Genomic DNA, 114170 nt, shown 5'->3' on the forward strand with positions numbered 1-114170 from the left:
TCAAGTCTCAGGATGCAAGACATAAGAATATAAGTTTTCAGGGCTATTCAGCATCTCCGATATTATAATAAATAGTTCCACTATATTTGGTGTATGGAATGGTGATAATATGTAACCTTGAGTTGTCCTTGACCTCATTTTCATAGTTCACTGGTCAATGTTAAATTTGTGGTTTGGGATTTTTTCAATGTTCCATAAGAAATGCCGCAGCTATATTTGGTGTATAGAATGATTGTAAGTTGTATATTTTTGTTTGAAATGTTTCATTTGACCGTAACCTTTTTTTCATGATTCACTGGACGATGCTAAATTCTCTAGTTTGTTCTTTTTAAGTTACTACAAATGTATTAGTAATAATTCAACTATATTGGTTATATGAAATCATGGCATGGTTCATATCGTGACCTCATATTTATGGTTCAGTGGTCAATGCTCAATGTTTTTTATTAGGTCTTCTCAGATACTACATGTATAAGCAAAAGGCTAACTAAAATTGCAGGGTTTATTTGACCTTCACCTCATTTACATGTATCACTAATAAGGTTAAGGTTATGTGGTACTCCTAGTAAATCCTCATATTACAGACTTAACATAAATTCCATCAAAAGGGAAGCACTATTTGGACACATCACAAGGTCATGTGTTTCTCTGATAGAATTTTCAGTTAGTCTTGTATTATTTTGATTTTAGTTTCTTGTGTACAATTTGGAAATTAGTATGGAGTTCATTATCACTGAACTAGAATTTGTTTATGGGCCAGCTAAAGGACGCCTCGGGGTGCAGGAATTTCTCGCTACATTGAAGACCTGTTGGTGACCTTCAGCTGTGTTTTTTTCTATGGTCGGGTTGTTGCCTCTTTGACACATTCCCCATTTCCATTCTCAATTTCAATTTCAGTACATTCATTTAATTTCCAGAAATTTATCTTTGTAATATATGCTCAGATAGTCACAAAACAATGAGCAACCCATCAAGAAAACTACATAATTTTTGCAAGGTGCAGGAATCTACAAGTAATGTCTATTCTTAAAATACAAATGATGTAATTGTTAAAGTCATCTTTAAACTAGAGGCTCTAAAGAGCCTGTGTCGCTCACCTTGGTCTATGTGCATATTAAACAAAGGACACAAATGGATTCATGACAAAATTGTATTTTGGTGATGGTGATGTGTTTGAAGTTCTTACTTTACTGAACGATTCTGCTTCTTACAATTATATCTATCATGAACTTTGCCCATTAGTAACAGAGAACTATATTTGGTAAAAATTTACATAAATTTACCAAATGAATGAAAATTGTTAAAAATTGACTATAAAGGGCAATAACTCCTTAAGGGGTCAATTGACCATTTAGGTCATGTTGATTTATTTGTAGATCTTACTTTGCTGAACATTATTGCTGTTTACAGTTTATCGCTATCTATAATAGTATTCAAGATAACCAAAAACGGCAAAATTTCTTTAAAAATTACCAATTGGAGGGCAGCAACACAACAACCAGTTGTCCAATTCATCTGAAAAATTCAGGGCAGATAGATATTGACTTGATTAACAATATAACTTCTTGTCAGATTTGCTCTAGATGCTTTGGTTTCATAGTTATAAGCAAAAAACTGCATTTTACCCCTATGTTCTATTTTTAGTCGTGGCGGCCATCTTGGTTGAATGGCCAGGTCATCGGACACATTTTTCAAACTAGATACCCCAAAGATGATTGTGGCCTAGTAGTTTCAGTGGAGATTTTGTAAAAGATTACTTAGATTTATGAAAAATGGTTAAAGATTGACTATAAAGGGCAATAACTCCTAAAGGGGTCAACTGACCATTTTGGTCATGTTGACTTATTTGTAGATCTTACTTTGCTGAACATTTTTGCTGTTTACAATTTATCTCTATCTATAATAATATTCAAGATAATAACCAAAAACAGCAAAATTTCCTCAAAATTACCAATTCAGGGGCAGCAACCCAACAACCGATTGACCGATTCATCTGAAAATTTCAGGGCAGATAGTTCTTGACCTGATAAACATTTTTATCCCATGTCAGATTTCCTCAAAATGCTTTGGTTTTTGAGTTATAAGCCAAAAACTGCATTTTACCCCTATGTTCTATTTTTAGCGGTGGCGGCCATCTTGGTTGGTTGACCAGGTCACGCCACACATTTTTTAAACTAGATACCCCAAAGATGATTGTGGCCAAGTTTGGATTAATTTGGCCAAGTAGTTTCAGAGGAGAAGATTTTTGTAAAAGATTACTTTAATTTACGAAAAATGGTTAAAAATTTACTATAAAGGGCAATAACTCCTAAACGGGTCAACTGACCATTTTGGTCATGTTGACTTATTTGTAGATCTTACTTTGCTGAACATTATTGCTGTTTACAGTTTATCTCTATCTATAATAATATTCAAGATAATAACCAAAAACGGCAAAATTTCTTTAAAAATTACCAATTGGAGGGCAGCAACACAACAACCAGTTGTCCAATTCATCTGAAAAATTCAGGGCAGATAGATATTGACTTGATTAACAATATAACTTCTTGTCAGATTTGCTCTAGATGCTTTGGTTTCATAGTTATAAGCAAAAAACTGCATTTTACCCCTATGTTCTATTTTTAGCCGTGGCGGCCATCTTGGTTGAATGGCCAGGTCATCGGACACATTTTTCAAACTAGATACCCCAAAGATGATTGTGGCCTAGTAGTTTCAGTGGAGATTTTGTAAAAGATTACTTAGATTTATGAAAAATGGTTAAAGATTGACTATAAAGGGCAATAACTCCTAAAGGGGTCAACTGACCATTTTGGTCATGTTGACTTATTTGTAGATCTTACTTTGCTGAACATTTTTGCTGTTTACAATTTATCTCTATCTATAATAATATTCAAGATAATAACCAAAAACAGCAAAATTTCCTCAAAATTACCAATTCAGGGGCAGCAACCCAACAACCGATTGACCGATTCATCTGAAAATTTCAGGGCAGATAGTTCTTGACCTGATAAACATTTTTATCCCATGTCAGATTTCCTCAAAATGCTTTGGTTTTTGAGTTATAAGCCAAAAACTGCATTTTACCCCTATGTTCTATTTTTAGCGGTGGCGGCCATCTTGGTTGGTTGACCAGGTCACGCCACACATTTTTTAAACTAGATACCCCAAAGATGATTGTGGCCAAGTTTGGATTAATTTGGCCAAGTAGTTTCAGAGGAGAAGATTTTTGTAAAAGATTACTTTAATTTACGAAAAATGGTTAAAAATTTACTATAAAGGGCAATAACTCCTAAACGGGTCAACTGACCATTTTGGTCATGTTGACTTATTTGTAGATCTTACTTTGCTGAACATTATTGCTGTTTACAGTTTATCTCTATCTATAATAATATTCAAGATAATAACCAAAAACAGCAAAATTTCTTCAAAATTACCAATTCAGGGGCAGCAACCCAACAACCGATTGACCGATTCATCTGAAAATTTTAGGGCAGATAGATCTTGACCTGATAAACATTTTTATCCCATGTCAGATTTCCTCAAAATGCTTTGGTTTTTGAGTTATAAGCCAAAAACTGCATTTTACCCCTTTGTTCTATTTTTAGCCGTGGCGGCCATCTTGGTTGGTTGACCAGGTCACGCCACACATTTTTTAAACTATATACCCCAAAGATGATTGTGGCCAAGTTTGGATTAATTTGGCCAAGTAGTTTCAGAGGAGAAGATTTTTGTAAAAGATTACTTTAATTAACGAAAAATGGTTAAAAATTGACTATAAAGGGCAATAACTCCTAAACGGGTCAACTGACCATTTTGGTCATGTTGACTTATTTGTAGATCTTACTTTGCTGAACATTATTGCTGTTTACAGTTTATCTCTAACTATAATAATATTCAAGATAATAACCAAAAACAGCAAAATTTCTTCAAAATTACCAATTCAGGGGCAGCAACCCAACAACCGATTGACCGATTCATCTGAAAATTTCAGGGCAGATAGATCTTGACCTGATAAACATTTTTACCCCTGTCAGATTTGCTCTAAATGCTTTGGTTTTTGAGTTATAAGCCAAAAACTGCATTTTACCCCTATGTTTTATTTTTAGCCGTGGCGGCCATCTTGGTTGGTTGACCGGGTCACGCCACACATTTTTTAAACTAGATACCCCAATGATGATTGTGGCCAAGTTTGGTTCGATTTGGCCCAGTAGTTTCAGAGGAGAAGATTTTTGTAAAAGTTAACGACGACGGACGACGACGGACGACGGACGCCAAGTGATGAGAAAAGCTCACTTGGCCCTTCGGGCCAGGTGAGCTAAAAATGGAAAACAACATGTTTAATAATTTATTGCATCCGAAGCGCTTTTATGGGTTTAAAATTGGAAGTTATCTCCCATAGTCCAAAAATGTTGTTGAATCAACTTATTGATACATTTGTAATGCAATGTTTAATTTGACTTCCCACTGATAAGAAAGGCAATCTTCACCATTCTGTGCTTACAAGCACTTTGATTTATTGATGTTATTGGTTTTGCTTTAGCTTTCACTTAGATCTGTGGTTTTATGGTTTTTGTGTTTTGTATAAATCTGAAATATTAAGCAGGATTAGATAGGGTTGCCCCACCCCCTCCCCAAACATGTTAAACTCCACAACATTCTGTATATGTCTATTCCAAATCAAAAGCCTGTAATTCAGTGGTTCTTGTTGCTGTATTTCATATTTGTTATGTACATTAATCATGTTTGCTATGTGGTATGGAGTTTGCTCATTGCTACAGTGACCTATAGTTGCTTACATTTAGTTCATTTGTTGTCTGGTGGTTAGTTGTCTCATTATATATCTTACCCTATCTCCTTATCAAATAAAAAGTTGTAACCCACTGTGAATTCATTTATTTTTGTGTGTATCAATTTTCATGTATTGAGGAAACTTGCAATTTAGTTGTGGTTGATTTCGTGGTTTGTACAATTCCTGCATACAAAGCCTATACAAAATTTGTAATTTGTTGAACATTTAAATTCATGGTTCACCTGCACCCAGGAGACCCACACAAATTGTTATTCAAAGAATAATAATGAATCCATGGACCACTTTTTGTTACATTCATTAAAATAAACTACATTGCAGTTTTATTGATTAAACTCCCATTTGGCCCGAGAACACAGTTATTTCGTAGTGCATTTCTTTTAGACAATAAATTCAAATTTAAAAAAATCACACCTGCTCTTTCTCAAAAAGATTTTTACAGCGTAGTTAACTACCAGTGAGACAAATAATATCAAAATAATAGAAACTTCTACCAGCTCTAACTCAAAATATTGACAATTCTGTGTTAAGGGGGTGTAAAATTCAGTTTGAAGGCTTCAGACATGATAAAGTTTGACCTTTTTGAACTGGACCAAATCACTACTTAACATAAAGATTCAGCACCCAATTTTTTTTCACATGTAATTACATCCCCTACTTAATATTTCATGCATTTAATATCAAGAATTAAATTGGGAAATTGTATCAAATATAGCATGCAAGTTATACACTGTTTACACTAGGGACTATATTCGTAGACAATGAAAACCAAAGGACAATAACGGAGTCCTTGGACCATTTTACTGAAAGGCGATTTCTGGGGGCATACTATCAAAACATATAGGAATCTGTTTGATAAAATGTGCAACCCTCTTTGCTGTGAACAGAGCAACTTGTATATACAAATTCTAATGAAAAAATAGTTAAATAAATTTTTATAATGATTTAATTCACATTAAAATGAATAACATGATAATATAATAAATAAATGGAATGTATATCTACTATCAAAACTATCTTTCTAATGTGCTACATATCCATCAAAACTTGTGTGCTAGGAAATAGGAAAACTGAATGCTTGACACATGTGCCCAAAAATATTGATTATAAATATTGCAGTACACTGCATTGGCTTTTTTTTTTTTAAACATGTATAACATATATAAAAAAAACAAAAAAAAACTTTAAATTATTCTGATTGGTGATCAAGACATTAATTTGTGTTGGCTTTTTTATGCATCATTTTATTGATATAAAAGTATGATGTAAAGATATTTGTCTTAATTCTCCATGTGTCTATCTTTGCTTATTTTTTGTAATTGGTAAAACTTTTACAAAGTATAAGATTAAAATTTTGTCCAATGTTTGAAAAAAATGTAAAAAATTATTTTGTATGTTCAAGTCCATTCTTGTGATAATCTTCACACTAACTAGACAACTGACCCATGGTTTGACACAACAGAAGCCAGAACTTTCTTCAAAACAACTTGTCTACTGTCATAATGGTTTATGATACAATGAATATTTAAATAATTAAATATAAAGCCATCCATACAAAAAAAAATACTTGCATTACAAAATTTTGTTTAGATTTTGACATTATTCATGTCATCTTCTTTTAAAACATCTACCACTTGAGACTGCTGGGTAAGATTGTATATTTACAAAAATTATGCCTCGATTTTGTATTTCAATGCAGTTTACAGTCTTTTTAGGTACTTAAACTTACATAATGTAATCACGTTCTTTAATTTCTTGGAATTGCTAAAGTATACAGAATTATACTAAGTTAAAATTGAATAATTGGGGTTCTTTGATATGCGGAATCTTACCGTGTATTTAGATTTTTAATTTTTGGTCCCGTTTTCAAATTGGTCTACATTAAGGTCTAAAGGGTCCAAAATTAAACTTACATTTGATTTTAACAAAATTTGAATTCTTTGGGTTCTTTGATATGCTGAATCTAAACATGTTCTTAGTTTTTTTTTATTATGGGCCCTGTTTTCAAGTTGGTCCAAGTAGGGGTCCAAAATTAAACTTTGTTTGATTTCAACAAAAATTCGATATATGGGGTTCTGTTAGACTAAGTAGAGTACGAAAAGACTTCAGGAAAATATATAGCTTCTAAAATGCCAATATAAGCAGACTTGCACATTATCCATACCAAAAACACAAAGATTTGATGATTTTCACCATTATCACTGTGTGAACATTTAACTACCATATCATACAGACAATGACAATATTTGTGTATTATAAAATCATAAAATAATGTTATACAACATGACACTACAAAACTTGTACATGTTTATACTTGATCTAGAAAAGTTTTCATATTACAATCTTATTTAAAAGTAAATGGGGAATGTGTCCATGGGACACAGATGATGCACTGCTTTCATATCATATAGAGTTATAAAGGGACATAACTGAAAAATGGTAAAATGGACACTACCCAAATTTGTACTTACTTTGAGTTTTGTGGTAATATTATAAAACATTGTTTAACTTGAATATATTGCAAATTTATAAATATCACATGTATATTCTTTTAATTTCAATTCTTTAGTCTTAATCAAAAATTAATTTGAAATTTTCAAAAATATTTGGATATAAACTTATTAAACTAAAAAAATTATCGGATCGTCTTGAAATATTGAACTTCATGATTCTAAAAAATAATTATGCTTTGTACAGTGATTAGGAATACTTATGAATCACCATCCTATCCTTGTAATGTCTGAATGTCTTAATTAATGATATCTTAAAAGGCCATGTCATGGATGATTAAGCTTTGGCAAATCTTATATGAATGTTTTATTCATTTTCAATGTAAGACAAAATAAATTAAATAGTTTCCTATCAACTTTTTCACAGTACAACTGTGCATGCATTTGATAAAATATTCTTTCAACTCATTGTCAAATAAAATTCATGGCTACAGAAAAAAATATGCAATGAAAAAATATGCACTTAGTTTAAATGTGTGTAGATTAAAACCAATTTTTTTGCAATATTATCTAAAAGGAAAATAGAATATTCTTGGACAGCATAACGGTATTAATGCTAGTTCTAAACTAATGACAAGTACTGCCATAAATTAGCACATGTTTAAATACACTTTAGAGGTTATAACTATCAACTAACATACAAAACAGCTAAATGATCATCGTAGGCAGACCTCGTAAAACTAAGGTGCCATTAAAAAAACTCATTGTCTCTTTAATTTAAAGTGTTGATAAAAATGAGGATTCATAATCCAATTGTGTCTCTTTAATAACAAAAAATCTTATGTAAATATTATTTCTTTTAAATTGATAAATTTTATCACAGAAGAATTGATCACAGATGCTATGGCAACATATATATCACAGATAGGCAATAATGATTAACAGATCTATCACAGGGTTCTAAATATTAATTAAATTCCAATTCATTATGTGTTTTCTTGAGCAACATTTTCATCAATTGTTTCCCCTTGTTGTTCATCAGCCTCTTGAGTTGTCTCCTCTTTGCCATTAACAGTCACATCATTTTCCTTCACTTCCTCATCCTTTTCAGTATCATTATTTAAGGCACTACTGTCAATTCTTCCATCCGCTCTCATTCCTTGTAACCCATCACTTTCTTCTTCTTTGTTTTCAGATGTATCACCATTTACTACGATTTCTTCTGTTTTTTCTCCATCATTGCCCTCATGCAATGTGTTTTGTCGCAATAAGTCATTTTCTTCTTCTACAACTTTTTCCTTGCCTTCCCATCCATTTATTGGACTAAGTCTTCCATTTGGTTTCTTTAAATTTACTTCACTACTTGTCTACAACAGAAAAGACATAGAAAATATCATGGATTTAACCTTGATTTGATATCATTTAACACCTCTTTTTGACATCGAAAATTTTAACTTAAACTTATTGTGAAAAAAAGAAACTTTTACTCCAGAATTATTTAGAGTTTACCTGTCCATTCAGGAAAAGTTTTACTTATTTTGCCATTATAATTTTCCTCTATCACTTTACCTTGCAGTTCTTCAATTCTTTTCAGATGAATGTCAATTGCAATCTATTAACCTTGCTTTTTGTTTTTTAAAGATTTTTGTTTTTTAAACTTATTATTATATTTGCATGAATAAAAAAATGAAATAAATAAAACTTACCGTCACATCCCCAGTTCCTCCTTCTGATTCTGAAAAAAGATATTGGATATTAAATTATAAACTGTGAAATCGAATAATTGGATAGACACAAAAAATGAATGAATATTTATTTTTTATTGATGGCAGATCTTGGATAGTCTTTATATAGTTGACTATGTTGTAAAGGTTTTGCTCATTGTTAAAGGTCATACAGTGACCTTTAGATGTTAACTTGTAAATATTTGGTCTCGTGTGGAGATTGTCTCACTGGCAATTATGTACCACATCCCCTTTATATCCATTTCTTATCTATTCACAACATTTCGTGAAAAAGCAATGTAAGGGCTGAACATATTTATGTATTGACACTTCACACAACCTCTAAGTTGTTTCCCTGTCTTTTTTTCATCATTGATGTCATAGATGTTATTAATATTTATCTCTTTGGTATTTAGCCCACAATGAAAATCCTACATCACCTTCAAGCTAAATGTAATGATAAACTCACCAGTTCCAATGGTCTTTTTCAAATCTATTGGGTCCTTCTGAAAATTACAAATTACAAATAAAGCACATTACAAAACCTGCAATAAAGCACACTCCAATTGATCCTTAAACCTAGAACTGTGTAAAGATTCACTGCAGATTTCATAAATAGTTTTTGCTTAATGTATAATTTTCTTAATTAGTTTTTCGAACTCTATCATACCTACCAACTGTCAATATTTACGGGGGTTTTCACCCATGGAAGCTACCAAATGGAAATTTTGAAATAGCAATTTTGTCCAAAATTTTAAACAAAACAGTGATTGTACGTACAATGGATATAGGCTGTTAAAAGTATGAAGAAGCCAAAAAACAACATTAAAATACATTTGAAGGCCTCCTTGAAAGTTTTTAAGGACTATAAGAACCCTCTTGCACGAAAAAAACCCATGGGCATTTTAAAAAGTTGGCAGGTATGCTCTATAAAAAACTTTGTTCAGCAATAATAAATATTGTAATTGCTAAATTTCTTATCAGATTAACCAATTTGTTTGATATAAAAATTTATAAAAAACATTAGTTTTCCTCCAATGTGCATTTATGACCAATAAAGTATGTTCATATCTTGTCAATTAATGTTTGACATCACTACAATATTACAAGCCAGAAGAATAAATATGTTTTTTTAAAGAAATTAACTTTATCAGAAGTTGTCTACCAAACTTTGTTTTTTACAACTTTGTTTTTTAAATGTTCATTATCATGTGACCAAGTAATTTTACCTATTCCTTACACAGGTCAGGACCACTACCTTATATATGGAAATGCATAAATTAGCATACTTATGTTCTCGCACATGTAATTGTTTATTTACATGTGACGCAATTTATTTTTACCTAGGTTTTTGACCAATCCACTAAATGAGTCACAATGCATGATGGACTACTACGTGTTTACAATCAACCAAGAACACGTGTTATTTACCATGTTTACTGAAATACAACACATTTTTTCGTGCAATGCGGGATTCACAATTTCGCTTAGTTTTTCATTTTGTGTATCCTTATTTATAGTTCATGATATAAAGTATTACTTCCATGCTCAGATTAACGAAGAGTTGTTTCTATGCGAAGAAAAAAGGGTTTGAATTACCCGATATATAGCCATTAAAGTGTTTGATGATGGCACAGATATTTCATGTATTTGTCCACCAGACAACAACGAAACAACAGCGAGAAAACACAATTACCCATATGACAACTTACTAGTGTAAATAAAGTAAGCTGTCGATAACAGCCGATGCTGATATTCATGGGTACAGCAATTTTTGTATAGATAATTAAAGGCTAATGTGTGATCCTTGAATTTTGTGTTCGTAAAAAAGGTGAAGAGTTATTTACATACATCGCAGTGTTAACAAAATCTATAAGTATTCATTTTGTTCACATTTCAGTATATGGGACTTCCAAACTGTTCCCTTTGTTTTAAAGGTAGTAAAGGTCAGCAACTGTAGTTTCAGTTTGTTCGTTTTTTAACGGGCTCAGACATTTGCCAAACTGAATAAAATCATTACAGCTGATTTCTTTAATATACCTGCAAAGTAAAACTTTGGTTGGCTTGCTTGCTTTGATTGTATAGTTGTTTATACAAGCTTTGAAAATAAGATCGACATCTTTAAACAATATACATGTAAAGACATAGTTTAACTTGTATATTTTATATTTTGTACAATATACAAACAAAGCAAGCAAGCTAACCAAAGTTTTGCCCTACATGCATTAGGAAATAAGCTGTAATGATGTTATCCATGTATATGTGCGACAAGGTGGAAAATTTGATATGTTTTGTGAAAATTGCAGCGTCGGCTCAATAATAAAATAAAAGAAGATGTGGTATGATTGCCAATGAAACAGCTTTCCACAGGAGACCAACATGACACAGAAACTAACATTTATAGATCACCGTACGGCCTTCAACAATGAGCAAAGCCCATACCGCATAGTCAGCTATAAAAGGCCCCGATATAACAATGTAAATCAATTCAAACGAGAAAACTAACGGCCTCAATTATATATAAACTAGAGGCTCCAAAGAGCCTGTGTCGCTCACCTTGGTCTATGTGAATATTAAACAAAGGACGCATTTGAATTCATGACAAAATTGTGTTTTGGTGATGGTGATGTGTTTGTATATCTTACTTTACTGAACATTATTGCTGCTTACAATCATTCTATCTATATTGAACTTGGCCTAAGAGCTTCAGTGGAAAATGTTAGTTAAAATTTACAAATTTTATGAAAATTGTTAAAAATTGACTATAAAGGGCAATAACTCCTTATGGGGTCAATTTACCATTTAGGTCATGTTGACTTATTTTTAGGTGTTACTTTGCTGTACATTGTTTCCCTTTACAGTTTATCTCTATCTATAATAATATTCCAAATAATAACAAAAAACGACAAAATTTCCTTAAAATGACTTATTCAGGGGCAGCAACCTAACAGCAGTTTGTTCAATCCATCTAAAAATTTCATGGCAAATAGATCTTGACCTAATTAACAATTTTACTCCCTGTTAGATTTGCTCTAAATGCTTTGGTTTTTGAGTTATAAGCAAAAAACTGCATTTTACCCCTATGTTCTATTTTTAGCCATGGCGGCCATCTTTGTTGGTTGGCCGGGTCACGCGACACAATTTTTAAATTAGATACCCCAATGATGATTGCGGCCAAGTTTGTTTAAATTTTGCCTGGTAGTTTCAGAGGAGAAGATTTTTGTAAAAGATTACCAAGATTTACGAAAAATGGTTAAAAATTGACTATAAAGGACAATAACTCCTAAAGTGGTCAACTGACCATTTTGGTTATGTTGACTTATTTGTAGATTTTACTTTGCTGAACATTATTGCTGTTTACAGTTTATCTCTATCTATAATAATATTCAAGATAATAACAAAAAACAGCAAAATTTCCCTAAAATTACCAATTCAGGGGCAGCAACCCAACAACAGGTTGTCTGATTCATCTGAAAATTTCAGGGCAGTTAGATCTTGACCTGATGAACATTTTTACCCCACGTCAGATTTGCTCTAAATGCTTTGGTTTTTGAGTTATAAGCCAAAAACTGCATTTTACCCCTATGTTCTATTTTTAGCCGTGGCGGCCATCTTGGTTGGTTGGCGGGGTCACCGGACACAATTTTTAAACTAGATACCCCAATGATGATTATGGCCAAGTTTGGATTAATTTGGCTCAGCAGTTTCAGAGGAGAAGATTTTTGTAAAAGTTAACGACGACGGACGCAGGACGACGGACAACGACGGACGACGGACGCCAAGTGATGAGAAAAGCTCACTTGGCCCTTCGGGCCAGGTGAGCTAAAAATGAACAAAATCAAATATGTAACACATAAACAAACGACAACCACTGAAATACAGGCTCATATACAATTTTTTTATTTATGGGATAGTTTTTTTCTCCTTTTATATATTTAATTGGGCCGTTTTGGGGTTTTTTTTTTGTAAATTGTTTTACACAAGTAATTTTTGGGTCATTTATGGCTTACTTTTCAGCATTGAACCTATGACTGCTTACTTTACTAGATTATTTTTTTGTTGGAAAGATGTCTCATTTGGCACTCATACCTCATCTTCTTATTTCTTATTTCAAAGCACGTTTTAGAAGGAAAAAAAATAGGTAATATGGCACCCACTATGATCCAGAGACTTTTAATATTGGAGATATTTTGTGATAAAACTAGCAACAAACGGATGTTATCGATTGTTGAAACTATAAAAAAAAATGTATTGAGCTATATACCGTACCCGCTCAGTGGCGTATCCAGGGGGCGGGGGTTCCGGGTTATGGACCCCACTTTTTTTGAAGGATCAGTGCATTTGAATTGGGACATGTAGTTGGAACCCCCTCCCCTTTTGTCAAGGGTTAGGACCCGCCTTTTAGAAACGGCTGGATCCGCCCCTGCCGATTTCATAACACATATTTTTAGCATAATGAATATTATGATGTTCTTATTTTTAGTTCAGGTCTTGATAAAAAAAAAATACACATTCAGTTCAAAAAGAAGTGTTTCAATAAAAGTTTTCGTGTTTTTCTAGGCAGAAATGATTTTGGAATGACATAATATCGGTTTTAAAGATCTCAAATGATTTTCTTACTGGACAGTGGTCACTTCACTGGATATTTCACTGTTTCATGTCTTGAAATTAATGTAGGTTCAATTTATAACAATGCACAAAACCGGTTCCACTACTTTTGCAAGGCGAAAAAGAAAGTCGAATCGTGAAGCCAGTAAGCAATATTTTTTTAATCTGAGCATACAAATTGAGGATTACGTTATATATTTTACATTAAATATATTTACAGAATAAACACATTGGTAATGAGAGTCCCAGACAATATATTAGTTGACTGTTTTCCCACTAATTCCACGTGTTTTAAGTAGTAGTTTACTCGTAGTAGCCCACAATGCATTGTAGTTCATTGAGTCGATTGGTCAGTTTTTCAAGGCCATATTGGCCTTGTATTTTGGAAATTACTATGCAAATATATTCTGACGTCAGAAAATCTAGAGTTCTCGACCTGTTACAATGTTAATAAAAGTATTAATAAGGCTGTTAGTTTTCTCGTTTGAATTGTTTTACATTGTCATTTCCGTGCCTTTATAGCTGACTATGAGGTATGGGCTTTGCTCATTGTTGAAGGCCGTACAGTGACTCATAGTTGTTACTTTCTGTGTCATTTTGGTCTCTTGTGGACAGTTGTCCCATTGGCAATCATACCACATCTTCTTTTTTATAATTACTTACCTTCTTTGGTCCAGATTTCATTGAATTTCTACTGGAAGTCCTGCTGTCCCTATATACAGTTTAGAGTGAGAGAAGAGAAGGAAAGACAATAGGGAAACAGTTTCCATTTTATATTTCAATTCATAATTGGTATATACAATGAAATGCAAGAGGTGAAGAAGGGAGAGAAGAAAAATAAAAAAATAAATATAAGTTAATCAAAGTGTCTCAATAAAAACTTTATAAGCACATTAATGTAATACTGAATAAAATGCACTCCTGACATATCTTTCATGATTCTGTTTTATTACTTTTAATATTGAAATACATTTATAAAATTTTGATAAATAAAGTAAATTGATTCTTGATTTTTGGTGTTTTGATGCCACTTTTAAGCACCGCATTTGGGCTATATCGTGGCAGCAAGTTTTTATTGGTGAAGGAAGCCGTAGTGCACGGAGAAAACCACCGACCTTCGATAGGAAAACTGACAATCCTAGTAAATTAAGATTGGAGTCAATTGCACCTGCACAAACAGGGTTCGAACTCACAACCTCAGTGTTGACTGGATAGTTTTTATAGCAATACCTACTAAGACCACTTGGCCACCAAGGCCCTTATATTAAGTAGATAAACTTATCTCAAGGAATAATTTTGATATCTGACAAACAGCATTAAATTGTCATGTAAGAGCAATTACTCCTTAAAAAGAATTAAATTGACTATTTCAGTCAGTCATTCTAATTTATGGGTAAATTTTATATGGTTAACCTGATTGAAATACAGATCATATCTATGTGTCACACACTTTGCTTATACAAAGATGTGACAAGGTTCCTTTTAACTTTGTTTTTAAGAACTTTTCAGATGACGCCTGTTTGATTGGCTCTGATTGAGTGGATGCAGAGAAGATTTTATGTTTTTAACATGAGTTGACACTAGGCGATGGCAATTAAGCTTTCATGACCAACTTTGCCAGATGAGTTAACAAGCAATTCTTTTTTCTCACTATTAACTTTGTTCAATAGAGAGCGGTTGATAATATTGTAGTAAATAAATCAAATTGGTATTTTTGCTGAAAAAAAACTACATATGGTGTTGATACCCTTTATGCAGTCAATTCTTTCATTTACATGTTGTCTCCCTTCATAGATAGGGAATCTCCTTTTTTTGTGTGATTGCTTTGGAATGTAAATCTATATGATTTCAACTAAAAATAATGCCAGAAAGAATGTAAACTATTGATATTCTAAAAATCTGGGTTGCTGTCTCTTTGACTATACCCTAACTTCACCAACAGATATTTTAGAATATCCAAGTATTATGCATGCTGAGTTACATGACAGTTTAAACAACCTCAGAAATTTTACATGCATTTATTCATGAATTGTCGCAGAATGCTGTCAAGTTTACAATGCTAGTATCTATTTATGCTACAATTATTGTCACTTAGATTTAGGCAGCAAACAAAATATTGAAAAAATGTCTCAATTTAAAGAATTAAAAATTAGTTTTCAATTTTCTTTAAATGACAAAAAAAAATAATTAAATATTCTCAAATAGCAGCAAACAATAGCAAGAAACGTCATAGTATCTTGAATTTCTAATTTCAATCTTAAGAATAATAAATTGGAAAGAAAGCTTACTTAATGTGTAAGAATAACAGACTTCTAACTCTACTAAAAATGTTGGTGCTACAGGGAAGAGCATGCATTTTGAAAAGATTTGTAGAAGAATTAAACAAAATGAAAGCCACTTAAAACCAGAGCTGTTTGACATGGTGTTCAGTATTTAATTTCTACAAAGTTTCTTCAAAGCATAAGTACCAAAAAACATCATCTTATGAAAAGGAGACAAATTAAAGCAGTTTGGAAGCTTTATCAATGGCGACTTGTTCCTTTTCTTCATTCACAACTTTTCTTGTATTTGTTATATAGAGTTATCTCCCTGTGTACTGTTTACTTTTATCATCCATCTTCAACAACTGATGTCTCTTTCATCCAAACACTATAATTATAAGCAGGAACCTGTTGTCCAGTAATGGTTAAGCAAGGACATGGAGGTTCCCCAAATTTTCTACATACACAGTCAACTGGTTTTTGTATTGGCTTTGTTTTTGCTTGTTTTGTCAGGGGAAAACTCTTCACATTAGGGTATTTGGCATTAAATGCATCATAATTGAACTGAAACTTTGGTGATGACTTCTTTGGTCGTTTCCTGCTTTTCTTGAGACCAGAAGACACAAATTTAGGTTTCTTTTTCTGAAACTTTGTCTCCTTTTTGTCATTAGAAAAATTTGTCATCAACTCAATCATGCATTTCCCAATAGCATGTTGGTCTTCATGTGAAAGTATATCTACAACGTCAAGTGAACCATCAACACAATGGTCATGATCAATTTCAATGTCATCAATGCCATAATTTATTTCTTCAGCTTTAAAATCTGTATCAGGAATCCCTGTCTCTATACTGACAGTAAGGCGGACATCTACTACATGGTCACATATTTGGCATTGAGATTTGGGTCTTTCCTCTTCATTTTCCTCTATTATGCATGGAGATATGGGTCTTTCCTCTTCATTTTCATTTATTGTACCCTGAGATTGTGATCTTTCCTCTTCATTTTCATCTATTCCATGATGAGATTGGGGTCTTTCCTCTTCATTTTCATCTATTCCTTGCTGAGGTTGGGGTCTTTCCTCTTCATTTTCATCTATTCTGCTTTGAGATATGGGTCTTTCCTCAGTCTCATCTATTCTGCACTGAGAGTTGGGTCTTTTCTCTTCATTTTCATCTAATCTGCACTGAGATTTTAGTCTTTCTTCTTTGTGTTCATCTATCCTACAGTCAGATATGTGTCTTTCCTCTTCATAATCTTCGATTTTGCATTGAGATTTGGGTCTTTCCTCTTCATGTTCAATTTCATCATCTTCTGTCACATAACTTTCATAATCCACATGACTTCTATCACAAATATCCTCTAAATCATGATGACTGAAAGTCTCCTCCAATATACAATTAGAATCTGGATTATCTCCCTTTGGTTGCATGGTTGTGTGACTTTGAAAGGTACCTTCTATGATGTTAATACTTAATGAACAAGATAGAAACAGAAAAAATAATGAAAGAAGTTAGAAATTAAGATAGAAACAGAAAAAATAATGAAAGAAGTTAAAAATGAAGATAGAGCAGATATTTTAATATATATTTTAAATAGAAAGAACAAAAAACACTGGATATAGAATGTCTGTGCATACAAAGTACAGATCTAGATGAAAGCCTTCAATAATCACTGTTACAGGCCCCTTTAGAATCCATAGTATAACATATTTAAAGGGGCCTTAATTTTAATGATAACGTCTCATTAATGACAAATGATACAATTGCTATACCAACTTTTGTGCGATGCAAAATTATGAATTTTTCAAATTGTAGCTAGTTCCAAGTATAAAAAATATAAAATAAAATCTCACCGTTTGTGTGCCTCTTCTTTCATTCTATTTAGTTCTTCTTCATCAACATCATACTTTGGTTTTAACTTGATGGAATTACCATTCATAAAATACATTCTGTCCACTCTGTGGTTCACGATCTGTAATATAAGACAAGTCTAAAGGATTTTTGTAGTAGAAAGTGAGACAACCCATCAATGTTACTATTACAGTGTGCTTTTGTAAATGGCATCTTCGTTAGCCAAGGGTTACGATCCACTCCTGCTCTCTTCACCCTTGGCAGATTGAGCCAACATTTGTGACAACAATGTTGCGCCATCTATCGGAAGATAAAAATCACGCCCATTCCGAATACATTATTCTTGACCAATGGTAGCACTTGAACTCTTCAATTTGAAGGTAAAAACACGGTAGCGTCTAGATTCTACACACTTGGTAAAGCCGGAAATTAAAACATATGTCAACATTCATGCATTTGTGCATGAAACATAAGCAGGATTTTCTATTAGTTGATTAAAAACATTCAAGTTGTCACTAAATATAGTCGTATGTTTAGGGATGTAAAGACTTGTTGCACAATAAACAATTGGAAATTGATTACAAACACTTTCTACATTTTCACGTGATCATGGTATAGGAGCTTTTTGATTGGATGCAGTGAGTTTTGACTGCAACCAATAAAAATCCTTACCTTGTGTCTCCCAAATGTTATCTCAATCCGCCAAGGGTGAAGAGAGTGGGAGTGGAATGTTACCCTTGGCTAGTGAAGATGGTAAATGGAGAACCATTATAAATTTATTTATTTTTCAAATCTTAGCGTATGACAATTTACTCTGCTTGATTCTCAAGATATAGACCTGAATATGAACCAAGATTGGGTAACCATCAATCTAGTTTATGACCTTGACAATTAAGCTTGAGATTCAAATCCTTTATATAATATGTCTTCTTAGTATGACTGAACTTTTATGTTCAGTGTCATCAATTACTTGTTAGGGGTATTCAAGATATAAAATGAACAAGATTTGGTGGACACACAGGCAAATTGATTACTTTAGGGAGATCGCCATTGATGGCCAGTTAGTAAGGAACATATCAATGTAAATTTGTTAAAACTGTAGTATTCTAATCCGATGATCCTCTTTAAACCATATTTGAATTCGTTTCAGTTGCAATTAACTCATAATTAGAAATAACATGTGGTATGAGTGCCAATGAAACAACTCTCCATCCAAGTCATAATGTGTATAAAATAAACCATTATAGGTCAAAGTACTGCCTTCCACATCATTACATAGCGCCTTGGCTCACACTAAACAGCAAGCTTTTAACGACCCCAAAATGACTAGTTTAAAACATTTCAAACAGGAAAACCAAGGTCTAATCTATAAATACTTATGAACCACATCAATTAGGCTCAGATTTAAACTTACCTCTGAAGCCCTCCTCATGGACCGTGTATTTGATAAACTAGTCCATTCTCTTTGTAATCTAAGACCTTGGTTACTCAGGTTAAAGTAATTATTGTTGGCTGCTTGTAGGATTCTTCTCTCATTTGGCTCTCCTGTCTGATAAAAAATAAATGCATGTCAAGATAATATATTTATTACAAGTATGGTATATGTACAGGGGTGCATACATTTTGAGAGTATAATGCTTAGTACTTTGGATTCATTATTATTCGTTGGATACCAATTTTCGTGGATTTCGTGGGCACAGTCAAACCACGAAATTAAATATTCAACGAATGATAATTTTTCTATAGGTTTGTATGCAGATTTCAGCAAAACCACAAAATTAAATATCCACGAATATGCAAGTTTTTCTTAATCCACGAAAATTGGTACCCACGAAAATAAATGAATCCACAGTATATCATAAATAAACTGTTATAAACCTATAATGGTAATTGTTATTTATGTAGGTTTCAAGATCAGTTGTAACTCATATGTTAAAATAAGTTATATTAGGTACAGGATGGGGGGTACTCATTTAGGCTAAATGTGGTCTGGATTGGGAACCTTTATTTCTTTACCCTTGGTGGGGTCTGGATGGAGGACTTTCTATTTAATATTCATGTAGTCTTTATCTGTATAGGTACTATTCTCTATTCTTCCTTTGTTTTGGGCAACATTCACTTATTGCTGTTCTTTATCATAAGATTTGTCAAAAGGTCTTCACTTATTGGATAAAACAGCTTATACCTTTCAGAAGGACAGAACCTGATTATAACAATGTCATCAGTACTCTTTCAAAGCGTTGTTAAAACTTTCGCATAGAAATGTAAATACAGATGTTTTAAAGATGTCTCTACACAGCAAAAAGGGGCAGAAGGACCATTTATAGGACGTCTGAGGCGGGCTGAAGATTTTATTTTTATGAAACTCCCTCCTACCTCCCTCAGAGAAAAATACACAAAAACAATGGGAATTGCAGCATCCTCTGTACTAATACTATTTAGAATAGCTATCAGCATGGTACACGTGACAAAATCTATTGATAACATTCCATAATACATAATACCTACAAGCTTTTTTTCATAGCATCATTCTATATAAATAACCTTCAGATTTTTACAAACACCAAAGTTATGATACAAATATTCAAAGTCCTCCTAATAAAATATCTTATTTTAAAAATCCTCTGTTGTAATATTCTAATTTTCTAACTATAAACAAAACACTAAAAATCATTCTAGGCAACCACTGATAGTGAAATATAATTTAAACAATATACTCTAATGTTTTTATGCCGAGGTGTCTCTTATGCAAAAACATTTACTGCGAAACTATCACTTTAACAGACACTTGACAGTCTATGTCACCCTTAAATCAAACAAGAAAACTAACATATATTTATTTTATTTCCTTATTTTGTTTATCTTGTACTTGAACTTTTTTAAAGTTTCAATCTTCAATATTAGAAACCAAACATTTGTTGATTTTTTAAAGTGTTTGTCAAATACAATTTATTTATAAATAAAGTTATTAAAAGGTTCTATTAAGTTTTTATTACTAAAAGTCTGCACAATATATGGTAAATTTTCAGTTATGAAATTATTTACTCTACGAGGAAACTTAAGATTCGAGATTTGTTTATTATCTTAAAATCCACTATAGATACAAAACATTGGATGTTCAAAAATGTTCAAAAGGATGAAATCTTTCTCCTTTAATTTGCATTTTACCCCTATGTTCTATTTTAGCCATATCAGTCATGTTGGTAGACAGACAGGGAACACATCTTTTAAACTAGATACTCCAATGTTGATTGTGGCCAAGTTTTATTTAATTTGGCTAATAGTTTCAGATGCAAGAATGTTTGTTTTTATGTTAACCTCAACAGACACTAAGTAATGGCAAAAGCTTACACTGCCCCTTTGGACCATGTGATCAAAAAAGTATAATTCAAACTTCTGATGCTGTTTGTATGCTTGATCTACAGAGGATAACAGCATAAACATAGAATGAAGGATAGATAGTCTGCAGAGGATAACAGCATAAACATAGAATGAAGGATAGATAGCCTGCAGAGGATAACAGCATAAACATAGAATGAAGGATAGATAGCCTGCAGAGGATAACAGCATAAACATAGAATGAAGGATAGATAGCCTGCAGCCTAAGTTAACTGATACAAACATTAACTTATACTGTAAATTCAGAAATTATTGCGATGTTTTTATTATTGCGAAAAATGCGACCAGATTATGATCGCAATAATTAAAACTGGCATTTTAAAATTTTTTGTATGAACTAGTAAGGATTTTTCTAAAAATGGCAAAAATAAAAATTGAATTTTAGTTTAAAATGACAAAATATCGATAATAAATGCAAGCAATAATTTCTGAAGTTACAGTAGATATAATATTCAGTGTCTACAATTATATATACAGAACATAGATATAAGAATATGTGGTATGAGTGCCAATGAGACAACTCTCCATCAAATTCATAATTTTTAGAAGGAAACCATTATAGGTCAAAGTACTGCCTTCACAGACACAGCGCCTTGACTCTCACGGAACATGCCAAATTTCCATATCTAATACTGACAGAATTAAACAAACAAGAAAGGAATGCAATGTAACTTCCAATGATTTATTCACCTTAGAAAAACCAATCACACATCAGTTATCCAAATACTTAAAGATATCTTATAATTTATGCTTGCATTAAAATGTAATTTATAACAGAATTATCTATTAGTTAGATAATGAAGAAAATCTATGTATTTTTACCATACGTAAGGTTGTTGGATTAAAAGTGTCTAGTTGTCCTACAAGGAAATCAAGATATATGGTTTATTTGCTTTAGGTTTGCATGTTTGTATTTTTAACAAATGTTTGAGCATGAAAAATTCCAAGATAATTTACTTGAGGTTTATATATCATGTGTATGGAAGATTTATATCTATTACCAACAAATCTAACATAAGACCTATATCTGACAAAATACACTGACACCCTAATCGCTGAGAAAATGTTACGCTGAGAAAATGTTACCGAACAATCAATAAAACCAATAAAAGCAAACCATTTGTTTATATATACTTTATAGAACTGTTTCTAAAATCTAATCTTGGCTTTTTTTTTGTGAGAACATTACTGTTGATTCATTAGTATTTGTTGGATACTAATTTTCATAATTTGGCAGGTACAGGTTAAGCATGAATCTAAATGTTTGACAAAAAGTCAATTTTCCATTGGCTTGTATGCAGACTTTTGCAACACCACAAAATTAAATATCCAAGAAAGTATCATTTTTCCTTTATCCACAAAAATTGGAACCCACGAAAATAAATGAATCCACAGTATATTTTTACATGTGTCACTGAACTTTTATGTATGGCTAATTGAGATAAGATATTGCAGATGTCTGGCCATTTTTTTTTAGGTTGTAAGGATTGCATACTTTTAAATTAACACCAAAATAAAGTATTAAAAATTAAATTTGAACCTGAACAGTCCAAGTTAATGGTACTTGGTATCTTGCATACTACCAGACAGGTACAAGTATACCCTTTTTCAATATCAAAATGAAAGTCTTTTATTAAAACTTTTACATTGTCAAAATATATCATTTAAAAGCAAAATCAATATGTAATTATTTCAACTACTGTAGATTCAAAAATATGTTTGAAAAAGAAAAAAAATAGACTTACCTACAAGAAATGAGTTTTTAAAATTGATTTTACTAATGTAGCGTTAAAATGTTTATAAATCAAATAGGTGCAAGTCTCAAAATAATCTACTATGTATTGAATGTTTTAATCACTAGGATTAAACTTAACTAGTCATTTTTCTTTAAAGTGACACATCTTATTGAAGTATGAAACGGTGTTTGTTTAATTTCTCAAGACTTTTTAACAACAAAAACATTCTGATTGGCATTAAAAAACGTGAACAAATAAGTTTGGCACGTTGGACTTTCAAATATAAAATACTGAAGTTAATAAGAAAGAAAGGTAAAGATTACATTGCCACCTGTTGGTATTTAAGTAGAAGACTTACAACTTTAATAGTATCTTGAAATTTAGGGTACTAGAAACTTTGAAAATGGGAAAAACCTTCTATGATTCTTTTAAATATGGATGGTAACTCTCAGAGGCCTAATGTTTAAAGAGTGCTCCACACTTGGCATGTAAGAAACCCTCACCGTCACAACACTTATTTGAGTGGTTAATGGTGAATATTGTTGTACTTGGAATACAAAATGAAAATGATCCAAGTTTGTATAACCAGCAACTCTTTTGACCAAAATACTTACAAACTTCCTGTTAAAATTGATTGCAAGTTATATTGAAATGTGTATGACTTACAAGTATTTTTACTCTTAGGTTTTTATTGTGAAAAGAGCAGCAGATTTATAAGTATTTTAATTGAAGATTTATTGAATTGTGGGAAACAGAAATCAGATTGTTCACTTTCCCATTGTAAGTACTAGGGAATACTTTGTATGAACCCAATATTGAGAATACATATTTATCATATGAACCTAACATTGAGTCTACATATTTATCATGAACCAAACATTGGGTCTACATATTTATCATATGAACCCAACATGAGTCTACATATTTATCATTTGAACCCAATATTGAGTCTCATATTTATCATTTAAAACCAACATGAGTCAACATATTTATCATATGAACCTAAATTGAGTCTACATATTTATCATATGAACCCAATATTGAGTCTAAATATATAATTTATCGTATGAACCTAACATTGAGTCTACATATTTATCATATGAACCTAACATTGAGTCTACATATTTATCATATGAACCCAATATTGAGTCTAAATATATAATTTATCATATGAACCTAACATTGAGTCTACATATCTATCATGATATGAACCCAATATTGAGAATACATATTTATCATATGAACCCAACATTGAGACTACATATTTATCATATGAATCCAACATGAGTCTACATGTTTATCATTTGAACCCAATATTGAGTCTCATATTTATCATATGAAACCAACATGAGTCTACATATTTATCATATGAACCTAACATTGAGTCTACATATTTATCATATGAACCCAATATTGAGTCTAAATATATAATTTATCATATGAACCTAACATTGAGTCTACATATCTATCATGATATGAACCCAATATTGAGACTACATATTTATCATATGAACCCAACATTGAGACTACATATTTATCATATGAACCCAACATTGAGTCTACATATTTATCATATGAATCCAACATGAGTCTACATATTTATCATATGAAACCAACATGAGTCTACATATTTATCATAAGAACCTAACATTGAGTCTACATATTTATCATATGAACCCAATATTGAGACTACATATTTATCATATGAACCCAACATTGAGTCTACATATTTATCATATGAATCCGACATGAGTCTACATATTTATCATATGAACCTCACATTGAGTCTACATATTTATCATATGAACCCAATAATGAGTCTACATATTTATCATATGAACCCAAAATTGAGTCTACATATTTATCATAAGAACCCAACATGAGTCTACATATGAACCCAATATTGAGAATAAATATTTATCATATGAATCCAACATGAGTCTACATATTTATCATATGAATCCAACATGAGTCTACATATTTATCATAAGAATCCAACATTGAGTCTACATATTTATCATAAGAACCCAATATTGAGAATTCATATTTATCATATGAACCCAACATTGAGACTAAATATTTATCATATGAACCCAACATTGAGTCTACATATTTATCATATGAATCCAACATTGAGTCTACATATTTATCATATGAACCCAATATTGAGAATACATATTCATCAAATGAATCCCACATGATTCTACATATTTATCATATGAATCCAACATGAGTCTACATATTTATCATAAGAACCTAACATTGAGTCTACATATTTATCATATGAATCCCACATGATTCTACATATTTATCATATGAATCCAACATGATTCTACATATTTATCATATGAATCCAATATTGAGTCTACATATTTATCATATGAACCCAATATTGAGAATACATATTCATCAAATGAATCCCACATGATTCTACATATTTATCATATGAATCCAACATGAGTCTACATATTTATCATATGAATCCAACATGAGTCTACATATTTATCATATGAACCTAACATTGAGTTAACATATTTATCATATGAATCCCACATGATTCTACATATTTATCATATGAATCCAATATTGAGTCTACATATTTATGTATGATCCCCTATATTGAGACTATATATTTATCGGCTTACTACAAAGCCTCAAATTGATAGGGGAAAAATCTTTCAATGATAAGACTCTCTTATCATCTACTAAAATATACATGTATCCATCTTGAAACAAGATTATTGGAAAATCCCATCACATCTATGGTAACGCACTGATGTATTGCTGTTCTTAAAATTGATCTTTAATGATAACAGAACAATATGGCCATACTTTACAACTGATTTAAATCATATCACTGTATATACCAGCTTTGAATTATGTAATTCAAATCTTACCAACTTTTAATTTTTTAAATGATCACAAAACATTTGAAGACTCAACAATACTGCTATGAAATACTTGAATATGAATCATAAATGAAACTATTGTATGCTAAGAGTTTTTTTAGTTTGAAGATCTATTAAATATCAAATATGTAATTCAATTATAATTCTAATGTATTGTAATAACTGAAGGTATAGTTATCTGAGAGCTTTGAGAATGTGTCTGGGAGATCTAGACATAACGTCATGATTTCTGTAAATGGGCTGTCTATTAACAAGTAGATACCAAATAAAAAGAATATATAGATTTTGTATAAAACTAAATGGGTGGAGAAAAATTATATTGTAATGCTAACACTTGAGATTTTATGTAAAATTATTTACCATAAAAACATTTATCAACGATCATAGGTTAAACAGTTTATGCTTACATTTAAAAGCTATTTAAATGAATCAATTCTTAGATTCATAAAAAAAAAAGGCATAAAAGAATAGGGTTGTTTCTATGATGTAAGGTAGTTAGCTGCAGAATCGTAGCTCTTAGTTCTTATGATATTTAATGATAATTTGAGAACCATAGATCTGCAGCTATAGGGTAAAATTGAGATTAGAAATGGGGAATGTGTCAAAAAGACAACAACCCGACAAAGAGCAGATAACAGCGGAAGGCCTCCAATGGGTCTTCAATGCAGCGAGAAAATCCTGCACCTAGAGGCCTGCTTCAGCTTTTGTGGGGAGTATGCTTCACTTGCAATCTCATCTCTTTATCTTAAGTTTTCAACTAATTCTCATATGAGATAAATGAGATCTATGGCATTTCTGTCATACATCAGCAAATACAGTAACCACAAAATAAAATCAGAAGACAAAACTTTTCACCAGATCTTGTTACACCTTCATGTTTAAATAAAGAAAAGAAAACTTATGTCAGTTGTTTTGCTTGAAGAACTGCCCCCCCCCTTTTTTTCCCACAAAAAAGCAACTTTTCTTACTAAAAACCGATAAACTGATGAAGCACAGTACCATCATATATCTTAGATTTCTTCAAGTTTCTTCATAACTAAGTCTGGAGGGGTCATGAAAAGAGAAAGTTTATAGATAAAGAAATAAATACCCACTATTAAATGAGGGGTACCAGTATTTAAGGATCCAATTGAGGATTTTTTTTAATTTAGAGATCAAACTCTACATTTCAGAAATCACATGGTAAGCAATAATGTTGCAAAGGTATTCCATAAATAAAGAGCAAAATTGTATCCATCAAAAACAGTACAAAAATAATACTACACAACTTATAAATGGTTAAAATATCCTTGCTAAATCTCATTTTAAAGACAACCTTGGAAAATTGAATATCAAATTCCTCTAACAGCAGTCCGCACAAATAAAAAATCTAATATATAGTTCAATATTCGCTTTGAAGCGTTTCTATTAAACGTTAATGGTGCCTATTAAATAAGATTTAAAATTTTAATTTTATAAACCATTGAACTGTGGTACTGAATTTTTTTCTCATGTTTGAATATCAATAAGTACTTGCTGAGAAAGAGTTAATATTAAATACTTATCATTTAAATAAATATGTAAATAAAAATGGCAAATCCAAGATATAAACAATCGACATAGTGAATCAGATTGGATTTTTAACTTGAGCTGATAAATACAGAGATCAATTGGTATAAAACTTGTTTAGGTCTAACCTCCCACTTAAAAAAACAAACATCTCTGCACTAGCTAAAATTTGTAAATCATCTCCTCAAAATGTTGACAATGACAATACTCAGATTTATCCCACATCTGGTCTGTTTAAGTTGGCTTTGATTTTCAATGTACTCAGGCAAGCTTTGGTACACATGTACTACAGAAACCTTAAAGACTGCATATAGTTCATATAATACTTATAATATTGGATTGTTTGTTTGTTGTGCAGGGGAAGGGATTACTTCCTAAAGATGTTACACCTTTCTGCATTGAAATTACAAATTGGCTATAATGACTGGCTTATTTGTACCATCTCTTAGTCAATACCATGAACACAAGTAAGTTCCTTATAATGAAAGACCAATCCACAAAAGGTATTTTCCATTCCAATTACTGGGGGTCATATCAAACATTTACAAGCGCCTGTGCTACTAAACATTGTATAATTTAAAAATATTTCACATTTTATTTATTTAGCCAAGTAACCGCAGAAAAAAATTGATACTTTTTATCTTTACACTATGTCATTGCAATTGACCATGGTAAAGATACTTTGTGTGTAAGGTATCTAAACTTACTTTTGGAACTGGTGGTGTTTTACAACCTTGACTGGCTGGAAAGCCCTCGCACGACCCATATTTATTTTGAAACTACCTATTCTAATGATTATATTGGATAACAATACATTAAAATTAACTGGCAAAGTATTGGATTCTAGAGTAAATTGTTTGTAGTATTACCAACAAAACAAATGTTATTTCTATTACTTATTGTACATGTATAAGGTTCCATTAAGTCAAATATTAGGTCTATATACTATTACTTACTGATGAGCTATACTGTATGACATGCATGTGGCTATGTGTGAACTTAAAATTAAATGTTCAACAAATGACAAATTTCAAAAGGCTTGTCTGCAAAACCATAAAATCAAATATCCACAAACATATATAAGCTTTCCTCAAACCGTGAAAAATGGAACCAACGAAAATAAATGAATTCACAGTATAATAAACATGAATGGATGAACTTACTAAAAATGTTCTGATAGGAACAACTTTCTTAATTTGATGGCACTTTTTGTGTCCAGCGACTAGGATTACTTACTAAATAATGATCTGATGAAATACTTTTTGACGTGTGTTTTGGTGCCATTGACTGGCTGGTATTAGCTCTTTGCTTATGCTGCAGTGGACTTTCATTTCTATTTCTAGGTAATTTTGCAGAGTAGCTCCTGTAATGAGAAAAATTACAAGAGTTGAATTACATTTCATGAAACAATCAGGGAATTCACAGACGTCTTAACTTTGGTTTGTTTCTTAAAATGACAATTCTGTTGTGAAATATCAACAAAAAAAATAAACCCAACGGCACTAGAACATGTGCCAATTCCTTTGACTGTTGCAGTAACATGTTTAACATGTAACATTAGTGGCCCTCTGCTGTTGTCTGCTCTAAGGTCGGGTTGTTGTTGCTTTGACACATTCCCCATTTTCCATTCTCAATTTTATTTATTAGGTAAAAAAAAAATTTAATGGTAGTCCTTGAATTTACATTTCATTAAAAATCAAGATAAAGTGTGAATCATTAGCAAAAAGGGGGTAACCTTGTCCTTGAAGAACAAATCTTTAAAAATATACTTAAAGAAAACAGAAATAAGATTTAAATGACAAGATAGATAAGATCACAGTAAATAATGCCCTGATTTAGATACCAACTAAGTTGTTTATATAAGTCATTTAAAATACCAAACCACTATAGGTAAACTAAGTATGTTGTGTATAATCAGGTGTTAACAGTTAACCTGTTCAGGTATCCACCTTTAATTTCAGAAGTTAAAGGTCAAAAGTCATCTTAGAGATCATGTCAGTATAAGGGACTATAGAAAACTGACATGTCAGCAAGGACTCTGTAAGGCACAGACACAATAATCAATACTAAATAAAATGCAAACAAAACAAAACAATACTGTACTGTAATTGGGGTATGCATTTTTCAGGATTTCGTGTTTTTTAAAGCAACACATGAAATTTAGAGCCAAATGAAATATTTAGTTTTCCCAGAGTTCCAATTTATAAATCTCCAAACCAGGTCATTTTTGGCTCACCATAACTAAGTCATGAAGTGCGACTTACACATGATATCTGGCAGCAGCTGCATCATTAAAAATGTACTGGTATTGGTTTATGATGAAGTCAGGTTCAGGGAAACAAAGATGAAGCCCTACAACATGTCAGCCCTACAACATGTCATATAAAAAAGATGTGGTGTATGATTACCAATGAGACAAGTATCCACAAAAGACCAAAATGACACAAACATTAACAACTATAGGTCACTGTACGGCCTTCAACAATCAGCAAAGCCCATACCGCATAGTCAAATATAAAAGGCCCCGATAAGACAATGTAAATCAATTCAAACGAGAAAACTAAAGGCCTTATTTATGTAAAAAAAATGAACGAAAAAAAAATAAGTAACACATAAACAAACGACAACTACTGAATTACAGACTCCTGACTTGGGACAGGCACATACATATATAGTCTGTTATGCTCATGTTACATGTCTGAGTTTGTGATATAGTTTGTTATAAGGTATGCAGTTTCATAAGCAAAGGCATTTCTCATTTCAACAGCAAATATTTGTCCCCTACCTTAAGATACAATTCAGTGACTAGAATGTTTTGTATAATTTACATGTTTAAGTAATTAACATAAAAATTTCAACATGTGCAATAATACTATCAAAATTTATATAACATATAGGCAACAAAACCAAGTGCCAAAATCTGATTCAAATTGGGATCAACAGATACCTGGATAAGCATATTTAGAAAATTTGATCAGACAGTTAATTTTTGACACCAGTAAAAAATTGATATCATATATTCTACCTAGATATCAAGTTTTTGTAAAATCCGAGAACTTTGAATGCTTACGTAGTTTGTCAGATATTGGTTGACAAACAAATTGTGACACCAGTAATTAATTATGGATATCATGTTCTACATTGATATTAAATTTCATTGAATCCACCCTTTTCAAATATTACATTTTGAAAAAGTGTTCAAGTCCTACTCAAACTTAAGGAAGTTTTGAATTCACAAAATAAGTCTAAAAAATTTAGACGTTTTTTTTTTACAAAAACTTAGTTCTTTTCTCTGACACTTAAATTTACCTAATTTCACAAAAGGATGATAAATACTTAATTTTTGACACTTGGAATACAATTTGACAAAGCATATTCTAAAATATAAAAATAAGAAGATGTGGTATGATTGACAATGAGACATAACTCTCCACCAGAAACCAATAATAACATATTAAGGTTATCAACTATAGGATAATGTTCAGCAAAACCCTTATATAATATAATATAAAAATTTCTTGAAAATCCTAGAACTAAATTTCTCTCTCTCAAAATTAACACAAAAAAATATGCACATCCCTAGAAATAAATGAGTCTCACAAAATTCTTTTCCAGTCTTCTTACTTTCAGAGATCTTGCATTGACAGTATTTAAAAAATATGCGATTTAAAAGAAAATAGTTTTTTTCACCAATAGTCAGTTTGCCAAAATTTGCTATTTCCAATTTAAACCAGATGCTCCGCAGGGCGTAGCTTTATACGACCGCAGAGGTTGAACCCTGAACGGTTGGGGCAAGTATGGACACAACATTCAAGCTGGATTCCGCTCTAAATTTGGATTGTGATTAAATAGTTGACACAGCATAGGTTTCTGACACAGAATGAATGTATTCAAATGAACTTAAAATTTTTGTTTTCTCTTAGAGCAATTCACTATGCTGTTGAATATTAATCCTCTCAAAAAAATGTTTGAAGAAATTTTCTTTTTATTTATGAAATTTCAAATGAGAAAAATTGAACCCAATTTTTTAATCACATCCCCCTTTCCCTTATTCCAAAACTAATTTCAATTAAAATATTCTAATGGAATTTGCAACAATTACTACTCATTTAAATACATCATAAAATATTAAGATGTAAAAAAACTGCTTGTTATCACTGAATGGTAAAGATTATTTAAATTTATCAGTTGGTAGTAAAAAGTGAATATACATTGTATATTGTATATAACAAAGATTTAAGTTGATTCTGGACAAAGAAAGATAACTCCAATTAAAAAAAATTCTTGCAGATATTTCTTGCTTACTATACTGGACAAAGAAAGATAACTCTTAATTAAAAAAAAATTTGCTATTTCACAATATTGTGAAATTAGATATTTCTTGCCATTGCACAATACTGTGCAATTGAAAAGACTTGCTATTGCACAATACTTAATATAATAATTTTAGATCCTGATTTGGACCAACTTGAAAACTGGGCCCATAAACAAAAATCTAAGTACATGTTTAGATTCAGCATATCAAAGAGGCCCAAGAATTTAATTTCTGTTAAAATCAAACTTAGTTTAATTTTGGACCCTTTGCACTTTAATTTAGACCAATTTTAAAACTGGACCAAAAATTAAGAATCTACATACACAGTTAGATTTGGCATATCAAAGAACCCCAATTATTCATTTTTGATGAAATCAAACAATGTTTAATTTTGGACCTCAATTTAGGCCAACTTGAAAACTGGGCCAATAATCAAAAATCTAAGTACATTTTTAGATTCAGCTTATCAAAGAACCCCAAGGCTTCATTTTTTGTTAAAATCAAACTAAGTTTAATTTTGGACCCTTTGGACCTTAATGTAGACCAATTTGAAAACGGGACCAAAAATTAAGAATCTACATACACAGTTAATTTCGGCATATTAAAGAACCCCAATTATTCAATTTTGATGAAATCAAACAAAGTTTAATTTTGGACCCTTTGGGCCCCTTTTTCCTTAACTGTTGGGACCAAAACTCCCAAAATCAATACCAACCTTCCTTTTATAGTCATAAACCTTGTGTTTAAATTTCATAGATTTCTATTTACTTATACTAACGCTATGGTGCGAAAACCAAGAAAAATGCTTATTTGGGTCCCTTTTTGGCCCCTAATTCCTAAACTGTTGGGACCGAAACTCCCAAAATCAATACCAACCTTCCTTTTGTGGTCATAAACATTGTGTTTAAATTTCATTGATTTCTATTTACTTTAACTAAAGTTATTGTGCGAAAACCAAGAATAATGCTTATTTGGGCCCTTATTTGGCCCCTAATTCCTAAACTGTTGAAACCAAAACTCCCAAAATCAATCCCAACCTTTCTTTTGTGGTCATAAACCTTGTGTCAAAATTTCATAGATTTCTATTAACTTAAACTAAAGTTATAATGCGAAAACCAAGAAAATGCTTATTTGGGCCCTTTTTGGCCCCTAATTCCTAAAATGTTGGGACCAAAACTCCCAAAATCAATACCAGCCTTCCTTTTATGGTCATAAACCTTGTGTTAAAATTTCATAGATGTCTATTCACTTTTACTAAAGTTAGAGTGCGAAAACTAAAAGTATTCGGACGACGATGACGACGACGACGACGACGACGCCAACGTGATAGCAATATACGACGAAAATTTTTTCAAAATTTGCGGTCGTATAAAAATGGGCACTACTCCAATGACCCACAACCAAATCCTAACTCTGTCTGTATGTTGCAGTTCTAAACATTGTGTATGAGTTTCCTTGCATAAACATAAAATGCTCGACAACTATGGAAATTTTATTGGCATCGTTATCTTATTTTTATATACTTTTTTTAACAGACCAGTTCTAGGAATCAAATCCTTGATACTGGTCCTAATAATACTAGCCATTTCATGTTTTCACACCTCTATAATGATTCAAAACATCACGAAAATTATGATCAACTTACCTTTCTTAAATTAGACAAACTGTCTAAGTATTGTGAATTAAAAATTATCCAAATCACAAAGATAATGATGGCAAACGATGCACATTTATCTAATATTAAAAACACTATCGGACGGAAGTGAAATTTTCCAATAAACATGGAATCATTTAAAATATTGTAATATTGTAATGTAACATCAATTTACATTTATTAGATATTCTCCCTGGATACCTAATAACTAATAAATCAAGGATACTTAGTGCAATGCTGTACACTAAGTAAATTGTTAACAGCAATAGAGTGCAATAAAGTATATTATCCACGTTAAAAAAAAAATTAAAAAAAATATGTGATTTAAAAGAAAATAGTTTTTTTCACCAATAGTCAGTTTGCCAAAATTTGCTATTTCCAATTTAAAAAATGGGCACTACTCCAATGACCCACAACCCAATCCTAAATCCGTCTGTATGTTGCAGTTCTAAACATTGTGTATGAGTTTCCTTGCATAAACATAAAATGCTCGACAACTATGGAAATTTTATTGGCATCGTTATCTTATTTTTATATACTTTTTTAACAGACCAGTTCTAGGAATCAAATCTTTGATACTCAGGTCCTAATAATACTAGCCATTTCATGTTAATAGACAATTTCAAGAAATTGATCAAGAATCCCTATAGTACATTTTATCACTTATATTTATGCGACAAATTGTAATGTAAGCTTCAAAATTCAGTACAGCTATCACATTTACAGAAAGAAGTTTAGACTTGTCTTTTGTTTGTGTTAATGCCTGTTTCGTCGCCATCGATATTAATCATGACAGTCAGTTTTTAGTTTTGGCTGGAGAGAATAACAGACCTACAACAGGAAAACTAACAATTGTACTTGGAGAGAACCACAGACATTCAACATGAAAACTAACAATTGTACTTGGAGAGAACCACAAACCTACAACAGGAAAACTAACAATTGTACTTGAAGAGAACCACAGACATTCAACATGAAAACTAACAATTGTACTTGGAGAGAACCACAAACCTACAACAGGAAAACTAACAATTGTACTTGGAGAGAACCACAGACCTACAACAGGAAAACTAACAATTGTACTTGGAGAGAACCACAGACATTCAACATGAAAACTAACAATTGTACCTGGAGAGAACCACAAACCTACAACAGAAAAACTAACAATTGTACTTGGAGAGAACCACAAACCTACAACAGGAAAACTAACAATTGTACTTGGAGAGAACCACAAACCTACAACAGGAAAACTAACAATTGTACTTGGAGAGAACAACAAACATTCAACATGAAAACTAGCAATTGTACTTGGAGAGAACAACAAACATTCAACATGAAAACTAACAATTGTACTTGGAGAGAACCACAGACATTCAACATGAAAACTAACAATTGTACCTGGAGAGAACCACAAACCTACAACAGGAAAACTAACAATTGTACTTAGAGAGGACCACAGACCTACAACAGGAAAACTAACAATTGTACTTGGAGAGATCCACAGACATTCAACATGAAAACTAGCAATTGTACTTAGAGAGAACCACAGACCTACAACAGGAAAACTAACAATTGTACTGGGAGAGAACCACAGACATTCAACAGGAAAACTAGCAATTGTACTTAGAGAGAACCAGACATTCAACATGAAAACTAACAATTGTACTTGGAGAGAACCACAGACATTCAACATGAAAACTAACAATTGTACTTTGAGAGAACCACAGACCTACAACAGGAAAACTAACAATTGTACTTGGAGAGAACCACAGACATTCAACATGAAAACTAACAATTGTACCTGGAGAGAACCACAAACCTACAACAGGAAAACTAACAATTGTACTTGGAGAGGACCACAGACCTACAACAGGAAAACTAACAATTGTACTTGGAGAGATCCACAGACATTCAACATGAAAACTAGCAATTGTACTTAGAGAGAACCACAGACCTACAACAGGAAAACTAACAATTGTACTGGGAGAGAACCACAGACATTCAACAGGAAAACTAGCAATTGTACTTAGAGAGAACCAGACTTTCAACATGAAAACTAACAATTGTACTTGGAGAGAACCACAGACATTCAACATGAAAACTAACAATTGTACTTTGAGAGAACCACAGACCTACAACAGGAAAACTAACAATTGTACTTGGAGAGAACCACAGACATACAACAGGAAAACTAACAATTGTACTTGGAGAGAACAACAAACATTCAACATGAAAACAAGCAATTGTACTGGGAGAGAACCACAGATATTCAACAGGAAAACAAGCAATTGTACTTGGAGAAAACCACAGACATTCAACATGAAAACTAACAATTGTACTTGGAGAGAACCACAAACCTACAACAGGAAAACAAACAATTGTACTTGGAGAGAACCACAGACATTCAACATGAAAACTAACAATTGTACTTAAAGAGAACCACAAACCTACAACAGAAAAACTAACAATTGTACTTGGAGAGAACCACAGACATTCAACATGAAAACTAACAATTGTACTTGGGGAGAACCACAGACCTTCAACATGAAAACTAGCAATTGTACTGGGAGAGAACCACAGACATTCAACAGGAAAACTAGCAATTGTACTTAGAGAGAACCAGACATTCAACAGGAAAACTAGCAATCGTACTTGGAGAGAATCACAGACATTCAACATGAAAACTAACAATTGTACTTGGAGAGAACCACAGAATTCAACAGGAAAACTAACAATTGTACTTGGAGAGAACCACAGACCTACAACAGGAAAACTAACAATTGTACTTGGAGAGAACAACAAACATTCAACATGAAAACAAGCAATTGTACTGGGAGAGAACCACAAACCTACAACATGAAAACTAACAATTGTACTTGGAGAGAACCACAGACATTCAACAGGAAAACTAGCAATTGTACTTGGAGAGAACCACATACATTCAACATGCAAACTAACAATTGTACTTGGAGAGAACAACAAACCTACAACAGGAAAACTAACAATTGTACTTGGAGAGAACCACAGACATTCAACATGAAAACTAACAATTGTACTTGGAGAGAACCACAAACCTACAACAGGAAAACTAACAATTGTACTTGGAGAGAACCACAGACATTCAACATGAAAACTAACAATTGTACTTGGAGAGAACTACAAACCTACAACAGGAAAACTAACAATTGTACTTGGAGAGAACCACAGACCTACAACAGGAAAACTAACAATTGTACTTGGAGAGATCCACAGACATTCAACACGAAAACTAGCAATTGTACTTGGAGAATACCACAGACCTTCAACATGAAAACTAGCAATTGTACTGGGAGAGAACCACAGACATTCAACAGGAAAACTAGCAATTGTACTTAGAGAGAACCAGACATTCAACAGGAAAACTAGCAATCGTACTTGGAGAGAACCACAGACATTCAACATGAAAACTAACAATTGTACTTGGAGAGAACCACAGACATTCAACAGGAAAACTAACAATTGTACTTGGAGAGAACCACAGACCTACAACAGGAAAACTAACAATTGTACTTGCAGAGAACAACAAACATTCAATATGAAAACTAACAATTGTACTTGGAGAGAACCACAGACATTCAACAGGAAAACTAACAATTGTACTTGGAGAGAACAACAAACATTCAACATGAATACTAACAATTGTACTGGGAGAGAACCACAGACATTCAACAGGAAAACTAGCAATTGTACTTGGAGAGGACCACAAACATTCAACAGGAAAACTAACAATTGTACTTGGAGAGAACAACAAACATTCAACATGAATACTAACAATTGTACTGGGAGAGAACCACAGACATTCAACAGGAAAACTAGCAATTGTACTTGGAGAGAACCACAGACATTCAACATGAAAACTAACAATTGTACTTGGAGAGAACCACCAACCTACAACAGGAAAACGAACAATTGTACTTGGAGAGAACCACAGACATTCAACATGAAAACTAACAATTGTACTTGGAGAGAACCACAAACCTACAACAGAAAAACTAACAATTGTACTTGGAGAGAACCACAGACATTCAACAGGAAAACTAGCAATTGTACTTAGAGAGAACCAGACATTCAACAGGAAAACTAGCAATCGTACTTGGAGAGAACCACAGACATTCAATATGAAAACTAACAATTGTACTTGAAGAGAACCACAGACATTCAACAGGAAAACTAGCAATTGTACTTGGAGAGAACCACATACATTCAACATGAAAACTAACAATTGTACTTGGAGAGAACCACAGACATTCAACAGGAAAACTAACAATTGTACTTGGAGAGAACAACAAACCTACAACAGGAAAACTAACAATTGTACTTGGAGAGAACCACAGACATTCAACATGAAAACTAACAATTGTACTTGGAGAGAACCACAAACCTACAACAGGAAAACTAACAATTGTACTTGGAGAGAACCACAGACATTCAACATGAAAACTAACAATTGTACTTGGAGAGAACTACAAACCTACAACAGGAAAACTAACAATTGTACTTGGAGATAAACCACAGACCTACAACAGGAAAACTAACAATTGTACTTGGAGAATACCACAGACCTTCAACATGAAAACTAGCAATTGTACTGGGAGAGAACCACAGACATTCAACAGGAAAACTAGCAATTGTACTTGGAGAGAACAACAAACATTCAACATGAAAACTAACAATTGTACTTGGAGAGAACCACAGACATTCAACAGGAAAACTAGCAATTGTACTTGGAGAATACCACAGACCTTCAACATGAAAACTAGCAATTGTACTGGGAGAGAACCACAGACATTCAACAGGAAAACTAGCAATTGTACTTGGAGAGAACAACAAACATTCAACATGAAAACTAACAATTGTACTTGGAGAGAACCACAGACATTCAACAGGAAAACTAGCAATTGTACTTGGAGAGAACCACAGACATTCAACATGAAAACTAACAATTGTACTTGGAGAGAACCACAAACCTACAACAGAAAAACTAACAATTGTACTTGGAGAGAACCACAGACATTCAACATGAAAACTAACAATTGTACTTGGAGAGAACCACAGACCTTCAACATGAAAACTAGCAATTGCACTGGGAGAGAACCACAGACATTCAACAGGAAAACTAGCAATTGTACTTAGAGAGAACCAGACATTCAACAGGAAAACTAGCAATCGTACTTGGAGAGAACCACAGACATTCAACATGAAAACTAACTATTGTACTTGGAGAGAACCACAGACATTCAACAGGAAAACTAACAATTGTACTTGGAGAGAACCACAGACCTACAACAGGAAAACTAACAATTGTACTTGGAGAGAACAACAAACATTCAATATGAAAACTAGCAATTGTACTTGGAGAGAACCACAAACCTACAACAGGAAAACGAACAATTGTACTTGGAGGGAACCACAGACATTCAACATGAAAACTAACAATTGTACTTAAAGAGAACCACAAACCTACAACAGAAAAACTAACAATTGTACTTGGAGAGAACCACAGACATTCAACATGAAAACTAACAATTGTACTTGGGGAGAACCACAGACCTTCAACATGAAAACTAGCAATTGTACTGGGAGAGAACCACAGACATTCAACAGGAAAACTAGCAATTGTACTTAGAGAGAACCAGACATTCAACAGGAAAACTAGCAATCGTACTTGGAGAGAATCACAGACATTCAACAGGAAAACTAACAATTGTACTTGGAGAGAACCACAGAATTCAACAGGAAAACTAACAATTGTACTTGGAGAGAACCACAGACATTCAACATGAAAACTAACAATTGTACTTGGAGAGAAACACAAACCTACAACAGGAAAACGAACAATTGTACTTGGAGAGAACCACAGACATTCAACATGAAAACTAACAATTGTACTTAAAGAGAACCACAAACCTACAACAGAAAAACTAACAATTGTACTTGGAGAGAACCACAGACATTCAACATGAAAACTAACAATTGTACTTGGGGAGAACCACAGACCTTCAACATGAAAACTAGCAATTGTACTGGGAGAGAACCACAGACATTCAACAGGAAAACTAGCAATTGTACTTAGAGAGAACCAGACATTCAACAGGAAAACTAGCAATCGTACTTGGAGAGAATCACAGACATTCAACATGAAAACTAACAATTGTACTTGGAGAGAACCACAGAATTCAACAGGAAAACTAACAATTGTACTTGGAGAGAACCACAGACCTACAACAGGAAAACTAACAATTGTACTTGGAGAGAACAACAAACATTCAACATGAAAACAAGCAATTGTACTGGGAGAGAACCACAAACCTACAACATGAAAACTAACAATTGTACTTGGAGAGAACCACAGACATTCAACAGGAAAACTAGCAATTGTACTTGGAGAGAACCACATACATTCAACATGCAAACTAACAATTGTACTTGGAGAGAACAACAAACCTACAACAGGAAAACTAACAATTGTACTTGGAGAGAACCACAGACATTCAACATGAAAACTAACAATTGTACTTGGAGAGAACCACAAACCTACAACAGGAAAACTAACAATTGTACTTGGAGAGAACCACAGACATTCAACATGAAAACTAACAATTGTACTTGGAGAGAACTACAAACCTACAACAGGAAAACTAACAATTGTACTTGGAGAGAACCACAGACCTACAACAGGAAAACTAACAATTGTACTTGGAGAGATCCACAGACATTCAACACGAAAACTAGCAATTGTACTTGGAGAATACCACAGACCTTCAACATGAAAACTAGCAATTGTACTGGGAGAGAACCACAGACATTCAACAGGAAAACTAGCAATTGTACTTAGAGAGAACCAGACATTCAACAGGAAAACTAGCAATCGTACTTGGAGAGAACCACAGACATTCAACATGAAAACTAACAATTGTACTTGGAGAGAACCACAGACATTCAACAGGAAAACTAACAATTGTACTTGGAGAGAACCACAGACCTACAACAGGAAAACTAACAATTGTACTTGCAGAGAACAACAAACATTCAATATGAAAACTAACAATTGTACTTGGAGAGAACCACAGACATTCAACAGGAAAACTAACAATTGTACTTGGAGAGAACAACAAACATTCAACATGAATACTAACAATTGTACTGGGAGAGAACCACAGACATTCAACAGGAAAACTAGCAATTGTACTTGGAGAGGACCACAAACATTCAACAGGAAAACTAACAATTGTACTTGGAGAGAACAACAAACATTCAACATGAATACTAACAATTGTACTGGGAGAGAACCACAGACATTCAACAGGAAAACTAGCAATTGTACTTGGAGAGAACCACAGACATTCAACATGAAAACTAACAATTGTACTTGGAGAGAACCACCAACCTACAACAGGAAAACGAACAATTGTACTTGGAGAGAACCACAGACATTCAACATGAAAACTAACAATTGTACTTGGAGAGAACCACAAACCTACAACAGAAAAACTAACAATTGTACTTGGAGAGAACCACAGACATTCAACAGGAAAACTAGCAATTGTACTTAGAGAGAACCAGACATTCAACAGGAAAACTAGCAATCGTACTTGGAGAGAACCACAGACATTCAATATGAAAACTAACAATTGTACTTGAAGAGAACCACAGACATTCAACAGGAAAACTAACAATTGTACTTGGAGAGAACCACAGACATTCAACAGGAAAACTAACAATTGTACTTGGAGAGAACTACAAACCTACAACAGGAAAACTAACAATTGTACTTGGAGAGAACTACAAACCTACAACAGGAAAACTAACAATTGTACTTGGAGAGAACCACAGACCTACAACAGGAAAACTAACAATTGTACTTGGAGAGAACAACAAACATTCAACATGAAAACTAACAATTGTACTGGGAGAGAACCACAGACATTCAACAGGAAAACTAACAATTGTACTTGGAGAGAACCACAGACATTCAACATGAAAACTAACAATTGTACTTGGAGAGAACCACAGACATTCAACAGGAAAACTAGCAATTGTACTTGGAGAGAACCACAGACATTCAACATGAAAACTAACAATTGTACTTGGAGAGAACCACAAACCTACAACAGGAAAACGAACAATTGTACTTGGAGAGAACCACAGACATTCAACATGAAAACTAACAATTGTACTTGGGGAGAACCACAGACCTTCAACATGAAAACTAGCAATTGTACTGGGAGAGAACCACAGACATTCAACAGGAAAACTAGCAATTGTACTTAGAGAGAACCAGACATTCAACAGGAAAACTAGCAATCGTACTTGGAGAGAACCACAGACATTCAACATGAAAACTAACAATTGTACTTGGAGAGAACCACAGACATTCAACATGAAAACTAGCAATTGTACTTAGAGAGAACCAGACATTCAACAGGAAAACTAGCAATCATACTTGGAGAGAACCACAGACATTCAACATGAAAACTAACAATTGTACTTGGAGAGAACCACAGACATTCAACAGGAAAACTAACAATTGTACTGGGAGAGAACCACAGACCTACAACAGGAAAACTAACAATTGTACTTGGAGAGAACCACAAACATTCAACATGAAAACTAGCAATTGTACTGGGAGAGAACCACAGACATTTTACAGGAAAACTAGCTATTGTACTTTGAGAGAACCACAAACATTCAACATGAAAACTAGCAATTGTACTTAGAGAGAACCAGACATTCAACAGGAAAACTAGCAATCGTACTTGGAGAGAACCATAGACCTTCAACATGAAAACTAACAATTGTACCTGGAGAGAACCACAGACATTCAACAGGAAAACTAACAATTGTAATTGGAGAGAACCACAGACCTACAACAGGAAAACTAGCAATTGTACCGGGAAGAAACCAACAACCTTCAACCGGAAAACTAACAATCCTTGTCAAAGATCAAAATCAAAAACACCTCACCACAAGCTGGGTTTAAACTCATAACCTGAAAGTTGACAGGCAACTTATCACTTCATCTTGAAATTAAAAGCAGATATTTTACATAAAAAATACCAGTTACTTTAAATTGTAAAGCCATATGGCTGGTAGGCGGATAAAGTACAAAACATCAAAGTTTGACAGGAGTTTAAAGGTAATTCCCAGACAATTTAAATTTTAAAAAAATCTTCAGTGTTTATCATGTTCAAATGAAGTTAATTAATTTTTTAGTGTATTTGAACTAATTGGTTTATTCCCAACAATGTTTACAGATTACTATCAGTAAAATCACTGTTATCTGACTCTGCTTATTTATATAAAAGGTCTTGATGATTAAAACACCAAACCAAAACAAACTGAATGGGTTATAGTAACATGTCAATTGGTATATAAAAAGTCACATGGTTTGCTTCTAGGTTTCATTTTAAACTTTTCTTTTTAAATCTTGCGTTAAAGTAAATATGTCATTCAGTTACATAGATTTTTTTTTCTCTTTGTAACTTAACAAAAACAAATTACAGTTTGCAGTTTAATTTTACTATCAAATTCAATTTTTTTACTGCAAGAAAACTATGTTACAGTAAACCTACACGTCACAAAATTATATTCAAAAATCAATGTTTTCCGTGAAGCTCCTGAATCAGCGGTTTGGTAAATTTTCTTCCAATGTACACTGCCTTTACTGGAGGCCCTCTTTTCACAATGCTATTGAATTTTAATTCATAAAATGTTACTAATACAAGGATTTGTATAGCAAGTATAGTGACTATACAAAACTTCCAATATATAAAGTGATTAAAATAATACACAAAAGGAATTGTACTTGACTAATATTTTAAAATTCTTATTCTAAAGTACAGACTGCCTCTTTCAACAAGAGCATTAAATTTCTTTTTAACCTTTTATTTTTATGTTAAGTTAACATTGCCAAAAAACACCAAAAGAAAATAAGATTACAACCTATTCTCCAAATAGCATGACTGTAACAATTACATTAATTCTGTTTTTCAATACCCCATGTTATAATCAGTTAAACCATTTATAATTATTCTTCCCTTACATGCTTCATACATTAAAAAGAACTATTTAACAATTATGAATGGTGTTAGATTTCTTTTTTTCATAAATATCTGTAAAATATTCTCAGGTTTTAAATGATAAAAATTATAACTTACATTATGTAAATGTTAATCCTATCTATATACAGAGTATGTAAACAAGCCTCATAGTCACAAGCATGGGGGATATTAGAAGTCGGTTTAATATGACTGCTGCCAATAAGCCTCCGCCAGACAATGGTAAATGTTTGAATTTAAAATACCAATAAGAAATTTAAATGGCTTTTTAACAGATGTAAAGCAGATATAAAGGTTGATCAATTTTTCAATATATTGCAATGACTTGAATCATTAATCGTGAAGGGAAAAAAAAGTCACAGATAAAATAACTCCATTTAAATTTTTTTCAAACTTATTGACATTGATCGTTGGTACACGTAAAAGCACTCATGGAAAAGTGTCATGCACAACATAGTTTACAAGATATCTTGCAGTACCAACCTGAACAGACATAAAGAAATGATTATTCATTTTTCACCAAACAAACAACAAAAATTATAAATATGTTGAACAAATAAATTAACTTAAAAAAACTAAATAATAAAACTTTAATTACAAATAATTTATAAAATAATTGCAGGTAATAGTTTAAATGCAGAAAATGACATAAACTTTGCTTGTAATAATATATAAATTTCCACACTGTATGAATAAAAAAAAAGATGTGGTTTATTTGCCAATGAGCCAACTTATAATCCACTGAAATTCAAATGCAGTGGATGTTATTGTATAATTACACTTTTGTATCAAAGTCCTTACTAACCTTTTACAAAACTTTAAGTAAAAATGGCTTATATGTTACATGTTTCAGAGCACCAGAAAAATGCACAACAAAGAGTTATTTCATAAATATGGTGAATATTATCTATTATTGAAAACCAATTGCACTAACAAACTTGTTCATCATCCATAGCTTAATTGCAGCCATATTGAATAAAAGCCAGATTTTAAGGATAGAGGTGGGAAAAGTATGATGGTACCATAAATCCTATGCATGTTTCCAAGCAAAAGTTCTGTATCAAGAAGTTTTTCCGTATTTTTCAAATCATTTTCACCGCTATTATAAAAATCTGCCACTTATTCAATATGGCTGCACTAACTGTGAAAGGGTCTATTTGTATAATAGAAACCTAACATAGGGTTTAATTGGAAGTTCTAATACTATTTTGGTTGATAGTCCCTAGTTGAAGATCCAGTGGCAAATACTTCATACATTTATATTTAAAGACAATTTAATGAAATGCAATAATGAATTTTTTTTTAAACAAACAAGGTAAAATCAATTAAAGAACTGAAATATGTCCAATTAAAAGTATTAAAGTGAATATAGAAAAATGGACAATTATTCAAAAACAAAAACGTAATATAAGCAAGCACTGAGAGAGAAAAGATGAATAAATACAGTCTCACAAACTTTACCAAAAAATTAAGTTTGTAAATTAAGTTTCATGAAAAATTCTACCAAATGTTTAGACTATTTGTTATTGTTATATCACATACACAGGTGAGGTCACCATATTTGTTTACTCCACTATACACAGGTCCCCATATTTTTTTACTCCACTATCATGGCATTGAGACTACAATGAACTTTCAGTTTAGGTAAAAATTAAAGGGGAGACCATTACGAAAAGAATAATTTATCAGCGCCTTTCTTCAAGCTTTCATATGCCTGTACAAAAAAGTTATGCATTGAACTAAAAAATCTTAATGATTGTGAAAGTGACATGTTCACCACATAGTCTAGAATGATAATAAGCATACCTGCCAATTGTCACTATTTGCTGGGGATTTCCCCCATGGAGGCTCCCAAATTGAAATTTTGAAAGAGCAATTTTGTCCACAATTTTAAACAAAACAAGTACTTTTACAAAGACATAAGACTTGTAAAAGTATGAAGAAGCCAAAAAACAACATTAAAATGTATTTGAAGTCCCCCCCTGACGATTTTTTAGGACTATGGCAGCCATCTTGCAAGCAAAACCCCAATGTACTTTAAAAAGTGGGCAGGTATGAATAAAGAAACTGAAAAAGACACATCTCAAAATTGATTTAATTGTATAACAAGAATGTTAAAATTTTCAGCATATACTAGAACACACCTGTGATATCGCGGGTCCTTGACTGAGTTAAAGTATATAACTATGCGTAAGCCTTATTTTAGTACTAGTATTGTCATCTTATAAAGTCGTGCCGATTATAAGATACACAGTTTTCTCTGCTTTCAAATCTTTCTGTTTCAACCCTTCGACCTGGAACTTTTCAATTATTGGTAATAGTCAGGTCCTGGAATTGAGTATTTTTCAATCAACAGTATTGTCCAATAAAGTTCAATTCTTTGATTTGCTGTTTTACGTCATGCCGGATAACAAATTGAAAACTGTACCTTATTAAGGTGGTACCTAACACTACAGGGAGATAACTCTGTAAACTCAGCTTAATGTTTTAATTACGTTGTGTTGTAAAGGGAATATTAAGCTTCTCAATGATCAAAATTGGTGTTTGTCAAACTGCTATATAACCAGTGTAATTTTTCTGATTAAACGGTTGGTTCAATTTTTTTGATTTTTTTATATTTTTGTCAAAGGGTCAAAGTAAATACTTTGTCAAAATTTTAAAAAAATTAAACGAGCCAAATTAATTTTAGTTCAGGTGTTAGGTACCACCTTAATACGCCTTATTTTAAGTCCAAATTTTTAGTATTCGTATTGATATTTTAGAAAGTCTTACTAATTAAAAAACTACAATAGGGAACAATTTTACAATGATTGAATTTAGTTGTGTTGACCCTGTAATTATGACCCCTGTATATAGCAAAATCAAATACACCGTTTGGTGGTGCGCCTGTCAGATGCGGAACGTACAGATAAGGTTAGGTAACAGCTAGGTGAATATACTATTGGTATCGGTATCGGATTCGACCGGGAACTTGTTAATTATTGGCAATATTAATTATGTGGAAAACAAAAGGGTCTGGAGTGGTGTAATTTTTAATCTACACCATGGTCCTATATTAGCTATATATAAAGTTGAATTCTTTGATTTGTCGTTTTTACCCGAAGCCGGCTGATAAATTGGACCTCGTAATTTTAGTATTATAGATAAGCTTTTGCCATCAATGTCACCTAGTTTACATGTAACATCATTACAATTTCTTTAATTCTCAAAATATCCTGTCTTTCCTCCAATCAGACAGCAAATGTAATGACCTATAAAATCTTTGTAAATTTTGGACACTTAACTTACAATCTTACCAAACAAACTTAAACTTGACATTTAAACATCGTTTTTGAATCAAGGACATACTTCAAAGTAAGATATAAACAGTTGGACTTACCCTTGTGTTAAGAAGGTCTTTTCTGGTCCATAATAGTTGTCAGGTGATGATGTATTATCAACCTTTCAAAGAAAATATACAAGGATATTAAAGATCACATTCTAATGTAAACACTACTAAAAAACAAGAGACTAAGAATTCTGAGGTGTTTTTTTTTATTTTCTTGTTATGTTTTGCTCTTTTTTGCTATTTTTTGGTTTGCTTGATTGTTTGATTGTTAAATTTGGTGCAGAGGGTACAATTTTTCAAATAATACACAAGTGTTGGAATATACATGTATAAGGTTTTCTCTCTTGAATTTATCTGTGATTTATTCAAATGTTTAGTTTTTGATTTCAAGATAGTGCTTGTACCTTGAGAAATGCCAGTTAAATATTCAAATTTCCACTTAAACATTAAAACATTCAAAAGAATAAAAAAATAATACAGTGCAGTTTTTCTCAAGAGCTAACTTAAAGATTGACTTAGAAGTGGGGAAATAGATAACTATGGATTCATTATTATTTGTTAGATAACAATTTTTGTGGGTTTCATTAATATACATGAAGGCAAACCACAAATTCAAATGTTCAGCTATAACAAATTTTCTATCTAGACTTTGTATGCAGAGATTGCCAAACAATGAAATCAAATATCCAAGAAAATACAAATTTTCAAAATTGATATCCATGAAAATAAATGAATCCAAAGTAATGTTTATGTCATACTCACCAAGTCTGTAAGTTTGGCTGGATGTGAATGACTTCCACTGTAGACATGATTTGATTTTCTCATAGGCACTCCTCGTGGACTGAGTACAAATGATTTAGAATGGACAGAATTGTATGCTGGGTAATTTAGAGGGATTCCATTCCTGTCTACTACTCTCAGGGTTTCTAGACCTGGATACACTACTTTCTTGAAAACTCTCTCTGTAGCTCGAACATCTACCATTTAAATTCAAACATAAATTCACACAACTGAAAATTTTCTGCAGCTTCTCATAATTTAGAAATAACCCTAATGCCCTTGAACTAAAGTAGATTTCTAATGTTGAATTTCATTTTTGTGCAAATTCATTTTCATGAGCATTCTTTTCTCCCTACACAATCTTTTTTCAATTCTGCATATTGTATCAGAATCTTTTCAATGTGGATTTAAAATCAATCTAATAGCATGAACACAAAAATGATGAATAAAATATTCATCCATTTATGCGTGCCATGGATAAATGAATGTTTAGGAATTTCCAATTCTCATTTAGTTTATGAAGGTTGAAACCTATGTTTACATACATAAATAAATATTTCAGGTAGAGAAGACAAAGCCAAATCTTTCTAAGATGACACCAAATAAATCGAAAAGAAAAACAAACATCATGCAAGGAATTTACAAGGAATATATGCTAGAGGTTACCATTAGAAATTTTTTTAAGACTGAATTCATAGAAAATTTGAAATACATATATATATAGAAAATTAAATATATTTCAAAACTTTGAATATGATGATACTAATGTTATGCAGAAAGATAAATGTTAAGACTAAGATTGTGAACGTGTCTTATCACTTTTCTGCTCATCCAAATGTTGGAATTGAGTCAATGGACTGATAAAAGTATTAATAAATATACATAATAGAGGAGCGAAGATTTCAATTTGAATTTTAACTTTTAGTTTGTTTTTAATGTACAGTAAACCAAAACAGTTAAACTCCAAAATATTTGTTGAAGGGCTTTTAAGCTTTAAGTTTAAAGGTCAGTTAAGCCAGAATTGCTACACATACATGTATCGGTACATTGTCATGAAAAATTGTACCAAGTTAATAAGCTTTGACAAATTAAAACTACTTATTTAAAAAAATGTAAAACAACATGAAATCACAAAGTAGTGAAATACAGTGTATAGGTCTGTACATGTGTGTAGGTCAGCTAAAGTCTAATGACAAACAGGAAAAATTCATATTGAAGCAGATGTTGATCTTTGAAAGAATCTTTTTAATTTCTTGAACATTTTTATGGAGATTTTTAATCTGGTATATATTGTATCTATTTTACAGACTCTTGTCTACTATCATGACTGTTTAAGACATTGACATGAGAATCATTTTTGTGTTTGGTGAGTCGAGAGACAGATTATAACTTTTTCGATACGGGTGTAGCAGCCAAAACATTTTTTTTCTTTCACAAATTTTGTCTAACTTTACTGGGACTTCAAATGACTGTACACATACATGTATAAGTGTTGCTCTTTACCTTATATTATAGTAGTTACCGGTAATTCAAAATTCTAACCAAATATCAATAAGCATTATAAAATCAACTTTTTCGTCTGGTCAGAATTTTTTACCAATAACTATATAAAAAAAACACACATTATAACTGTACATGCATAGTCATAGATATAAGAAGATGTGGTATGAGAGCAAATGAGACAACTCTCCATCCAAGTCTAATTCAACACCGATCGAGCCTCGGCTCACAGCCTCACACTGAACAGCAAGCTATAAAGGGCCCCAAAAATGACTAGTGTAAAACCAATCAAACCAGAAAACCAACGGTATAATCTATATAAAACGGAAAACAAGAAACACTTAATGAACCACATCCACAAATGATTACCGAACATCAGATTCCTGACTTACATTGACTTAGGACAGGTGCAAACATATGCAGCAGGTTTAAACATTTTAATAGCAACAACTTTACAGACAGAAAAATAGTATGCCCCTTGATGTGATTTAAAATACAAACAAATCTGTAGTATTTTCAAACTTTTTTCAAAAATGGTATAAAAAGATGTCAAATTTCTGGTGTCACCTAACAAAAGATTATGCTTTTATGACTTTTTATGCTTAATCAATTTCATGAATAAACCCATTAATTATGCCCTCTTTAATATTGGAGGATCAAAGACCAGCATATATATTGTTGTTCAAAATAAAAAAAAACTATAGAAATAAAATAGTTTACGCTTTTCAAATGTCAAGCAATGTCAGACAACATTTAAACAGTTTAAAATTAACTTTTAGATAAGTTTTTTGACATTTACATGTACCTAGCTTACAATAAATAAACAAGTTTTAAGCGATATTATTGTATAAATCACTCTAGTGAAATGAAGCAAATATAAAAACAAAATGAAAACTATCACATAAAATACCACCTTCTATTATCTTGCTTGAAAGGAATTGTTCATATGTATCCATGTTGAAATAAATATATTTATTTATCGCTCCAAGTGCGTTAAATATTTAATTTAAAAACCAAGATTTGTGACATTTCATTTTGTTCGAGATAAAAATCTAATAAACCTTTATTTCAAATACTTGATTTGTCAAAATTATTGAATAATACATCCAATTTACATATTTATTTAAATTTAATATCATTTTAAATCGATTTGGTGTAACTTGTACAAGTGATCACAAGTCAAAACCCTTTTAAAATCCTCTAATTCAATGATTAAAGTCTAAATTTCGTCTGCAAGTTACCTATCAATGATTAAAAAAAATATTTCCACTTTTCTCATTTTATGCCAAATTATGGTCTTACCACTGTTCCGTTGTGTTTCCATAACATCTCGTGAATTTATCTGAAAAAGGTACAAAATAAAACAGCCTTGTTACAAAAGCATTCACATTTTTACTATAATGGATTAAATGAAAGGCTAACAAATCTGAACAATGCCGCGGAAAGCCATGTGTTTATAAGTGACGTCACTGTAACTAAGTTAAAAGTGAATTTCCGGTAACTTTCACTTTCACTTTGACCTAACACGTGTATGTTTCGGAAAGATAAATAAACATTTAGCCGAGACAGCAAATCATAATTTAGTACAAGGGTATCCTTGTTTGTTTTATAGGTCTACAGTGTGGCAGATGATTGTTTGATATTGATTTATTAAAAACGATAAACATGGAATAATTTTTCGGTTTTGTCAGATCGGCTGTACAATTAAGTGTGGACATTGATCAGTGTGGACATAGATCAGTGTGGATAGTATATGTTTGAATGTTTCACAGTGTTTTCTGACACAGAGACTTCTCTGGGTTTTCCCCCCGCAGGGTTCAACATTAAACTATGGTGTACAATGACAGCCAACCTGAGCCAAACACTAAACATTGATCAACATTAATTAACACTGATTTAACTTATATATCTAGTTTATGTACAAGACTGTCATGGAAGAGCAACAAACTGCATTGATTTTCAAATAATCATGATAAAATAAGTTCCACAATCAATTCACGATTCAAATGTATCCGTTGATAAAATACCTCGAGCAGTTACTTTCTCGGGCAGGTGATGCCTCTGTATTTTAACTTGAGTATTAGCTAGTTAGTTTCAATCCTCGATTCCTACAAAATTGCTAGCTCTGTACCTTTGTATCAATACTATGCTGATATATATTCTACTAGTCTAACAATATTTTTTTACAAGTTTCTTGATGATTGATATAGATTCTATTCAGAATAACATTATACCAGTAACTTGCTGGTTCATTTTGATTCTGTGAGTGTCAACCTGAACCAGGCAGTTACGTTTAGTGATCAGTTTGAAACATAAATCTTTACTGGTTACTTGCTGATTCATTTTGATTCTATCTTATAAGAAGAAATCTCTATAACTCAGTACCAGTTACTTTATGGATCCACCAAGTTTGATTCTGTCTAATAAGAATATCTGTGCATCAGTTACATGCCGATTCGTTTTGATTCTTTATAGTTAAAATAACGTTTTACGCTGGTATTAAAGAATAAATCTCTACCGGTAACTTGTCAATTCATTTTGATTCGCAGTCTAGTAATAATAACTCTGTGCCTGCTACACTTTACATACATTCATCTTGGTATGTCTTGTAGGTACTACTCTGTACCAGTTTCTTTTAAGATGATTTTTATATATATATCTATGAAAGTTAAATCTGAATTAGTTACTTGCCGTGGTTCACATTGATTCATAATTAAGAATAACTCTGTACCAGATATTCTTTCAAGATAGCTGAATAACTCTGTACCAGATATTCTTTGAAGATAGCTGAATAACTCTGCACCAGATATGAGGCCCCTCATGGGGGGGGGGGGGGGGGGGGGTCCTAGTAATCACATAATCACCATTTTTTTGCCAATATAATCACATAATCATTAAACATTTGCTTATCTTTAGTAATCAAATAATCATAAACTAAAAATACAGTCCTAGGTAATCAAATAATCATGAAATATTTGGCTTAATAATCAAATAATCATTAAAAAAACGGCCAAGTAATCACATAATCAAAAACCCCATGAGGGCCCTCAGATATTCTTTTAAAATAGCTGAATAACTCTGTACCAGATATTCTTAGAAAATAGCTGAATAACTCTGTACCAGATATTCTTTGAAGATAGCTGAATAACTCTGTACCGAAATAGCTGAATAACTCTGTACCAGATATTCTTTGAAAATAGCTAAATAACTCTGTACCAGATATTCTTTTACAATAGCTGAATAACTCTGTACCAGATATTCTTAGAAAATAGCTAAATAACTCTGTACCTGATATTCTTTGAAAATTACTGAATAACTCTGTACCAGATATTCTTTGAAGATAGCTGAATAACTCTGTATCAAATATTCTTTCAAGATAGCTGAATAACTCTGTACCAGATATTCTTTGGAAATAGCTGAATAACTCTGTACCAGATATTCTTTGAAAATAGCTAAATAACTCTGTACCAGATATTCTTTGAAAATAGCTAAATAACTCTGTATCAGATATTCTTTGAAGATAGCTGAATAACTCTGTACCATGATATTCTTTCAAGATAGCTTAATAACTCTGTACCAGATATTCTTTGAAGATAGCTGAATAACTCTGTACCAGATATTCTTTGGAGATAGCTGAATAACTTTGTACCAGATATTCTTTGAAGATAGCTGAATAACTCTGTACCAGATATTCTTTCAAGATAGCTGAATAACTCTGTACCAGATATTCTTTGAAAATAGCTAAATAACTCTGTACCAGATATTCTTTGAAAATAGCTGAATAACTCTGTACCAGATATTCTTTGAAAATAGCTGAATAACTCTGTACCAGATATTCTTTGAAAATAGCTGAATAATTCTGTACCAGATATTCTTTGAAAATTACTGAATAACTATGTAGCCGATATTCTTTAAAGATAGCTCAATAAATATGTTACTGTACCAGTTTTCTTCGGAGATATTTGGAATTTGTCTAACAAGAATAACTTGGCCAATAACTTGTTGATTGATTTTGAATTAGGCTGTAAAAATAAGTCGGCACCAGTTACTTGCGGATTCATTTTGAATCAGGCTGTAAGAAGAATTCGGTATCAGTTGTTTGCTGATTTATTTTGGATCACGCTGTAAGAACAACTCGGTACAAGTTACTTACTGATTTATTTCGAATCAGGCTGTAAGAATAACTCAATACCAGTTAAATGCTGATTTATTTTGAATCAGTCTATAAGAATAAGAAGGTACCAGTAACATAGTGATTTATTTTGAATCAGGCTGTAAGAATAAGTCGGTATCTGTTACATGCTGATTTATTTTGAATCAGTCTATAAGAATAAGTCGGTACCAGTTACTTGCTGATTTATTTTGAATCAGTCTATAAGAATAAGTCGGTATTAGTTACTTGCTGATTTATTTAAAATCAGGCTGTAAGAATAAGTCGGTACCAGTTACTTGCTGATTTATTTGGAATCAGTCTATAAGAATAAGTTGGTACCAGTTACTTGCTGATTTATTTGAAATAAGTCTATAAGAATAAGTCGGTACCAGTAACTTGCAGATTTATTTTGAATCAGTCTATAAGAATAAGTCGGTACCAGTTACTTGCTGATTTATTTTGAATCAGTCTATAAGAATAAGTCGGTACCAGTTACTTGCTGATTTATTTGAAATCAGTCTATAAGAAAAAGTCGGTACCAGTTACTTGCTGATTTATTTGAAATCAGTCTATAAGAAAAAGTCGGTACCAGTTACTTGCTAATTTATTTTGAATCAGTCTATGAGAATAAGTCGGTACCAGTAACTTGCAGATTTATTTTGAATCAGTCTGTAAGAATAAGTCGGTACCAGTTACTTGCTGATTTATTTTGAATCCAGTCTATAAGAATAAGTCGGTACCAGTTACAAGCTGATTCATTTTGAATCAGTCTATAAGAATAAGTCGGTACCAGTTACTTGCTGATTTATTTTGAATCAGTCCATAAGTACAATATGATTTATTTCCGTAACTGATGCATTTTGATTATGTCTACTCAGAATAACTAAACGAGTTAATTACTGATTCATTCTGTAATTCGTATCTGTATAGGTAGAACCACTCTACCAGTTACTTATGGATACATTTTGATTTGGTCTAGTAAGACTCCCTAGTAGTAGTAAGAAGAACTCTACACCAGTAAATTTCGAATTCATTTTGAATTAAGCTAGTAAGAATGACTTTGTAACATGCATTAATGGTACATTTTGATTGTCTAAAAAGAAAAAAACTTTACAATTTATTTGCAGATTCACCTTGATTCAGTCCAGAAGAAATAATTTGCTTATTTATTAAGATTATGTTTAAATAATACAACTATGCACCATTTTCTGGCTGAATAATTATGTCAAGTAAGAATAACTCTGTTCCAGTTACTTGTGAATAGTTCACCACTCATTTTATAGTCTATAGAAATTAGAATAACTATTCTTCAGTTACTTGTGGATTCATTTTGATTTAGTCGAATAAGAATTACAGTGAAAAAGTTACTTTCTCACTTATTTTGATTCATTCTTGCAAGTATTTCAGATATGAGTTCACTATCCAACATAGGTAATGCATTTGAAACTTCTGTTGTTTTTGCATATTTTGTAGATAAAATTTTGGTAGATAGTGAAAATAATTTTGTAGGTCAAGATGCAAAATTTGACTTGTAATGAAATAACATTAATTGGTATTATTCACATGTCATTCTGTTTTTACCATCCTAGTTTTAGGTGAGTTGTATTGCTTCATCCTAACTATGTTGTATTTTCTATTATTTGTCTTGGTTGTCTTTTTTTGTTTGTTGGTCTCAATTTTGAATATCCCATTGATATCTTCCACCTAGCTGTGTTTTTGCATTTCCCCCCCATAAACCGTATTCCTAAATGGTTTGAGCCATAACCCTCCCCTTTTCTAGTCAGTTCTAACCATCCTTTTCTGGTATGGAACCTTGTGGTATAATTTCTGAGAGATCCATACACCGTGCCACAAGATTTTGTCTGGAAACTAGAAAAATGCTTATTTTTGGGCCCCATTTTGGCCTCAAATTCCTAAATGGTTTGGACTACAACCCCCAAAATCAATCACAACCTTCCCCTAGTGGTCATAAACCTTGTGTTTAAATTTCATAAATTTCTATTCACTTATACTACAGTAATTGTCTGGAAACCAAATGCCTTTGGATGACGCTGATGACAACGTGATACCAAAACTGTAAATACTGTAAATTAAGAAATTAATGCGGAAAATGACACTGAGTTTTAAACGCAATAATTTAAAATCGCATTTTAAAATATTTTATATTAATTTAACAGAATTTTTCTCAAAATCGTAAATATTAAAATCGCATTCAAGTCTTAAACGACAAAATCACAATAATAAATGCACGCAATAATTTCTGAATTTACAGTATACAACTGCAATTTTTTTTGTCGTATAATAAAAGCTTTTTTTGTCAATCTTCATGTTGTACTTAGATCACATAAGAAATGTTTACAGAGCACCAAACTGACAGACATAGGTATACCATCAAGTGTCCACTCCTTGATGAGCATAAAAATCAAAGTGATGGATATCACTCATGGAAAGATTAGAACAGTAGTTTGAATTATTTCATATTAAGGTATGGTGGGGGGAAATGAATATTTATAGAGCACTATTGCTGAAAAATGCATTACAGTAGGTCTTTAGAAGGAAACTTGCTTTTTCAGTGTGAGGATAAAATGAGCTCAAATTAAATAATATAAGTCTCTAAATTTGCACAATTTAAAAGTGCCATTGAACAAATATAATCTAAAAATGTTGTTTTGGGGCATTTTGTTGGTTGAAAGAGAGTGATATGGCATTGAAAATTAAAAGTTTTAGAGTGCCTTTTGATCAAATTTTAAAGTATTTTTTAACACAGGGCATTTTCAATTTTAATTTTCAACATAAACCAATTAAAAACCCTATTTTATTGAAATGTGGATTCTTTCTTGATTGCAAAAATATATATTTACTTTTAGTAAAAATTTAAATGACTAAAATAGACACAATGTTTGATGGGAAATAAACTAATAAACAATGGTTTGTTATAATTAAAAGTTTATAAATTTTAAAACTGTTTCAAGCGAATTCCTGATAAAAAAAAGTGAACTAATCTAAATTGTTGATTAATTACAGATGATTTTTGGAAATTTATCAAGTAAAACATAGGCCATACTTGAATACCTTTTATACATTCATACTTATATTCATATTTCATTTTTATTAAGATCTTGTGAATCCATTAATCATTTATCTTTCAGATATAATTTACAGAATCACTTTATGTAATGTAGATCAAAAGTAATTGGCAATAAATAAATCTATCATCCTTATAAATATCAAACATCTAATATACACATTTGTGTATTTAATTATGAGGTCAAATACTTGTGTAGTAAGAATTACGAATTAGATGTATATTAAGTGGGTCTGTATAGTTATATAAGACTGAGGTTGATAGGTAATGTGGTCAATTTGATTGGCAGTTTAGGAGGTGGGGCATTGTAATTAAGGTCCACCTTGTCACTGATTGTTTAGTGATAATGACAGTTGTCAATCATACTAGTTGAATCAATACCCACTTACTTAATCAAAATGTTTTTAAAAAAGCCTCCACATCAACACACCTTAATTGCATACATTCTTGAATGAACTGCTCCAATAATATACCCAGTTTTTTCAGTTTATTTGTGTATTATGTGAACATTCATGAGAACCATAGGGAACTACATTTTAGTGTGAATACATTTAGTAACAATAGCTAACCTGTCCTGTTGTAAGGGAGGATGGTGCCTAAGTAAAGATTTAGAACAAGTTCTAATCTTTCCAAAAAAAACCAAGAATTTATAAACAATAAATATTTTATTTACATTGTTCAGTTCTGTGAAAAAGATGAGTAAAAATGTACAATGAAAATGAAATGAAATTTTGCACCAATTAAAATCAAACTTTAAATTCCTTACCTCTGTGCAATTTAAATTTATAACAGCCCTTAAAAATTATAGAAAATAATGCTGTTTAATTGATTATAAAATTATGTATGACAATCTGGTATACATCAATAACAACAGCGGAATCAAAACTGCGCAAAGGGAGACAACTACTTTCAAAACCGAAATTAACGAATTAAGATACGTCTCACATAAGGGAATGTGATTGAATGGAAAAAAATATATGCATCTAACTTTTTAAATTGATATAATCTCAATAGAGAACAAGATTATGTTCAAACAATCTAGCATAAGAACTATGTCTAAAATACTATAACCAACAATTTTTTGTTAAAAACATAAAATTAAATCTTAAGCATGAGTTTGTTAATATTTTTCAAATTTGTATTCTTTATTAACAATGAAATGAAATTAAATGATATGATATGACACTAAATCTATTATTTATAGATATATACCCTTAAAACAAGGCCAAAATAAACATTTGTTGTTACATCCATTTCGATTTTGACATGCAAGGCGACAAAACAATGTTCCAAATCATGCTATGTTTAAGAAATACTTAACAGCAGTCTATGATTTATTATGATAAAGCTTTCATTAATTAAATATTCACTCACACTGGAATGTAAATGATAAAGGATAACATTTCCCAAATATATGGCCCATCCATAATAAAAAATAAACCAAACAAAAGAAAAATGTAGTTTATAACCCTTATTTGTGTTACATTGGAAGACCTTATGTACAAATCTATGAAGTAATTGTGCACAAAATAATTTGTAACAACATACATTTCTCTTGAGTATTATATCACACAAGCAACAAAAAAGTTTGAAACCCATCGCCCCAGCCTGAATCTGATTATAAAATTACAATTGAATAGATTCTTTCCCTTGTTGGGAAGTATGCTGGTACAAGAATAAATACTGGATAGCTGCAGTGCAGAGCCAGGGCGAGAAGTAAAAAGAGAGCAATGTGTTACCATACTTTTATTCAAATACATTTTCACCAGCATAATCAATTTAGATAAGATTTTGGAAGACTAAAGATCGTTTATAACTTATGTAACCAAATATTATCTTCAAATCAACAGGGATTCTTACTCTTTATTCAGTTGCATTGCCCCAAATCAGAAAGGGATATAGCATGCTTAAATTATATATAATCAGAGTAAAGTTGGTGATTTGGGAAATGTCTAACCAATGAATGGGTTATATGGAAGAGTGGTATGATTGCACATAAGACTACTAATATCATAAGACAAAAGGACGGGAAAGAGTAAATGTATACCTTGACATGATAGAATGGATGGGAACCCAAGATATGTTTATTTTGGCCTCTGAAGATAATATGGAAAAACAGACTAGAAGTATATATTGAGCTAAATAATCTAAATAATGTATATATAAAAATAGATATAAGTATTTTGTACTTATCATTATTACAATAATTCAAGTAATAAGAGACAATAACTACAAGACAGATATGGCAAAATATCATTCAACATTTCTTTTTTTTTAACTTCTTAAACATTCACTTCAAATAAAGTAAACAGACAAGAAACTGAATGTTAAAAAAGTACAACTTCAACTAGTAAAAAATTACATAGTATATAATGCTGTTTAAAAATAAGGTATCAAATAGCACAGTTTATTTAGAACTTGCCCAAATCTAACATGAAATGTGGATAATACTAAAAAAAAAATGTTTTGTTAAATTTGAGAAGAAATTAACTTCTGACCTCTTTTTTTCTTTAATTATCACTAAGCAATTTCAGCCTTGAAAGGTAAATAATAACTTCTGACTACTATCTTCAAGCAAAAATAAAAGAAATATTTTGTGGAAATTATCATCTTTAAAACTGATTCTTTTTTAAACTTTCTATCTATCCTAATCTATTTTTTCTAAATATTTTCAATGCAAATGTGAATTCAACATATGCATTTTGTTTTTTAAGTTTACATGTATTTGATACAGTATCGTCGTAGTGAAGTCAATTTCCTACAATCAGATGTAACAGTGCATATATTACTGAAACACAAAAAGTGCACTCCAAGTTTTTACTACAATAGTTTTAAAGAAGTCCATTTGCAAATTGAGAAAATTCAAACATTTCCAAACCCCTTTGCAAATTGAGACACAAACTATCATTCCATACACAGTATACAAGAGATATAAAAAAAATAAAGGTCAAGTACAAAGTCTTAAACCTTTCGTTTAGTTAACGTTATAAACATTATTGCTTATTAGATTGTGGCTATATCTAGTCCAATACACTTCTAAAGGAATGATGTGAGAACAGTCCACTCTCCTCTGACAATCGCTGAGGTATATACTTTATATATTAGACTGCTGAGCCAGGAATGTTCTTATTCTCTGTAATAATTCTCTCTTTACATTATCTGGAACCAATGCTAAAAAAAATAAATATCAAATATAAAACACATTTTAAGTTTAGGCTATGAGATTCTTTCCAAAATTATAATTTATTCAATTTAACAAGCACTAATTTTTTATGACTGGAAAATTCGACTTTTATAAGAGATTAGATTTGTGATTGTGTTTATCAATCGATATTTGTGAAGGTTGGACACATTATGGAATTTAATGAATTCAGTGTTCTTCAAAGATCTCTTAAGCATCACCATGGTAACTTGATGCTATAATGTTTGAATGTGATGCTATCTGAAATTATTTTCTAATAGATTTTGTTTTATAAGCAGTGCTATAAATCTAGAAACAAGATGGTATATTAAAACTAAATTAAGGATGGAAAAAAGTATATATTTACACAGATTCTACGTCATGTATATAAAATTGTAGAAAGAATACTGCTACAAATGTATTATAAATACTGAATTTCTTTGTTTCACAGGCAAACTGAGAGACATCTTGATAATTTCGGGTCAAACTTATTAATGTCAGTTTGTACATTATGATGTGGTTGATATCTCTAGCTCAAAATTCATAAATGCTGAGTCAATATAATGATGACTCAAAGCTGAGATATGCAGTTTTATCAAAAGCTAAATAAGAAGAGTGATATAGACAGTGGGACGACCAATAATTGTAGGAAGAAAACTCACATCTTCCTTTGGGTGTTATTTCAGCCACTAAATCATCTACTGTGATATGTTCTAATCCTTTCTGTTTTACTACCTCTATAATAAAGTTAATTAACAACTGTGAAAATAAATAATAAAACCACCAAAAAGGGAAGACCAAAATTGTCTGTTTACAGTTGACAGTTGTTCGGGTTATAATTTTATCTTTAAAGTTGAAACAATTTAAAAGTTCTCAAACAATCTAATTTTGAATGATACTTTATTTTACTACATTTTTTACATGATGGTACAAACATATAAAATAAAATTGGATGTACAACTTGAAATAATTGAAAATATTGAAGAAGAAAAATTGTTGATACCATCAAAAAGTGATATTTTTTTTTGTACATAGTTAAAAACAACAACCAACCTTTACAATACTGTTTAAGTTGGTCTCTCCATCCACATTCAACAAGTCGGGTCCTCAACAGTTCCTTTAATCTATAAAAAGAAACAATATCAAAATCCACACTGTTACTTTAAACTATCTATACCACACTGAAACTATTGAACAGAACAACCTGAATAAATACATATGACATGTGTTGGGAATTGCTCATTGCTGTTACAAATTTTGAATTCACATCACTTTCATGACTTTATCAATTATGGTTATGTATTTATCTAAATTATACTTTTTATATTTACTTTACCACAAATACTTATAAGCAAGCTCTTTTCATATCGCAGACCTTACAGTGCTTTAGTGGTTTATAATGTATATATATGACATGTATAGGGTTGTAAGGACAATACTTTTTCAATCATAAGAATGAGACAATCTTGGAAACATTTTTTACCCTGTCTTTGTAACAATCATGGCATTTCAGAGAAACAAAGTTCTTGAAGGGTTTACTTTCATACTAAACACCATGCTTTAGTAATTAATGAAAGGGAAATAACTCAAAAAATCATTTCATAGATAAAAAGTTTGTTTTTTAATGAACCAGATGTATGTACATGTACACATGGGGTAGATAATAGTTGTTTTCATTTTAAAAAGAAAATTTTCATTTGCTTATGGAACTGAATAATGTAACTGATATTAAACCTTTCTCTTTCTCCTGTTTCCACCAACTTCTGGTTGATAGTTGCCCTCATCTGAGCATCCTTAATCTTCCTGTCACTACAATATACATCATATAAATCAATGGTTTTTTTTTTAATTGTTATTCACTACTGTTAGTGAATTATACTAGCATAGATTCAAGGTAAGTTGTATGTGCTCCTAGACTAAAAGAGCTGATCTTGATGTCAACTCTTTACCAAGTCCAATACCGAAACAGACAGTTCTTTATACTTTTTATATCAAATAATTTTGATTTTTTCTATTAACATAAAAACTTGAAACTGGTATAAAAAAAATCTGATCTTTTCCCAGTTACAAAGTAAATATCAGTGTTCCAGCAAGGATTTTAAAAGTGCAGGCTTCTAAGTTCTTTGGAGGCCTGAATTGGCATATCATGCTATACTTTTAAATGTAGGCAGTTATTGCATGATTTGAATCATTTCACTGATTGTGATGATTAGAACAAGGATCTAGATATCTAGTTCACAATTTTATTTCAGTTATTTTCAGGAGACATTCTTGATCAACAACTGTTGGGTCCCCCTGTTTTTAACCCATTATTAAGTTGTTTAATAAGAAATATATTTGTGTCTCTCCTTTAATTTGATACTAAATGAATTTGAATTTTATGTTTAAGTTCCTAGATAAGACATGTTAGAGACCCATCCGATAGCAATAAGTGGATTACTTTAAATCACAGGTTATAAAACCTGCTTAAAATGTTGTTCAGCTAAGGGTTATAAACTTCTCAGAAACATGAAGACATGTGGTATCAGGTTTATTCGCGCCAAATACACTTTCACACCTTGCACCCTACAAGTTTGCACCCAATTTTAAATCAAATTCCAGTTGAATAATTAGAAAATCATGATTGTTGTTTTAAATTGCTTTGATGAAAATACTGCATGTACATGTATTTAGCTTGGTATGAGTTAAACATTGAAGATTTTAAACTGAAAAACACAAAAGATAATTGTTTTAGCCTCTTTGAAACAATGAAACAAAAAATTATAGCAATGCACTAACCATAACATGATTAATATTTATTAAACACAAAGAAAAAAATGTCGTCAGAATTCTAACTTTATTTTGAAACAACATGAACAATGTAATAAAGTTATAGCAATACACCAACCAAATCATAATTAAGATTTATTCAACAGAAAAAAAAACACAAAAAAAACGTTGACAGAATCTCACTTTAATGCTTTATTTAGAATTAATTAGAAACGATGAATATTATTATTTAACAAAACACTATCCACAACATGATTTATTCAACACAATAAAAAACATTGTTTCACTTTATTATTTTGCGACAATGACAATTAATATACTTATAGGAATACACTTGCCAAAACTTGATTACAAAGTTGAAAAAACACAAATTTTGAAAACCAATAAAAATCGGGCGAGAATGTGTAGGGTGCGAAAGTGAAAGGGTGTGAATGTGGATGGGCCCAAACGGACTCGGATAATTTCAAGGACATGTAGAATTATATCATTTCCATCCAAATAAATTATACAGCAATACAGGTACATGTATGGACTTGCTAATTAGGCCACACGGTGGCAGTCAGGAAAGAGAAGGCAGATCACAGTGAAAACAATCAAACTGGAACACTAAATATCCTAAATAAACATGATAACAAGTTTTTTTTCTGTATCAGACTAGGAAGAAAAGCAGATGGATTATCAACAGGGGATCAATTAGTCCGCGATTACTCCGACGTTCAACAGCTGTTTTGCCAGACAAGCTGGGGCCGTGGGACGTCAGAGCTCATCCCATATGAAAAAGTGGATATTTGCCCACCCAAAATAGTAGTGCTGCTTCGTTGCTTCTGGTGCCGTCTGACGGCCTTGGAATTATATAAATCGGGCATAAATCTGTTCATTTTTCATTTACATTGTATCTCTTCATTTATGTACCTGCCAACCTTTATTTTTCCATAGTTTAACAGTTTTCAGTGATCCGTTGATTTCAGCATTTTGACTTTCACTTTCAAATGGATGTTAGAATCGGAAGCTCTGGGACATTTAGATAACTTGCATCGTAAACGAACCAAGTGTTACATTATGGTCATTTGCATAAATCATCATTGTTTTCCCATGGTCACGTGATAATCTTTGAAAATGAAAGTCAAAATGCCGAAATCTATGGGTCACTATGAAAACTGTTAAAATATGGAAAAATAAAGGTTGGCAGGTAGGTGAAACTTACATAAATGAAATATGAACAGATTGATGTCTGATTTAAATAATTCCAAGGCTGTCAGTCGGCACCAGAAGCGACAAAGCAGCTCATCAATTTTGGGTGGGCAAATATCCACTTTTTGAAATGGGAAGAGCTCTGACGTCCCACGGCCCCAGCTTGTCTGACAAAACAGCCTTTGGCTTTGGACGTCAGAGTAATCTCGGACTAGGGATCAATTTGAAGTGTTTTGTACCAAAATCATTTTATTTTTTTCCAACCATTATTTTTATTGTAAAGGCTAGACTACTATTTCGAGCATTTGATAAACCTGAAATACTACACACACTATTAGTCTTTAGTTTTTTTAACCGACACAAGAGCTTAGTCTGGCGGACCCCATAGTCTGACCAGTGAAAAATCGTATCCTTTTTTATAAATGAAGTTTTTTAACTGCGAACATTAGTGAAATATCTGTGACATGAACCCTAACTTGCCATATCTAAACATGTCAGTGAGTTTGTTCATTTGTTGACTCTTTATGTCAATAATAGAAGAATAAACTTACTCTCCAATGCCAGCCATGTTTTACCAAAAAAAAAACAATTTCAACAAACTGGTCAACGTTTGTTAGACGCTTGCAGAAATGGTGCGTTTTATTTTGTCTTAAATGTTCATCCCCACTAAGGTTAAATAATCCTTTCAAGGAGCACCGCCACTAACACTTTCCACTAAAATAAAATTTAACTAAATAAATCTGTTTCTTTTAATTTTATTTGCTCATTTTTTTATTATAACTACATAGATAAATCTTTTTCTCTCCTACTTATCATTGTAAACAATCTTCAAAGAATTGACACAACGAGTAAAAAATATTCATGACTAAAATCTGTTTATGTTGGAACTTGGTATTGCTAACCAAAACTTTCCTGTTAACTGTTTCTAATCTCTCTATGTTCTTATAGTTTTTGCCCAAAACATAAGGGTATTTGCTTTAAGGACCTCTTGTTTATCTGTTTCAATGTTGTTACAGGAAGGTAATTCTTGAAAACTTATCAAAGTGCTTGTGAGCACTGAAATGGTAAAGAATCATTGTTAGCTTAAAATTAAAAACAAATTACTTCACTGAGTGCAGCTTGATACGACTGCTGAGTTCAAACCCTGAACAGTTGGGACAAAAAATGGACACAATATTCAAAATTTGGACTAATATTTTGACCATTATAGGTATCTGACACAAAATAACTGTAGTCAAAGAACTTAAATTAGTTATGTGAAGTGAATCTAAATATATTTTTTTGCTATTTTTTTCAATACATTATACTGTTGCGAATTGCCCCCTTCCCCCAAAATAATATTTTTAGAAATTTTCTTTTTAATTTCTGAAATTTTTAGAACAACTTTCCACACCCCATATTTTTTTTTACTCCTCCCCCTTTTCCCCAAAAAATACACAAATCATTTCCCTCAAAATATGGACCTAATCTCAATTCAAATTTCCAATGGAGTTTACAACCATAATAAGGGAGGTAATGCAAAAAGTTGTGTATAAATTACTTCCCTTACACTGCTTTTGAATTATATTTTGTACTGAAGTAATTGTCCATTAACCAGAACACCTTTGTTTTCCCCCTCATTCATAGACCTTTTGAGTCGTAACCTGTAAAAACCAATTTTTACCATCCCTTTATAGTATGGAAACTTGTGGTATAATTTCAGAGAGATCCATACACCACTTTGCAAGCATTTGTCTTGAAACTAGAAACATGCTTATTTGGGCCCTTTTTTGGACCCTAATTTCTAAACTGTTCGGACCATAACCCCCAAATCAATCCCAACCTTCCCAGGGGGGGGGGGGGGTCCCAATCCAGGGCAAAGAGGGGGGGTTCCAACTATATGTCCCCATTCAAATACATTGATCTTCCAAAAAAAGGGGGGTTAATCCTCTCCCTGCTTCCTTTTGTAGTCATCAACCTTGTAAATTTCATAGATTTCTATTTACTTACAGTAAAGTAATTGCGCGAAAAAACAAATGTCTTCGGATGACGATGATGACAACATGATACCAATCTATATATACAACTGCAAAATGTTTTGTGGTTGTATAAAAAGCTCTGTAGGTAATATGTTGAAGTGTGATTGTTGTGCCTAAAGGTCTCGTTAGAAGATAGAGCTTAAGTTTAAAATTGTCTTTTTTTCTAAGTTGTTTTTTAACAGTCCACACACAATTTCATGACATTTGGTCTCTGGTGGAGAGTAGTGTCTTTGGCAATCATATCACGTTTTTGTATTTATATTTGTTTCCATGAAATATGCTCAAAACTGCCTTTTCTTTACAACAATCAAGTCATATCTCTGGAATCAAGTCAGGATGAATTGTGTGAAGATATGATCCAGAAATTAAGAACTACTATAAGGCTTAGATATGTGGTAAATTGTTCAACTTTAACAATTTTAAGTCCCATAACTCAGGAACAATCAATCTGCTTATCATCGACCTTGAAAGATACCTTCCCATTTATATCATACCAAACATTGTATAAAAATTTTCAGAACCTTTTTTTGAATGTAAACTTCAGTATCTTTTATATATTGTAGGGTAGGAAATTTGTTTTCTTCTTTTACATTTCGTCATGTCCAGATTTCAATAGCTTACTTGCTATACAGATAGGGATTTGCTTATTGTGGAAGGCCATGCAGTGAACTATAGTAGCTAGCAGCCACATCATTTAGTCTCTAGTGGATAGTTGTCTGATTGGAAATTGCATTATTTTCCTATCAAATGATAGAATGGACAGACAGACAAAAAACAAATAACAGTGATGTCACTAAACCATTTACTTCTGTTTTCCACAAGCATATGAAAATGACACCAAATCCTTCCCTCCTCAAACAGTTTTGTCAATCTCTTTCAATCTTTGAAAACATTCCTGTTTGAATGGTTTTAAACTAGTAATTTTTGGAGCCCTGTATAACTTGCTGTTCGGTGTGAGCCAAGGCTCTGTGTAGAAGGTCGTACATTGACCTATAATGGTTTACCTTTATAAATTGTGACTTGGATGGGGAGTTGTCTCATTGGCACTCACACCACATCTTCCTATATCTAGATAAGTGTAATTGATAATGCTTACTTGCATTTGAGGTCTTACTGAAAATAAAGGAATGTTAAAAACACCCAATAAATTGAACAACAAATTTAAATATTTCCCATTTTTTAATATCAATTAGTTTGATTGGGTTGAAATTTGAACAAGTAATAACAAAACAGAACATTGTAGTCAAATGCTGCCTACCATGGTAAAATTAAAATGATAACTAAATTTAGAACTGTCAGGCAATATAATAACAATGTTTCAAAAATCAAATAGTTTTAAATATATTAAAACAAAAAAATAACATCTGATCATAGCTAGTTTTTTTTCTTTAAAAATCTAGAATGGAGATTAACAGTTAACAGGCTATTAATTGAACTTGGAATTATTTTCAATTATGGACTTTGTATTATTTCTTGTGCTAATTCTTGATAAATTCCATGTTTCTTTGGTATTATATTGTTTTTGGCGGTTCATAACACTTACATACAATGGTTTTTTTTGTAACAGAAAGTGTTGTGTGCAGCACAGAACATTAAAATACAGAATACACATGGAATTTAGTAAAAATAACAAGCATAAGAAATTATTCAAATTCCATAACTAAAAATAATTCCAATTTGAAATAATAGCCTGTTTATAATAGTTACACTTATAGTTTCTTGAGATATTGTTCATTCTGTTGACATGCAACTATAACACAAAGAACACTGACTTACAATTTCATATGTTCCCAAATTTTTTTTATTAAAAATTGAACAACTTTTACAATATTTTTTTTTAATTTCAAATGATCGAAAACTAAACATATTGTTCTTATTGTCTTTAATCCTTTAAACGAAAAAGCTATCTCTTTTATTTCTAGCTTTCTTTTTTCATAAATACTATCACATCTGGAACAAAAAAGAAAATGAATGTGGTTCACACCCTTTAATAGTTCTAGCTTGCGATGATGCTCTCACACCCTTAAATAGTTCTAGCTTGCGATGATGCACTCACACCCTTCAATAGTTCTAGCTTGCGATGATGCTCTCACACCCTTTACTAGTTCTAGCTTGCGATGATGCTCTCACACCCTTTAATAGTTCTAGCTTGCGATGATGCTCTCACACCCTTTAATAGTTCTAGCTTGCGATGATGCTCTCACACCCTTTAATAGTTCTAGCTTGTGATGATGCTCTCACACCCTTTACTAGTTCTAGCTTGCGATGATGCTCTCACACCCTTTAATAGTTCTAGCTTGTGATGATGCTCTCACACCCTTTAATAGTTCTAGCTTGTGATGATGCTCTCACACCCTTTACTAGTTCTAGCTTGCGATGATGCTCTCACACCCTTTAATAGTTCTAGCTTGCAATGATGCTCTCACACCCTTTCTTAATATCAAAATTAATATAATTTAAACCCCCTTTCTTTTTTAATTGTAACAAGTCCAACAACCTCATTTATCTTAACTCACATAATAAGTTCTTATCATATTCTTAAAGAACAGCACATACATGAAATACTGCAATGAATTATTAAATAATCTTACAATTTTTCCATCAATCATCAAATACATAAAAAAATACATACAATATTTTGTTTTATTTACAACACAAATTACCTCCCCTTGTCAAATATTCTTTACAGTAAACTGCCTCATGCACTCAAACATGTATGTATGCATGTTTCAGAATAAAGTTTCTACATGCAGGGATAAAATGATTGTTCATGCATCATTAATATTTTTTGCAATGTTTTACACCATTTTCTGATTCTCATAACCATGAAGAATTATTTCTAATTCATTCAATTACAATGATATGACTTTACAAAATTTACATTCATGACATTATATACAATATATCGTACACAAATATATAAACATTGAATAGTTCAACAATAGTGTATAGATATAAACCTGATTTTTAGCGTACTAAAAAGTGCAAAAATTTGTAAGGGTTCCGCGGAACCCAGTGTCTCGCCTACTTTTGCTGTAAATCACAGGCTACACAAAAATGAGGAAAAAAATCAATAAAAATATTCCTCTTGATACTATCTTATGATTGTAAGAAGCTTCTGTCCAAGTTTGGTAAAAATCTAGAATAATTAATGAATCTAATAAATGTTTTGAAAACTTTAACTGCAGACTGTATGTAATGTTCACTGGAAGAAAATCTAAGTCCATTTAAAAGTAAAATACAGAAAAAATGGAGTTGTCTTTTTACAAAATTTACTTCTGGATACTATCTAATGATCATAAATAAGCTTTTGTCCAAGTTTAGTACAAACCCAGGATAGTTTAAGAAAGTTATTAAAATTTTAAAAACTTTTACCACAGAGTGAATGTTATGTTTCCCGCAGAAAAACTAAGTCCATTTAAAAGTAAAATACAGAAAAAATGGATTTATTTGTTTACAAAATTTACTTCTGGATACTATATATCTTATGATCATAAACAAGTTTCTGTCCCAAGTTTGGAACAAACCAAGGATAGTTTAAGAAAGTTATTAAAATTCTAAAAACTTTAACCTCAGAGTGAATGTAATGTTGCCCTGCAGAAAAAACTAAGTCCATTTATAAGTAAAAAATTTGTAAGGGTTCCGCGGAACCCAGTGTCTCACCTACTTTTGCTGTAAATCGCAGGCTCAACATAAAGGAGGAAAAAAATCAATAAAAATATTCCTTTTGATTGTAAGAAGCATCTGTCCAAGTTTGGTAAAAATGTAGGATAGTTAATGAATCTAATTAATGTTTTGAAAACTTAAACTGCAGACTGTATGTAGTGTTAACTGAAAGAAAATCTAAGTCCCTTTAAAAGTAAAATACAGAAAAAATGGAAATATCTTTTAACAAAATTTACTTCTGGATACTATCTTATGATCATAAATAAGCTTCTGTCCAAGTTTGGTACAAACCCAGCTAGTTTAAGAAAGTTATTAAATTTTTAAAAACTTTAACCACAGAGTAAATGTAATGTTTCTCTGTAGAAAAACTAAGTCCATTTAAAAGTAAAATATGGAAAAAATGGATTTATTTTTTTACAAAATTTACTTCTGGATACTATCTTATGATCATAAACAAGCTTTTGTCCAAGTTTGGTACAAACAAAGGATAGTTTAAGAAAGTTATTAAAATTCTAAAAACTTTAACCACAGAGTGAATGTAATGTTTCCCCGCAGAAAAAACTAAGTCCATTTATAAGTAAAATACGGAAAAAATGGAATTTTATTTTTACAACTTTTCTCCTGGATACTATCTTATGATCATACACAAGCTTCTGTCCAAGTTTGGTAGAAATCCAGTGTAGTTTAAGAAAGTTATTAAAATTTCAAAAAATGTAACCACAGAGTGAATATTTGTGGACGCCGCCGCCGACGGAAAGTAGGATCGCTTAGTCTCGCTTTTTCGACTAAAGTCGAAGGCTCGACAATAAAATCTCTCTTTTCTTTTTTTATTAAATATTGAAAATTATTTCCTTGTAACAAATCAATGATCATAAGATCATATACAGTTGAGTTTAAGTTAAAAGTCTTTAAGAAAATGATTTTCACAACAACTGAACAAGTATAACAAAACTTAACAATATTAATGATCCATGTCAATGAGGCAAAAGTCCATTAAGTCAGATGAACACCTTAAAATCATTCTTAACACAACACATTGCAGGCATTGTGAACCTTAAATAACATACTGTAAATTCAGAAATTATGGCGTGCATTTATTATTGCGATTTTGTCATTTTATACTTAAATGTGATTTTATTATTTTACAATATTGAGAAAAATTCTGTTAAATTCATATAAAATATTTTAATTTGCGAATTGAAATTATTGCGTTTACAACTCTGTCTCATTTTGCACAATTATAAAAACCTTGCAATAATTTCTCAATTTACAGTATTGCAAACAGTGTCTATCAAACAAACATAATATTGAAACTTGACAATGATCAATTAACCACAAAAATGAGGTCAAGGTCACATTATTACTGCCAGAGTGACCTGTACACCTTACCTTTATTGCATAAAATAAATATAATTGACCTACATGTACATGTATCTCTTGTGGAAAGTTGTCTTGCTTGAAATCATAGCACATCTTCTTTTTTAATATGAACTGCTTATTGTATCCGAAAAATTATCTACTGATGATCTTCAGCTGGATAAAGTAATCCAGGAAATGAGGTCAAGGACATGTTAACCATGTCAACCTTAAAAGTATTTCATATACCAAATAAACTATCCTTTTTATTCTTATTATAATGAGAAACTTAAGCTTACAAGACGTTAAAAAAAAGGTTTTTCAAATCAGTTGCTGAATCATGAAAATGAGGTCAAAGAAAACAGACTAGGACAAAACTAAATTTTGTAACATGAGCGATGAGAAGCATTTAGGTCTTCTACCTTCATGTGACCTTCTGAAATATAAAGCTTGAAACAAGTAACAACATGTTTAAAATTGTCAAATCTGTTCTCACTGCCACAGAATAAGTATTCCTGCAATATCCTACATACATGTACTAATCATATGACCTTCATTTCAGCCAAAACAAAAATAAGCTTATTTTCTCATACATATTATCCCATTGCTGCCCTACATGCTTTTTTTAGAAAGCACAATCTTCTAATAACATGCAATTCAACAAAAATATAACCATAGCAAACACTAACTTAAATAATACTGGCCCTATAACATGTTTAATCACGGTAGTGCTCAAATACTTCTGTTAAGGAAAATGACATCTGATCCACAAGTGAAAAACAAAGTCCCATGATATGCCTTACAAGCAATGACAGAGCATACATTATAACACTATTCAATATTAGACATTGATGAAAGATTTCCTGCTCGCCAAGGGTACAATAAAATTTATGTCAAACAATACATGATTGCTCTATACAGATATGAAAGTTTGAATTACATTTTCCACTGTCCCCGCTGATATCTTTTTCTTTCATGCAAACTATTAAAATGTATTTATATATAACATCATAAACAAGTATAAAAGTAACATACAAATAAATCTGACATAGTAATAAACATGGACTTAACTGAAGATCAGATGTAATCTAAAAATAATAAGATATAATATATAAACAAATGCTCTGGTAAACAACAATTAATTGTGCCTCTGTTATAATACAATGTTAAATGCTCTGGTAAACATGGTAAACAACAATTAATTGTGCCTCTGTTATAGTACAATGTTAACAAATGCTCTGGTAAACAACAATTAATTGTGCCTCTGTTATAATACAATGTTAACAAATGCTCTGGTAAACAATAATTAATTGTGCCTCTGTTATAATACAATGTTAACAAATGCTCTGGTAAACATGGTTAAGAAACAATATAACAAATATAAAACTTAAAACTATTACATGCACAACTGTTAATTATACAAATATGGCAACTTAACATCCTCCAAAAAATAACATCATTAATTAAACTAAACAGTATTGTAAGTTAACATACTTGTAACTGTGTGTTAAACCGCTAAATTGTAATACACATGTGCCACTTATCATGTTTATTTCATGCAATTAGAGAACTAAAAGGCCTGATGATTATTTTGATTTTAAATTCATTATGATCTTCACCCAAGAGAAATGGAGACTGTTTAGATTCAAGGTCACTGAAAGCCACAAGGTCATTGACATGATGGATTACATGTTCTGAAGTGAAAAGGCATGTTTTTGTTATTGCCTTTACAACATATTCAACACCATTCTGAAGTCCATAAACTAAGACGGTCACTTTTACAGATCTGCAATCAGATGAATTTGATGAAATAGCCAGACGGACTCGTTCATAGATCACCTCATCAATACTGTGGTTACCATAGTGACCAATCATCATGCAACCACGAAATAAAACACCCCTAGGATAAAGATCAATATGCCAATCCCAGCTTTCATCACTGTCAGCTTTAAAAGAACTTGGCGTAGAGTAGAATGCTCCCAATATTTCCCCTGGTTGAACCTCATTAACATTTGGTACGCTAATTTCAGTACACCATGCATCACAAGTATATATCCTTGGAGAAGTATTGCTCCCTGTTGTTTTAATCAACGCAGACAGGGGTGATTTTAAATTTTGGTATTGCTCGCTTTTTATTTCTGGAAAGCAGCTAACTCCCGTTACTTTATGTAAATATTCAGCTATCTGCTTCGTACCACTCTGAAATAATAACAAATCTTCCCTTGACATAAGACATTGCCTTATTGATAAAACTATTTGCATCAACAAGCTCAGGTTTTCAGGTAAATAAGTCTCTGGTTTGATGGAAGGTAGAATATTCTTCTCCGCCCATTTCATGGCATACTGGTATAGGGATATTTCACTTGTTATAACAATGTCTGATGATTTCAAAAACTTTAATAACAAATCGAAAGATATTGTTAAAAACTCATCAGTTTCCATGACATACTGAAAATTTGCTGTGATATAACTTTCACATACTTTCTCCAAGTTTCTATGGTTACACATGACAGAGTAATTCAGCCAAGATAACACACAACTTTCTGTCCTCGGTGCAGTTAAATGATTACACATGTATTCTACACAAACGGCTGATAAGTCACTAATGTTATATTTATCGGCCAGAATTATTACCGGTAAAACGCTTGTATGACTCAGATGAACCTTTCCTGTGTACAAATACTGTAGAAAATCTTCAAAAACAAGTCCACAATGAGGCTCCTCTTCCAAATAAATTTTATCAGTATATGCTTCTGGCCAAGTAGGACTTGTCAGCATTGTCTTAAAAACATCGCTACTTATACTCAAAATTAATTTATGGGCAAAATATGATTTCTGGCCCACAATAAGCTGTAAGTCACTTAATACAGGATCACAGTACAGTTGATAGAGACGCTGAATGGTAGATGTAGAATTGTCAACTTGATGTCCAAAATCCTCCAAATCTAGTCGTGGAACCTTAATAGAACCCATTGTTTAGATCTAGAGACGCTGAATGGTAGATGTAGAATTGTCAACTTGATGTCAAAAATCCTCCAAATCTAGTCGTGGAACCTTAATAGAACCCATTGTTTAGATCTAGAGACCTTGAATGGTAGATGTAGAATTGTCAACTTGATGTCCAAATTCAATCTGGAATTAAAATGAAATTGGATAAATGATTTTTTAGAAATATGCTTCTTTGCCTTGTTACACCATTGCCCATGCTAATGAAAATGAATAATTAAGCCTTTCATTGCCTTTCTTAATTGTAAGGATTCAATTTTGTGATTAAATGCACAGACTCAAATTATATAACAAATAGAGGGGGGAAAAAATCTTGTCAAAGGACATCAAAAGTAATTTTTGGTGCAGGACAATAACATGAATAAGATGTACATTTTGTGAATAATCAAATTCTTTCCAGATCTATTTCCAAAACTAACAATAAGGGATTGTTTTTTAAGGCCTCTGATGTATAATGACAAGGGAATTTCAATATATCAAGTTAAAGTTTTAACCAATTTGACGCTTTTAAAAAAAGAGGGTCAGAATTCAGATATACATATCTTCATGCAAATAAAGGTAAAATTTCTTGCCAATTGGCGTTTACAGTTTTTTTTAGTGCATGACCATAAAATGTTCATTTTCTTCAGATGATAAAAAATCGACTGACGAATCAAAAAAGAACATAAACTAAAAATGTCATAGTTTACCATACATGTACATGACAGATCTAGGGTAGTAATGTATTTTAAAATTTTCATCTTGAGCTTGGCCTGAAAACCTTTTTTTATTGTTTGTGTTTAGGAATATAATATTTAGTGTAGCTTGTTGATTTGTGATGAAAGTTTAACTGTACACTACCATTTTTGTAAGTTGATAGCTTGACACCAATCTAACAAATCTTTTAATCAAATTTCTTTCTTGAAAATGTATAAAACATGGATTGCCAAAAGTATGATTATCAAAAATAAATTGCAATATATTTTTTTTTGTATGTTCAAAGACAGTTAATATCCTTAAGGAAATGTAAGGTAACATTCAGAATTTCTTATATAATTTTGTATTCAATTGGTTATTTTTCCTATTTTTAGTGCTAGATAACACTTAAGGAGCACAAATCTGTAATAAGCTTTTTCAGGGGAAGTAACTCCAAAATTAATCTCCAACATGATACACCTGCTTGTCATTCACAAGCTTCAGTTGAGATGGGCGTTGTTTCTGTGAAGACATATTTTTATTTTTATTACTTCAATTTAATTCTAAATTCATGAAAGCCTTCATTCATACACTCTTGAAAATGCCAAAATGACACATTCATCAAATTTATGACAAAAAGGTACATTGCCTTAATTAAATTACCTAGTAATTTACACCTTTGAAGTCTTATCCACAATAATTGATTGTAATGACATGATTAACCTGGTAACCTGAGGGCAATCACCAGGTGTCATATATGTAATTTAACTTCTGATAAGAAATCGATGAAACAAAAGGCAATTTTGCCAAAAGGCACAATTAACAAATGATTAAGGGTTTTTCGGAATACGGCCTCAGGGCAGAAGGGCACGGCTGAGGGCACACAGGGCACAGCTTAGGGCACCTAGGGGGTGGCGTCCTTCTATTTTGGACTAAGGAGACCACTGGTGTTCTATGGCTTTGTCTTCTATAAACTATTTAAAAGAGACAAAATATCAAAACTTTAAATCTAACCGATGAAAGACCAAGGATATTTGAACTGATTACTATTGAATTAAATGTAGTTGAATTTTATTATAAATACTGGACATGACACCATGAATCTGGATTTTTTTTATGAATCTGGAGATATTAATTCAACTATAACATACAAATGATGCTCATGAAAATCTTAAAATTGATGAAAATATACGTAAATCAAATTATTTTATTGTTCTAATGTAAAATATCACTGTTTTTCTTAGTGCTTGGTGTTTTTTAGGGTCTTCTGCAGTGTTGTATCTATGCTATTCTTCTGATTTATTTGACTGCACTCAGGGCCGTAACTACATTGAGGCAAATGAGGCAAATGCCTCATGTTAGAAATTTCAAAAAAAAAGAAAAAAAAAAGAACTGCAACAAGATTATCTTCATATCAACCTGAATTGTTTTCACGGAAAGTGTCTTGCAAGAAGCAAGTTCTCTTTACTCTACGATGTCACCCCTGCATGTTTTTCGTGATCCATGTTTTTATTTTACTTTTAGTTTTCAGAGTTGATGGTCTTTTGTTTGTACTTCGATACTGTGTCCCTGGTTTGTCTTTTGAACATTCATTTATTGTCCTACTTAATAACTATAGTCTGCAGAGTGTTGATTTTCATTTGTATGGTTTTGCAATGTTGCTTGTCCACCGATGTCCAGACATTGTACCAGAAAATATTTCAAGAATATACGATGCTACTGGACATAGAAAAAATTGTTGTTTCTCTGCATGGAGAATTGAACTTGATATCAAAGAATACAAAAATGGCTCTTTTTTTCAAGATAAAACTAGATAACTGACATGGTTTTAATTAAAGTAAGACCACCAATTTCCCGGTATCAAATCATCTTTAATGGATGGTCTTCAACAATAAAAGAATAATTAATACCATAAAACAAGGTCTAGAGTGTCCTAAGTGTCAACATAAGCAGTACTGGTACTTAAAGTATAATACTGCACTGTCACTATATTTAAATCTAGTCATCAATCAAAGCCTGAAAGGCTGTAAAAGCAATTGCTGCCATGTTTATGTTTTGGGGACTTTTTTTTCATCCACATATATATAAGAATTAAACATGACAGGAGTGTTGTCTAGTTAGAATTAAGAAGGTTTTAACTTTATATCAATTAAAGACTTTAGAAGAAAGTCATTTTTAATATGTTTTATATTTCACAAGGAGACAACACATTTACCAGGCTAAAGTTGGGGTCAAATATACATGTGCTGAAACATATAAACTCCAAGACAAATTATTATGGATTATCCCCTAGTAGTGTTTGTAACTGGGCAATAACTTCCTTTATTGATTTAATTTTCATAATTACTTTAAATTTAACACTTCAGTTAAAACATTTCAACTTTCCAGACGCAAATGTTGAAAAACGGGAAAGAAACAAAATATTTTACAAGACATAAAATGTAAAAAATAAATATATATTTCAGCTGACTAAAAATATTTTCATAATGTTACTTTGTCATCATTTCTTAAAAACTAAGTCCCAAACATTATTGCTCAGTTGATATGTGTCATCCTCATGCGGTACGAGATAACTATAATTCTCATGCAATCCCGAAAAGAGGGGCCATCACAGACAAACATGACATTAAATCGTCATTATACGAACAAGAACAAACAGTTTTGATATTTATCCAATTTTCAGGAAACATTGTGAAAATGATCTTCAATATTTCGAAAACATGTGAAATAAAATTGCAAACACGGTGGACCGTCAAGGGTCAACAAACGTAGTAGACTCGTCCATTGGAAAGACGAGGATAATGGTTTCATCATTTGTCATGCATACCCAGTTTTGAATATGATATCCAAAAAGGATGTACTTTTTTTAATCTATGAAACTAGAAAATTCCAAATTGTAAATATCTCTTCATCTGGACTTGGCATCTATCACGTTTGGACGGGTCCATTTCATTAGTAAGGTGATCGATAAATCTTACGGAGTTATGACAAAAAAGGAAAACAAACTTATTGTTATGTGTTTCAACAAGGGTTTCGTGCCTCCAAATTATTTGCGCAAACAAATCAACAAAATAGGTCAGTTAACTTTGTCTATTTTTAGATTACAGGTAATCATTTGACACTACGTATAACCTGATAACCTGTGTAGTGATTTTGATTTTACGATAAATTTATGAATGAACGACAATTTTATGAATGAACAAGAGCACCTGACCTCTTTCTTAAAAAAACACCAATTAAACATATAAAACCGTATATTATAAAAGATAATTCAGTCAAATTTTCAATACTAAATCAACAACTGAAATGATTCCATATTTTGTTGAAACATCGTACGAACGGAAAACGGAATCGCAGGTATAAAAATGCATTTTTTTCACTCGGACGTCTATGTTTTTTTGATAGTCAAACGGTTGTCCCCCTAAATACAAAAATACATCTACAAGAACGTATGCTGAACTTTCTTAAATCCACTAACGTTTTTCAAAAGTTTCAAGCTATGTATTGCATTAGAAAACATACATAGGTGTTTAAGAATGACAGACCAGGAGCCTGTTTAACAAAATACTAAGGCTTGATCTGGGCGGAGTCTCTGATCTGGGTCACAAAGATGGCCATACGCGACGGCATGAAAGCAATTGCTTTAAAAAATCACCAAAGTCTGAATTAAGCACAATACAAGACAAGAGCAGACAGACAGACATAATGATTATGAGAATTTCGGTTTATGCTTTATCCAACATATCGGTCTACTTTTAATGTTGTCCCCTTAAAACCTTAAATTACAATGAATCTATGTTTTTGCTTTAAGACAAGAATATTGACAAGAAAATTAATTGCGTTTCAATGTAAGAAAGAGTCCTGAAAATGTTAGAATGCACAATTTGCGTTATTTTCCTCAGAGCGCCTGGGGGCCTTGAGTGGCCCGGCCCTCGACCCCTCGCCAAAAATGTTTTGCCTCGCTACGCTCGGCAAATATACAGGTTGGGCACAACCCACCAAATGGGGAACTATTCCCCAAATGAGTAACAACCCCTCATTTGAGTAATCATTTCATAGTGCTAAAAACAATATTTTCTAAAAATGAGTCTTTTTAGTTAAAATGGCACCACTTTATAGAAAATGGAACAACTTCTTCCAAAGAACTATATTTTTATTATGGATTTTGAAAAAGTTAGAAGCCTTGAAAATAGTCAAATTGTCTGATTTTTTATAGGCTTGTATCTTCTCAGTAAATCAAGATAGGGATAATCATCGTTCAGAAAATATGCTGCATTTTTCATGAATATGTGCCATTTTACGAAAAAAGACTCAGTTTAGAAAAAATAGTTTTTTAGCACTACCAAATGATTACTCAAATGAGGGATTGTTACTCATTTGAGTAACAGTTCCCCATTTGGTGGGTTGTGCCCAACCTGATATATATGGCTTGAATATTGGAAGAGGCTAGATACGGCCCTGGCATTTCAATGCTAAGTCAAGGGATAGCTGTTCAGTAACATACATGTAGTGTATATCAGTCACAGTGTCAGTGACAGTGTCTACTTGCTAGGCTATTCAACAGATCTTTTGACTTTTGTTGTAAATAATCAATGCAAGCTTGCAAAAAAAAATATTGCATACATGATTGGATGTCTCATTGTAATGACTGAACAAATTAAAACTTTTAACATTTAAAGAATTGAAAATTAATAACTGTCAGAATAAGTACCATTAGCCGTATGGTGTGAACTGTTGACATGCTGGCAAATATTGTATCCGTTATAGAATTAAACGTTTGTAGGATGAAGAAATTGTTGCGTTCGAAAAATTTCTCAAACATGCCAGATTCAAGATCCATGAAAAATGTTCTTGCAATGCAAAGAAATATTTTTTGAAGATTTAAACCTCAACAAGACTAATTTTCCGCTTTGTAATAGAAAAATTCTCAATCGATCTTGAAAAATAGTTTATTTATTAGTAAACTTTGACTTTTGAGAATAGAGAAAATTTTCACCGGTTTTGGTTTTGGGTTTTCTGACATCTCTGCATGACCTAGATATTTTCACGCGTTGTTACACATGAAAGAACCATGGAGTTTCAGGGTCTGATGGCAGATAATACTCCAAGCCGTCACGAAAAAAGCCTTGGACTGCTGACTACCAAATTTGTTTCTTTGCTACAAGAAGCAAAAGATGGAGTGCTTGATCTCAAAGTTGTGAGTTTGCAATAAGTGCTCTTTGAAAGTCAGCCCAAAGAATTGATTTTTGTTCATGTCATTTGAAAGGAATTTTTGTAAATGTGTTTTTTAAATGATAGGGGAAAATAAAGCGTGTGATCACAGACAAAAATGTTCACATTTATTATTTTTTAGAACACTTTTCGAATTTATTCAGAAACTGGTAGGCAGCATCTCCTTTATCTTTGTAATATTCACTGTCAAATTGTTATCTCCCTTTATTTTTGTTTGAATGTTTGTTGTGTACCAAGGTTGTGTTTTGTGTTCCAAGTTAATGCACAAGTTGAGTTACCCATAATGAGAATTACATTTTTGCTAATCACAGAAGTCTGTACCCTTAAAGGGCAGATTAGTTATATTAGAAACATATATATATTGACGGGACTTGTCACTACCTATTACTCAATTTATTTCACTTGACTGGGCGGAGTTTAACCGGTTCGCTCACAATAAACCAGTCCATCTATAGATAGGTGTATTAGGATAAACTCATCAATGAAGTGTACAGTAATTAATTGTATATTTCTTTCATGACACTGATAGGATCTGATAAGTGATTAGAAATCAGTAATAATTATAACGGCAATCATCCTTATCACACGCATCTTCAAATAGACTGTCCTTATGCAAATTAAAACCTAGCTCCGCCCGATCAGTTGAAATAACATTGGTAATAATAATAGCTATCTTTATCCTCAGTTCATAGTTAATGAATGACATGATACAAAAACAGACATTGGTAAAATACATACTCACTATTATCTTAATAATTTCTGACAACGTCAATAAAATTGTCATTCAAACTATTTAAGTAATACGCATACCTGCCAACTGTCACTATTTAACATGTTTAAAGAGGATTTCACCCATGGGGAATCTCAAATGAAAATTTTGAAATAGCAATTGTTATAATTTAATACCAAATAATCAATTTTACCATAGGTATAGGATTCTTATAATATGAAGAAGCTATTTCCCATACATTTCACATGTCACATTGTTGATGTTTTTATGTCACACTGACAGTGAGAGATAACTGTTCAATAAGATATATATAAAAAAGAACTCATCATTGGTGAAAATGACCTACATGCATGACATGTATGTATAAAATGTAAATTTTGTATGGTATGATAAGAATCTTAATCATGTTAATTGACTCCTAAAAAACAACTTTAACCTCTGGTGAATAATTCTACATCATACATGTCCTAAGACTGTATAGCATACATGTATTGTATCATTTAAAAATTTTAATAGCATGAAATGTATTTCCAAATTTTTTGAATTAATATTTGTATTAAAATTTGATTGTACAAGGACATGAAGGAGGGTTTACATGTACAAAATGTATGTTAAATATTTTTGAAACTTATTAAAAGGAGGTAATGGACAAATTGTCAATAGTTAACAGAAAGAAATGTATAGACCCATGGCTAATTGAAAGCTAAAGTCAATTTGAATCTAAATGTCAAAAATCTTTGATCGTTTTTGTCGAGCCTGCAACAAAAGTTGCAGAAAGCTCAACATAGGGATAGTGATCCGGCGGTGGCTTGGGCAGCGGCAGTGTTAGCTCACTTCTTACAGCTATTACATTAATGCTAGCAAGACAAATCTTTGTTTGGCTTGCTTGCTTTGCTTGTATCAATGTTTGCTCAAGCATGGCAAATAAGATAGGCGGGGCTTCAGCTTGTATACATAATACTTAAATTTTATTGGACGTAATGTTTGAAGTTAAGGACACTAATTTTTTTAAACATTACAGGATGTCAAATATAAAGCGCAATCGTAGAAATGGAATCCCAAAAAAAGTATTTCGAAGATATGCATTTTCATCATCCAACTTAAAAGACTGTCGTCAAGTACTTTAAGTAAAACAAAATAACTATTCGAACACACCTACTCTGATATTGTGTTTTTCAAAGTTTGACCCATATATTTCATCTTTTAGTACTGTGATTTTTTTATGTTATAATGTCAACCTGTAGCTTTGCTATATAAAAATGATAGAATCTGAAGCGAAATGATGTACCAAATATTCTTGCTTTGTACGTTTTCAAGACAAAATATTCACCTCAAACACACCTTAAAGGTGCACTTGATTTTCGAATAAAAGGGATAAGTTAAGTAAGGGGGAAATGACTCAATTCATCCCTTTTATTTATTATGTCCATTGTTATTGAATATTGCGCACATTGGATTAATTTTTACTTGCAAACCTTCAAACTGGTTATTCTTTGTTTATAGAGAAGGCGATAAATGCTTTCTGTAATGTTTACTATAGTAAAAAAAAATTTAAAGAAACAAATAAAATAACAATTTCTTCTCAAATACGAAGTGTTTTATTGTAAAAAAAACAACAAAAATTTGTATAAGTTTTCAATTTATCTATTACATAGTAATAAGCAGAACAATTAGATATCAAGTCGACGACATGGTTGTCTATCAAGTTGGATGAAGAAAATGCATAACTTCCGATTTTGTTTTAATTACTACGGACGGAGAACATATCAATCTATAAGTTCAGTTATTTCCGTGTCTGCCCTACCATTATGTGACTCAAGAAAAAGAAAAAAAATTGGTAACAATTGTATCAAAAGGAGAAAATCGAGTGAACCTTCTTATATTATGGTGTGTTTGAGATGAATATTTTGTCTTGAAAACGTACAAAGCAAGAACATTTGATACATCATCTTGCTTCAGATTCTAGTACTTTTATATATAAAAGCTACAGGTTGACTTTGTAACAGAAAAACATCACAGTACTAAAAGATAAAATATATGGGTCAAACTTTAAAATACCTATGTAATGAATCACAAAATCAGAGTAGGTGTGTTAGAATAGCTATTTTGTTTTACTTAAAGTACTTGACGACAGTCTTTTAAGTTGGATGATGAAAATGCATATCTTCGAGAGAAAAAAATCTACAATTTCGCTTTATATTTGTCATCCTGTGATGTTTTAAAATTAAGTGTCCTTAACTTCAAACATAACGTCCAATAAAATTTAAGTATGATGTATACAAGCTGAAGCCCCGCCTATCTTAATTGCCATGCTTGAGCAAACACTGATACAAGCAAAGCAAGCAAGCCAAACAAAATTTGTCTTGCTAGCATTAATGTAATAGCTGTAAAAGGTTTATATTTTAGAAGGTGAAAGACCTGGATGCTTCATACTTTGTATATAGATGCCTCATGTTATGAAGTTTCTGTCAGTCCCATGTCCAATGTCCTTGACCTCATTTTCATGGTTCAGTGACCACTTGAAAAAAAAGTTCAGAATTTTTGTTATGTTGAATTCCCTCTTATTATAAGTAATAGGATAACTATATTTGGTATGTGCATACCTTGCAAGGTCCTCATGCCCGTCAGACAGTTTTCACTTGACCTCGACCTCATTTCATGAATCAGTGAACAAGGTTAAGTTTTGGTGGTCAATTCCATATCTCAGATTCTATAAGCAATAGGGCTAGTATATTTGGTTCATGGAAGGACTGTAAGGTATATATGTCCAACTGGCAGGTGTCACCTGACCATGACCTCATTTTCATGGTTCAGTGGTTATAGTTAAGTTTTTGTGTTTTGGTCTGTTTTTCTCATACCTTATGCAATAGGTCTGCTATATTTGTTGTATGGAATGAATGTAAGGTGTACATGTGTAGCGGGTAGATGTCATCTGACTTTGACCTCATTTTCATGGTTCAGTGGTCAAAGTTAATTTTTTAAGTTTTGGTCTTTTTATTGTCGAGCCTTCGCCTTAAGTCGAAAAAGCGAGACTAAGCGATCCTACATTCCGTCGGCGGCGTCAACAAATATTCACTCTGTGGTTAAAGTTTTTGAAATTTTAATAACTTTCTTAAACTATACTGGATTTCTACCAAACTTTGACAGAAGCTTGTTTATGATCATAAGATAGTATCCAGAAGTAAATTTTGTAAAAATAAAATTCCATTTTTTCCGTATTTTACTATAAATGGACTTAGTTTTTTCTGCGGGGAAACAAAACATTCACTCTGTGGTTAAAGTTTTTAGAATTTTAATAACTTTCTTAAACTATCCTGGGTTTGTACCAAACTTGGACAGAAGCTTGTTTATGATCATTAGATAGTATCCAGAAGTAAATTTTGTAAATAAATAAATCCATTTTTTCCATATTTTACTTTTAAATGGCCTGGACTTAGCTTTTCTGCGGGGAACCATTACATTCACTCTGTGGTTAAAGTTTTTAAAATTTTAATAACTTTCTTAAACTATCCTGGGTTTGTACAAAACTTGGACAGAAGCTTATTTATGATCATAAGATTGTTTCCAGAAGTAAAGTTTGTAAAAAGATTACTCCATTTTTTCTGTAATTTACTTTTAAATGGACTTACATTTTCTTACAATCATGAAATAGTAACAAGAGGAATATTTTTATTGATTTTTTCCCTCATTGTTGTTGAGCCTGCGATTTACAGCAAAAATAGGCGAGACACTGGGTTCCGCGGAACCCTTACAAATTTTCTAATATTATATGCAAAAGGTCAACTATATTTGGTGTACTGAAATATATTATGATCTAAATGTCAGTCCCGCAGGTTTCATTTGACCATGACCTCACTTTCACGGTTCATTGCACACCTGACAGTGTAAAGTTTTTGTGTTTTGGTCTATTTTTCTTAAACTTTAAGTAATAGGTCAACTGTATTGTTGTATTGAAGCATTGTTAGCTGTACATGTCTGCATGGCATGGTTCATCTGACCTTGACCTCATTTTCATGGTTCATTGGTCTTTGTTTAGCTATCTGTAAGCTTCAAGAAAAAAAATATTTAGCTGCCTAACTTTGAAAGATATGTGGTCTGTTTTTATAAGGTGGGAAATAAATTGTTAAGCAAACATACATCATATGTATTTTGTTAATAATTTTATAATTTTAAATGATTAAAATTATCATTTTGGAACACACTAAAAACTGGTCCTGATTATGAAATTTGACAAATATACAAAACATGTATGAATGGATTCATATCATCTTATCATATGATTTATTTATGATTTACAGGCAGCGGACCAATTAGCAGTCAGACAAAAAAGAAGAATTTATGACATAACAAATGTGTTAGAGGGAATTGGTCTGATTGAAAAGAAATCTAAAAATAGCATTCAGTGGAAGTAAGTACTGCACAATTTTCTCTACATACATTTTGTAATTATAGATTTATCATTTATCTTACTGTAAAAGACTTTTAAAAGATGAAAATGAATAGCCATGAAATTTTATGATGGAGCTAGGATAAAACATGAAAAAAAGGCAGGACAGGGGTCTTGTCAGTGTAAAAAAAACCCAGGATGAGCAACCTAGCCAAAAAAAAGAGATTACAGCTTAAAAAAAAGGCAGGATAAAATTTCCATCTGAGGCCCCTTATATATCAAATGGTAGTTCTTAACTATGGATGAATTCAATATTGAAGACATACATTTAAACAACTATAATACTTTAATTGTATTCTGAGCTTATGCATTGAAGAATATCAACATTATTTAGAAGAAAAAGAGCAACAATGCACTACAAAAAATGACATTAAAAAATATACAATTTTATTTTACGTAATAGTTATCCAAAAGTTCTGGGGGAAACACTGGAAGGATTATCTAGTATTAGAGTTGAATAATTAAGTGTTGTAGTAGGTGCTAAGGGAAGTTACTACAGAGGAATACAGCATAGTTTATAATTTCATGTGTAACAATGTTAACGTTTTGTGATTGTAATTTATGTAAAACATTTTTCTATCCATCAAAGTTGATAACAACTGCTGAAAAAAATGGTGTGTTTGTTCTTAAAACAGTGTTCATGTATAACCACATGACTATGATTAAATACATATACATATATACATGTACATAAATGCAAGTATTTGATTTTTACAGAGGAGCATGTCCAGGGTACCCTACAGATACATCAGTGTCCTGTGAAAAGTAAGTTTTATATACAACAGTGGCATGGCATATCTTATGTATAAAAAAGAACATACATTAAATCTTAAATAATTTAAAATATTCCGCCTAAAGATTTTTTTTATTCAAAAATGACAATGATTCCTGATGAGGTTGAATTGGTCAGTTATCAAGAATTATCACTACTAAACCAAATTAAACCTGTGCATTGAGCACATCATGCTATACATTTGTATTTCCTTTAATAAAGAGAGTATTTCAAGAACATTTTCATGAAATTTGGACAAAAATATCCAAGTTTCAAACACATGTTTATAACTATACTTGTCTAGAAACATGTTTCATCAATCTTGTTCTAAAAATATTGATGATGTCATTCAGTCATTGTTATGTTGAGTATTATTATACGACCGCAAAATTCAAAATTTTCGTCGTATATGGACCATAATTTGGTATTCGGCCTTTGGTTTCTTTTTGTATCCTTTTTTATAAGTTCTAAAATTTAAACTTTTATTTAGTGGGTTGTGTTGGGGTTAGAATAGTATGAATGGAACAATTGAGTTTTTCGAGAAAAAAATAATACATTTTGATTCACCGTTTACGTGACATGAAACCAAACAGGAAACCAATCTTTATTTTCTTTATTTTGCACAATATAAATCAAAAGGCATAAATAAACACCATTACTAGTGTTACTTGCTTCATGTTAATATTTAAAATCTATTTTCAATGTTATATTAAAGTTTTTTTTAAACCTGACAGGAAACCATAAGAAACCGAAAGCATTTTTTTAGTTTTATTTTATTGCAAAATCTGCTTAAATTAATCTGAACAGTATACTTTTTCTTAAAATCCATCTTAAATGTAACAGTATTATAAAACTCCTAAATATGTGCTTGTTTTGAAAACAATTAGTACATTTTATTCAGAATTTTCCAGATTTTCTCCATTGATACAGGATACCATAATCGTTGAATCATGATGTTTAAGCAACAAAAATGTATTTATCATGTTTATATTTGGTTTTGATTTTCCAGTTAATATATACAATTTATTCCAAATCATTGGCAATGTAACATTCTTTAAATCCAGTAAAGAAAAATCCTTTAACTTGGAATTAAAATCTTTAAAATAGACACAATGTGATACTTGTGACATGTACACCATCTACAGGGTTTCCACATTTTAACCTACTTTAGTGGGCTAAAATCAATAAAGTACTTCCTTTCAAGTCATGCATGCTAAAAGTTTACTTCTCCTTTGACAAATTTATTGCGTTTCTGATAAGTGTTTGCAGAACATGAATAAAAAATATTAATTAAAAACTGTGACAGGATTCCAACTTTGTACATTCCAAGTGTAACGGTATATTAACATGTATTTTTAATTAAATTATATTTATTCACCTAAAATATCCAGTAATATTTACTGCTGAAGTTAAATCAATCCAACGAGCATTGGTACAATGATAAGAGACGTAATTTCGATTGATTTTTCCAAGGACTCTTCACGTCATTATCGGGAAACGAAGTGTGTTCTAACGTCTGTCAAATATGAAATCGATTTTGTCAAGTCATTGGGCATTTATTTTCACACAGGATCGTATGTAACATTATGCGCATAGGAAAAATAACAGACCACCGGCGCAATCTCTTTGACAATTGTATTTTCCCCTTTTAAACAAGACGAAACAAGTCTACAGATTATGTTTGCTAACATCCCGTTGGAAACAAAAACAATGTTTAGACCTAGTATTTCGTACATCCGGCCGTAATGGCGTGATCACATGCTAGTCACATGTTTCACGTATGACCGGAAATGGTTAGAACTTAAGGACAAAAACAATTTTAATAAATAATTGGACTTCTGTTTCGTGTGAAATGTAACGCATAACGGCAACGTAATTTTCTTACTTAATTATTACGAAGATCAAAACAAGAATGTAAATCATCTCGGATTTACCTGTTTGAACATCTCGCGAGAGTTCATATTTGCATATTGTTTTTAAGAATTCTATTACAACAAAGCAGATTACATCATTTAAAAATTGCGTTATGAAATCGGACGCAAAAATCACGCCACTGTTCTTACATCTGCTACATAAATACTTATAGTTCTCGGCATTTTCTTCTCACTATTATTATTGGTCGATGTTCTTTGTTATTTGAAAGCAAAAGTTACGAATTTGCCGGTGACGATTATCTATAAATCAGTCAGCGTTATGCTCTTCGGAAGCAATAAATAACGCGAGAAACGACACAAAAATACGGTTGTAGAATCTTTGAAATTCGTATATTTTAATTTTTTTTCTAGGGAAGTGTAGCATACACTTGTATGTTCATAAAAATAATGGCATCTTTAGATGTAGTTGCAACTTTTCTTACAGTAATTCACATTTTATCACTTTTCTATAGTTATAGGAAACGGAGCCCAATAGCAAATTATGGTCCATATTGCTATCACGTTGGCGTCTGCGTCGTCGTCGGCGGCGTCCGAATACTTTTACTCTAACTTTAGTAAAAGTGAATAGAAATCTATGAAATTTTAACACAAGGTATATGACCATAAAAGGAAGGTTGGTATTGATTTTGGGAGTTTAGGTCCCAACAATTTAGGAATTAGGGGCCAAAAAGGGACCCAAATAAGCATTTTTCTTGGTTTTCGCACCATAACGTTAAGTATAAGTAAATAGAAATCTATGAAATTTAAACACAAGGTTTATGACCATAAAAGGAAGGTTGGTATTGATTTTGGGAGTTTTAGTCCCAATAGTTTAGGAAAAAGGGGCCCAAAGGGTCCAAAATTAAACTTTGTTTGATTTCATCAAAATTGAATAATTGGGGTTCTTTGATATGCCGAATCTAACTGTGTATGTAGATTCTTAACTTTTAGTCATGTTTTCAAATTGGTCTACATTAAGGTCCAAAGGGTCCAAAATTAAACTGAGTTTGATTTTGACAAAAAATGAATCGGTTGGGTTCTTTGATATGTTGAATCTAAAAATGTACTTAGATTCTTGATTATTGGCCCAGTTTTCAAGTTGGTCCAAATCTGGGTCCAAAATTGAACTTTATTTGATTTCATCAAAAATTGAATAAATGGGGTTCGTTGATATGCCAAATCTAACTGTGTATGTAGATTCTTCATTTTTGGTCCCGTTTTCAAATTGGCCTACATAAAGGTCCAAAGGGTCCATGATTAAACTAAGTTTGATTTTAACAAAAATTAAATTCTTGGGCCTCTTTGATATGCTGAATCTAAACATGTACTTAGATTTTTGATTATGGGCCCAGTTTTCAAGTTGGTCCAAATCAGGATCTAAAATTATTATATTAAGTATTGTGCAATAGCAAGTCTTTTCAATTGCACAGTATTGTGCAATGGCAAGAAATATATAATTTCACAATATTGTGAAATAGCAAATTATTTTTTTAATTAGAGTTATCTTTCTTTGTCTAAAATAGTAAGCAAGAAATATCTTATTGCAAGAATTTTTTTTAATTAGAGTTATCTTTCTTTGTCCAGAATCAACGTAAATCTTTGTTATATACAATATACAATGTATATTCTCTTTTTATTACCAACTGATAAATTTAAATGATCTTTACCATTCAGTGATAACAAGCAGTTTTTTTTACATCTTAATATTTTATGATGTATTTAAATGAGTAGTTATTGTTGCAAACTCCATTAGAATATTTTAATTGAGATTAGTTTTGGAATAAGGGATAGGGGGGATGTGATTAAAAAATTGGGTTCAATTTTTCTCATTTGAAATTTCATAAATAAAAAGAAAATTTCTTCAAACATTTTTTTGAGAGGATTAATATTCAACAGCAAAGTGAATTGCTCTAAGAGAAAACAAAAATTTTAAGTTCACTAGAACACATTCATTCTGTGTCAGAAACCTATGCTGTGTCAACTATTTAATCACAATCCAAATTTAGAGCTGAATCCAGCTTGAATGTTGTGTCCATACTTGCCCCAACCGTTCAGGGTTCAACCTCTGCGGTAGTATAAAGCTACGCCCTGCGGAGCATCTGGTATATTTTTTTATCAAGTTAGAGTTATCTTCCTTAGTCCATAATTGTAGTTAACCATAGTATTTCCATAGGTCTTATGTAGAACACTAAGATTTACATTTCTACATTTACAGTCAGTCAACTGGAACAGAAGTATCAGAAAGACTACTGACCTTGAAGAATGAAATCAGTGATTTAGACAGACAGGAAAAAGAATTAGACCAACACAAATTATGGGTTCAACAAAGTATAAAAAATGTTACAGATGAAGTCACAAATACTCGGTATCCTTTCAACGTTGAGTGGTCAATGTCCTTAATGACAGAATGGACTAAGAAGTTTGTCCACATTTACCAAAACTAATTACCCAACTTACCTTAAAAGTAGTTTACAGGCTGTTTGAAACTTCCAGCTTTCAATAGGGAAAATTATGAAGCTTCACATATCCTAATTTTCAGTTCAAACTGATGGTAAAAGCAGTGATAAAGGTTGGTTAGTTAATTCTACTTGTTCATTATTAGGTATCAACCTGTCTTATTGCGTACATATAAGTCTATTAAAATTTATGTTTACAGTGATTCAATTGATTCAAAACTGATTGCTGCTTCATGTTTATTTATATTAAAAATGTGTAATACCACTATTGATTTTCCACATTAGTCTTTTTACCGGTATATATTTCCACCTTTTCCAAAATATGTTCAGAAGTTATCTTCGTTTCAAATAAAGAAATACTTAGCATGAGTAAAGTTTTATCCTGTCCAGTACTATAGAAAAAAAATTCACATAACATTCATTGCTTTCAAGAAAATAACCATAACCATAACCATAAACCTTAATGTGGTTGACTTAATTTGATATTTAATCTAAAGGTAATTTAATGATTAAGGGACACTGAAGAGTTCAGTAGGATATCTGTAATTAACATATTTCCTTAATAATGACAAGATTAGCCTATGTAACACATGAAGATATTTGTCGGTGCTTCAAAGGTGATACATTACTAGCTATACAGGCTCCCTCGGGTACACAACTAGAAGTTCCTATTCCAGAGTTGGTGAGTACTACACTATCATTTTTTGGGGGATTAGATCGACCCTTAATGGTTCAGTGTACAATACATGGCCCTCAGGTTGTAGTCTCTGAAAAAAATACCCATACACATAAATATAACAAAAAGTACCAAATTCACATTTTTGAGTTAAATAACTCTCAGATGGAAATTCCGTTATGTTATATTTCTTTTCACCTGTTGTCCATGCCACTAAAACTTGTATCATTGTAAGTTTTCTACAAAATGATGTATGACATGGTTATTTTAGGTTGTTGAAATTCTTCGTGGCAGACCTTCTGAGTGGGTCAGCGAAATTGCAATGTTAAAATAAATTGGTTTATCATATCATCTAGGATTTATGAGAGGGTTTAAACATTTATTTTCTTTTCAGGGTTTGAATTATAAAAAGAATTATCAGATACATCTCAAAAGTACGTCAGGTGCCATAAATGTTCTGTTAGTAAATAAAGACACAGAGGAAACCAGTCCTGTGGTTGTACAGGTACCCCCTCCTCAGGAAGATCCACAAAATCAAAATGTTGATCCTGATCCTAAAAATACAAATAAACAGGGAAAGGTAAGTAATAGAATTGTTTATGTGACCTAATTAGACAACCATGTATGAGTGACATAATTACACTGTAATGTTAACAGAATCCAATTGTTGAACTTGAACCCCGAAAGAGAACCCTAGCATCTCTATAATAATAGCAGGGTTTTCTCCAAAACAAGTTCTGTATTTCAGGATTATAGGGCTCATACATAGACTTATTCTTTGATAAAAATTTTGTATTCATCTCAAACCCTTCAAATTTCTCACGCCATGTTTTCTATCCATTTGAAAATAATCCACCCAACTGCTCCGTGTTTTGTCCACAGTTTGTTAACTTGCCTTACAGAAGTATACACCTGGCCATGTAGCTCAATTAGTTTTCAGAAAAAAATAAAGTATTTGAATTTTGTTGTATTAAAATTTGCCATTTATGTACTTCAATGTATGCTGTCAATGGCTTTAGTGTTGTAGTAATTGATAATTGACACATGTAAAACATTCTGAATTGAAAACTAACAGTATTTCTGTTAGAATAAAAGGCTGTATGAATATTCTGGAACATTTAGCAATACTCTTATCAGGGAAGGTAATCAAGTATGAAGGACTTTTCTCAGTTTGATTGTACATCATTTTCAATTAGGGCTATTCCAGAAAAAAATGTATGGAGGGGGGGGGGGGGGGGGTGTTGGAAGGCAGTTATTGTCAGCACCTGCCACCAAGGCAATTGTAATTGAGAATTATCACATATTTGTAATGAATACGTCCGGTTTTGCATATGCAATAACCTCAAAATTGCCCGGGGCACAAAGGCGATATTCATATTGTGCCCTGATTCCAAATGACGTCACGTCATTGCGTCCTTAACGACACTTTTGTCATACAAAAATTAAAATTTTTACCTGTTATGTTTCATTAAATTGTAATAGTTGAACTTTGTGCTCTTTTCTGCAGAACTTAAGTTAGATACTTTTAATTAGATATGTGATAAATAGATTATAACATGTCTTTTCCATATTGGCCATGGTATCATCCCTCGACCCACATCGGCCCTCGGCTAAAGCCTCGAGGCCGATATGGGAGTCTCTGGATGATACTAGGGCCAATATAGAAAAAGCCATGTTATAATCTATACTTATAGTGCATTATAGTCTGAAAAGATGCCCTGATATATATCACCCATGTCATGCATGTATTATTAATAATTATTTTCTGGAATAGTTTAGAAGATACCTTGCAAATATGATAAACATGAAAATTAATATATTTATTAGAACAGATTCTATTTACTACATTTGTACAGTGGTCCAACAATGTTTGATTATAATATTATTAAACATTAAACACTGACATAGCTAGATCTAACTTATAGAAATCTGTATTTGTTTTAGAATGTGCGTTCACCCATGAAATCTCCATTACGGCAGTCTCAGCCAGCAGCAGACTTTGATACGTCCAGAATGGCCACTAGATCATCGCCACGGAAAACACAACCACAGCCATCAACATCATCTGCACTTCCATGTAAGCAAACATTCATGTCTTTATTTTCTAAAAGAAGAATTGCTGATTTCTGAATTGCTTCTAATAGCCGTCATTTACTGGCTGAAGAGTCAACAATGTGCAATATTAATTAGAGCCCTAATTATTTTTTTTTAACATTGTAAAAAAGCGATAAATTTTGTTATTAATTGAATTGCAAAAATAGAAAAAGGTTTTAAATAACTGGCATTTACTGATTGAAGAGTCAACGCTGTGCAATATTAAATAAAGGCTGGAAATATGTTTTAACTGTGAATAAAGTAATTTAGAATGTTATGTTGAGAATGATAAGAATGATATTATTGTAACTAATTTTTTGTAGTTTCTACATCCAACTTGCTAGATCCCAATGACCTGTTTGACCCCTCCAGAGCAGATCTAGGTAAGATATATGCATATAAAATTAATTGAATTTTAACAGATTGTAATTTGATTATTTAACTGATTTACTTATTTATGTAAAGGACAAACTAGAAAGTAGCTATGGCAGACAGTAATATATAAATATTGTTTAAGAGCACAAATTATAAGTTAAAAAAAACAATAGGTACAAATTGGTGGCGGCTATATAAGGTTTATATATCACCTCACCTTTCCTCTTCATGACGGTCGGCATTTAAGGCCCTAATGTTTATATATACAATGCTTTTTTCTTAGAACTTTTTAATGTTTATAAATAAAACATTTTTTTTTCTATTATGATTGAAAGGAGTTTTTAAAGAGTGCTTGCCATTCTCCATTTATTTATGCTATAACAGCTCTTACAGTTATTGTTCCACTGTTACATAACAACTATCAATAATTTAATTATGGATGTAATGCCTCTTTTGATTGGCTGACGCTATTTTGTTATCAGCCCATAGACATAATAGACATAATTTAGTCATGTTACCATGACATCATCAATGTTTTTTCATGGTTTTCTAGGGTTTAAAATGGAATTTAGTATTAAATTATAAGAAATGACTGTAAGTTTTTTTATGTCTATTTGAAATGACTAATATTTTTTCTGTCTATGAAGAAATAACATAAAAAATGTGGTACACACTGAATAACGTATGTAGCAAGGTATTCAACAGAGTGCACCACATTTTTTATGTTATTTCTTCATAGACAGAAAAAATATTACAGTCATTCCTTAAATAATAAAAATATATATAAATGGTTCTTTTGATGTGTGATTATTTTGACATCAGATAGTGTTGATATATTTATCTATTGTGTATTTTATATAGATGGTATGGATGGTGACCTGATAGAAGAGTTAATGTCATCAGAAGGTAAGAGTTATCTCCCTTTACTCTCTTTTCTCAATATTTACAGCCATCAGACTCAAAATCTTTCTTCCTTGCAGAATTTGTGTTGTTATTCTCTTAATAAAAATGTATACATGTATATTTTTTGGTGGTTGTTACTGTTCCTATTTTGAAGCATAACCTTCCCTGCATGTGGTGTTCAATTTGGAAACAATCCAACCATAACCTTTCATGCAGGTATTCAATTCAGGAACAATCTAATGATACTTGTACCACTAGTATCAATATTGCAGGAGAGACCTTTGATTCCACAGAACACTTTTCAAACTTTTTGCTGTTTGCTTATAGAGATTCTTGCATAAGTACAATTTGTACAAAAATGTGATTGAGTGGGTTGCCAATTGTCTTTAGCATTTAAAATTATCGCTTTATGGAAAAAGGATTGATGACTTTTAGATGACACGTTGATAAATAAACAAATTGGGAGTTGTATCATATTTATCTTTTCACACTTAGTCATGGAAAGTGAAATTATTGTATTAATTTGAAAAGTGCATTCAGTGAAAGTCCTTGATAACTGATTGATTTAATTAGTGATAATGTTGTTACAGTTTTTCTGTTGTTATTTTCAGCATTTGCACCACTTCTGCGATTGAGTCCACCCCCAAGTGATAAAGATTATTATTTCAATTTAGACGATTCTGAAGGAGCATGTGATCTGTTTGATGTGCCTTTATTAACCATGTGATAATTAGAACTACCTCATTACGTGTAGATTTAGTGCTATTATATTATATACCACTGCTAAAAATTAGAACCTCATTAATGCTATTAAATAAGGGTGTGTGTTTTAATGTATGAAAAATGTGATCAGTGAAGTATTAAGGAGGTTTTATATTTTATAAGTGGTAAATTCTTAAATGCAGACAGTTACCAGGATTTGAAATACGTTTTTGAACAAACTCATACAACTTCACCTATCATTTGACAAACAAAAGCAAATGAATATTTTGAAACTCACATATGATATTTTTATAACATTACTTGAGCCCTGAAATAGGGTAAATATGTATTGATGATCGGTTACATACATAAGAGTCGGGACCAACTTTCATATGTTCTTCCTGACATGCACTGTAGTCGGGAAAGGCAACTTTGGATACAGAAATGTAACCATTTATCTTGTATACACAAAGGGCTACTCATACATTTCTGGACATCAGTTTATAATCAATACTTATACAATAGATCTTTAAATATACAGTTTTGATTTATTCTATATTATTTTCAATAATTTGTATACAACTTTCATGATTAAGAACTTGTCTTTATCTGTTTAATTATGCCAGGCGTTGTTGTCCTTTAATATGGGAAATGATTTGTCTTGAGTGAATTTCTTAATATGCCAAAGAACTACAGATTTTATGATTTGTCTAGGATGTTTGAGGATTCGATTTCAACAGTTATAACAATAATAATTGATGTTAACCTGACTTAGAATTAGAATATTAAGTGCCATACTTGAGCTGTAATGTAGAGTAATAAGAAAGAAAAAAATCGTTAGATTTGACAGGGGCAAACATAAAGACCTACATTAAAATTATAGTAAGTTTTCACATTGAATCAAGTTAAGAGATATTTCATGCTGTGATAATGTAACTAGAGGCTTTCATTTAAATTAAGTACAAAAGAGTCTAATATTTACAGAAATTTTTATTCAAGCATTTATTCAATAGTTCATTTGCATTTTATATTCACTTTGTGTTTGAGTATTTGCATTTGTGTTAGGTAAATATTGTGTTCAGTCACATGATGTAGACAGCATTAAACCTTTATTTCAACCTTTATTTCATTTTAACTTTGTTTTGATTCTTAACACGTACATTTTTGTATGGTGTCATATTTGGAAGGGTTTGCTTAGTTTTGTTTTCATTTTACAATTTTTCCATAGGAGACTGGGATTTGGTATATTTATTGTTCAGTAATAATTTGATGTGTATGGAATTTCATCTCACTATGGTGATAATCGTGATTTATAAATAACAAGATGTAAATATTCATATTTATAAAACTAGTGAAGTTTGTGTTTTATGTTTATTTTTGATTTTAATGTGTTCAAAATTAATCCAAATAGATAATAATTGTTCTTTGGAACTTATAAGTGAATAATTATGCTGTGATTTGAATATAAATAGTATACAAAAACGTTCATTTTTCGAGTGCTGCAAAAAAGATCAAGACCCAACAGACACTTAAAATTATGTCACGATTTAGATGTATATTTTCTTTCTGTATCAAATTTATCACTACAGAATATAGCTTTTGTATGATATGCTCTTTTTTTCTGACAAGCATTTAAAAAGAAAACTGTAATAGTCTTTCTAATAAATGTTTATTTTATCTTTATGCTAAGGCAAAATGAATTTATTAAAGGTAGATTCTAATTTCTAACATATGAATGAAAATTTGTTAGCCAGATAAGTAATGTCTCATCTTTTCAAATTTCATTTTTCTTTTATTATTATTATTTTTATGATAAAGAGAGGCCAAATATTTCTTGTTATAACAGAGATGATTTCAAAAATTATTTTCCATTTGAAAAACATATTAAAGAGAGATTCACTTTAGCAGTCACAATTATTTTTACAAAAGAAAGAAAATTGTTTTGTCTTGATTTCTTTAATGACTGAAAAAAAAGTTTAAATGGTCTCCCCTGAAAAGAGAAAGTGACAAAGTTTAGACAGCAGAAGATTGGTTGGACATTGATTTTCTATTCTTTTATTTTCGTTTTGCCTTATCATAACTTTCCTCACTATCTTCAATAATAGTTGTTAGAAATATATGTTGACGCCCACCTGTGTACATTAGACCACACCCACCTGTTGGTTTGTTTGTTATATTATGTTTACTGTTATATATGTAAATACAAGATGTAAACTAATTGTTACTTACTTGAAAAACTTGATGTATAAATTATGTTTTTTTTTCTAATACAGAAGCAAACTTATGTATCATTGGAACTTTTTATAAAAGTTCAATATGTTACACTTTCCAAAAATTATCTTATAATATACATTGCCAAAGTTCTAACTTAGTGCTGATGCAACTCTCTTTTTTGATCACATTAATGCTTACATGAAAATTTGTAGGGCATTGTAAACAGGGTTCATGTATTGAGTTGTCAAGGTAACAAAATAAGTAGCAAAACTAACCTGGATAAAAAAAAGTGCAGTCAATCAAATACTAGATTCAGAACATAAAACACCTGTTAATCCATTTTAAATGTAAGCTTTATGAACAATTATACAATTATGAACTATTCATTCTGTTATAGGTCAATTAATATTTGTTTTCATGCTTTTCTTCAGAAAGTGTGTTTATTTAGAAAAAAAAATGCCTTTTAGAGTGTTATCTGTTGAGTTAGAAAGGCTATGCTTTATTCACTTATAAGGAATTAGTCTGAGATTAGTACTATAGGAACCATACTCATAGTTTAAAATGACCATACTTTTACATTGAAACGCTTTTATGTTTATGTAAATGCTGCTGCAAATTAGACTACTCAAATGCTATATCATCTTGGTTTATAAATAATAGAACTTATAACTTAGTATGAATTTGTTAACTTCCTTTACACACATGTATATGGAGATTTCAAAAATAAATTTGTTCCCTGTACCCTTCTTTGCTACACTTTCAGAGTGTTAAAAATGTCTGTATCATGCTGAATAGACAATTACGTCTGTAATAACCTTAACATCAATTTTTAGCAATTTTTTTCGGGGTAGATGTTCTAATTAAGACAATTGGGGTTTAAAATTTTCTAATTAAAGTTCATGAGTAGGTTGCAACACAAGTATTTATTTGTTAGGCTTATCAATTTGGTGCAACATCAAATCATATTACATTAAAAAAAATCATGTTTAAACTTGTTATGTGTTTGTAAATCTAAAATGATCAAGTGTTTATGGTGATATTCACCCATAGAGTAATCTGAAGAACAAATTTTCTGTGTGAAAAAAATATTGAGCAAAATTATAATTATTACTATAGTAAAGATTGGTCATACTTTTCTATGTGAAAAAAATATTGAGCAAATTATAATTATTACTATAGTATAGATTGGTCATACTTTTCCATGTGAAAAACATTTGACCAAAATTATAATTATTACATAGTAAAGATTGGTCATACTTTTCTATGTGAAAAAAATATTGAGCAAAATTATAATTATTACTATATATAGATTGGTCATACTTTCTATGTGAAAAAAAAAATTAGCAAAAATTTTAATTATTACTATAGCAAAGATTGGTCATACTTTTCTATGTGAAAAAAAATTGAGCAAAATATAATTATTACTTTAGTATAGATTGGTCAGTTTATTTACCTAGTGTTCAATACATAATAGTTATGTACATATACTATTTGTTATTAATAAATAACAATTTGAAAGCATCTATTTTTGTTTTTATTTAACCAAAACCATCACCATGTTGTAATGTTGAGTTGGAGGAGATGTGGTGTGATTGCTTATGAGACAACTATCCACTAGAGACCAAAGGAGACAGATGTTTCAACTTATATGCATCCCTACAGACATTAACAATGAGCCAACTATACCATAGCATGTAGCAAGATATAAAAAGCCTAAGCATGAAAAAGGGTAAAACAAATCAAAAGAGATAATGAACTAGGGAGTTGTAATCTTACTTTTCTATTTATAATTGAAAATAAATGATTTCAGGGCAAGACTTGTCCAAAAAAAAAGAATATACCTAACTACATTTTGGAGAATGACACCTGTTCATGAACCTTCATTATATTTATATTTTATGGTTACCATCCCACTGAAACTTGTTATTTCACAAATCTACATTAAATGAATTTTGCATGTTTATTTTTTTTTGATGAAATAGATTGAAGTGGCTATTCCTATTGGGACATTTTACTGTGAAAAAAAAACATGTTTGAAGGTTGAAATTACTTGAAAGTAAGAGAACAGCTAGTGGAATAAATACGTTCTTATATACACATGCATAAAAACAACAATTTTCTTTTTTATCTCACCTTGTCCAAGGAACAGAGTGACCTTTCATCATGACATGTCATCATTATCTTTTATAAACTATTTTGCTGAATTTAACCAAACTTTGCCACAGTCTTCATTAAGGTATCTTGTTTTAATCAAGGAGTCTGGTGAACCCACCTACCAAACAACATGGCCAACATGGCTGAAATAGAACATGAGGGTTAAATGCTAGTTTATTCAGGAAAACCACTGTAAGTAGAGAAAAACTGACAGGGTGAATGTTTAGAATTATGAAATCTACTAATTGTTCATTTACATCAAAACTATCTTGATTTTTTTTACTGTTACTGTAGTTATAAACTGAAAGCAAACATTTTGTGCAAAAACAAATTCGTCAGATCACTTTTAAACACAACTAAAAAAAGGGATTTTTATCATGAATATATTCTAGTTCACAATGTAGGTGAGTGTCCAATGTTGAAGATGCACATGGACCTATAGCTAGGTGAACAACATCTTCTTTTTAGAGCCTCTAGTTTAAGGGAAACTAAATTCATATAATCTATTTTCCTTGAATAAAATCTGGCTGAAAACCTTAAAGTCTGTTCTGTTATAATCATTTTGCACATATCATTCAAATATTTTAAAACAATGTAAATTCGTAATTTGTAATTCGTAATTTTGTTATATTTGAATGTTAAGGCAAAATAAGAATAGTTGGTATGCCCAGAGCTAGAAGGTTTTATTCCCAATGATAAATATAAATTATATTAAATATAAATTATATTGAAGACCTGTTGGTGACCTACCGCTGTTGTTTTTTTATTTGGTCGGGTTTTGTCTCTTTGACACATTCCCCATTTCCATTCTCAATTTTATTTTTTACAGAGTTTGTCTTTAGTGCCGTGTGGAGGCAGTAGAGTGCCTCCCCGTGCTTCAGGTTTATGCTCTTATAATATACTAGATTATGGAGTGTGTGTCCGAGCGAGAACTGCTCTAGTTCATTACTTTAGAAACATTTATCAAAAAGCAGTATTTCAATATTCAGCCCCATTCTACTATTTAGTCAGCCATCAGTCCTACCCTGATATACACTATCTTTTTCGGGTAATTTATAATGATAGCGTTTGACATTTTCAGCCGAACAAAAATTTATCAATTTTACATAACTTTAATTATTGTATGCTGGTTCATATTCTGAACGCCAATCTTTGCTCCTTTGTTATGTAATTCACTAACAAAACAATTATGAAACTTAGAAACGGAAAAATACTAAAAACTAAACTTGTTCAAAGGGTATCTACACGTCTCAATCTTCAAAATCGGTTATCTAAAAATACTACCATCGCTAACATTTTTAACAATAAAAATCGTGGTTACCCTTCTATCGATAAGTGTCATGCCATAAAATGACTTACGTGTCCCCGTCTTTCCACCAACAATACGGTAAGGTCCACGTTTAATGGTCGCACATTTTCTTTAAATTTTGAAACTGATATAACTTGAAAAACAAACAGTATTATTTATTTACTCACATGAAACAAACCGGGTGTGGTATTCAGTACGTAGGAGAAACTGGACGATATTTATCTAAACGCACTCAAGAACATCTGTATCGTTTTAAAAGACCAAATAAATTCAAAAGTATCATTTACTACCCCTTTAAAAGTGTCCTGTACCAAGTCAGGAAGATGGTCATTGTTATAATATTGTTCGTTTCTCTTTGTGTTGCATTTTAACGTTGAGTCGTTTGTGTTTTCTCTTATTTTTGAGATATTGAGATAAGACGTGGCACGGTACTTGTCTATCCCAAATTCATGTATTTGGTTTTCATGTTACATTTGTTATTCTCGTGGTGTTTTGTCTGATGATTGGTCTGTTTCTGTGTGTGTTGCGTTTCGGTATTGTGTCGTTGTTCTCCTCTTATATTTAATGCGTTTCGCTCGGTTTTGGTTTGTTACCCCGATTTTGTTTTTTGTCCATGGATTTATGAGTTTTGAACAGCGGTATACTACTGTTGCCTTTATTTACCAACACCTTAAGAAGCACAACCATCCGTTTAAATATTTAGCAGTTCAACCTTTAGAAGTAGTAAATAAGCAGCCTGGTGAATCGCATTCAAAGTTTGTACGATCACGGAAAATAATTGAATTAAATTGGATTAAAAAATTACAGACAGTTTACCCTCTCAGTCTAAATGATAATATCATGGGAATTGGTAATATATCTAGAACCAATTCCGTTAACATTTTGGATATAGTTTCTAAAACTGTTCGTAAAAAACGTTCTCACGGTCGTAGAACAAATCGCAATCAAAGAAAATTTCGGGCCAATCATACCAATATTTCGGACCTAATTTCTATTTCAAAAAACAACGGCAGACATTATCTGTTAACAAAACTCTGTTCGTTACCGGTTAATAAGTTAAATAAAATTTTGGAGGATTGCAACACAATTTCATATAGCAGTCCTAAGTATGAAATTGTTCAAATTATTATGGCATATTGTTATTCTAAATTATTTCCCAAAATTGATCGCCCTGAAGATCATAAAAAACATTTTATTAAAATTAAGTATGTCAATAAAGGCTTTGATTTTGTAAATATTGCCGGTATATTTAACGACCATTCTGTTAAAGAACAAATTCCTGGTTATTTTGACAATACTGTGCTACCTCTTATTTGTTATATTTACAAGAAATCTACCCGGAAATTTGTGTTTAATTATAGTCAATTGTGTAAAGATGTTAATATCAGTGAAAATACACCTACTTCATGTAATTGCAGTAATTCCGCATATATTTATGGACCCATTTCCCATGTTATAACAGGAGATCTGAACATCGTTCAAGACCGAGAGTTAAAATCATTCCTCAGTAAAGGACCTAAATATCGTCCCCCGTCAATTATTAATTGGAATGAGTGTCGTAATATCATCCACGACTCATTCCATACTTACTGTATGAAATGGATAAAACGGGAAAAAGCTGACAAAAAATCTTTGGACTCTTTTTTTAATTCAGTAATGAAGATAGTTGATATACGTATTCAACATTTTAAAGAACATTTTACTATTAACAATAAACACAATAAACCTATTTCTCGTATCAAACATAAACTAAAAGAACTAGCCAAGGAATTTGTTTTTGTCCCGGCCGATAAAGCTGATAACAATATTATTATTGTTTGACGTAAATTTTACATTGAGGTTCTGAAAAAGGAAATCATCAATTCACCAACATTCCAACTGACTTCATTTTCAGAAAACGAAATCTGTAACAAACATAAACTTTTAGCCACCGCTTTACAAGCAGAGCCAAATACAACGAAAGTCCCAACTATGTATTGGCTTCCAAAGCTACACAAAACCCCTTACAAATATAGATTTATTTCGTCTTCAAGCCATTGTTCAACTACTAAATTGTCTATTCTTCTTACCAGCACACTTGGTATAGTTAAAAACCTTATAATAAATTGTTCAAATAAGGCCTTCGAAAATAGTGGAATAAATTACTTTTGGAGTGTCAAGAACTCGTTGGAAGTACTTGATAAATTGCATGCTCATATTGGTGATTTTGAATCTGTTCAAAGTTTTGATTTTTCTACCCTGTATACCACATTACCTCACATTCTCATTAAGAAAAAATTCACACACCTAATTAAATAGGCATTCAAAAAATCAGAATGTGAATATATATGTTCAAACTCTTTTAGGTCATTTTTTAGTAGCAATAAACAAAAAAACTATGTTAATTGGACATGCTTTGATACTATATATGCCCTTGAATTTTTACTAGATAACATTTTTGTTCGCTTTGGGGATTCCGTATATCGTCAGATTATCGGAATTCCAATGGGGACTAACTGTGCACCACTTATTGCGGACCTCTTTTTGTATTGTTATGAGTTACAATTTATGACAAAAATAAGCAAAGACCCATCAAAACAACATCTGATAAACAAATTTAATAATACTTTTAGATATTTGGATGATATTTTGGCTCTCAATAATGACGACTTCAGTATGTATATTAATGAAATTTATCCTACAGAACTTACTTTAAATAAAGCTAATACTAATAATGACCACTGCCCTTTCCTCGATCTTGATATCTATATCACTAATGGAAAGCTGAATACTAAAATTTATGATAAAAGGGATGATTTTTCATTTCCTATCGTTAATTATCCGTTTTTAGATGGTGACGTTCCCTTGTCACCATCTTACGGTGTTTATATATCTCAACTTGTACGATTCGCTCGTGTTTGTAACAATGTTTTAGATTTTAACGAGAGAAATTTATGTATTACTGAAAAATTATTACACCAGGGTTTTCGATATCACAAACTAGTCAAAACTTTTACTAAATTTTATCATCGGTATAAAAACATCATTCGTAAATATAGCTCAACATGCAGACTTTTTATACGTTCAGGTATTTCACATCCAATTTTTTATGGAAATATTCTTTATAAAGCACAAAGGTGTCAGTATTCACGTCAGAAACTTACAAAACCTTTAAATAGACTGATTAAGAAGGGATATAATTACGATACTGTTGTCAAGTCATTAAAGATTGCATATTTTGGCGTTAATATTGAGTCACTGATAAGGTGGAACTAAAGACATTTATTCTAAAAACAGTTGTTGGCATGACACGGGTTATGTTCTTCTCATATATGTTATGATGGTATGATACTAAACCCCTAACGGGAAGGATTGTGCCTGATGTTCATATGATGAAATCATAATCTTTCAGTCAGCTTAATTGAAGTCTGGAGCTGGCATGTCAGTTAACTGCTAGTAGTCTGTTGTTATTTATGTATTATTGTCATTTTGTTTATTTTCTTTGGTTGCATCTTCTGACATCAGACTCGGACTTCTCTTGAACTGAATTTTAATGTGCGTATTGTTATGCGTTTATTTTTCTACATTGGTTAGAGGTATAGGGGGAGGGTTGGGATCTCACAAACATGTTTAACCCCGCCGCATTTTTGCGCCTGTCCCAAGTCAGGAGCCTCTGGCCTTTGTTAGTCTTGTATTATTTTTTTATTAGTTTCTTGTGTACAATTTGGAAATTAGTATGGCGTTCATTATCACTGAACTATTATATATTTGTTTAGGGGCCAGCTGAAGGACGCCTCCGGGTGCGGGAATTTCTCGCTAGATTGAAGACCTGTTGGTGACCTTCTGCTGTTGTTTTTTTATTTGGTCGGGTTGTTGTCTCTTTGACACATTCCCCATTTCCATTCTCAATTTTATTATAAGAAGAATATCCATCTTCATAGTAAGGGGTACTCTTTGTTTTTTTTATGAACTCCATTTATTCACACTCACTTGAAAATTCAGATGAAACATTTGAATGTGTGTACTTTAAATCCACTCTAAAAACTCGCTTATATAATATTAAACAATTAACTTAAACTTATCAAAATTGTCTGCAGATCTAGAGCTTTCCAAATAAAATCTGAAAGACTCTTTGAATCTCCCCCCAAGTCTAAGTCTTGTAGTATAGTAGGCAAATCAGATGCATAGTTCTAGCTACTGACTAACGGAAAATTTATTAGTAATTTAGGAGGGTGTTGCATTAATCGATAAAGAATGTTTTTGAACCGCTGAATTATTTTCATTCAAGAATGTCCACTTCAATAACAAAGTCCATATTATGCTTACCGCTCTTCCAATTACTAAGTACGTGGAACGATGTGGACATAAGCTATTTTGATTCAATCCAAAATAGTAACAACGATTTAATTTTGCGTAAACAAACTATTACAAAGAAAATTATTTTTCTGACTCTCATCAATCTAAAAAAGAAATGACAACTAGGCAGTAGCTTTCCGTGAAAACATCTCTGCTCAATTTGTGTGCAATGTTCACAAATTGTAACCATCTCTCCAGTCTTTGAAGTTTTGTCACATATGAAGATCAAAACCATAGTACACAGTACTGGTAGGACCACTGCATGAAAGGTCAATTATAAACAAATATATGTCTTGTTCATTCGTTTAAGATGAAACTTTGCCGCGGATGTGTTATTTTCATATTTCTATTGTGAAATCGTTTGATATTAAATGCATTATAAAAATAACTTTATGCTTTAGCCAGTATTTATATTTAAACATTTGTTATCAGTGGCGGGTCTAGACGGGGGATTACGGGATTTGACCATCTCTTTTTGGACGATCAATGCATCTCCATTTTTCTCCAGGGTTGGGACCCTCCCTTTTTAATTGCTGGATCCGCCCCTGGTCATCCATGGGAGTGTGCGAGCGTTCTACTCTTCACTTATAAAGGACGTGGTATAACAGCTATTACAGCATAAGAACAAACTGCGAAAATCATGTAAAAAATGCATGGCTTGACTCACCAGTTTGATACGATGTACACAAAAAATATCATGAAGACAAATAGTACCAATCCAAGAGCTTAGTATTATACAGAAATCTTGAAGGTCAATAAAAACTCAACAGAAATTATGCCATCCCAGTAACTAAAGTAACAATATATATATATATATATATATCCAACAGATAATAGCATGAAGACGTCATAAAACAAAAACAGAAAAGTATGATATGATTAAAAAAAAGTCATTGTGTTATGCCTACGGTACATAATTTCGACACTATGTATGAGTATACGTCCACATAAGTATAGCAACACATATTTACTTATATTTAGATTTGATAAAAACTGAATCAATTTTACTACCGATGAAAACACCTTATTGTGGTGTTATAGTGATATCATGCAATAATAAGTAGTTTCGACAAAGGACCAATAAGTTTACTTGGATCGTTTTTAATATACTACGACCGTGCTTAATAATCAACACTACCGTAACACTAAGATAATACTAATACAAACAACATTTTTTTGTAGAGTCCATTTTAAGACGTCTTCTTAGTGTTTCAATTGAGAATGGAAATGGGTAATGTGATCAAAGCGACAAGTTAAAGGCCAGAGGATCCTGACTTGATCCTGACTTGGGACAGGCGCAAAATTGCGGCGGGGTTAAACATGTTTTTTGAGATCTCAACCCTCCTCCTATAACTCTAGCCAATGTAGAAAAATCAAACGCATAACAATATGCACAGTAAAACGCAGTTTAAGAGAAGTCCGAGTCCTATGTCAGAATAAGAAACAAAAAGAAAATAATCAAGATGACAATTATACATAAATAACTTCTAGCAGTTACTGACACGCCAGCTCCAGACCTCAATTAAACTGTTCGAAAGATTATGTCTTTATCATATGAATATCAGGCACAATCCCTCCTGTTAGGGGTTTAGTATTATACCATCATGAAATATATGAGAAGAACATAACCGTGTCATGACAACAACTATTTTTAGAATAAATGTGATTAATTCATATGCAAAGACCCTATATATAATAAGTGAATCAATATTAAAGCCACAATATGCAATCTTTAATGACCTGACAACAGTGTCATAACTAGCTCCCTTCTTAATAAGTCTGTTTAAAGGTTTTGTTAGCTACTCACTAGTATATACTAGTAAGACGCGAATGAAAGCGTATTCGGCTGATGGTGGGATGTTCTAAAACTTATGTAGTTTTTTTACTCATACGAAATATGGAATATGAAGTAATGCTTTGATAATGGTTGGCTAGCTAACATTGCGGCTCTAGTGAGTATCACTTTTACCAAGCGAACAATACGGCAGGAAATCGTCTAAAAAGTCTGTTAAACTTTATGATGTGGGTCTCATTGGGGTCTAAGCGTGACGCGGGATTGCCGATTATTTTGTAAGCGTGACACGTGAAAGTCAAATTATTGTGGCGTGAAAACGGAAAATGAGGTCCTGCGGGACCCGGGAAATGACAAAAAAAATTTGTAAGGGTTCCACGGAACACAGTGTCTCGCCTATTTTTGCTGTAAATTGCAGGCTCAACAACAATGAGGAAAAAAATCATTAAAAATATTCCTCTTGTTACTATTTTATGATTGTAAGAAAATCTAAGTCCATTTAAAAGTAAATTACAGAAAAAACAGAGTAATTTTTTTACAAACTTTACTTCTGGATTTAATCATATGATCATAAATAAGCTTCTGTCCGAGTTTGGTACAAACCCAGGATAGTTTAAGAAAGTTATTAAAATTTTAAAAACTTTAACCACAGAGTGAATGTAATGTTTCCCCGGAGAAAAACTAAGTCCATTTAAAAGTAAAATATGGAAAAAACGGATTTATTTACTTACAAAATTTACTTCTGGATACTATCTTATGATCATAAACAAGCTTCTGTCCAAGTTTGGTACAAACCCAGGATATTTTAAGAAAGTTATTAAAATTCTAAAAACTTTAAACACAGAGTGAATGTTTTGTTTCCCTGCAGAAAAACTAAGTCCATTCATAAGTAAAATACGGAAAAAATGGAATTTTATTTTTACAAAATTTACTTCTGAATACTATCTTATGATCATAAACAAGCTTCTGTCCAAGATTGGTACAAACCCAGGAGAGTTTGAGAAAGTTATTACAATTCTAAAAACTTTAACCACAGAGTGAATGTTTTGTTTCCCCGCAGAAAAAACTAAGTCCATTTATAGTAAAATACGGAAAAAATGGAATTTTATTTTTACAAAATTTACTTCTGGATACTATCTTATGATCGTAAACAAGCTTCTGTCAAAGTTTGGTAGAAATCCAGTATAGTTTAAGAAAGTTATTAAAATTTCAAAAACTTTAACCACAGAGTGAATATTTGTTGACGCCGCCGACGACGCCGACGGAATGTAGGATCGCTTAGTCTCGCTTTTTCGACTAAAGTCGAAGGCTCGACAAAAATGAGAATTGCTTACGTCCATAGTGTAAGCGGGATACGGGAATCTGACAAAACAGTAAGCGGGATCCGGGATTGGAACCCCCCAAAGAGACATCTTATGATTGTGAGGTAATTTGCTGTTTGTTACCGTACATCAGAATCATACGACTTTTCACTTTTAAAACACATTGCATGACAGTTCCACTGAACTAATTAGAATGATTTGTATAGTAGTATGTGTTTTTTTTTGTATAAATGTATAAAATAAAGAATAGACATTGGGAATATGTCAGGGACAACAACCCGACCAAAGAACAATTACAGCCGACGATTAAATAATGTTTATCTTTTTGCTTATTGACGTGCCACAGATCAATCGACTAGCATATATGTACGTGCCCGTACCAAGTCAGAAGCCATATCTGTGTCATTGGTTTTGTGCACGTTGAATTAAAGATAAAAGTAATAGGAAAATACGTTTTTTTGTTCTCTTTAACTGGACGGAAAAAAAAATCACTAGTTTCGCAATCTGATAATTTATGCTAGTAATCTACAGACAGATCATGCAACAGTCCAAGCTATGCTCTGTAAACGTATAAAGCTTGAGCAAATTTTGGATCACTGAGAATTTACGTATCACTTCTGAAACTATAAGGCTTTTTAGATGGTACATGTATATAAAATGAAGTGTTATATGTAATATCTATCAGTCCTCAGTCAATATTTAGTTTTGGGGATTTCTCGGAAAATTGAGGTCCAGTTGTAGAATGCTAACTAACAAATTAGATTGAAGAACATATATATACTGATTGATCTTTTCTACATATGTTAGACAAGCTTTTGATGAGCAAAAAATATGAGCACGTCTAACGCGTTTATCACCTTTAAAAGTACAAAAGGAATCATTCATGCAATTAGATGATTGTGCCGCGTATAGCCATAAGGAGTCGTTTGATTTTACAATGCATTGTTTAAATGTTGTCATTATTGACTGTTATGGATCAGATCACCCCTGTTAGAACAAAGGAGCTGGGATGTAATTATGATAAATGATACGGACCATTCGTTAAATTGTAAAGAGAGATCATGCAATTTGTCCGCTTAAATCATCAATACTTTATGAATGAATGAATGATTTTATTCTCATAAACTAGTACATAGCTACAGAGATAATAACAGTTCATATATAATACATATCTTTGTTTCGCATGTGTGAAAATAATAACATTATAATAATATTACAGTTCCTCTAACCAGGAGGACAGACTTTCAATGATATATATCGTATAAATCTACACAATTTTTCTAGTTCTACAACATTTTCAGATGAGAATACATTTTTAAATTTAATAATGTTTGCATTTTTGTTACAATAGTGTGGTAAATATTTTTCTCTTTCTATGTTAAAACAATTGCATGACATAATGTAGTGAAATTCATCGCCAATATCTTTAGAGCTACAGAGATTACAAGACCTTTCGGATCTCGGAATAGTTTGCCATCTTCCTGTCTCCACTGGCAAACGATGATTTCCGCATCTAAATTTACACAAAGTATATAAAAAATTAAAAGGCAAGGTCGACAAATACTTTTCAAATTTAAATTCAGTCTTGAAAATTCTATAACATAAACCTTTTGAAGATTGGTGTACATCTGCACACCACTCTTGTTGAAATTGGTCTTTAAGCTTTTGCTCAATACTTAACTTTATCCATTTTTTGTTAAAATAATCTTGGCAATGCCATATATTTGACATGCCACATTCATCAAAAATTTTCTTAATACATAAAATCCATTTATTTCCAATACCATAATTGTTATAATTAATGTATAGTAATTTATATAGTATACAGGATAATTTATCTTCATTTGTATTATCAAGAAGGCGACACCAAAAATTGATCATTCGTAATTTTGCATATAAAGAAATGGGGTATCTCCCAAGTTCACCATAAATCATAAAATTTGGAGTCGAGTTTTTAAGTTTTAAAATGTGCTTACAGAATTTCAAATGAACTCGCTCAAGTATATCAAAATTTTCGTATCCCCAAATTTCAGCCCCGTATAGAAGAATTGGTACAACAGCTTTATCAAACATTTCTAGTTGGCATTTAATCGATAAGTGATTCAATCTGCTCTTCTTGATAACACTATACATAGCCTTAGTTGCTTGGTCTCGTAAATATTTTCTAGTTTCGAAAAAAGATGCATTTCTAGAAAAAATAACACCAAGGTATTTATAATGTTTAACTATCTCTATTTCTTCTTTTTCAATACAAAATTTCAAATTATTGGGTATTCTTCCTCTTGTAAAAACCATCACTTTGGTTTTACTAACATTGATTCTTAATTTCCAATTATTACAATATTGTGAAAAATTATTTAAAAGTAACTGTAAATCTGAACTTGATTCAGCAAGTAAAATAGTATCATCAGCATATAATAATACAAACAGTTTTAGGTATATATTAAGTTCATTTTCCATATCTAAAGTTAAAGATTATACACCAGTTATGTTAACATTTTCTAAATATTGCTGTAAATCGTTCAAATATAGAGAAAATAACAAAGGAGAAAGATTTTCCCCTTGCCTAACACCAATTTCACTAGCAAACATGTCAGATAAATTATTATTATGTACAATACGTGACTTAACATCATCATACATATTTTTAACAACTCTAAGAAACTTTCCTTTTACATTATTCATAAGGAGTTTATATAATAAAGAATTTCGGTGTACAAAATCAAACGCCTTTTCAAAATCTACAAAAGCGCAAAAGAGCTTTTTCTTTTTAACACTGAGAAGTTCAAATAGTGCATATAAAGAAAAAATATGATCTGTTGTAGAGTACCCATGTCGGAAGCCGGCTTGATTTTCATTTAATATATTCAGTTCATCAACGAAAACTCCCAACCTGTCGTTAAGAATAGATGTAAATATTTTCCCCAAACACGACAATAAAGTTATCGGTCTATAATTTTTTGGATCTAATTTACACCCCTTGTTCTTAAATATTGGTATCACATTACCAATAAGCCAGGCTTCCGGCAATATACCCGTATCAAAAATAAGATTAAACAATTGTGTGAATCATACTGTCTAGAGATGAAGCAATGTATTCATTAATGATTTGATCTGCTCCAGGCGATTTATTATTCTTCGCCTTTTTAACAGCTTTTAAAATTTCTTCTCGTGTAATTACACAATTAAGTGTGTCATCGTCACAAGGTGAGCTCACATCGTTTTCAATAATAAATTCATCTTCAAACTTGTTCTTATTCAAATCTTTAAAAAAATCAAATAATGTTCCAATAGATATATTACTTTTTTCCCTTTGACGTCCCTTATTAAATAATTTCCAAAATTCTTTTGGATTTGTATTTTTTAATTTTTTCATGTTGTCACTAATATCTTCATTTAATTTCTTAATATTTCCATCCATCACTTTCTTATAATATATCTCACTCTGTCGTAATCTTTCTTTAAAAATATTTGACCCATACTTTTTATACAGTCGTTGTGATTTTCTTAATTCTTTCTTTGCTTTGTTACAATCTTTATCATACCATTGTTTATTGTTTTGTTTCTTAGAATTACGCAACATAGTTTTAGCATACACATTTGTACCAAAAGTAAGTTTTGCAGAATCAATCAATATATCAGAAACTTCATGTACCAAATTATTCATATCATTTTTTGACATATTTTCTTTATCATTATAAGTATTCAACTTGCTTAAAACACAATCAACTTTATTTGTATCAATATTTTTTCTATATTCATTTATTTTTTCCATTTTCCATTTTCCAATCCTATTTTGCTGTACAGGATGGTTTTCAATTTCATTACTTTTAATCAATGATTGACAATCTATATGTAATGATAAGGGTGAGTGCACATCAGAAAAAAGTTTGGAAAACTCACCAATTTCAAAATTTCTTACAAATTGTAAAAAATGTGAGGTACATATAATATAATCAATTACACTATTGTTTCTACTTGTAGGTTTTGCATTAACATCTTGACCTACTCTTCCATTTAGTATATATATAACTTTATTTCCTCTATTATAGAGATTTGGTGTACATGAAATATATAAATTACAAAATTACAAAAAACAAAGAATTAAAGTCACTGTTTAAAGTTAATATGAGAAAAAATGAGCACTGTTTATAATATCGATAACGGACACATCTTCTATCGATTGTAGAAATCTCTGCAGATTTTTTCAACGTGACGAACACAAGTCTTAGAGAAAAAAGTTAATTCATCGTTTTCTAATTCATATGACGTATTGCAAGAGAGAATTGTTGTTGTGAATTCATGTGCCGAAAGACTGTCCATAAAAACACTGAACTGAATGGGATTAATGTTAATAATGTCTTGCCATAAATCATCTCTTTTGTCTTGAATAAAATCACAGGATACTAGTAAGTGTTCAACGATATTCAGGAAGAACTTTCCACATTTGTCGCAAAGTAAATGTCCATCTTCATAACGTACTATAGAACATAAGTCAATAACATACTTGGCGGAGGCACGAAGTTCGGGAAACTGTTTCGCAATTGTCCATGCTTTATGCGGTTTGATTGCAGAATGAATACGTCTAAACATATAAAAGTCATTATCGCATGAAATTCGGTAAGACCACCATGTTTCTTCACTTGCGTTTATATTCTGATTTACAATAACTGACCAAAGTTTTTTTGATGGGAAAGAACCAGTATTTGCAAAATTGACAATATAATCTGTAATGTTATATTTTTCGGCTGCTTTATAGATGTCAGGTATAAAACCAAGTTGTTCTGGAACACATTTATGTTTGAATTCCATAAGTCTGCTTATCATTATTCGTTTTGGTAACGCAGAAGACTTTAACCTACACAGTCTACCAAAAAATAAAAGTTTACATCTGTTGATAATGCTTTCAACTGAAAACCAACCTAGAAGACTTGTACATTTATCAGAACGGGTTCGTTTTGGAAGTCCTTGAATGATTTTACACACAAATCTGTGAGATCTTTCTAACATCGTAATTTCTGTTTGAGTCAAATTGTTCCATAACTCACAACCATATAGAGCTTTGCTGTAACAAATTTGAAGTATTATCTTGGAACACGTCAAAGGGTTTAAAATTGATGGATGAATTCCAGAATTTAGAACTGAAAGAGCAGTTGATCGCAACACTCTACAAGCATTCAACGTCTGGTCCATTGATCTAAATTTACAGTTCAAAAGAATACCGACATGTTTGGCAGACGTCACGAGTGGTATGATGTCATTATATAAAGTTAGATTGCTTGAAACATTCTTGTTCTTCTTTGAATAATGTAAGACGTTGCTTTTGGTCGGAGAGAACTTGAATGCCCACTTCTCGCTATATGTCTGACACATGTTAATAAGGTGTTGCATTCCTTTTTCTGTTGTTGAGAGTAACGCAATGTCGTCGGCTTGAACAGAGCTGCTTACACTGATATCTAGAAGAACGCATCCCAATTTAGAATCTTCAATGTCACACAAAAGATCGTTTATGTATACTAAATATAACAGAGCTGATAAGACGCCACCTTGGCGAACGCCTCGTTTTAGTTCAAACCAACGAGATAGCCTACCATTGAACAGTACAGAACTACGCATCTCACTGTACATTTCATCTATGAGCAGCCATAAATCACCGGTAACTCCATATTTATGCAGTTTACATAACAATGCATCATGCCATACAGTGTCGAAAGCTTTCGTGCTATCTAAAAGAACAACTATAACATCGCTGTTACGTTCAATGTAATGACGAATCGGTTCTTGTAAGTTAAATGAAGCGTGTATACTTGATAATTCCTTTTGGTATGCCATCTGAGATTGATGTGGAAACTTTATGTGCAAGGAGTCGAATCGAGGATAAAGAGACTTTTCGAATATCTTAGCAATACAACTTGTTAACGATATACCGCGGTACGAATTGGGATCGGTTTTGTTTTTATGTCCACCTTTGACATTTGACAATTTTTTCATGTTGTCACTAATATCTTCATTTAATTTCTTAATATTTCCATCCATCACTTTCTTATAATATATCTCACTCTGTCGTAATCTTTCTTTAAAAATATTTGACCCATACTTTTTATACAGTCGTTGTGATTTTCTTAATTCTTTCTTTGCTTTGTTACAATCTTTATCATACCATTGTTTATTGTTTTGTTTCTTAGAATTACGCAACATAGTTTTAGCATACACATTTGTACCAAAAGTAAGTTTTGCAGAATCAATCAATATATCAGAAACTTCATGTACCAAATTATTCATATCATTTTTTGACATATTTTCTTTATCATTATAAGTATTCAACTTGCTTAAAACACAATCAACTTTATTTGTATCAATATTTTTTCTATATTCATTTATTTTTTCCATTTTCCATTTTCCAATCCTATTTTGCTGTACAGGATGGTTTTCAATTTCATTACTTTTAATCAATGATTGACAATCTATATGTAATGATAAGGGTGAGTGCACATCAGAAAAAAGTTTGGAAAACTCACCAATTTCAAAATTTCTTACAAATTGTAAAAAATGTGAGGTACATATAATATAATCAATTACACTATTGTTTCTACTTGTAGGTTTTGCATTAACATCTTGACCTACTCTTCCATTTAGTATAAATACTTTGTTAGATTTACAAAAGTCTAACAATTTT

At 31.6% G+C, this 114170-nt stretch overlaps 4 protein-coding genes across 5 annotated transcripts; 1 reads left to right on the forward strand and 3 right to left on the reverse strand.

Annotated features, from left to right (window-relative positions):
- Positions 1-5735: 5735 nt before the first annotated feature.
- LOC134699004 (aspartic and glutamic acid-rich protein-like) lies at positions 5736-50428 on the reverse strand. 2 transcript variants are annotated; one of them, XM_063560695.1, is made up of 10 exons: positions 50271-50428; positions 47451-47665; positions 46740-46801; positions 28531-28657; positions 19117-19251; positions 17705-17823; positions 14253-14301; positions 9451-9487; positions 8964-8992; positions 5736-8624 (listed from the first exon to the last, which is right to left on the reverse strand). In XM_063560695.1, the coding sequence occupies exons 1-10, from the start codon at positions 50290-50292 to the stop codon at positions 8244-8246; spliced, it is 1176 nt and encodes a 391-aa protein (XP_063416765.1). In that variant the 5' UTR covers positions 50293-50428; the 3' UTR covers positions 5736-8243. The 2 variants fall into 2 exon arrangements, with proteins under 2 accessions (XP_063416765.1, XP_063416764.1); XM_063560694.1 differs by lacking the exons at positions 5736-8624; positions 8964-8992; positions 9451-9487; positions 14253-14301 and adding an exon at positions 16000-17321.
- A 6424-nt stretch (positions 50429-56852) lies between these two features.
- On the reverse strand, positions 56853-64024 carry LOC134698862 (transcription and mRNA export factor ENY2). Its single transcript, XM_063560538.1, has 5 exons — positions 63899-64024; positions 61122-61196; positions 60441-60511; positions 60050-60124; positions 56853-59377 (listed from the first exon to the last, which is right to left on the reverse strand). The coding sequence occupies exons 1-5, from the start codon at positions 63913-63915 to the stop codon at positions 59301-59303; spliced, it is 315 nt and encodes a 104-aa protein (XP_063416608.1). The 5' UTR covers positions 63916-64024; the 3' UTR covers positions 56853-59300.
- A 6965-nt stretch (positions 64025-70989) lies between these two features.
- LOC134698986 (BTB/POZ domain-containing protein 17-like) lies at positions 70990-78823 on the reverse strand. The gene is made up of 2 exons (XM_063560674.1): positions 78780-78823; positions 70990-73519 (listed from the first exon to the last, which is right to left on the reverse strand). Exon 2 carries the CDS (start codon positions 73358-73360, stop codon positions 71942-71944), a length of 1419 nt encoding a protein of 472 aa, XP_063416744.1. The 5' UTR covers positions 73361-73519; positions 78780-78823; the 3' UTR covers positions 70990-71941.
- Positions 78824-79071: 248 nt separating this feature from the next.
- Positions 79072-96670, forward strand: LOC134698987 (transcription factor E2F5-like). Its single transcript, XM_063560675.1, has 10 exons — positions 79072-79265; positions 84329-84438; positions 85195-85242; positions 89378-89527; positions 90192-90300; positions 90689-90874; positions 92239-92371; positions 92712-92771; positions 93625-93669; positions 94278-96670. The coding sequence occupies exons 1-10, from the start codon at positions 79140-79142 to the stop codon at positions 94391-94393; spliced, it is 1083 nt and encodes a 360-aa protein (XP_063416745.1). The 5' UTR covers positions 79072-79139; the 3' UTR covers positions 94394-96670.
- Positions 96671-114170: the final 17500 nt, after the last annotated feature.

Source organism: Mytilus trossulus, unplaced genomic scaffold (assembly GCF_036588685.1).
Source record: "Mytilus trossulus isolate FHL-02 unplaced genomic scaffold, PNRI_Mtr1.1.1.hap1 h1tg000024l__unscaffolded, whole genome shotgun sequence".
NCBI lineage: Eukaryota > Metazoa > Mollusca > Bivalvia > Mytilida > Mytilidae > Mytilus > Mytilus trossulus.

What these genes read in the sequence shown, in the direction of transcription:
- LOC134699004 (XM_063560694.1), bottom strand. Translation starts at nt 50,292, where the DNA reads ATGGAAACACAACGGAACAGTG. An exon ending in CCATGAGGAGGGCTTCAGAG is followed by an intron (nt 17,824 to 19,116) that starts GTAAGTTTAAAT and finishes CTTATATTACAG; the next exon opens with ATCGTGAACCACAGAGTGGA. An exon ending in AAAGAAGAGGCACACAAACG is followed by an intron (nt 17,322 to 17,704) that starts GTGAGATTTTAT and finishes TTGTTCATTAAG; the next exon opens with TATTAACATCATAGAAGGTA.
- LOC134698862 (XM_063560538.1), bottom strand. An exon ending in ACTTAAACAGTATTGTAAAG is followed by an intron (nt 60,125 to 60,440) that starts GTTGGTTGTTGT and finishes ACTTTATTATAG; the next exon opens with AGGTAGTAAAACAGAAAGGA. An exon ending in AATAACACCCAAAGGAAGAT is followed by an intron (nt 59,378 to 60,049) that starts GTGAGTTTTCTT and finishes TATTTTTTTTAG; the next exon opens with CATTGGTTCCAGATAATGTA.
- LOC134698986 (XM_063560674.1), bottom strand. Translation starts at nt 73,360, where the DNA reads ATGGGTTCTATTAAGGTTCCACGACTAGATTTGGAGGATTTTGGACAT.
- LOC134698987 (XM_063560675.1), top strand. Translation starts at nt 79,140, where the DNA reads ATGGAGTTTCAGGGTCTGATGGCAGATAATACTCCAAGCCGTCACGAA. An exon ending in GAGTGCTTGATCTCAAAGTT is followed by an intron (nt 79,266 to 84,328) that starts GTGAGTTTGCAA and finishes TATGATTTACAG; the next exon opens with GCAGCGGACCAATTAGCAGT. An exon ending in ATACAAATAAACAGGGAAAG is followed by an intron (nt 90,875 to 92,238) that starts GTAAGTAATAGA and finishes TATTTGTTTTAG; the next exon opens with AATGTGCGTTCACCCATGAA.